This window comes from Phalacrocorax aristotelis, unplaced genomic scaffold (assembly GCF_949628215.1).
Source record: "Phalacrocorax aristotelis unplaced genomic scaffold, bGulAri2.1 scaffold_85, whole genome shotgun sequence".
Classification (NCBI taxonomy): Eukaryota; Metazoa; Chordata; class Aves; order Suliformes; family Phalacrocoracidae; genus Phalacrocorax; species Phalacrocorax aristotelis.
The window spans coordinates 220,488-355,934 of record NW_027441196.1 but is presented as its reverse complement, the minus strand read 5'-3'; the positions used below and the strand labels follow the sequence as shown (position 1 = coordinate 355,934).

The following is a 135,447-nucleotide window of genomic DNA, read 5'->3' as shown; positions in this document are numbered from 1 at the left end:
GGGCCAAGGGGGCCAGCGGTGTCCTGGGCTGCATTCAAAGGCGTGTGGCCAGCAGGGCGAGGGAGGTTCTCCTGCCCCTCTGCTCTGCCCCAGTGAGGCCACACCTGCAGGGCTGCGGCCAGGTCTGGGCCCCCCAGTCCAAGAAGGACGGGGAACTGCTGGAGCAAGGCCAGCGCAGAGCTGCCAAGGGGATCAGGGGCTGGAGCATCGCCCTCGTGAGGAAAGGCTGAGAGACCTGGGCTTGTTCAGCCTGGAGAAGAGAAGGCTGAGGGGGGATCTCATCAATGCCTATAAATATCTGAAGGGCGGTGTCAGGAGGATGGGCCGGGCTCTTTTCAGCGGTGCCCAACGCCAGGCCAAAGGGCCACGGGCACAAGCTGGAACACGGGAAGTTCCCCCTGAACATGAGGACAAACCCCTTCCCTGTGCGGGTGCCAGAGCAGGGGCACAGGCTGCCCAGAGAGGCTGTGGGGTCCCTTCCCTGGAGACATTCACCCCCCGCCTGGACGCGGCCCTGTGCCCCTGCTCTGGGTGTGCCTGCTCAAGCAGGGGGTGGGACGGGATGAGCTCCAGAGGGCCCTTCCAGCCCCCACCAGTCTGGGATTCTGTGGGTTTTTAAGTCATTTACAGTAACCTCTACACCCCAGTGTGTTGCTTTATGTTTATCTTCAGCATCTGCCTCATCTCTGCTTCAGGCGCTGTAACTTGCCTGTCCACAGTTACCCACCACCCTGTGGGAGTAGGTGAGCCTGTAGTAATTCAACCAGTTGGTTACCCTGACCTCGATACTTCGGAGTCGTAGTTGGAAGATTTATATGCTCTGATGGTGCCACTATTAGGACGCTTTCCTCTGCTACCTCCTTCGTGTTCTGTCGGCTAATTGATTTCCTACATTAATTGGTGTTTGTTGAAATCGATGAGCTTCGCAACTCATTGTAGCCACCTCTACTGGTAGCTGAAACTTTCTGATAGTTGTTTGATGACATTCCCACACTTAATAGGAGATCCTTGTGCAGACAATAGTCCTCTTGCTTTGCATGTGGCTCCGTGAGCATGCACTACCCCTAGCGCATATTTGAATCCCAGAATCCCAGGTTGGAAGGGACCTCAGGGATCATCTAGTCCAACCTTTCTAGGAAGAGCACAGCCTAGACAAGATGGCCCAGCACCCTGTCCAGATGACTCCTGAAGGTGCCTAGTGTGGCCGAGTCAACCACCTCCCTGGGGAGATTATTCCAACGGTGACTGTCCTCAGTGCAAAAAATTTTCCCCGGTGTCCAATTGGAATCTCTCCAAGAGCAACTTGTGTCCATCCCCCCTTGTCCTCTCCATGGGACTCCGTGTAAAAAGGGAGTCTCCATCTTCTTTGTAGCCGCCCCTGAAGTCCTGGTACACGGGGATGAGATCCCCTCTGAGCCTCCTTTTCTCAAGGCTGAACAAACCCAGCTCTCCCAGCCCATCCTCGTATGGCAGCTTCCCAGTCCTCTGATCATCCTGGTGGCCCCTCTCTGGACCCCTTCCAGCCTGGCCACATCCTCTTTGTACAGCGGGGACCAGAACTATACACAGAGCTCCAGGTGTGGCCTGACAAGCGCTGAGTAGAGCGGGATGATGACTTCTTTCTGTCTGTTGCCAATGCCCTTTTTGATGCAACCCAGCACCCTGTTGGCCTTCTTGGCCGCAGCAGCCACTGTTCGCTCATGTTGAGCTTTCTGGCCACCAGGGACCCCCGGGTCCCTTTCCACAGAGATGCTCCCCAGCCAGGCGGATCCCAGGCTGTGCTGCACTCCTGGATTATGTTTTCCCAGGTGCATGATCTTACACTTGTCCTTGTTGCACTCCATAAGGTTCTTGCTGGCCCACTCCTCCAGCCTGTCCAGATCTCCCTGCAGAGCAGCTCTCCCTTCTGGAGGGTTCCTCCCCGCTCTGTTTGGTGTCATCTGCAAATGACAGCAATGCAGGTGGCAGAGACAGAAAGTCCTCTCCCTGTGATAAAAGACTTTGACAAATGGGATGAAGCTTACAACAGGTCACCGAAGGATCATCACTGCGAAAGCGGACGGCCTCACACGGCCTCTCTAGAGAGGAAGAGGTACATCCCTTCAGCGGCCACAGAGCAAACCTTCATCCCTGTCCCGTGCCTCCGCAGCAGTCTGAAGAATAATCTCGGGAAAGGCACACACTTCCACCTGTGTCAGCTCATTCCCCTTCTGAGGGCTCTTCCCAGGAAAATGGAAGACTAGGAAATGGCAAGAGAAAATAAACCCATACAGAAGGAAGCAAAAGTGAAATAGAGCGGAAATGGTGAAGGAGAGGTGAGCCGAGAACGAAAAAATACAAGAAGGTCCGGAAGAAAAAGAAGTCCAAAGATAAATATCGAGAGGAGGATAACATCCAAGCAAGGCTTCCAGCAGAAACAGCCATTTTTTCCCGAATTCTTTTCTGGGTGTTTCTCATGTCTGCCTGGTTTTCATTGTTTCTAAGTTTATATAGCTAAGTTTTTATAGCATAATCTGGCCGGCGATCATGTCGTTCGGTTGGTCAAGTGAAGATAGGAGAGATATTGCTGAATCGTGTTAGAACACTAGGTCTGGACCACGTCGCTAGAATCACATCTGCCCACCGTTCTTGATTAGTTACGACAGGTTTTTTAATTCCACATATTCCACACCTAGCCACTGTTAATGGTCTGTGTACAAACAGGCCCTGTTGTCCTTCAATCTGCAGGCTTGAGTTTGCTGCTCCTAAAGCGAGGTAGAGGTGCAGAAATTACCAGAAAATAGCTGACACGCTGCGAGTCATCCCCTGCGGGGAAACGAATAACTTGTCATACACGCATCAAGCGCCACAGTTGTTTTGCTGGTTTTTAACCGGCAGTTTCCTTCGGACTTTATGCTTTGGATGTCTCTGCTCCACTTTGACAGTGACAATTGGAAGCTCAAGAAAAAGAAGAAAAAGAAGAAAAAGAAGAAAAAGAAGCAGCACATCAGGAAATGCAAAGGCTTCTTGGGATATTTAGATCCTCGTTTCCAGAAGAAAACAAAGGAGAAGGAAGAACCCTGTCCCCCAGGCAGCTATTTCTGTGAGCAATACACATAAAACCCACTCAAAACCTCACCCAGAACGAGGGGAGCGATGTGCTTCCCACCCCTGCCCCCACGTTACAGCCTCTGCGGAGGCCACGTCCCCTTTCACCCCCCATCACTCACATCCTCCTCCTCTGCACCCTTTATTTGCGGGGGGACACACAGGCACGATGTGAGGGGAGGGTCCAGAGGGGGGGTCTCAGGGAGAGGAAAATCGCCGAGATGGGAAGTTGCCCCTGTACCCATCAGACAGGGGTAATTATGGTCATCAGTGGAAAGGTTCAAGGCCAGACTCTCATCAGAAGGGGATTTCCCAGAGGCTCCCACCCTGGCGGCACAGGCTGGGGAGGGCCTTTCAGGAGGATCGTTGGGTTTTGTTGGTTTGTTTCATTGTGTTTTGTCACACTGGGCACTCCCGTTTCCAAGGGCCTTGTTGTCCACGCTAACTACAACAGTTTGCAACACTCTCCTGTTCTTTGAGATCCACTGCTGCGCAGATTTTCTCCTCTGCCCCTACCTTGGGCGTCCTCAGCCCCTTAAGCTAGGATTATTCTTCAACACCACTACCAATAGACTCGCTTGCTGTTCCTGGCTTTTTCCGTTTGTTCTTTTTTTTTCCTTGGGCTTTCATCTTTTCCATTAAACACGAATGTAGCAACTTCATCCAACCCTCTGCCCTGCCATCCCGGAATATGTTTAGAAAAGTTTGGAGGACTGACCTGGGTCATCGGCTGGCCACGGGGTGCTTCCCTGGCTGATCTGTGATTTGTTTCCTAGATCTTAATCTTTTCTTTAAAGCCAGCCTCAAGCACTTGCTGCATGCCAGCCCGCGTAGGTTTAGAAACATGGAAGATGCCTCATATAGTTTGCATCACCTTCTGCGGATCATCCCACAGCCTGGGCCGGCCGGAGCAGGGATGGAGCCAGGCTGGAAGCGCGGCACCTGCCCTCCTCCATGCTGCCTTCCCTCTGCCCAGGAGATCTGCTGCTTCACGAGGAAGAAGCTGCGGTACTTTGCGCAGGACCAGCCCTGGCTCGGGCACACCGGCACGAACTGGGGGCAGCTGGGGCCGATGGCAGCCCTGAATCCCCCACACCACCAGCAACGGCCACCACAAGGCTCCCCAAGCCCCTCCAGACCCTGGGGGCTGCCTCTCCCCGCACAGCCCTGTGGGGACCCGTGTGTTCTCTCCTTGCAGAAGGCTGGTGGAGGAGATTTGGGCTCCTCATTGACCCCCTGATGTTTTCTCCTCCCTCTGAAACTCTGCAGGGTAGGACAAGACCTGTCCCTTCCACATCTCCTGTGTCACAGCCCTCCAGCTCCAGGCCGAGGGTCTGCAGATGCTGCACCACAACCTGTGCCCCAGAAGCTCCTGTCAAGCTCATTCCTCAGCCTTGCAGGGCGCCAGGTCCCTCCAGCATCTCTTCCTCAGCCTCCTTTGGGGTCTGAGCATCCACTGGGGACGCTCGCAGAGCCCGGCTGAGCTGGGGCGCAGAGGAGGGCTCCCTGCAGCTCTCGCTGACCTCCAGCACACCCCTTGCACTGGCAGAGCCCCCAGGGAAGGACGCCTGCCTGCTGCCCCACGATGCTTCCCTGCACCCAGGATGGACCCCTGGCACGGCCCCACCGGGGCTCCCCAGGAAGGGGCACACGAACGTCACAGAGCTTCGATCCCCACAGCAAGACCAAGCCTGACCTCTGGCCCAGACCAGAGAGAAGGGAGGACAAAAACAACCCAAAAGTCCTTTAAACCCCGTCTTCCATTGCCACCATCATGGAAGATGGGGCAGCACACATGCGTCAGCATCGCAGGGCCAGCAGTGCTGGCCCCATCCTTTCCCCTTGGACACAGAAATCACTTCCCAGCAAAACCATGGTTGAGATGGGAAACCATGGTGGGGATGAGAAATCAACACTGAGGACAGGAAATCATTGAGACGGGCCGTCGTGCTATGACAAATGCAGCCCTGGCAAGGCTGGCTGAGGCAGGTGCTGGCGCAATGATCGCCATGGGGACGGAACCCCAGAACACTGTTTGCCCCAAACAAGCCCCACACTGACCCACTGCCATGGCAGGTACAGCAGCAGGCTCCCGCTCCTCGTGGTGCTCCTGCCCTCCTGGTAACCCCCCAGCCATCTCTGCCCTCCAGTACCTCACCCCACCACCCCTCTTTGCTTCCCCTACAGAGAGGCTTTTCCTCCGGCTGACGATGGCATCGAAGGTGCGCGGCATGAGCAGGGGGTGCCAGGGCCCATCGGGCCAGGCGCAGCTGGTGCAGCTCCACAGTGGGGTGCTGCTTCCCCCTGTGGTGCAGCTCCCTCACGGGGTGCAGCTCCCCACCATGGCTGCTCCCTGTCCCCCTGCCTATGGATGCGGACAGCAGGCGCTGACAGGGACGCTGGTGCCCCACCACCTGATGGGGCTGCGATGAGGGCATAGTCCAGCAGGAGTGCCCATATCCCACGGGCTCCTATGTGCTGCACATCCCTGCTCCACCCGGCCCCCCGCCACACGGGCAGCAGGCAGGCAGCAGCAGGCAACAAGTGGGCAGCAGCAAGCGCAGGGCATCTGAGGACACCAATGTGCCCACCTTGGTGCTTGAGTGACGCAGCAGCTCTGGGGATGCTGGGGGACAAAGTGCCCTGCACCCGCTGCCCTCCTGCCCACTCCGACTGCTGCTGATCAAGAAGGCACAGAGCATGGATCCCCGTGACATGCTACCCCACGACAGGCTGATGCACCCTCCCGTCGATTCCCTGCTATCCCTCGGGCCCTTGGGGGGCTCATGGCTGCACCCACCCTGCTGGAGGAGCAGGAGCAGCCGGTGCCCATCACACCCGAGCAGCGGCCCCAGCGGGAGCGCGTGAAGACGCCGGCCCAGGAGCAGCAGGAGTGGGCGGCCCTGCAGGTGTCACTGGGCCACCTGCAGGTTTTTGTGCCGAGGGAGATCGACATGCAGATGGCCGACGAGCACAGCTACCCATAACCCACCGGCCCAGCACCGGCCCCCATAGCACCCATGCGCAGAGGAGATCCGGAGGCAGAAACCTGCACCCACCTGCTCCAGCCCCAGCCTTCCCCCAGATCCCCATATCTTGCTGAATTCATTAAAAGAGTTGGGTGTTGCCTTTGCAGCACCTCTCTCTGCCTGCCATCATTTGCTCAGCAGGAGGGAGGGCAGGGCGGTTAATGCAGCCCCTGCCCACCCCACGGGTGCCTGAGCTGGGATCGGGATGGCTTACATACATATTTTGTTCTATAAGATAATATTATTTTATCTTGGTAAATACTAGGTTGATTAATTTGGAAATAAATGTTTTGATATTTAGAAATAGGAAAATATTTTTATATAATTTGTATTACATATATGTCTATGTACAATATAACAGACATACCTATAAATACATACATCCCTATAGGTGCCTATGTATCCCCCCACAGAATACACAGAGGGAAAGGGGAGGGGGTGTCAGGGAGGGACTGGGATGCGGGGGAGGGGTGACATGACCCCAGGGGCCCAGGACTCACCGCAGTTCCTGCTCTCTGCACTGCCAGGCACATGGCACAGCTCAGGCACTTCTGTCTCTCTCTGTCAGTCTGTCCCTCCCTCCCTCCCTCCCTTGAATTCCTTTCACAAGTTGGCTCGTTGAGTTGTTTGTATTTCTCAGGATGCAGGTTTAGATTAATAATGGCCCAAGCTGCAAGTTTAACCCTCTAGTTATTTACAACAGAAGCACTGACCTTCAGGCACCTGCAGCTCTGCAGAGACCTCAACCGCTCATGCAGAGGCGCTGCCGTCTCGGGGCGGCCTTGGCGGCGCCGCTCATGGACAGCAGCCTCAACACTGGCCCACGCTGGCGCTCCCTGAGCTACAGGGCACAGAGGCTCAGAGCAGCTCCTGGCCTAAGGCTTTTTATGCCCCGTGACTTCACATAGCATAACCACAGCTACACGTCGCAAGGATATGGCTGCTGGGACAAGTCCTGTGGAAAATGTAAGCAGCAGCATTTTTGAGCTTAGAGCTTAGTCGGGTAGGCAGTGCCTTCCGTACGGCCTCACCCTACAGCCCTTCCCCTGCCAAATCCACCCAGTGCGATCTGCAGCTTCGTGGGAACTTGCAGTTCTCAGCGTGGCACGGTGCGTTTCAGCAGCGGCAAGTGCGGCTGTGGCTGCAGAACTCTTCACACCATCGGCGGCGTGAGCACAGGATTATTTTTACGGTTCTCTGTGGCCCAAAACTGATAAGATAACTAATGCCCACCCAGGCTTTGCAGCGAGCACAGCGTCTGTGACCAGAGCAGGGCACAGGCTGTAGCCAAAGCTTTGCTACTCGGGCATGGCGGTGGCTCTGCTCAGCACCTGCAGTGGGAGGGGGAAGGATACAGCAGTCCTCACGGGCTGCAGATGCGCTTCTTTGCTGGGCTTTAGGCTCTGCCTCTCTTTCCCACCTGGACTTTTTCCTGAGCAATGCCCACTGCTGGGAGCAGCCACACACAGAGAGGGCCCAGGGCTCAGCTCAGCCTACACAGGTAGCTTCCAAATCAGGCTGGGGTCTCCCGGGCCTGACTGCAAACGTGTGGATCTGGGTGCTCAGGGGAAAGAGTAGCTGCCGCTTCCCACTGAGTTTGGCTGGATTTGTGGTTAGTCAGCGGCGTGGTTCAGCCCCAGCCAGCAACTAAACACCACGCAGCCGCTCGCTCACTCCCCCAACCCCTGTGGGATGGGGAGAGAATTGGAAGACCAAAAGCAAAAGGAGAAAAAAATCTTGTGGGTTGAGATAAGAACAGTTCAATAATTTAAATAAAATAATAATGATCATCATAACGATGCTATCAACAGTGCTTTCGTACAAAGTCCAAAACACAGCACGATGCCAGCTACAGTGAAGAAAATTAACTCTATCCCAGCTAAAACCATGACAAGCTGGAAATCATGTCCTTTGATTTGTGCCCCTTTCCCCTGGTCCTCACAGCGCACGCTCTTGAGAAGAGCCTGGCTCCCTCGTCTGCCTTCCTTCTCAGCAGGTTTACATACACAACGGTAAGAAACGTCCCTGCCCCCCTCCCAGTCTTCTCTTCCCCCACCTGAAGAAGGCCAGCTCTCTCAGCCTCTCCTCGCATGGCAACAAGAAGGACAATTTCCACTGGTCCTCTTTTGGACGCTTTTGGGAAGCCATACGAACACAGAAAGAGCAAAATTGCTGCCCCTGCCGCCACCAACTTGAAATAGGAGGGCAGCAGCATTTACAAATCCTTTACATTCCTGCAGAATTTAAAAACCCTTTAACTGCAAGCCTTTGGGAAGACCCACAAGTCCCTGGTGCTCTGCTGCTGTACATTTGAACTCCCATCGCTCCCAGGGACTGCCCCTTGGAAAATCTGCAGAGCGAAGAGCCGGCGAGGACTGATGGGAACAGCCCCATGGGATGTCCTCTAGGAGATCACAGCTGCTGCAAGGCTGAACTATTGAAATGAAGGGTTGAAATCTTCCCCTTTGGAGGGGAACAGAATGTGCCATCGCTCAAAGGGCTCAATTCTTCTCACGCTGCTGCCTTCTCCAGCTCGCTGAACTGCTGCAGCCCTCAGGGGGAACTGGGAAGAACCAATACCTGCCGTTTTTCCCCACCAACTCCCCTGACCCTCTTACAGATTCCAGGCCCTGCTCTGTTCCCAGATTAGGATTGGATGCTTACAATAGTGGAGCTCCCAGGTACTCTGTGGCAACCCGAACTAACCTTGAAAGAGACAAGAGCGTAACACCAGGGCCGGCAGACTACTGCGCAGGAAGGGCAAGGCAGCCTGCCATCTGCTCCTTCGCTGCTTCTCCAGGGCCAGGGCCACCCTGAAAAAGTGCCGGGGTTCAACACTCCCAGTGAAAGGGCACTTGGAGCCTTGGAACCGGCCAGCCATGACCACGGGGCTACGGCTCATCATTTCTGTGCCAGAGCCACAGGGCAGATGAACCCGTCCTCCCTGCGAGGCCCCTTGGGGCAGCCGTACCGAGCACGGGTGGCTGGGTACGGCCTTTGCTCTATGGGGAGGTGCTTCCTGGGAGCAGGATCTCTCACAGGCACACTGGGAAAACCTCTTCAGGCCTGGATGCCGGAGAAACATCTCTGTGCTCCTCCAGATCTCACCAAAACCAGGGCTGGAGGAAGGCTGCTTTGGTGGGCCCAGGAAGAGCAGGTCACCAGGCGCCTTTGCCGTCAGGTGGGTCTCAGCGCTGCTCTGCAATCGGCTGTCACGTCCCTGAAGGACGCTGTCCTGTGCACGGTAGGTCTCCACTGGGTGTCCCTGGGGACAAAGATTGAAAGGAGCAATTTGGTTTGTTTTGTCCCCAATCCCGGGGTGCCACGAGAGAGACCCGCCACCCCCAAGTCAGCTGTGTGACATGGACCCCATGTACAAGCTGCAGACATGGGTCAGGACGGCTGTGGGAAGCAGGCAAGGCATTCTGTGGTCAGAAAGCAGAGCTGGAGACAATGGGGAGGGAAGCCCAGGGCAGCCCGCAGCTGGCAGTGGGGCCCAGCAGAGTGCAGCGCCCCCAGAAATGCCCGGCTCCCTGAGCCTCGGCCCTGCGACTGCAGCACGGGGCCGGCACCAGCTGGGGCTTTGCTGGGAAAATCCAGGCAGGGTGACCCTGACACCCTGCACTTGTTCCTCACCCCGGGATCTGACAACCTCTCTCCCTGCCCATCGCTGCCATGGGATGCAGAGAGCAGCGCTGCTGGCCCCTGGTGTGGTCCTGAGCCACCTCTCGATGGAGGAGTCTTTAACCAGCAGGCCTAAAAAGAGGGGAAACTCTCCAGAATTAAGCTGTGCTTAACATTTTGCAGGCAGTATGGCTGTAGAGCTGCACCATGGTGCTGCTCCTGGGGACTGTGCTAGAAACAGGGCGGCTGCCTGTATCTGCAGGCAGGCAGTGGAGTGTTGCAGCAGGAATGATTGATGGTTTGTGCGGCTGTTGAATGGGGTCAGCCTTTAAACGTGTCTGACCTGGTACGCCTGGTTCCTTTTTCCTTGCAGGTTCTATTTAGAGCTAAAATAGTACTTTTTTTAAAAAAAAATAAAAGCAAAACCAACAAGGAAACAAACAAAAAAACCAGTCCTGGCCACTCTGCAAGGCGATGCTGGTCACCAATATTAGGACGCAGGATTGGGCCCAGGGCAGGGCTTTTACAGGCAGCACATTTCTTGAAGGCTCCCGGTAATGCAGTTCCTGGCCAGTGATCGAGAAATGGGGCAGCTGCCCAGAGTTGCTATTTTTGCTCTCTCCCCATCGCTCTCTGTCTGGCTCCCTGACCCCATTTTTCAGTTCCTCCCTCTCTATCTTTAGCCCATCACTGGTTATTTCTTTCTTTTCCTTCCTCCCTTCCTTCTTTCTCTTTCTTTCTCTCTGACTCCCAGCCTGTATTGTCTAACTCCGCCCTGTCTGTCCTGTAGCCTGTTACTCTGTTTTCCTTTCCCTACACCTCTCTCCCGCTCCCTGGCCTTCTCCTTTCTCTGTTGCCGTGTCCTCCCTCCTGGCTGCTGTTTTCCCCTGTGTCCTGCAGCCTGTGCCCTCTCTCCCGCCTGTATTCCCCACTCAGCTGGCCCTGCTGCTCTCGGGGCCTCCGTCCTGCTCCTGTCTGCTTTTCTTCTTCCTGCGTCTCCACCCTGGAGGCCGCGGCTGCTGTGCCCTTCTGCGCCTCCTTGTCCTGACCCACAGCCCTCTCTGCCTCAGTCTCTCGGGGTCGTTTCCCGCCCTCCCCTCGCCCTGTGTCCCGCTCTGCGCCCCGGCCTCCCCCTTTCTCTCTCCCCGCTGCCTTTTCCCTCCGCCCCTCTCCCCTCTGTCCCCCTGCCCCGCTCCCTCTGCCACGTCTCTGTCCCTGCGCTCTCCTGGTGCCTTTACCGTCTCTCTGACCCCCTGTCCCGCTCCCTCGCCCGGAGCCCCGCTGCCCCCTTGCCCTCCATCTGTTTCTCGCTCCGTCCCTCTGTCCCTCTGCCGGCTCCTTACCAGGATTTTTCCTTCCTCCACTCCCTGCCCAGCTGCGCCCTGTTCTCCTGCTCCCTCTGTGTGTCTGCCTGCTGCTGTCTCCCCCCTGCCCCCTCCCCGCCCAGCGGGTGTCCCGGAGCAGGGCCTGGGCAGCCCCGGGGAGGCGGCCGTGGGGCCTGCGGGGGGGCGGCTGGCTCGGGCTGGGGGGGCGGTGCCCGCGCAGGGTCGGGCGGCGGGAAGGCGCGCCCCGGGGCATGCTGGGAGCTGGAGCCCTGGGGCAGGGGCTGCCGGGCGGCCATGTTGCCCCGGCCCCAGCCCGTGGCCCGAGGCCTGTCCCGCAGCCCCAGGCCGCCCCCGGGCCTGTCCTGGCAGCAGCCAGCTGGGCCTGTGCCCCGCTCCGGCCTCCCTGAGCTGTGCCTCGGGGCGGCCTCCTGGGGTGCGAGCTGTGAGGCACCCGTGGGTTCCCTGAGGTGGAAGGCAGTCGGGTGAGCGGGGCTGCAGCAGAGGGAGGGAGGGACAGACCGACAGACAGAGACAGAAGTGCCTGAGCTGTGCCATGTGCCTGGCAGTGCAGAGAGCAGGAACTGCGGTGAGTCCTGGGCCCCTGGGGTCATGTCACCCCTCCCCCGCATCCCAGTCCCTCCCTGACACCCCCTCCCCTTTCCCTCTGTGTATTCTGTGGGGGGATACATAGGCACCTATAGAGATGTATGTATTTATAGGTATGTCTGTTATATTGTACATAGACATATATGTAATACAAATTATATAAAAATATTTTCCTCTTTCTAAATATCAAAATATTTATTTCCAAATTAATCAACCTAGTATTTACCAAGATAAAATAATATTATCTTATAGAACAAAATATGTATGTAAGCCATCCCGATCCCAGCTCAGGCACCCGTGGGGTGGGCAGGGGCTGCATTAACCGCCCTGCCCTCCCTCCTGCTGAGCAAATGATGGCAGGCAGAGAGAGGTGCTGCAAAGGCAACACCCAACTCTTTTAATGAATTCAGCAAGATATGGGGATCTGGGGGAAGGCTGGGGCTGTAGCAGGTGGGTGCAGGTTTCTGCCTCCGGATCTCCTCTGCGCATGGGTGCTATGGGGGCCGGTGCTGGGCCGGTGGGTTATGGGTAGCTGTGCTCGTCGGCCATCTGCATGTCGATCTCCCTCTGCACAAAAACCTGCAGGTGGCCCAGTGACACCTGCAGGGCCGCCCACTCCTGCTGCTCCTGGGCCGGCGTCTTCACGCGCTCCTGCTGGGGCAGCTGCTCGGGTGTGATGGGCACCGGCTGCTCCTGCTCCTCCAGCAGGGTGGGTGCAGCCATGAGCCCCCCAAGGGCCCGAGGGATAGCAGGAAATCGACGGGAGGGTGCATCAGCCTGTCGTGGGGTAGCATGTCACGGGGATCCATGCTCTGTGCCTTCTTGATCAGCAGCAGTCGGAGTGGGCAGGAGGGCAGCGGGTGCAGGGCACTTTGTCCCCCAGCATCCCCAGAGCTGCTGCGTCACTCAAGCACCAAGGTGGGCACATTGGTGTCCTCAGATGCCCTGCGCTTGCTGCTGCCCACTTGTTGCCTGCTGCTGCCTGCCTGCTGCCCGTGTGGCGGGGGGCCGGGTGGAGCAGGGATGTGCAGCACATAGGAGCCGGTGGGATATGGGCACTCCTGCTGGACTATGCCCTCATCGCAGCCCCATCAGGTGGTGGGGCACCAGCGTCCCTGTCAGCGCCTGCTGTCCGCATCCATAGGCAGGGGGACAGGGAGCAGCCATGGTGGGGAGCTGCACCCCGTGAGGGAGCTGCAACACAGGGGGAAGCAGCACCCCACTGTGGAGCTGCACCAGCTGCGCCTGGCCCGATGGGCCCTGGCACCCCCTCCCAGACGGTGGGCTGTCCCAGCTGGTGGGTGATGGTGTGGAGCTGGGCAGGCTCACTGGACACTGCCAGCGCTGGGCAGCGTCAACCAGATGTACCTCTGTCTGCCTCAATTTCATGCCCTCCAGAGGAACTGGTGCAATAGTTAGGGCATGAGATTTTCCAAGCAGTCCATCCTTTTCAGTTGACTGTCAGGGTCACACAATGCTTTTCATTATTTAAGTCGTAAGTCGAGTTCGTAAGGTACTGCAACACTGTAAAAACACATCTGTCCTTAAAAAGCAACACAAGAGAGTGAATCCAACAGCCCAGATCCTTTTAGTTCACAGTCCTCTGCCTAAGCGTGGGAGCCAAGAGGTTAGCCACTCCGATTACATTGCCTTCTTCAATGTAATAAATTTTAAATGAGTCTTTATCTAGTTTCTAGCAGTTTAATTTCTTCTGCTCTTGATATACATAAAAACCCTATAAAACATAAAAATCCAGCAGCTGTTATTCAATAATGTACATACAGCGCACAGTATCCTGTGCTGCTAAAAGTTGGTCTAGGCGTGATTGATCCTGTATTACCACTTGTGATAATAATTTGAATTCCTCTGTAGGTCTGTGGCGTGTGGAGGTTCCCTGCGCTTCACGCTGAGGCCCCTCTCAGTTTGTGGCAGACTCCAGAATTGTGGGCACGGCTACAGGTGTGCTCACTGAGATGGGCCGGAGTTTGCTGGCGGATTGCAGCTCGCTTAGGGAACTGCAGAATGGCAGGGGCTTCAGTCACCTGCAGGAGCTCTGCATATGCAGCTTTGCCCTGGCACATCCTGAGCACAGAATTCCCGTGGCCACTGCAGGAACATCAGGCATGCTGAGCTCACAGCCGTGCCACGCCCTTTGGTCCAAAAGCTTCTGTTTCTTCGCACAGGCGTTAAGCAGGACTGGGGTCCCTCTGGTTGTACGTAATGGCCTCCCTGCTGGCAGCTGGGAGCGTCAGTATGTGTGGCATCTCCTTCAGCGGCCAGTCGTGCCTTCAGCTAGGAGGCTGTGGCTGTGCCACAAACAATTGCCTATGTTTATGTATATACACGCATGTAGCTTAGCTCGTGGCAGGAGCTAAGGAGGCAGGACACGCGGGTGGTGCCGAGTGTCCCAGGAGGCACAGCATCTCCTGCTGACTCGCTGTGAATGGCCCCTGCCCCCCTCCTCTGGCATCATCCGGGGAGAGTGGTGGCACCTGGGCACAGCGCCTCGGCACAGCCGAGAATGCGGTCGTGCAGCTGCGGGAGGCTTGCTTGCTGCTCCGCCACGGTCTCTCTGATGGCCTCCCCTCTGCCGTCTGGCAGCTGTGGGGCCGCCTGCGCGTATGCCCCGGCCTCCCTTTCCGCTGGGAAACCCTGGCTGCCGTCAGGGGTGAGGGGCCTGGCTTCACGTGCCGGAGCTCTCACCCAGCCCAGGGAACGTGGCAGCTCAGGAGCTGCTGACTCTGCCAGAGGCAGGCTGCTGTCCGTCGCAGGCGCTGTGCGGATGGAGGGAAGGGAGAGCTGGAGGGCTCCCGTGTCCGAGGTGGGACACCTTGGGGCTTGAGGAGGGAGTAAGGGAGCAAGAAAGGAGCCAGCCTACTGGGAAGATGGCGACAGGCTGCGTAGCTGCCGGGGAAAGGACCAGTGCTAGCAACGAGCTGTGCGTGCGGAGGCAGCTGGTCCTGGGGAAGGGGGGAAGCAGCTGCAAATTCAGCAACAGGTCGCTGAAGCGCCTCCCTTCGGCACTGTCCTCAGAGAAGTGGGGTGGCGCTGGCTGCCTGGGAGGCAGCGTGTGTCACTGTGGCTCAGCAGGCGATGACATAGGGAGGATGTCACTGTCAGGCGATTGTGACCACCGCTGTGGGTGCAGAGGGTCAGTCGTCCCGCGCAGAGGCTCCAGGCTCAGTGTGCAACTCGCACTGAGCGGCGAGGTCCTCATCCTCCTGAGGTACCCCGTGTGCCACAGGGTGCTGATGATGGCTTCTGCCTGGGAGAGGAAATACCACCACTCAGACCTGGAGAAAGCAGCAGCTTTCCTCCCCGGTCTCCTTGCTGAGGACTCCCTTCAGAGCAACTGTTACTCTCAGCCTATCGACGGAGTGCTGCTCTTTGCGGATATATCAGGTGGGGCGAGCAGGGAGGAGCAACCACGGCCGCGAGCCCTTTTGGGACACAGCAGGCCCTTTGGAGCCCTGCCCCTGCCCCTCATACAGAGGGGCCATCTTGTCACTGCTGCACTCTTCTGCTGAGATGCCCAAAGAGAGCGGGATGCCTTATCTTGGGTGGTCAACCACTGCTGCCAGCAGCACTGAGCTGGGGCATGGGAAGGTGTGACCTACAGGCTCTCAGGCCGGGCAGCGTGGAACTGGCTGGCAGGTCCTTTGGCCCACAAGGGCGTTTCCTGATTTCTGGGTGTTCCTGTTGCAGCTTTCACTACGTTGACAGAGAAATTCATACAGAGGAGCGGCACGGAGAGGGGCACTGATGAGCTGGTGCAAACCCTCAACTGCTACCTGTGTGACATTTTGGAGGGTAAGAGCCATGCTGCAGGACTGCCTGGCATCAGGTCATGAGGCCGCTGCCGGAGGGTGGAGGCAGGCAGGCTGGGCAGCCGGGTCCTGCCTCCTTGGAAGGCTCCGGGCTGTCTGTGGCCCAGAGGATCAGTGAGAGCAGCCAGGGTCTTGTGGAGGGTCAGGAGCAGCTCAGGTCCTCTGTGCTCCCCGCTGTGGCCGAGGAGGCACCTGCTTTCTCAGCAGCCCCCTCTGCGCCTGTGGCGTGAACGCCTGGCTCAGTGACGTGTTAGGGCCCAGAGCAGGCTGAGGGCATCCAGCAAGTGCCAGCGTGCGAGCGACTGGAGGATGCTGGCACTGGCGTCCGCGTTTGTGCGCGTGTCCGTGTGCGCGCACGAGCATGTGGGGGTGTGTGAGAGACCCTCACAAGCCCCTTTCCGCAGGGGACATCTTGACCCTTCTGAGCTGACTGTGAGCACATTGCGGCCACCCCTTTGGCAGCACTTGTAGAGTAAAAGCAAGAGTGTGGTCAAAGATGCTGAAGGCTCTGGAGCATCTCTCCTACAAGGAAGGGCTGAGAGAGCTGGGACTGTTTAGCCTAGAGAAGAGAAGGCTCGGGGGGGATCTTGGGAATGTGTCTAAAACCTGAGGGAGGGTGCAAAGAGGACAGAGCCAGGCTCTTTCCAGTGGTGCCCAGTGTCAGGACCAGAGGGCACGCCACGGGCACGCCCTGAAACACAGGAGGTTTCCCTCTGTACATCAGGAAACACTTTTTGACTGTGAGGATGAGTGGGCGCTGGCACAGGTTGCCCAGGGAGGCTGTGGAGTCTCCCTGCTCAGAGCTATTCAGAAGCGATCTAGCCGCTGTCCTGGGCAGCTGGCTCTGTGCAGCCCTGCTTGAGCAGCGGGGTTGGACCAGGTGGACCGCAGAGGCTCCTTCTGGCCTCCAGCCTTCCCAGCTTTGGAGGCGTCCCGAGGCCCTGCCTCCCTGCGTGCTGCGCGGGTACCAGGGCTGTGGCCACTGTGAGGCGGGGAGGCAGGCCGGAGTGGTGCTTTCCTGAGCTGTGCCCCACGGGGCGCCCGCGCCCAGGTGCTCCTGTCCCGGCAGAGGGGCTTGCTCTGTGCCTTCTGCAAGAAGGTGGCCACATGACTCCTCCTTTCCTTCCCTCTGTCCACAGAGGTGCTGACTTTTGGTGGAGACATCTTGAAGTTTGCCGGTATGTACTTTGGACAACGATGCCCACGTGTACGGGTCTGCAGCATTTAGCTGTTGTGGCGGCCGTTTGCCGTGCTCTCCTTCGCAAGAGGCTCTGTGCAGCACCTTGAGCCAGCTTTCTGGCCATGCACGCACGCCCCCCGCAGTGCCCTTTCTCCAGGCTCCTCTTTCTTTCCCCCCGGGGCTGCCTTGGCTTTGGCCAAGGGCTGTGGCTCCCCTCACTCGGTCCCCTCTTGCGGGGCCCTGTGCTGCGGGCGGGGGCAAGGAAGCACGCACATATAAAGCACATATATAAAGCTATAAAGCAGAGCCAAAGGTGTGTGTCGGGGTGCTGGTGAGGGGCAGGGAGGCCCTGGTGATGGCAGAGCTTGGGCTGCCGGGCTGCGAGGGGAGGAGGAGTCCCTGACGTGCTGCAGCTGCAGAGGAGCGCTCGGGGCAGGGGGTGCTGCTGCTGCCGTCTGGCTGCTGCTGTGGCTGGCCCGGGAGAGGAGAGGTGTCCCGGTGCCCAGGGTGTGGTCCTCCCGGGCAACGCCCTGCCACGAGCCCATCTTCCTCAGCACGTCGGCCCGCTTATGCCACCGAGTGGAGTGTGGGGAGAGGCAGGTCTCGGCAGAGCCTTCACTTTCCCTCGCTTTCCCCAGGGGATGCTGTGCTGGTGCTGTGGAGAACATCGCACCGGGAGCTGGCTAAGACCATCAGCCTGGTGCTGCAATGTAGCCGGCAGATCCAGAAGAAGTATGGGAGTCGTGACACGCCCGTGGGTCAGAAGGTCCGACTGAAGATAGGTACGGGCGCTGTGCCAGGCGCAGATGCGTGGCACTCTCACGCGCCACAGGGTGCTTCTCCCGGGCAGGGAATGCGGGGATCCCTGCTGGGGCCAGTGCCAAAGGAAAGCATCTCCTGTGAGCATTCAAGGGGCCAGCGGTAGTCGGAGCAGGGACGGGAGACCAGGACTGCTGGTCTTGCATGCATTTCCAGACGCAGAGGAAGCTTAAGCCTAAGGCAGAGCGGGTGTCAGATCAAGTATTAGGGTCTTTGCATGTCTGCTTTAGCGCGGGTGTCTGCGGGAGGTAGTTACCCTTTCCTTTTTTCAGGCGGGGGCAGCTTTGCATCCTTTCCCTGCTGGATTCTCCCCTGCCTTTCACAAAGAGCAAAAGGGAACTGCTTTGCTCACGGCTGGGAGAAGGGCTTTTGCAGGCTGTTAGGTTTTCTCCAGCAGACAGCTACAGCCTACCTGCGTGTAAACGCAGCAGGTGGTGATCAAGCCCGCTGGTTTGCTGGGCTTCTGGGGCAGGCAGGCAGCTGGGTAAGATGCCCGGCACTCTCAACGCCTTGCCAATGCCAAATTTGTTTGTCTATTTCTGGACACCTGTTTCATGGAGCCGTGTCAGTATCCCCCGAGGAGGACGGAGGATGTCCTCCCCCTCCATAATGGCCGCCTCCCCGCTGGGCTTCAGATTAGGTTCTGAACAGCTGAGATGCTGGGGAGCGCAGAGCTCAAAATGTTCTCCGTGTCAGTTTGCTTCTCCCGCTCTCTCTCCCCAGGGATCTCTGCAGCGCCCATGAGCCTTGTGGTTTTTGGAGACAGGGATTGGCGGTACTTCTGTATCTGTGGCCAGGCCCTGCATGAAGTTTGTGAGGCCCATGAGCTTGCAGACCCAGGTGATGTTGTCCTCTCGGCCACCTCCTGGGAGCTCTGTGAGCAGCACCGGCTCAGGACCAAGCATCTTGCATGCAAAAGAGCTGTGAAGGTAGGTGGATGGGACGGCGTCTCGAGCCATTGTGAGGACCTGGGGCCTGGACATGAAGGAGGGAGGTGTCAGAAGGCTGAGGCGCCGAGCGTGGGGAGAATTGTAGCAGTGAACATGGGCAGGCAGCTGAAGGTGTTGTCCCTCCATCTCAGGGGTAACTGTGTGCTGGGCTTGCTTGGTTTGAGGGGTCGGGAGGCACTGGCAGGCTTTTGGCCCCACCAGCAATGTCCTGTGTGGGTCACGGAGCTGTTGCTGACAGCTGGGGGATGCTTGGGTGATGCCTGCCCAGCTCCGGTGCTTCTGAGGAAGCACTGCTGTCCCATCCAGCCAGGTGGGCTTGTTCTCCCCTTTTCTGGGCAGTGACGGTGAGGGCAGGCTCTGTCCCCTGGAGTCCTGGGGCGGCCAGTGGCAGTTCTCTGATTCTGTGTGTCTTCAGGTTACGGGCATGGATCAGATGTCTCGGTCAGAACGCCAAGAAGCGTTGCGCAAGCTTGTACGACACCCATTGAGCCACCGCTTGGAAGGGGAAGGTGCGTGCCAACTTCACCTTGTTCTGTGATTGCCTGCAAAGGTGGGGCCTGGCTGCTTCAGGGGCCAGAGGGGAACCACCCCAGCCCTCTTCCCCCTTTCAGTTAGCGCCCCTGCTTTTGTCCCTCCTGTGCATCAGCTGGGGCAGTCGCTGCTGCCGCTGCCGCCTCCTCCTTCCAGGGGACAGCTCTGCCCTGAGTGTCAGCAGGTGGCAACATGAGCAAAGGCAGAAGACTCTTTCTCCCCCGTTTCCAGTGCCAGCCCCTGCTTTCCAACACCTCCTAGTGCCATCCTTCGAGCGACCACCTGCGTTTTCTCTCCTCAGGGGCCATGAGGCCTACTCGTGTCTTGTCCAACCGTCCTAAATTGGTGGAGATGTTTCGGAAGTACATACCAGAAGCTGCTCTCAGGAAGGTACGTCCAGGCCACCACTGCTGGGGCTGCATTTTTGGCGGGCAGAAAAGAGGTGCATTGCACAGATGGAGTTCTCAGGAGAAGAGAAAACCAAAGAAAATGCACCCTGAGACAAGAACATGGGCAAACTGAGCCAAGGGGCACCCGGGCTGCACCAGTGCGTGCCTTGTCCTCCTTTGTGTGCCTTGTCCTCCTTTGTCATTTGTGTTATGGTTCGGTACCTGCCTGCCGCAGGCTGGTGAAGCCTGCCCGCCATGTGCACGGAGAGGAGGATTTCCCCCCTTCCTCCAGTAGTACCGGCAGGCTATTGCCGGTACGCCTGCTCTCCCTCGGCATCTGGTGTGGGCAGTAAGCCCGTGGGAGAGCAGGCTGGTGAAGCCCGTGTGCTCTTGTCTTCCAGCTTGACGACAGACTGCCGCTGGACCTCTTCTCTGAGCTACGGCCAGTCACCAGCCTCTTTGTCCACCTGCAGTTGTCTGCAGATATCATCAGCACAGCAGAAGTCTTTGAGTTCCTCCACAGTGCCAGCAGGATGTTGCTAGAAATCCTCTCTCCTCACAAGGGCGAAGTCAACAAAGTCCTCCTGTGCGATAAAGTGAGTGTGTGCGTGAGCAATCGCCTCCCCGCAGCCCGAGAGGGTGGTCGGTGAGCAAGAGGGGGTGATTCCCTCTGAGGCATTGTAGCAAGATGTGCCGCTTCTGTCCTTGGCAGGGCTGCACGTTCCTCTGTGTGTTTGGACTCATTGGAGAAAAGCTGCCCTACAAGAGCCTGCACGCCTTGCAGAGCGCTGTTCAGATCTTCAACTCCTTCTCGACGATGTTTGGGGGAAAAAAGTGAGCATGTGGCAGGGGGCGTGGGTGTGCCGGGTGCCTAGGACAGTGCAAGGGGGCTTACCCGAAAGAGATGTGCCTTCTAGCTTGCCCTCCCTCGTCCCTGGCAGGAAGGAAGCAGTGCCCTGAGAGGTGGCAGGCGAGCCATGGCTGAGGCCCATGGCAGCCAGGCAGAGCCCCTCCAAGCACACCGTGCTAGCCCTCGCACCGGAACGAGCCCTCACGAGGGCGAGAGGCTCTTCAGTGCCAGAGACAGGCCCTTCCGAGCAACTGGCCCATGAACAGGGCTGGGGCCCAACCACCTGATCTCAAGTTTCTGTCACCGCAGGTGGTGACGCTGTGGGCGCCTTCTTCCCTCCCTCTTTGCTCACGAGAGGGCCGTGGCCTTCTGCCGGTCGCATCTCAGGGAAAGAGGCCTCAGGGGAAGTGTCCAAAACTCTGCCCATGTCCCTTGTCCCTTGCAACGCACGTATATTGCGTCCCTGAGCTCTCCAGGCCCCCAAGGCCCGCGCTGGCAGGGCAGGATGGCAGGTGGCCCAGGCTAGGGCCGAGGGGAGGTGCGGGAGGGGATGAAGCTGGGCGGGCAGGACTGTGCGTGGGGCGCTGCTGAAGCTGCGCTGTTTCCCTGTGTGCCAGGGCAGTGTCCGTTGCCGTTACCAGCGGGATGGTGTTCTGCGGCATCACCGGCCACCCTCTGAGGAATGAATACACAGGTAGGAGGCGTGTGCCTGAGGCGCGGAAGGTTGGCCTGGGCCTGCTTAAGCACAGCAGTCTGGAAGAGGAAGGCGGGCTGGGAGAGGGCTTGCCCAGCAGCCACTCAGGAACGGCCCAGGCGGTGCTGGTCCTGGCCCGGGGTGGGAGAACGGGCTCCATGGCCGATTGTTCCCCTGGGTTCTGCTGACCCCGCTGTGGCGTTGGCCTGTGCCAGAGGGGAGGCAGCCCTTGGCGTGGCAGGGCGCCGCGGGGCTGGTGGCACAGGTACATCAACGCGTGCTCTCTCTCTGTCTCTCTCCCTGGCAGTCCTTGGCCAGAAGGTGAATTTGGCAGCCCGGATGATGGTGCGCTACCCTGGGCTGGTGTCCTGTGATGCAGCGACTTATGCCGCCTCTCGGCTGCCCCCTTACTACTTCAAGGAGCTGCCAGAGAGAAAAATGAAAGGCATTATCCGTCCTGGCACTATCTATCAATATGTGGGAGTCACCAAGGCGAGGTGAGTGTCCTCTGAGAGGGCTGGATGAAGGGACGGTGGCACCAAGGGTGCAGCCTCGGCGAGAAAGAGGAGTTGTGCAGCGAGAGACCAAGCTGGTCTGCCTTCCCAGTTGCTGAGATGGTCAGAAGCCCTGGCGTGGGAGGCTTTTTGCCCCTCTCCCGTGCTGCCTCCTGCTGCTGAGAGAGCGGGAGTGAAGCCACAGGGATTGGGAAGATTCTTCTGTCTGGGTAGATGCAAGGTGGCCTTGCAGGCTCTGCCCAAATGGCTTTCGACTGTGCTTTCCGTGCTGTGCTTGCTCCACCATGTGCCCTGGTAATGCTGACCCAAGGAGTTTTTTGTCCCAGCTGCTTCCGAGCAGGAAGCTTTGGGCCAGTCTGGTTCCCATGGGGAAAGGTGGACCATTGGGACACTCTTCCTCATGTCTTCCTGCTGAAATCTCAGCTCTTCCTCTGGGCCAGGATTTGCCCTTCTCTTTGGGTGACGGTTTGAATGTTAACATTGCCATCTCTTTGAACTACAGGAAGACTTGAGGCAAAGGTGCCAGGTACTTGGCATCCCAACCCGTTCAGGGACACAAGTCCTCCTTTCCAAGACACTTGTTTTTCTTGGCCAACGTGGTAAAGCTGTCTGCTAGGCAACAGCACACCCTGGCTTCTTTCACGTGTCTCCGAGTTCTCTGGGTTTGGCCCATGGTGATGAACTCTCGATACGTTCTCCCACCCTGCTGCGGTCGTTGGGCTTCTTTATGCTTGAAGCTGTCCTAGCGTGCAGCTTGAACTTTGGCTGGGGGAGCGTGCAGGGGGTGACACGCTGCTCAAAAGAAAAGCCGGTACCCGAGGAACACGTCCTGCCCCTCCACGCCAGGCTGCTTCTCTATGTCCCCTGGCTTCTCCCCACCTCATTGACTTGTGTTTTCTTTTCCCCTGCTTCTAGCATACTTGACATGAGTCTCACCAAGGAGAGGTCAGAGTACGCTCCCTTGCTGGGTAGGTGGAGAACGCCGTGCTCTTCTGAACGCCACTTTCTTCCCCTTGGTAGCGCTTAGTGCCACGCTGGGTAGGGAGAAGCTTTTGCCAGGGATGGTGCTGCCTGCAGCGACCCTAAGGCAGTGCTGCCTGGTTCGTCCCTATTTGTTTGATATCTCTGGGGTGGAAAGCAGGGTGAGGTGCCTGGTGCTCCCCGCCGTGCTCCAGACCTGGTAGGAAGGTTCCTTTCTACTATGGAGCTGCTCAAGCCCGGGGGCTAAGCTGATCCTTGTCTTTGGGTTCAGGAGAGAGGTTTCCTTCTGCCAGACTGACGGAGAGTGTTTGTGGGTTCTCGCCCTTGTACTCCTCAGAGTTCCTTTCCTGGCAGCATCTGGGTGTAGATACGGAAACATCAGGACGCTCGGGATGCCTTTAATCGCTTGGTGCCTTGATGGAAGGAGGCCTGGGTGTAGGCAGGCTGTCATGTTATATGTGGTGGTGGGGAGGGAAACTGCGGTGGAGGGTGGCAGCAAAAGGGACGTCTCTTTGCTTTTCAGCACCCCCAGCAGCTCGTTTCCTTGTGTGTCTTCACAGGTCGGGAGAAGGAGATTGACCTTTTTGTCAGCTGCTTGAAAGCCTATAAGGATTTTGGGCAAAGCCACATCCTGGCATTTGAGGGCACGATGGGCTCCGGAAAGAGCCACTTACTTGCTGAACTGGCCTCTTTAGGCCAGGCTGCTGGCCACAGGTACAGGTTTTTGACCTGTAGCTTTGGGACACTGCCCCTGCCCATCCCCTGACAACCGTGGAACACTCCAGCCCCTCTGCCAGTGCGTTTGGCTCTTGGACTGCAGAGGCCTGAAAAAGCCTCCTGGAGACACTCCTTAGGAGCTCCTGCGTGCCCTGCTCCCACCTCTGCCTCTTTGGGGAGTTGGAGGCGGCTTCTTGAGCCACAGCCTTTCCTCCTTCACCTCTGGGCCAGGCACGGATAGTCGGGAAGAGCCCAGGCTCAGTGCTTTGCATCTGGCTCCAGACGCAACAGACAGCAGGGTGGCCAGCTCAGAAGCTCTGCTTGCCCTCTACCTGTTTCCCAGAAGGAGCACTGGGGCAGAAAAGCCTTCCTGTGCTCTGGGAGGCAGAGTACTAAGGTCTGGAGCCCAAAGGCAAACTCACCACTTGCTCCATCCTTGCCTCTGAGCCCTGTGAGTTCCTGTGCAGGGGGGAAGTAGCGAGACCTGGGCTGGCGCTGCCGAGACACAGGGTCCGGACCTGGCTCTGCCAGTGGCTTGGCACCAGCTGCCCCTGTGTGCCCTTTCTCGTACGAGGAGTGAAAAGCGCGGGCTTCTCTGGGAAGCACTTTGAGATGGGTGGCTGAAGAGCCCCCTGCAAGGGCATCTCCACCCCTTTGGTCTTAGAAGGCTCGGGCTGTTGGGGATCTCAGTCCCTTTTGCTTTTGCACGGCAGGGTAGTTGCGATGGAACTGCTAGAGGTCAACGTGAGGCAGTCCTTCTCTGCCCTCCGTAAGCTGATGGCCAAAGCCCTGGGCCTCCAGGACTGTGAACTGCGCAGTGACAAGGAGCGCGTGTTGCAGGCAAAGCTCGAAGGGATAATCGAAGAGAGCAGCTATTGCCTCCTCAACGGCATTTTCTTTGTCGAGGTGAGAGCGAGAGGCCTGCCAGAGACCCTGGGCAGAGGGCCTCTGCTTTAGGCTCCAGGTGAAGCCCCACTGTGGCTTCTTGGCCCTGTGCTGGGGAGAGGGAGGGTGCTGAGGCCAGCAGAGGTGGTTTGCTCTGCGGTCTTGCTTGGTGGGGAGGTGTGCCTAGCCCCGGAGTGACCTTTCTCCCTGACTCTGCTTTTCCTGGCCAGTTTCCCGTTTCGGACAAGGTTCGCAAGATGTGTGAACCTCAAAGGCTAATGGAATTGCACTCGACGTGGGCAAAAGTGCTAGAGAAGGTGAGCATTTCTCCTTCCGTCCTCCTGGTCAGAGAAGGAAAACAACCCCGCCCTCCCATAAAGCAATGTTCCCTGGAGGAAGAACGACGTCTTCCGCATTCCCTTGCCCAAGCTCCCTCCTTCTGCGGAGCAAGCAACATTAGGCGTGACCTTAAAGTCTCAACGGAATTACGAGCCAGTCAGCATCTGAGCAGGGAACGGGTTGGGGAGAGACTTCCGAGAATCCTCTCAAGAGACAGAGGGTAAATCTCCTCCCCTGGAAGGCACTTGAAAATGCACCGGATTCCCCTCAGAACAACCTGGCTTTTTTTCAGGTCATGGGAGGAGAATTTGGCATATTTGTCATCGACAATGCCCATTTCATCGACCCTGCCTCCTGGAGTATCGTGTCACCCGTGCTCCAAAACGTCTCCAGCTTCATGGTCATGAGCTTAGCCCCGGGCTATGTGAGAACAGAGGCCTTCTGCAAAGCCGCAGGAGACAGCGCAATGTCCCAGAACATCACCTATTGTCATCTGGACAAGCTGAAATCTTCAGCTGTGGTGCAGAAAGTCTGCCAGGACCTCGGAGTGGTCAGCATCTCCAGGGATCTAGCGAGGTAAGTGGGAGGCAGGGGAGCTCTTCCTGAGGGCTTGAACCGATGCAGAGCATGGGAGGGCATCAACGCCCCAGGAAAGGCAGCGCAGGGCGGCTAGAAGCATCACTGGCTCCCGTGAGTACTGGGCCCACGGGGGTTGCATGTTATGCCTCGCCCTGGCAGGTGTGAGCTGAGAGCGGGCAACTCCCCAGACACAGAGCGTGGGAGGTGTCATCCCTTCGCTGTTGCGCAGGGAGGAAGGGAGGAAGAGTGCCGAGGCCAAGCGTGTCTGGGGTGCGAAACGGCCTTGGTCTAGGTGGCCGGGCTGTGGGGGAGATTCCCTGGGGCAGAGGTCCGTCCTGCTGCCAGGGAGGATCTAGGCTCCCGAGGAGAGGAAAGGCAGGGCTCGCTGCTCCGTGCTTTGGGCATTGTCCGCCTCTCTTTTGGCGTGGACTTCAGCCAAGGCTGGAGGTTCAGGGGGGCCCAAAAGGCCAAGCCAGCGCCCCTTTCAAAAGTGAGGTGTGGCTGTGACGGAGATGCTGGCTACTCTGTTATGCCCGAGGGAGTCGCGGCCCCCCTGAACGGTGTTCCACCTTACTTTCCTTGTGCTGCTCATTGCTGGGTCTGCCCCTGTCCAGGTTCCTGATCCAAAGAAGCTTGGGGATCCCGTATTACTGCGAGGAGCTGCTGCGCTGCCTTCGTCGCAACGACATGCTCTTGTTCCACACCCGGAGGCGGGGTGAAAAAGCAGAGGGCAGCTGGGAGAGCCTGGTCGGTAAGCACCTTTGCTGCCGACTAGCGCGTTGCTGTGGCGCATTCTCTGCGGCACGGTCTTGCCCCGTCATTCCCCCGTGGATCTGGGCAGAGTCACATCTTGCAGCAGTGCAGAACTTGGCCTGGCAGAGGCGTGGGCTCCTGCGTGCCTTACCGTTGTGAGCCAAAGCAGGGGCTAGCGACTTCTGGTGGCTTGGAGGGGCCTAAATTCCTGGGGCAGGAGTTGGGTGCTAAAATGCGGGGGAAATTGTTCCGGAGCACATTTGATCCTGGTGTTTCTTAGGCATTCTAATGGGCCCGTCATTTACCTTGGCCATAGGGCAGCTCCCTTGAGAACAAATCCCAGCTTGAGGTGAGGGACAGGCCCAGGAATCTTGAATCCAAAACCATAAAATCCCCACAAGGGTGCCGGTCACAGAAGAAAAGGATGGTAATAGAAGTTTCCCAATTTCCCTGGCTGTGGAGACTGTTTGGGAAAGCTGGTGTGAAGGCAGAACATCTTTGGGAGGGCTCTACATTCACAGAATCATTATAGAATCAGTAAGGTTGAAAAACACCTCTAAGATCGTCAAGTCCAACTGTCAGCCCAACACCTCCTAAACCATGTCCCGAAAGACGCGCTTGCAGTGGAAACTGTCTTGCAGCAACGTCGAGCTCCAGCGCAGGGAGTGATGGCAGGGTCTGCACCATCAGACCGGACGTGAACCTGGAGAACACCGTGCTGCCCGTCACCTTGAAAGGTGAGGGTCCGAGCGCCGCTCTGGCGGCTCGCAGCTGTGCTGGGGCCCCTTCGCGGGGCATCAGCTAGAGGGAGGCTAGGCATCTGTGTGCTGCAGAGTCACCCTCTCAGCTTGGGAACTGTCGATGAGTGTCCCTCCTCTCTAGCCACCCCCATTTGTATGATCCTGGAAGAAATGTCACGCTAAAGCATTCCTGCTGTAAAGCGGTTTTGTCCAAAAAGAACAGGAAGAAATGGAAAAGAAAGGAGTAGTATCGTCTGGCCACGTTCAGACAATCGTTGTGTGGAGCTCCGAGTCCACCTCTGGGCTGGGGAAAGTTCTCTGTTCTCTGTGCGCACTGTAGGGCAAAAACCTACTCCAGACCTGGTAGGGCGCATCATGGGCTGCATGGACCTGCTGGGTCCTGCCCTCCTCACCCTTGGTGGGGGAGCGTGCGTTTGAGCGTCTCGCTTTTCCCCAGGCCTTGTGGCCGGTGGCTGCAGCAGGAGCGGAGCCATTTTGAAGACGCCTGCCCTGGGTTGCGATTGCCCAGCAGGTGCAGTCCCAAGGAGAGGAGGCCAACATCTACCCCGTTTCCTGTGTTGAAACTCTCCAGCCTGAGCATGGGGAAGAGGCGAGAGAGAGAGATGTGTTGCTTCTTTCTGGCAGAGATTGCGCTGTCTCAGCTGGACCAGCTAAAGCCGCTGAAGCAGACCGTTTTGAAGTATGCGGCTGTCATCGGGCCCGTGTTTACCACCCAGCTGCTCTTGCACGTCCTTCCGGCTGACATGAGGCACAAGGTGAATTGTGTGTTGACCATGCTGGTGAAGGACAACATCCTTAAGTGGCTGAAAAACACAGAGGTGCCAGAAGATGTCCAAGATCCTACCAAGAGGCCAGGCACCTCTGTGCAGGCGGAGAGCGGTAAGTGGTAGCAGTGAGGTGGACAAGGGAGCTCCCAGCTGTGTCCTGATGGGCTCCCCCGGGCATGGTGCGCTCCCCCCCTGCCCCCGCCCCCGGTGATGGCTGGGTGGAGCTCAGGCAGGCATGGCTGTTCAGGAGGGGTTGTGCAAAGATCTTACGAGCCGATCTCAAAGCACACGAGCTTTGTGGTGGAGGGGAGTTCCCACCAGCCGTCCCAAGTGCCTCTGCTCCGCGGCCTCCAGGCGCTGCTTATAGCGCAGGCATAGGAGGGCTTGTGGAACCCCTGACATCCTCTGCGGGCCGCCTGCAGCGTCCAGACCAAAGATGGCCTCCAGAGAGCCCCGGGCCCTTTGACAGGCTTTCACTCAGCTTTGATTCCCCTGTGGAGCAGGGCGGGAAGCTCAGGAGGCTGGGGACTGCCTTGCCAAGAGCAGGGAGAAAGCGCGGGCCAGGGCTCGCTTTGGCTGGCAGCAACATCCCCAGCTGCTGCCTGGAGCGCAGCTGAGCACTGTGTCCCCAGGGCCGTGCTAGCGTCAAGCAAGGCAAGGTGGGCCCTTCCACCCCGTGCTGCAAGGCTCGGTGTGCAGCAGTGCAGGTTTGCTGCCGAGGGTGCGCCCCAAGGCGTGACTTTGGTGTCCCGGCTGGGATGGCCCTGAGCCTTGGCCCCAGCTGGGGCTGATGCAAAGGCCCTTTGCCTTGCAGATGTGGAGACGCCCGCTCTGAGGATGACCGTGGTGCAGCAGTCTGGCGCTCTGGCCTTCCGTGTCGTGCTGCTGCAGGAGGCTGCCTACCAGCTGTGGCCCAAGAGACAGCGGGTCGCCTTGCACCGCACGTGTGCCGCCTTCCTGGAGCGGCACGCGCACAAATGCAAGAGCTGCGGCCAAGGAGAGTTTGTTGCCTTCCACCGCTTCGCCGTCACCAGCACCCAGGATGGAGGGAGGTGCCAGGGCTCTGCTGACCAGGGCGACTCACGCAGCTGGGAGACCTTGGTGCTTGCAGGAGAGCAGCTGAAGAGGGATAGGACCCACGCCACTGAGGGTATGCTGTGCGCCGTGCTCCACAGCCCGGGCCCTCCAGGAGCCCAGGGGTGTGTGCTGGGGATCGGGTGGGAGTAGATCTGCTAGGGACAAGCCCAGGAGGTGAGGATGACCACTGCAGGCTTTCCTCAGTGTGTTGGGACCCTTGCAAGGATCCTTGCAAGCCCCGCTGGGAGAGGGAGAGCAGCTCCTACCCCGGCGTACGCGAGGAGGTGTCTAACCCCCTGTGTTCTCGCCAGATGCTGAAGATGCACTGCGGCGGCAGCAGCAGGCTTTCATGGGGGAGGATTTTGGGTGAGCAGACCAGGTTTTGGTTATTTTTGAAGCCAGTGAGCACAGGGTCTCCACAGGAGGCAAAGGAAACTCGGGAATCTGGCTGCCGGTTGTGACTGTAGCTTAGGGAAGAGGCTGTCTGTGGGGTGGGAGCTGGGAGGAGATGGCCATGGAGATGAGAGAGTGCTTGAGGAAGCCCATGGGCTCAGGGCAATGGTCACACGTCACCGGAGCAGCCCTTGCTTTCCAGTTCCTACCGAGCAGCGCTGGCAAAATCTGCAGGGGAGGAGCACCTGCATGAGTCACGCCTGCCCGTGGCCTCACGCTCTGCTTTGAACAAAGGGCTTTTTCTGTCGTCTGTGTGGGGAGAAAGACCACTCTAAGTGATGCCTGTGTATTCTTTGCTCTCTTCTTCCCCTGGGAACCGTCCTCTGACTAGTGTGGCAGGGCGGCCTGTGGCAAAGAGCGAACAGACAACTGAGGTGCCCAGCAAGGCCGATGGGAAGGACAGCGGCGCATGCTCCTGTGAGTGCAAAGCCATCGTGGAATCGGTGCTGGTGCCTTTGGCTCGCCACTACATGGCAATGGGCGATGCTGCCAGAGCCTTCTACTACCTTCTGGAGTGTGCGGCTGCCTACCTGCATGTCTCCAACAGCGACATGGTGAGTTGCCCTGCTTGCCAGCACCCTCTGTGCACGGAGTCCTCTCAGTCGCCTGGCTCTGGGCAGGACAACTTCCCCGTTGCAACAGGGCATGCCTCTGTGGGGCCTCAGAAGGGAAACGCTGGGCTCAGACCCTGACTTCTTCCCCTGCTTTGCCTCTTCTGCGGCAAGAGGCACAGGGCACTGTGCCCTTAGGACAAGGGGCGTTAGCAGGGAGGCGGTCTGAAGGATCAGTGGTGCCTGCGCTCTGAGCCAGTGTGACTGTGTTTGAGCGGGCATCACCGAGGGGGAGGAACAGGCCCTCTTAAGACAGACGCCAGAGGCAAGGGGGAAGGGCAAGGCTGGCTGTGGGCTCTGCACCCACGCTCACCTGCTGCTCTCTGTGTGCTTGCACAAAGGCCCTCGTGAAGCTGAATGAAGCGGAGGTCCTGAGGAACTCCGTAGACAAGAAAGCGAATGTGATAGCCCGCTTTGAAGAGGCCACCTTCTTCAGCCTCAAAGGGGAGGTAAAGAGACGGAGAGGTCCGGCGGGATCTCCGGGGGGACAGAGCTGGACGCCTTCCCCAGTTGCAGGGGATGTCCCTGGGGCATCTGCAGCCACTGGCAGATTCCTGCAGTCTCTTGGGCCACTGGTCCCCATCGGGACGTTTCCCTTTTCCCTTGCAGGTCTGCTATCGTATGGGACGCATGGAGCTGGCAAAGAAAATGATCCTGGAGGCTTTGAGCCTGCTCAAAAGGAAGTTCCCCCGGACCACCGTTGGAGCCTTGGTCAAGTCTCAGGTGGAAAAGTTGCAGTGTGCCGCTTACGTTGCCAGAAGAGCAGCCTCCCTTCCGCAGGAGGCCCGGTAAGAAGCAGAAGTGAGAAGCCAGGGGAGGAAGAGCCATTTCCCACCTGGTCCCAAGCATCCAGGCCCAGAGCTGCTTGAGCCCAGTCTTGAGGCCACACCTAACCTGAGGCCGTAGTGCCAACACGCCCTCTCAAGCGGTCAGCTTCCCCCGGCGGCACATCTTTGTTTGCTGCCTTCTGCTCCAGCAGCCCTCCTTCCATCAGCCCCCTTTCCTCCGAGGAGGTGTAACCGGCTTGTCCACCGCCCTGCTCTCCCCCCGCCCTGGTCGCTTTAGCACTGTACAGCTAGAGCCTCTGGGCCCATCACTTTCTCTTGTGTGGCAGGAGGAAGAGGCTAGCCTGGCTGCTGCAGCAGAGCTGCTGCCTTTCCTTACTGGAGCAGCTCTTCAGCCTGGAGGGCACTTCCAGCAGGCAGACGTTCTCCCGCCTGGCAGCGCGCATGAAGGCCAACACGGACAGGGCAGCGGACTCCTGTCGGGCAGCAGATGCCCACCGCAGGGGTGGAGATGAACTAATCTAATTAAATACCTCTTTTATCATGACCTTTGCTGTCGGGCCTTTCTTTCCTAGGCACTGGGGAAAAATGTGGGGACATAGCACGCAGGTAGGTCATATGTCCCCTCCGCCGTCCCTTCCAGCTGGCAGCACTCCTTCTAGTGGCAGAATTCCTTTGGCTTGTCCCCTCCGGCTGCCTGCCAATGGCTTTGGCGTGAGAAGGGTTTGCATCTGGAGGTTCCCTGCGCTTCACGCTGAGGCCCCTCTCGGTTTGTGGCAGACTTCAGAATTGTGGGCACGGCTACAGGTGTGCTCACTGAGATGGGCCGGAGTTTGCTGGCGGATTGCAGCTCGCTTAGGGAACTGCAGAATGGCAGGGGCTTCAGTCACCTGCAGGAGCTCTGCATATGCAGCTTTGCCCCTGGCACATCCTGAGCACAGAATTCCCGTGGCCACCACAGGAACGAGGACTCTTCATAACCTTTACCACACAACAACCAAATTTCCCCACCAAAGGTTCTTCATGTTCTTCACGTTCAAAAGTGAACCACTTCTTTGTGGTGTAGAAAAACTCCCTGAGGCAACGGAGAGTTACAACTACATTCGATTGCAAATCACTTTGGTAGACACAGATTCAAGGTGTGACATGATCCTTCTGAACCTTTACTTTCCCTGTTCCCAGCTTACTTAGATTTAAGAAATAAGACTTACAAAACGATGTCATTTTTTCACAAACATAAGTAACTCACAGGCTATACGCTTACGTCAGCACACAGCTTGCCTTTCCACCTCAAACTCTGAGATTTATCAGGTTGATCGGCAAACTAACACAGTGGAGCACCAACCCAACTCGTCTCTTTAGGCATCACCACCACACAAACGCTCGCTGCCAGTAATCCCACTGCAGCACTACAGACAAGCAAATCCCCACCTGGATTCTAGCAAGTCAAACCAAATCACGTTCTGGAAAGCTGAGTAATAAGGAAGTATTTATTTGTTGCATATTCTAAGGTGATAAAAATAGAGTGAATCTTGACGTTCCATTAAGTTAAGGTGACTCTTGTCTACGCTCAGATAAGGAGCCGAGGGGACAGGACTTCGTTTGAGTTTTGGGTTAGAGACGACAGGAAAAATTAGTGACATTGCACAGTGTATCCCATCTGCACAGGCACCATATTCAATTAGCAGAGATTGAAGGACTTCAGGCTGAAAGTCAATCTGTTAACCACCTCCCAGACCACTCAGTGAAGGCTGTTTTTTCCTACCCAAAGTCCAGAGAAAAGTGTGTTCTGCTCTAAAGTCACCGGCTTGCTAGTCCGAGACCGACGCCAGACTCTGCCTCCTCCCAGCGCTGCTCCACGCCAGCACAGCTCCGTCCTGCCGGCACTGGTGGCGGTTGGCTCCAACGGTCCGACCCCAACGGAAACTGGGCGGGGAGTCTCTCCAGTATGGCTCTGTGAGTCTTGCACTGGGGAGCCCAGAGCTGGACACAGCACAGGGGAAGGGTCACCTCCCTCCATCTCCTGCTGATGCCTTGCCTACTGCAGCCCAGGACTCAGTTAGCCGCCTGTGCCCCAGGAGCACTTTGCCGGCTCCAAACTGGTCAGCTGGGGGTCCACCATGTCCCCAGGAGTCTGCACAGCTGCTTTCCAGCTGGGTGTCCCCCAGCGTGTACTGGTGCAAGGGCTTGTTCCTTCCCAGGTGCGGGACTTTGCCCTTCCCCGGGGTGAGCTGCATGAGGGTCCTGTCAGCCCCTTTCTCCAGCCTCTCAGGGCCCCTCTGGTCGGCAGCACGACCCGCCGGCGCATGGGCCTCTCCTCCCACTTCTGTGCCACCTGCAAGCTGTCCGAGGGTACACTCTGCCCCATCAGCCAGATCACTGCATGTGAGCAGGGCTCACATAGTGCAGCGCAGGGCTTGCAGACGTGCACTTCGATATGGCATAACTTCTCACAGCAGGTTCAGAAATTTATTCAGTCTATTTTTTTGTTCTATATACAGCGCTTCCCCTTTTGCTTCCTGCAGGCTACTAAAAGCTGTTCAAACTGTCCCATTTTTCATTTGAACGTCACATCTCTTCACAGCGCTGGTGTTATGTGTCACACCGGGTCAGGTTGTACTCTCACATAGACGGTTAGACAGGGGGTAGCCTAGATTTAAAACCACCCTCCTGGGCACTGTCTCGCACACACTGGGGACCCCGGCAGGCTCTCTGGGGTGCCGCCTTTCCCGCAGTGCCGACTCTTGTGGCCGCTGCCTGTCCTTCCCTGCAGTGCTGCCTGCACCCACCTGCTGCGGCTGTCCTTGGGAAGGGCACTGGAGCTGAGAGAGGCCTTGGGAGAGGCAGAGGGGGAAGCTCTTCTCCAGAGACTTGCCAGCAACTCTGCAGAGCATCCCTTTTCCAGCCCATGAGACGCTCTGTGTGACAATGGAAGGTGCCCGTTGGTCCAAGGGATGAGGCTCTGCAGGGCTCCCATCAGGGTCCTTTGACGTGCCCATCCTCCAGCCCCCCCTCCAGGGGCTGGGGGCTCTCATCTACGTCCGCAGGCAATGTCTCAGCTGCCCAGGGATGTTGAAAACAGGGAAAGACATCGGCTGTTTATGTGAATAGCATGTCCCTTCTCCCCAGGGAAGGCGGTCTGCACCTGGAGATTGTGTGTAAATATTCACGATGCTGTTAATGCTCTTTTAAATATACTCTTTTAATGCTCTTTTGAAACAGCAGTGTTGTGTTGCGCACCAGGTTTTCGAAAGCATGCCAGATTTCCCTATTTACAGTCGATGGGCATTCTCCTCAAGAGCACCAGCTCGGCTTTTGGCAGCCTGACCTCACGGTGCTCTTCAGTTTGCCAGCCAGGAACAAGTCAACCCGCTACTGAACGAGCAACGTTTTCAAGGAGTGCCATATTTCAAAGTCCTACATTCTACCTAGAAAGGCCCAAGGTTTGCACCCATGACTGGGTGAGGAGCTTGACAGCCAGCCACGGATATTGCAGGGACTTGATTTCCACGCTGTTATTGGAGGAATCTATGAACACGCTGCGCTTATGAATCTAGGGAGTGAAGGTGTGTTTATGTTTCACCAGTAAACATCCAGCCCTGCTCATCTGGAAAGGCAGAAAAGGACCGGGCTGTGTTCGTGTTTATCTAAGCAGTGGTTGCGTATACATGGGTGCTGGCAAAGGCATTGCTCCGACTGTGCCCATCTCTTTTGCCGGTCACATTAATTGTGTAAGTCTGCGCGTGTGTTGGTGTGTCTGGCTCTTTGGAAAGCAGCGCAAGTCTCTCGGACACACACACGGCAACAGCAGCGGCCACATCCATCAGGCTGGGATAGGACGAGCCTCCTGGGTGCGATAGTCCACCTGATTGGGCTCTAGCAGACCTGGAAGGAGAAATCCCTTGTGTTCACAAGTCTGCTGCATCTGGCTGCTCCATCACAGAGTGGGGAAGGAAACGCAAAGAAACTCTGCAGCAGAGATCACAGGGGTGGACAGAGGGGCAGCGCTGGCCAGGCTGTGAAAGTCCCCCTCCCGAGGTGACAAGTGGGGTGGGGTGTTCCAGGGGAGCAGTGCTTAGGGGCGGGGTGGCACCCCATGGGCGTGGCTGGGTGGGTGGGGAGGGCGCACTGTGAGGTCACAGACCCCGCTGTGCCGTGCCATGATATATTGTGCTGTGCCGCGGGTACAGCTTGGCCAGTGCCGGCAGCAGCAGCGGTAGCAGCAGCAGCAGCGGTAGCAGCAGCAGCCGCAGCAGCAGCAGCACGGTGCAGGCACGGGGGACCATGGCCCCCACGTGCCTCCTTATTATTCTCCTATTGGTGGCCCTGCAAGCCGGGGACACCCAGGCTGCTCCATGGCAAGCATGGGGATTAGGTAGGTGGGCAGGCGAGGGCTGGCATGCAGCCCTGGGCAGCGTGGAGCAGCGCCCAGCGCACATTGGGGTGGTAGCGGGGCCGGGACCATGGTGGGGCAAGGCTGGGAGAGCAGCAGGGCTGGGCTGAGCCAGGGGAGCCATGGCCGGCTCCAGGGGCAAGTGGGAGGCAGTTGTGCTGCGGGGAGGCGCAGGGGGCCGCGGCCACTGCAGGGGGATTTTCCAGGTGAATGGTGGGGCCGGGAGCAGTGCCGTGGGGTGAGAAAGCATCCCTAGAGCTGGCCCTGTGCCACCCAGTCCCGCTGCAGCCTTCCCGCAGCCTGCACGTCGGCACCAGCGCTGCACAGCAGAGCAAGGCAGTAGCCTTCGGGAGCGCTTCTATGCCGGGCTGGTGACAGCTGTGCCCGGGGCCGTGGCTCTGCCGCTCCCCAGCTGGGTCCAGCTTTCAGCCTCGGGGATGTCTGTCCTGGGGAGACGTCCGCTCAGGAAGACGGGAGCATTCCTGCTCTAGCCCTGCAGTGCTCTCCTTGGCAAACCCAGGTCCCCGACACACAGCCCCAGCCCTCAGCCCGGGGGAACAGATGGGGCAGTGGTGGGGCACTCCCACTGCCCAGCAGGCCCTTCTCCACGAGATGTGCAAATGACCATTTTTTCCCTCCAGTGCTTCCACGTGGGCCTTTTTTGTGCACAGTAGAGATCTCCCAGTAAGAAATCCCCAAGGGGCCGTATGTCCATCCGGTGCTTGAGGCGTGTGGCACGCGGCCTGGAAACAGTATTTTGAGAGCTTCCAGGTGCCAGCCAACAGGCCACTCAGGCCCCTCTGCGGCTTTGGAAATCTCCACCCGTGTCATTACCTGACCCCCCTCCAGTCACTGCAGGTCACTGGGAAAGAAGTCGATCACAACAGCTAATGGAAATGTGCTTGATTACAGCCGTGCCTCCAGGCCATGGTCTCCAGGCGCCTCAGGCAGATGTTCTCTGGGAGCCTCAGGATGATCCCACAGGTATGTCACTTCAAGGAATGTGCATTTAGGGTTGAAGATGCTGTTCATGTGAAATTTTACTCAACAATTTCTTGGCCAATGCTCAGACACGCAGAAGAGCAGAGAGGGCACGGCTCGGGCTCGGTGATGTGCCCTGGGATACTCTGCCCTGCGAAGGTGTCTTTGACAGCCCCTCCGAGCCTCTGCTGCTCCCAGTGGCTGCTGCAAAGCCCGCGGGCTCTCTGGGCTTGAGTTCAGAGCTGGTGTGAGCTCCAAGGAATCCTTTCTCCCGAAAGCTCCATGCATGGTGTGCATGAGGATGCGCAGGCACTTTGGGGTCGCTGAGACCGGCAGACCCTGCCGGGGCTGCAGGAATGCCTGGCAAGGATGGGAGCCTGCTCCAGCCGGCTCCGTTGTCCTCCTTGATGTCTGAGGTCTCTCAGTGACACCTCACGGTCAGGGGCAGGTGAGAGCTGCACACCCAGCTTGAGGCCGGACAGCTAACTTGAAGGCAGCTAAAATGAGGGGCTGTGACTTCAGCCTTGGGTGGTTTAGCTGTCTGTTTCCAGCTGTGTTTTAGAAAACTTGGCTCTGGTTTTCCTCTTGTTTTGGGGGACCGTGGGCTCTTTGCTGCCACTTGTGAAAGTGCCCAGAACATGGTTGCAAGAGCTTGGGGTTCAGCCCGCCGTCTGTGTCTGTTGCCCTTACCGTGTGATGGAGTTGGCATGATGGGACGTGCTTCTCCAAAGGGCTCTTTCCCCAGCGGAACTGGGTGCAGCATCTTCCTGTCCTCTCTGAACAAAGTCATTTACCATCATCTTGAAGTCTGCCGAAAACGAACTAAGTGCAAACAAGAAGATGCCATGCAATCTCCTAGGCTCTCAGTAGGTCAGCTTTTGCTGTCTACTGGTAAACTGGAAAGTGCCTAGTGCTTAAATTTTTCTCTGCGAATGACACATAGTTCGGACTAGAGACGAGGTGCACCCCCAAATGCCCAGGCTTTGTTTCTAAGTGTTATTAATGTATTTTGCCTCCTGAAAACACCACGCTCCTGATGAGGAACGGTTGCTTCTCATTAAAGTGACCCTCTTTCTAAAGAGATGGACCGTGAGACTGTGGGGAAGGAGGCGCTTCAGGAAGGAGGCGGTCACGCGGTGCCAGTCTCTGATGAAAAAACAGCAGCAATTCAATCAACAGGCATGCCAAGTACTTGCTGCCCCCCAGTCATCCAGGGTCACATATCAAAAGCGCTGGGCGTCTGCAGGCTCCTCCCCTGGTGCCGCTACTGCACATTGGGTCGGCAGCCAAACCCTTAGTACAGAGCTAGTGTTCTCAAAGAAGCCAGGAGCGGCTCTCTGAGGATGACGGTCGTCTCGGGGCTGCGGTGGTTATTGCCATCAGCGGGCCAGAGAGATGCTGGTAACCCTCTGCGGATGTGGTGGAATGCTCACCTCCCACCGCAGCCCATTCACAGGATTTTCAGACCTCTGCCATTTTGGGAGCAGGGCCACCTGAGCCACGTTCAGTAGATGATGGGAAAGACGACTCTTAATCAAATGTCCCTCCCTGAGTACCCCGAGCTTGCTGTGAGTCCCCAGAGGCCCTGGGCACAACAGAGGGGGATCCCTCCTGTGAACTGGGGTCCAAAGGGATTCGCTGCTGGGGCAGAGGGATCCTGCACCATCCTTCTGCATCCTGTGGGCCTGAGCCATGCTGAGGCTTTTCCTTTCTCTCCTTCTTGGCAGTGCTGTCCAACCCCGGGGAAGCCCACCGCACCAGGACGTATGAATTTTTTCAGAAGAGTGCAGGTACTGAGCAGTCTTGCAGGGGCCATAGGTGGGAGACAACTCCTGAGAACTGGAGGCGTGCAAGCGTGCCCACGCTGGAGAAAAGGCAAAGGGGGAGAACAAGGGTCAGGTGTCTCCTGAGAGGGCCTGACTCCATGCCCTCGGGGTGTGGGCACTGGGCTGGGGAGGGAGAGCTGGGGGTGGCGCTCCCCGATGCAGGGATGGGTTTTGTCCGTGCTGCTCAAAGGGGCGGTTGGTCAAAGAGCTGCGCTCCCCCATGTGCTCTCCATCTGGCCTCATGAGTTCTGTTCCGTGGGACAGCTTGTCCCAACGGGTCAGAGAGAGTCTCCGTGCAGCGGCACCAGCAAGCCTCGGAGAGCGAGGGTGGGCGAGCGCCAAAGAAATTGTGTGCAAATGGGAAGGGTAGCCAAGAAGGGGGAGCAAACCCATGGCACGGGGAAAACTGGGTTATGGCCATCCCGGAGTGTAGGCAGAGGTGAGAGGAGAAAGAGATGCTCCAGAGTGCATTGATTTGCAAGGGCTTTGGGACTTTCCTTGGTTTCTACTGAAACCAAGGAAACGTTGCAGCCCCAGGATGTTCACTGGTTCAGAGAAGCTAACAAAGTGAGGACAAACATCTCCTGGCAACGTCAGGCCTCCTGTGAGATTACCAGTAGCACGCAGGACACAGTAACGTGCAGAACTGTTCCTCCAGGTGTGGATGGCAAGAGAAGCTCAAGCGACACGGATCCTAAGGATTTCCAGAAGTTCTGCATAGAAGGTGCCGTGGCGGTCTTGGGGTCCATACTGCTTGGGATGTTTTTTTGTTGTCTGATCCACCTGTGGAGGAAGAGAAGACGGTGAGTCGTTGGGAGGTCTTTTGCCAAACTTCTGCATGAGATGGCTGCTATTTGCTGAGACTCATTTAGAGGCAGGGTATTCTGGAGAGCTGAGTTTTAACTGGCCTCTCAATTCGTGGGCATTCTTTTCTGTAACCCCTTCTTACTGAGACAAATGTGGGTTAAAAGGGACCCTGCTTGGACAAGAGCAGAGCCAGTGACCGACATAGGCAGAGGAAGGTCAGGAAGTAACAACAAGGCATGACGTTGCCGTAGAAAGAGAGAATTGCAATAGTGACATCTCCCCGCCAGTGAGCCTAGCGGCAGAAATCACCCTGCTAGGTGATGCTGTAAATCCCAGAGCTTGCCCTTGGCCAAGGTGTCCCAGCAGCTCAGGCTGTGGTGACAAACCTTCCCAGCTCTCAGCTTCTGGGAGCAGAGCCCCACCCGAGGGGTGCGGGGCGCCCCATTTTCTGCACAGAGCTCTCCGTGCCCACAGCTCCCACATGCAGCCGGGTTCCCAGACCCCGTGGGGCGTGCAGCTCTGCCCCACACCCTCCGGGCACCGCAGGCGTGGCAGGGCCTCAGCAGCCTCCTCTCTCCGCAGGCGCCTCGCCGCAGCTTCGAGAGCCCGGTCCGACACCAGCAGCTGCCCCTCACGCCCGGACAGCTGGACTGACCCCCCCAGCCCCTCCGAGAGCTGGACCCGATACCAGCAGCCATCACGTGTGCCTGGGAAAGCGGCCCGCCAGCCATGGGGCACCAGGGGGGAACCAGCCCCCACTGGCCCGGACAGCCGCCCGGCCTGCCTGCCTCCGCCCCCGCCGCCTCCGCCCCTGCCCGCGTGGCTGTCCAACTCGGCCAGCAAGGTGTTGCAGGAACGGCCCAGCACCCTCCAGGCCTCGCAGAAACGGAAACCACCCCGTCGCCCCCCAAGGCCATTGCTCCAGCCCTCCTGCCAGGGCCTGAGGCAGGCCCGCCAGGGTATGGATTTGGGGGGAGAGGATGAATTGGAGCGACAAATGGGCAACGACGACAAATCTGAGTTCCTTCGATGATGAGGTCACGCACCTAGCTGAACAAGGGAAGTCGGCCAATGTGATCTTTTTGGATTTCAGTAAAGCTTTTGCTACTGTCTCTCACAGTCTTCTCCTGGACAAACTGTCCAGCACAGAGCTGGATAAACACGTCATGCAGTGGGTGAGCAATGGGCTGATGGGTCGGGCTCAAAGGGTCATAGTCAATGGCTTACATCGGGCTGGCGGCCAGTCACTAGTGGGGTTGCACAGGGCTCCATCTTGGCTCTGGTACTCTTTAATCTCTTGGTAAATGCCTTGGGTGCAGGGCTTGAAGGAATACTAACTAAACTTGCTGACGACACAAAACTGGGAGGGGCTGTTGGCACTCGAGGGCAGAGAGGCCCTGTAGAGAGACCATAGAATCACAGAATCATTAGGGTTGGAAAAGACCTCTAAGATCACCAAGTCCAACCGTCAACCCGAGACTACCATATCTCCTAACACTACCATGTCTCCTGGACAGGGGCTGGAGAGCTGGGCAATCACCGACTGTATAAAGTTTAATGAGGGCAAGTGCCTGATTTTGCCCCTGGGGCATGGCAACCTGGGATATACAGACAGCCTGGGGAACGAGGGGCTGGGGAGCAGCTCTGCAGAGGGACCTGGGGGTTCTGGTCGACGGCAAGTTGAACACGAGCCAGCAGCGTGCCCTGGCAGCCCAGAGGCCCAGCCGTGCCCTGGGGGGCATCGAGCCCTGCATGGCAGCCAGTCGAGGGAGGGGATTGTCCCGCTCTGCTCCACGCTGGGGCGGCCTCACCTTAAGTGCTGTGGGCAGTTTTGGGTGCCACAGTACATTACAGATACAAAGCTACTAGAGAATGCCCAGAGGAGGGCCACAAGTTGGTGAAGGGTTTAGAGGAGAAACCACACAAGGAGCAGCTAAAGTCACTTGGTTTCTTCAGCCTGGAGAAAAGGAGACGGTCACAATCCACTGTTGGGTTGAATAATTTGGCAGAGGTTAAACCCCCTTGCTTTCCAAGCGACCTCAGCTAATTCTGGGTGGCTGGGGGCGGCTGGGCTTAACTTCTGGTTAACTCAAACGGGTCCATACAGCTCCCAGCATGGCCTGGGGCCCCACACACACCCACAGCCACTAGAAGTGGTGCCCTGGCCTGCTGTGGGGCATGGCACTACAGCTCCCAGCATGGCCTGGGGCCCCACACACACCCACAGCCACTAGAAGTGGTGCCCTGGCCTGCTGTGGGGCATGGCACTACAGCTCCCAGCATGGCCTGGGGCCCCACACACACCCACAGCCACTAGAAGTGGTGCCCTGGCCTGCTGTGGGGCATGGCACTACAGCTCCCAGCATGGCCTGGGGCCCCACACACACCCACAGCCGCTGGGGTGGTGCCCTGGCCTGCTGTGGGGCATGGCACTACAGCTCCCAGCATGGCCTGGGGCCCCACACACACCCACAGCCGCTGGGGTGGTGCCCTGGCCTGCTGTGGGGCATGGCACTACAGCTCCCAGCATGGCCTGGGGCCCCACACACACCCACAGCCGCTGGGGTGGTGCCCTGGCCTGCTGTGGGGCATGGCACTACAGCTCCCAGCATGGCCTGGGGCCCCACACACACCCACAGCCACTAGAAGTGGTGCCCTGGCCTGCTGTGGGGCATGGCACTACAGCTCCCAGCATGGCCTGGGGCCCCACACACACCCACAGCTGCTGGGGTGGTGCCCTGGCCTGCTGTGGGGCATGGCACTACAGCTCCCAGCATGCCGTGTGGTGCCGCACAAGCGCGCTGCCTTCGTCCGCCGCCATTTTCTCCCTTGTCGGAGCAGACCCCCAGAGGGGTGGTAGTGGCCTCCCCAGAGAACATTGTTAGTGCTTATGTTGTCCCTACATCAGGGTTCTTCCCTGGTGTGCAAAATCCAATCAACACACTGAGTCGAGAGATATTTGTCTCTCTCCCCAGTCTGCAGAGTGGGGTGCCGAGCATTTACCATCAGCCAGCAGACCGTTTAGAAACACGGGGGGGGTCTTTTATACAAAACAATAACAAGAGATGTTCCATTAAAATATCTGCTTGGTTACTTGTACAATAGTTCATCCGCACACATCTTCCTTTTAGCTGGGCTCATTATGTTAAGGTGGGCTCACATTTCCATCTCAGGTCTCCTCCTAGGGGTGTGCTTTTTAGCAGCATAATTGCCTAAGGTAACCGGAGGTCATCCCTTCATCCTGCCAGTTATCACTGAGTTAGGGTGTTACTTCACCTCCTGCCATGGCTTCTGCCTGAGCAATGGTGAGCCCCAGGGCAGCTATTCCCATCTCTCTGCTTTAGGGGCTTTCTGTTCTCTCTAGGCAAGGTTTCAAGGCTGACCATCCTGGTTCTTTCAACCCTTCGATCTCACTTATGATTTTTCGGTGTCTTATTTCCTGAGGTTTGGGGTCTTTGTCTCTCTCTAGACCTCGGAGTGTCGTAGGGTGCAGCCGGGTGTCCGTCACGTCCCTGGCTTCCCTAGGAGAGACGCTTGCAAGTGAGGGTATGGGCAGAGTGATGAGCTGCTACTGCTTCATTAACAGTAAGGCGATGAAAAGGGAAACCGCGGGCCTGCTGCCGAATCGAGCAGATGAAATAGGAAGAGGAGGTGCAGGTAGGTCAGAGCTGCATCCTCAGAAATCTTCCTTTCCTCAGTCTCCACGAGAAGGGTCTCCCAGGCCTGTGTGCATCAAGGCAGGGTGTGAGGAGAAGAAGCAGAAGCAGCAGTGGGCAAGGAGCAATTCAGGGGTGGTTTATTTAACGGAAGCTCTTAGAGTCTGGGGGACTAGAGGGGCTGCAGCCAAAGGGGCTAAGAGAGCAGGCCAAAGTCATAGTGGGGCTGCTCGGTATCATCTCTGAAAGGTCATGGAGAGGAAGTGAAAAGGCATCTTTGACTTTGACTTCAGCAAGCCTTTCAATAGCATCCCCAACAATAGCCGTGCATCCAGGTGAGCAAGTTCTGGTCACCATGCCTGGGTAACCAGTTGGGTCAAATGCCGGAGGGGCGGTTGGGCTCAGAGGCTTGTGACTAAGTGGTTCATACTCTAACTAGAAAGCAGTACCGACAGGAGCATTTCATGCGTCCATCTGGAGACCTGTCCTGTATAACTTCTTTATCAGTGACCTTGAAGAGGTGATGGAAGGCACGCTCGTCAGGTTTGCAGATGATGGCCTTCTGGGGGAAAGCGGCCAGCCCCGGGGAGCTCAACCGGCGAGAGGCACGGGCTGGCATGAACCTTAGGAATTTCAGCAGGGAGAAAAGCAAAGCCCTGCCCCTGCAGCAGCCTAACAAATCACAGCCACAGAGGCTGGGCACTGCCTGGCTCTGGAGCTGCTCTGTGGAAGCAGCCCTGGGGACCTGGTGGACGGTGAATGGCACATGGGCCACCAGCACGCCCTGGAGTCAAAGGTGGCCAAGGCCATCCTGGGCTGTGTGAACGGAAGCAGAGCCAGGAGACCGAGGGAAAGGCTTAGCCCCTTTGAGGCAATCCTTGCTAGTGCAGTTCTAGAAGACTGCCTCCAGGCTGGGTTTGTAAAGCGTGGGTATTGCACCGCCTAGAGGGACCCCACGGCAGCCTACCCGTTCCTATGGGGGGTTCTTTAGACGATGGTCCCAGGCTCTTTGCTGTTGTGCGTCACACGAGGATGGGAGACAAGAAGGAGAATTTGATACAAAAGAGGCTCAGGTGGGAGATCCAAAGAAACTTTGCCCCTAATTTTGGTGTAGGTAAATGACTCGCTCCCTCTGTATGCAGAACTGTTTGTATTTGATTCGAACAGTGTAAAACCTTTTCTTCTAAAGAGGCAATTACTTTGCCAGAACAAGTCGTTCACGGCCAGGGCTTCCCCAGCTCTGTTACGCCTGGCTGTTGTGGTGGCTGCTCCTTCGGCTCCTATGTGACTGACCAAAACAAACCCCACACTGGAGAAGCTAGGCAAGGATGATGGGCTCACGCAGCTCAGAAAATAATGTTAGGAGGTGACTATGGCTGTTGTAAAGCAAGCAGAACTTGCCTCAACACCAAGGGGACTGGATGGCGCCTTTTGTTGTCGATTCATGGACGTATCAATTGAGTGGGTAAAGTAGTTACGTAATGGTCTTGCCTAAAATAATCATTAGAAAGTATTATTGCCCTGAGCCAGCTAGACCAGCATGGGAGAAGCGTATATGTGGTGGTAGGTGGCCCAAGCCAGCATAGAGTGTAAAAGTCAAAAAGCCGGCAAAATATACTTGGAAGAGAGAAATGGGCTTCAGCTGCCTTAAACCCATGTACTCCTTCCTGGCGACTGGGGACACCCAGCATCCTGACAGTGAGCATATGGAGATAGGTAATGGGAATCCTATTTGCCATCTGATTCCGCTGTAGAGTGCAATTGCTCTCTTCTGCTTCTGTTGGGATTTCACTATCATGTGATTTCGGTATATTCAGTAGAGAGCGCTTCTCTTAGTAAAAATCCCCTACAACATCAAATATCCTCAAATAAGTAAACTTGATATTAAAACCTTAAACCCTCCTCATGTGGAGTCTCCCAACGACCCTAGTCGGGGGTTTAGCACTGTGGCACCCTGTCACCTGCCAACTAGCTGAGAGCGTGCTCTGCCACGGTGTCTTCATCACTTGTGAGGAGTGGACGTTGCATCAGCACCGCTGCCCAAACTTGGCACACCGCTAGTGAGCGATCCTCTCACGGGGTTTTGTGCCACAAATTGCAGCCCTCTGGGCATCCACGGGAACGTTTTCAGTCTCCCTCCACAGCCTCTTATCGGACTCGACCTTTGCCACCTCCTCAGTGAGGGTGTTATGGGAGATGGTGTCACAACACTACCTAAACCCAAAGTGAACAAACCCCTGTGGTCCCCCATGTCCCAAAGGACTGAAGTGAGGCCAACCAGCTTGTGCCACCCTGGATCTTCTTTCTGGCCCTTCCTGAAGACAGGAGCCACATTTGCTTTCTCCCAGTCCTCAGGAACCTTCCCCCGTTGCTGCAACATTTCAAGGGTCACTGAGAGCAGCCTTGTGGTCACATCAGCCAGCTCCCTCAGCACCTGTGGGTGCATCCCCTCAGGCCTTGGCACAGCCCTGGCACGGCCCCCCTGCCTCTAGGAAAGAAAGATCACTCTCCATCGGCGTGGCGGTCAAAGGAGGTTTATTGCCATAAGTACCCCCGGCTCGCAGTGGTCACTGTCACAGTCGCAGAAGATCTTGTCTGCCTCTGGCCGCGGGCAATAGGAAGCTGCAGTGACACGGGAGGGGCGATGAGGAGCTGCCCTTGCTGGGTGCTCCTCTCCTGCTCCGAGCCAGGCCTTTTGCTGCCAGGCCTCCAAGCTCCTCCCTGACCAGCAGAGCCAGAGCTCGGCTCTGCTCAAACCTACCTGAGAATAGGAGCCTCACTCCTGCTGCTGGCAAGAGCCGCTAAGGCCTCTTGCTTTTTCCAGGATGTCTCCTAAGGCATGGGACAAAGAGGTGAGTGTCAAGGCACTGCCCCACAGCCCTGGCTTGTGGCCCTCCCCTACACCTGGGACGTGCTTGGGGAGCTGGAGGGGAAGGCTAGAAAGATCAGAACTTTACAGTCGCGACATAGCAGCCGCCAGAGCTGAGCGTCGCCTCGTGCGGGGTCCAGCCTCCCCACCGGCACCCGCTCTGCAGCCCTTCTCCTACGCTCGCACTGAGCCCTCGGCAAACCCCTCTGTGGCAGCCCTCCTAAGGCCGGCCCCAGCCCTGGCCTCCCTGGGCAGATGGGGAAAGCGCAGGCCACCGTGGCCATCTTGGCAGGGAGGAGCACAGCATCGGGCCCCAGCCCTGACTCTCACCTAGGACTGCAATGGTGGCAGAGTGCAGCGCCTGCCCGTTCTCGAGGTGGCGGCTCCTGGCGATGCTGCGGAGCCTCTCCAGCACAGCAGGGGCATCTCTGACCTAGGGGCAAGCAGAGAGGCACAATTTCTTCTCTGGCCAAAAAGACCCCTCTGCTGACCCACGGCCGGTTGGCTGGGTGGGCCACAAGGGGAAAGGGAGAGAAAAGAGGGAGCGAGAGAGAGAGCGCAGGTGTCCAGAAGGGGTGGCCGTGCCTCTGCACCAGCTACCCGGCTCGCACCCTGCCCACCCGTGGCATGTCACCTCATGCTCCCCTCTCGGTTCTGGGGAAGGGCCCTGCGGCCGCAACCTCTCCCCAGGGCACAGCTCACTCACCAGGCAATGGCAAACCTCGTACTGCAGCTCGGCTGCGCTCAGACCGATGGAGGTGATGATGGTCTCCTGCACCCGCTCTGGCCCCAAAAACGGAGCGCAGAGATAGAGAGCGGTCCTGCACACCTGAAAAAGAGAGTCGAGCCACGTCGTTCCTCCCCTGTGGGAGCGGGTGGGGTCCTTGCCAGGAAGCTCGTCCAGCTGAGCTCTGCTCAGCTCACCCCCCCAGCAGAGGGGGCTGCCCCAGACGCAGTCTCCGGGCAGGGAGGGCACTGGCTGCAGCAGTTCGCCAGGCAGCTTTCTATGCCTTTCTAAGGCTTGCTACGGCTTTGCAAATGAGATGTGGGGGCTCTTACATTGGAGACTTCAGGGTCAGGATCCCGGAGGTGCAAGAGAAGGCTGACCCAGGTTTCCGCCACTTCCCTGGCGAAGAATGATCTCTTCCCTGAGGCGGAGGAGGCCAGGGCGGCGTAGAGGCTGAAGGCCGAGGAGCGAAGGACCTCTGGCTCCTGCAACTCACAGACCCCATCTGTCAGCTGGGTAATGAGGGCACCTCCTACCAACGCCACTTCAACAATCGCGCGCTGCCCGTGGAGAAGAGCAGCCCAAGAAACAGCTCTCGTCCACTCATTTCCACCCTCAAGAAACCAGTACGTAAACAACCAGAACAAGAATCAGGGATCGGTAAATCAGTGTGCTTGAATACAGTGCTTTGGAAAACAATGGTTTGGAAGGAAGGTCACCTCATCCAGATTCCTTCCCTGCCACCTAGGTCGTGAGTCCCGGAGTGACTCCCAATACACAGGGAGCCTCCGGGCACCTAAGCAGCCTTTCTGGCAGGTGAAAGAACTAAACCCCTGACAGTCCTTGACTTAGTCCTTATTGTAAGCATCCTTGTTCTCTTGTGGTTTCCTCCCTTGCAAAGATAGTTTCAGGGTTTTGAAGAATGCAACTTGGTGCCAGACAGGATTAAAAAGATAGTGAATAAGCTCGTAAATTCATTGATAACAGAGACTCAGGACACCAGTGCCGAGATAAGCACTCGAGGAACTAGTTTAAATCAACCCCTTGTGACAGTCCAAGGCTAAAGGACCGAAGAGCTCATTCAATGACTATATATGGGCAAAGGAAACCCAAAGTTCAGCCAGCGGACAGGTGAGGAAGACCATCAGAGACCACTGGAGGACTCCCAAAGACCACTAAAAGGACAACTATGCATGCAGCTTGAGCTTTTACATATGTTAATGAATCCTCCTGAATCTCATTAATATGTATGACTTTATAGTATATAATCTTTAGAAGTTTACTGAATCACTGGAGCACTCATGGTGGATCAATCCCCAGTGCTGCCCAGCGCTGTAATAAAGGATGCCTGCTTAATAGTGACTTTGTTGCTATCGAGTTTTATTTCGGGAACTTTCTGGATACTCCGCTTCCTCTTACGGGGAGGTTCGGACTTTGAAAGATAGTATCCGCGAATTTTTGTATCAGTTTGGCGACCCAGATGGGACCATCTCTGTCCGGCTGCAGGACCCCCTGAGTCGGAGACTCCCTTGGCCGGCCCCGGAGAATTCTCTGGAGGGACTCCCCGATTCGGCGGATCCGTGCGGGGGCAGACAAGGACCTCTGGTAAGAATAAGGCATTCTTTTTGGTTTTGGGGACCGGTCATTTGAAGCTACCCGTCAGTCGCAGTTCGTGAGAACCCCGCAGGGTAGCATACAATTGCATGTACGATTTGTATTAATCACTTGGTTACTACGTTGCATGGTTGTATTGATCAACTGATTGGTATGGTCGTTTGTTTGTGCATTTGTATTTGATTTTGGTTTACATATGCGTATGTGATATACGCTATATGTTTGGTATACGCGTATTTGCAAGTTTCTGACCAGCTTATGCTGGCATTTGTTATCAGTGGGAGGTAGTAGTGGTTATTGTGTCTGTGCTGTAATTGTTAATTGTGTGTGGTGTTTATACCCTAGACTTTGTCTTTGTCTTTGGGTAGTATAAGTTTAAGAATGGGGAACCAACAGGGTGGAGTTCTGAAAAAGAGCCCTTTGGGCTGCATTTTGGCCCACTGGAAAGATATCGGGGAACACCTGGAGGTAGTGTGGATCGTAAAACCTTGATAAAATATTGTAATCAGTGGTGGCCTTTATATAAGCTAGATGAAGGAGAAAAATGGCCTTTTAATGGAACTTTAAAGTATAATACTTTGTTACAACTCATTTTATTTCTACGCCGTGAAGGAAAATGGGATGAAGTGGGTTATGCCGATATGTTTTTCACCCTGCGAAATCACCCTGAATGGCAGAAAGAATGTGGAATCAATCTAACACCCCAGGACCCTATGGTTCTGGCGATAGAAAAAGAGAAAAATAAGCAAAAGACAAAATTAAAGAGGTGTTGTTCGGCGTGTAGCATTGGACAGAGATGTTTAAAAGTTGGCTCACAGAATGAAAGGCTGGAGGATTATTTGCCTCCGCCAGAGAAAGAAGGTGATAGGGAAGGAGATGCTGGTGCAGTCGGGGTTAAAGAATCGGAGGCAGGAGTCAGGGAAGAAACTGATATCGGATTCTCTCCCATCACTGCCAGAACTCGGAGTAAAATGGGACCTATTATATAGGCCCCTCTAAGGCAGGCGGTGGGAGTGGGAGGACCTGTTAGAATCAAAGTGCCTTTTACTTTAGCAGACTTGGACGGCTGGCGAATTACTGCAGGGAATTATCGGGACGATCCTGAAAAGGTTGCTAAAGGATTTGAATTGATTGTGAAAACTCAGGACCCTGATTGGGAGGATGTGGATGCAATGTTGGATGTGGTGTTTAGTGAGTCGGAGAAGCAGATGGTTGTGAGAGCAGCCAGAGCCCAGGTACAGGCTCTGGTTTTGGCTGGAACCCTGCCAGGAACGGTGGATAATCATGTTCCAGTTACCAATCCTGGCTGGGACCCCAACCAAACAGGAGCCAGGGAATTATTAGTGAGGTACAGGGAATGGATTGCTTATGGAATAAGAGATGCTGTCCCAAAACCAGTAAATTGGTCTAAATTGTACGAAATAAAACAAGATAAAAAGGAATCTCCTACTGATTTTTTGAATCGGTTAAAAGAAGGAATGCAGAAATATACTCCTTTAGACCCTACCTCCCAGGAGGGAAAGGGTCAGTTGATATTCCTGTTTTTGGGACAGTCGGCGGATGATATCAGGAGAAAGTTACAGAAAGTGCAAGGAACAGATGCAAGAGATTTAGAAAAATTGCTGGAGACTGCTTGGCAAGTGTATCGGAACAGAGACAGTCAGAAGGAGAGAATGATGGGCAGAACAATTGCTAATGCTACAGTGGCTGCCTTGCGCACCACAGGGGGTCAGATAAACAACACTAATGAGGGGAGAGGAGTTGTAAGAAGTGGTGTAAGTGCCCCACCCAGAAGAAATCAACCCCTCTTGAGAGATCAATGCTCTTATTGTAAGCAAATGGGGCATTGGAAGAAGGATTGCCCAAGATTGAGCAAACCGGTGACAGTTGCCAGCACGGAAGAAAGTTGATGGAGACCAGGGGAATCTTCCCTAGCAGAACCCTTGGTAAAAATACAGCTAGGGAAAGAAGAAAAACCTGTAGAATTTCTAGTAGATACAGGTGCCACATTTTCAGTATTAAATCAGGAGTTACTGCCCATAAGTAAACAAAATGTTAATATTGTGGGAGCAACCGGACAGGTCGAGAAAGCTTTCTTTTTGAAACCCTTGAAATTCAAAATTGGGAAAAGTGTAGGGATTCACAAATTTCTCTACCTGCCTGAAGCTCCTAGACCACTTTTGGGAAGAGACTTATTAGAACAATTGAATGCTGAAATAAAATTTAATGAAGGGGAAATGGAATTTAAATTACCAGAAGAAAACCTCATTGAAATTTTAAGTTTGACCCTCACTGAACCACAGGTTAGGGGACAGGAAATTATACAGGAAATAAAAGACCAGGTATATCCAGGAGTATGGGCATCAGGAATCCCTGGAAAGGCCAAAAATGCAGAATTGGTTGTTGTTAAACTCAAAGTGGGGGCACAGCCTGCCAAAGTAAGGCAATATCCCCTGAAATTAGAGGACAGGCGAGGAGTGAAAAGTATTACAGAGGAATTCATAAGATTTGGATTATTGATTGAATGCTCTTCAGAGTATAACACTCCTATTTTGCCTATCAAAAAGCCTGATGGCAAAACATATCGATTGGTACAAGACCTGCGGGCAATAAATAAGATAGTTGAAGATCTATATCTGGTAGTGGCAAACCCATACACCTTACTAACTAATTTAAAAGAAACTTATGAATGGTTCACAGTATTAGATCTGAAAGATGCATTCTTTTGCCTCACCTTGGCCCCTGAAAGCCGCAATTTATTTGCCTTTGAATGGGAAAACCCTGACTCGGGACGAAAAACCCAACTAACCTGGACAGTGTTACCTCAAGGATTTAAAAACAGCCCCACGATCTTTGGAAATCAATTAGCTAAAGAATTAGAGGCCTGGGAAAGTCCTCCAGGAAATGGTACTCTTTTACAGTATGTAGATGATATTTTGATAGCCACAGAAAAGGATGAAGAATGTAAAGAATGGACTGTGAGTTTGCTAAACTTTCTTGGACTAAGTGGTTACCGAGTCTCATTACAGAAAGCCCAGATCTTGAAGAAAGAAGTAATATACTTGGGATTCGTGATTTCTAAGAGACAGAGACAGCTCGGGAATGACCGGAAAGAAGCCATTTGCAGGACTCCAGAACCAACCACGGTAAAAGAACTTCGAACCTTTCTGGGAATGACAGGTTGGTGCCGATTATGGATCTATAATTATGGACTTCTGGTTAAACCTTTGTATGAACTGTTGAAAAATAGCTTGACACAATTAATATGGACAGGTGAAGCCAGGCGGGCATTCAAAGAACTGAAATTGGAACTAATGAGGGCTCCAGCTTTGGGCCTGCCCGATGTAACTAAGCCCTTTTGGCTGTTCTCGTATGAAAGACAAGGAGTAGCTTTGGGAATTTTGGCCCAGAAATTGGGTCCTTATAAACGAGCTGTTGCATACTTCTCCAAACAATTGGATGAAGTAAGCAAAGGATGGCCAGGATGCCTTCGGGCAGTAGCTGCCGTGGTCTTGATTATCCAAGAAGCCCGAAAATTCACATTGGGACGGAAGATGATTGTGCACACTTCCCACACTGTAACCTCCGTTTTAGAACAAAAAGGGGGACACTGGCTCTCGCCATCAAGATTCTTGAAATATCAATCAGTTTTGATGGAACAGGATGATATAGAAATTGTCACATCCACTATTATCAATCCTGCTTCCTTTTTAACTGATAAACAGGAAATGGAGACTGTCGTGCATGACTGCATAGAAACCATTGAGACTGTGTATGCGAGTAGGCCCGACTTGAAGGAGGAGCCGCTGGAGGAGGCTGACCACACTTGGTATATTGATGGGAGCAGTTTTGTAAGGAATGGAGTTCGAATGGCAGGATATGCGGTGACCACCACAGACCAAGTAGTGGAAGCAAAGTCACTCCCTAAGGGCACATCTGCACAACGGGCCGAAATAATCGCTTTAGTAAGAGCATTAGAGCTTGCTGAAGGTTTGCGAGTAAATATCTGGACAGACTCAAAATATGCCTTTGGTGTAGTTCATGCCCATGGGGCAATTTGGAAAGAGCGAGGACTTTTAACCGCTCAAGGGAAAGACATAAAACATGCCGATATAATTTTGCGACTTCTAGATGCTGTACAACTTCCGTCGGCAGTAGCAATTATGCACTGCAAAGGACATCAGAAAGGTAACACTGACAGGGAAGTGGGAAATAAATTAGCTGATCATGAGGCAAGGCAAGCTGCGGAACAAGGTGAGGTATTAGGCATAATTCCTGAAAAATCTTTGCCACTACCTGAGATAGTTGAATATGATAAAAAGGATCAGAAGTTAATTACTGATTTAAAGGCTGAAATTGGCCCGACAGGATGGGCAATGTTAAAAGATAACAAAATAGTAGTTCCCTTCAGAATATTATGGAAATTAATAAAAACAGAACATGATAAAACTCATTGGGGAACTGAAGCTTTGTACAATTCCCTCACCAAGCAGATGATAGCTAGAAATTTGTTTCAAACTATAAAAACTATAGTTGATAGATGCGAAATATGCTTAAAGAATAACCCGAAGGTAGAGAATCGGGTGAAATTTGGAAGTATTGGTAAAGGGAATGTTCCAGGCCAGAACTGGCAGATAGACTTCACGGAACTCCCTAGAAAAGGGGGGTACAGATATCTATTAGTATTAACTGATACCTTTTCCGGATGGCCTGAAGCTTTCCCCTGCAGAACAAATAAAGCCCGAGAAGTAACAAAAGTCTTATTGAGAGAAATTATTCCCAGATTTGGCGTGCCAGAAGTGATCTCCTCTGATAGGGGACCACACTTTGTGGCACAAGTAGTTCAACAAGTTAGTAAATTTTTAGAAATTAATTGGAAATTACACACAACTTATCGCCCGCAAGCAAGTGGGCAAGTAGAAAAGATGAATCATTTAATAAAGACACAATTGAGCAAAATCTGCCAGGAGACGAATTTAAGGTGGGATCAAGCCCTCCCTATTGCGTTACTAAGGCTCCGAGTCAAGCCAAGAACTAAGGAAAAACTGAGTCCTTTTAAAATTCTATATGGGAGACCCTTTCAGACTAGATATCAAGGACAAGATCCCACCCAGGTAGGAGAGATTAATCTACAACAATATCTGATTGCATTGGGAAAACAATTACAAGAAGTAAATGGATTAGTGATGTCTACTAGAGCATGGGGGTTAGATTCCCCAGTGCATTTGTTCAAACCTGGAGATTGGGTTTATGTTAAAAATATTTCAGGTGATCCTCTCAAAGAGAAGTGGAGCGGCCCTTTTCAAGTTCTGCTTACGACTTACACTGCGGTCAAGCTTGAGAAGCACGCTGCTTGGATCCACTATTCCAGGATTAAAAGGCACCTGAAGGACCATGGAAGTCCCAACCCGTAGGACCCACGTCTATAAGGCTGACCCAAAACTAGCATTAATATTGCTATGTTGTTGTCTTGAATTAATAAGTACATTTACTCCCAGTTGGCCCCTGAAGAAAAGAAGCGAATCTGTTGATAGTCTCTGGTGGATTTAGGGAAATAACACCAATACGTTAGTTCAGTTTGCTGAAAACTGCTCTTTGTGGGAACCCTATACTAGGAGTGATAAATTGACGGGATGGCATGGAATGACCTTTGTATTATGTTCAAATTTGACAAATGTCACTGTGATAACGAATGTTGCCTTAAAATGTTGTGCAATCAAAGGGATAGGGCCTCCACTGCAGATGAAGAAGTGCTTTCTTCAAAATAACACCCCCATAAAGGAGACACATACTTGGAAAACTGGTAACTGGGATACACTAATGTGTGCAAATGGAAGCATTAATAGAACTGCTGGGGTGGCAGTCTCCTTAACATTGTTGAATCCACGACCTGCAGTGAATCAGGACCAATTAATTAGATTACCATCCACTTGTAAGAATGAGGCAAAGATAAGGCAAAAACATATGTTGTTCTTTAACATATCTTTTCCAGCCACCCCTCCCTGCAAAGTAAAACGAGCTTGGTATGATACTTTACTCGGAGGTGCAGGAACTGGGTTAGGACTACTAAATTCAGTAGATTTGGAAACTTTAAGGAGTAAAGTTGGAACCGCAGGATTCGATGTAGCTCAAGCAATCAAGATTTAGGCTGAATGGATGCCAACCACCTTTAATCCTCAGATACAGAATTTAGAATATGATAAAGAGTCCTTATATCTCTTTAATAAGAGTATAATTACCCAGATACAATCACTTAAAAATTTGACAAAATTTGTGGACTGGACTGTCTGTACTCTACAAGTCATGTGGCAATTAGAACAAAAGAATAAGGTGCAGTCCTACTTGATGAGTAATAATGAGTTTATGTGGAGAAAATTATTTGGACAATGGGTTTTACCTAGACACTGGATAAAAGCCTATTCACAATTTGTGCAGTGTTATGATAGATGGTGTGCAGGAAATTAGTATACTATAATATAACTGACCCCGAAGTAATGTGTAAATATTTAATTCTGCCAACCCTCTTTTTGAGTCAAGGGAACCCAGAATATTGGTTACCAGAATTCCAAGGGAAGTATATTGGGAACAATAACAAAACATACGATTTAGATCTTTGTGAAACCACCTCTGATGGAATCTTGTGTGGACAACAATCTCGCGTATATGAACCCTGCTTATTAGAACACTCTGTTAACAATTGTAAATGGACGATCTTGTCTCCTAATGTGTTCGAAATGTTTGTAGAAGTTAATGCCAGATATGTGTGTTTAGTAACTAACAATCGATCAGTAGTTGAACAATACAATGTAACTACCCCATTCATAGGATGTCTCAAGAACATAACCCATTTAACTTGGCATGGACAAACCTATTCATTTTTTTGCATATACAGAAGAACAAGTAGCAATGTTTTGGCATTATGAGAGCTTAAATTTAAGTCATGCAAGTTTATCTCTGAAGAAATTAAATGAAATCTTGAATCAATCACAGAAACTTCAAGAACATTTAGGAAAACGAAACAAAACATTAGCTGAATCTATTATTAAAACAATAATAACTGGAGACAAGCTTGTCGGACTGTCGAGTCAAATTGAATCTGATACTGCCCATCATTGGTGGGATATCTTTTCAGGGTACTCACCCTCTGCAGAGAAAACTTTGAATATTTTAGTTCACCCGCTTTTGATATTGTTAGCATTTGTTATTATACTAAGTGTCGTCAATTACCGTTTCTGGTATAAGCTAAAGAAATTGGCAATAAGAGTTTGGGCTTTACCTAAGATAATGAAATATGAAAATTTAGAACCTTTGTAAAGGAATTTACAAAGCTTAAAGAAAAGGGGGGAATGAAAGAACTAAACCCCTGACAGTCCTTGACTTAGTCCTTATTGTAAGCATCCTTGTTCTCTTGTGGTTTCCTCCCTTGCAAAGATAGTTTCAGGGTTTTGATGAATGCAACTTGGTGCCAGACAGGATTAAAAAGATAGTGAATAAGCTCGTAAATTCATTGATAACAGAGACTCAGGACACCAGTGCCGAGATAAGCACTCGAGGAACTAGTTTAAATCAACCCCTTGTGACAGTCCAAGGCTAAAGGACCGAAGAGCTCATTCAATGACTATATATGGGCAAAGGAAACCCAAAGTTCAGCCAGCGGACAGGTGAGGAAGACCATCAGAGACCACTGGAGGACTCCCAAAGACCACTAAAAGGACAACTATGCATGCAGCTTGAGCTTTTACATATGTTAATGAATCCTCCTGAATCTCATTAATATGTATGACTTTATAGTATATAATCTTTAGAAGTTTACTGAATCACTGGAGCGCTCATGGTGGATCAATCCCCAGTGCTGCCCAGCGCTGTAATAAAGGATGCCTGCTTAATAGTGACTTTGTTGCTATTGAGTTTTATTTCGGGAACTTTCTGGATACTCCGCTTCCTCTTACGGGGAGGTTCGGACTTTGAAAGATAGTATCCGCGAATTTTTGTATCACAGGGGAGCCATGTAATGCCTGGGAAACCACAGGAGCGCACGAGAAACCCTGCCGTCCTGGGGCAGACACAGGCACTTGACAGCACAGCCCACCCTACCCGCAGAAGAGTGGGGGGAAAGGGTCCAAGCAGATGTTCAGCCAGCAGAGAGCCTCCACGCAGCACGGGGAGGCCCTGGGCACACACCGTCCCGCCTCCCTCCCCGCCCCCACCTCTCAGACAAGCAGAAGAAAGAGTTGGTTCACTCACAGCCTCAAAGAACATCTTGGTGGACCTGGCGACGTCTTTGAAGGCAGACCCCAAGCCCTCTGCCTTCAGCTTCCTCACCACCTCAGCCAGCACCAGCATGCTCTCAGCAGCCACCTCGGGACAGGTGGTGTCCCTCAGGCCCCTCTGCAGCGCCTCCAGAATGGCCTCCTTGTGCCTTCGCACCTGCAAAGCCAAAGACCCCACAAGCTTCTCACGAGTCCTGGCCCAAACAGCGCCTCTTTACCATTGCTTATGTTTTGCACCAGGAGGCGCTGGCCTGTTCTGATCCCCTCAGGAAAGGGGCTCGAGACTCTCTAAGATCTCTTCTGACATGCTCTTTGTCAGAGCCAGCACTTCAGAGAAAGAGAGGCTAATAAAGGCAGTCCCTTCAGGTGCTGGGAGCCCTGACTCGTGCAGCCCTGCCTGCGCCTCTGATCCCCACGCAGGGTGCTGTGCAGACCCCACCCGTGGGAAGGGTTAGGCCGGTTTGGCCATTTGAGCTCTTACGGGATTGTCCTACAAGGCCTCAAGTCCTGGTACATGGGGGAGCTACCTGCAGGCTCCTTGGTCGCAGTGAGCCGGCCAAGCTCCTCCTGAGGCCAAGGGAGATGCACAGGGCAGCACAGGCTTGGGCCCCCTCGGGGGAACTGTTAGGGGGCTCTAACTCCTTGACGGGCAAGAGTGTTTGGTCAGGAACCCTTCATCTGCCAGGGGCTGAAGTTGCTAGAAACCGGCTCAGAGGGGATCTCAGCCCAGGAAGCCTTGTTTGGCGCCAGGTCCCCCTTTGCCACCCTGCTGACATCAGAGAAAGGAGCGTGGCCTTAGGAAAGAGCCCCGTTTGCCTTTGCTAGCCTGGCCAAGCTCTCAAAGCCCCGTGCAGCTCTCCACCAGGTTCCTGCCAGTGAGTGGCTGCAGTCAGAGAAGGGAAAAGCTGGTCTCACCTCCTCGGGTGCTCTCCTGACTGCATTGCCCAGGCCTCTCGCTGCCATCTGCCGCACAGCGCTGATTCCGTGCTGTGATCTCTCCACCAAGACGCCTAGGACACTCTCCAGGAACTTCTTCTCCATCATCGGGGGGTCCTTCATCAGCTACAATAAAGCAACATGCCCGTGAGTGCCAGGGTGCCAGCCAAGCCCAGGCACAGCACGCGAATGGGCTTCAAAGAAATGAGGATCCATTGGATCCACTGGACGGTGACTCTCTCCTGGCACCTTCTTCCCTCAGAAAGAGACATCCCAAGCAGCACTTTCCTAAGAGAAGCCCTCTGAAGCCTTCCTCCCTGCCCTGTTGCCTCACCTCAGCAAAGAAAGCCGTTGCCGTGAGCTGCAGGTTTCCCGAGCGGGAGTTCAGCCACTGGGAAAGGGCCCATATCACTCCCCTTGAGACGAGCTGGTTGCGAAGCAGGACGCTGCACATAGAGCACAAGAAGGCGACACACAGTCATGCGGCAAGGGCACAGGCCACGACTCAAAACTTCCCCTGCTCCGACGCGGGCGCTGTTCAGCCCTGCAAGGCAGCTCCCTGGGCACACGGGAATGGTCCTGGCAGCCATTTCCCTGGGCACAGCCACCCACAGGACGGTGAGGCGCAGCCCCGGGGTCTCACCTCGTCAGGAGGCACACACCATCGGCATGAGCCCGCGGGTTTTCGAGAAATGCCCACGCTCCCTGCCTCCGTAGCAGCAGCAGCCACCTCTTCTCCATGCATCTGCTCAGCACCAGCTCTAGAGCCTCACGGTAAGGGCTGGCAAAAAGAAAGCCCAAAGACATCGCAAATCACAGCACTTCTGGGGAAGATTTGCTGTGGTGGAGCTAAAAAGCTCTGCCGCTGTGGGAGGTGTTGCTCCGGAGGCTCATCCCACACGGCCCCGTGCTGGAGGCCAGGTACCCCTGAAATGACGCTTGGTAGCATTCAAGTCCATAAAGCTCTCAGAAAATGGACATTTTCATCCTTTGCCATGCCTCAAGCCACTGGCAGCGCAGGGTCCCTGGGCTCACTCGATGCCAGATGCCCAAGGTGCTCCCTGAGGGCTCGTCTCGCCAGCATTTTATGCAGCAGGACTTGCAGGTCACAGATAGCTCCAATTTCCCCCAGCTCTTGAGGACCAGGAGCGGGGGCAGAGTCCAGTGCTGTGAGGAGGTGACCCAATGGGTCCGCCCACCGACAGATTTTACAGGCAGGATCTCTGCTGCTGCAGCCAAGCCCGCTGGTCATGCCCTGCCAGGCCGCAGATTAGACGAGCTGAGTCTCTAGGACACCAGACCACAGATGGCCATGGCCGGAGCTGGGCCACCGCCCCCGGGCCAGGAGGGGTCTCCCCGTCTGTGGGCTGGGCCAACCCCACGCAGGGTCTCTGCCCGGTCAGCGGAGGGAGAAGAAGGACACGCTGCCGTCAAGGCTGCACAGGAGGCAGGATGAGAGCAGTTGGTGGTGCCAACCCCACGACCCCTTCCTCTCTGGGAACAGATGGTTCTCCAGGAAAGAAGAGAAGCCAAGACAGCCCTGAACCGGCCGCCACGCCAAGGAAACAGGGCAGGCCAAAGTGCTCCCTCAGCACCACAGACGAACACGCCTGGGTGGGGAAGTAAAGCTCCCCAACTTCCCTGCCCCTCCTGCTCCTTACCTGCACGGCTTGTCCTCACTTCTCGGTACGTTGAGGAAGAGTCCCCTCCGGCATCTCAAAGGGGGGAGCAGCATCTCCTCCCCCAGCACCTTGGTGACCTCACCCAGGAGGCCTGGAAGGAGGCGGGGAAGCAGGCGCCGGACCCTTTCCTCGGTTGGCAGCACGAACACCACCTCGGAGATGGCACGGGGGAGCTACAGGGAAATCCAGCCAAGAACCACCTGTTAAACAAGGGCTTTGCCCACCAGCGCAGTCCCTCTGCCTCCCCTGGGGGCTCTTGCTGCCTGCAGGTCTCATGCCAGGGACAGCAGCGAAGCACCCCGGCCCCTCTACAGCGGCAACGCTGAGACGCCCTGGCACGTCGCCCCTGTGCAGTCCCCCCAGGCACTTGCTAGTTAGACAGCGGATGCAAAGCTGCGGGGATGCCTCTGCCTTCGAACATACCGTGAGGGACTCCAGAGCAGCCTGGCTGTGGTCCGGTTGGTGAGCGGAGGAGTGGGGCCCAGGGTTGTTCTCTCCCGCTGCCTCTAACTTCTGTGTTAAGTACTTCAGGACCTGAACCCCCAGGACGCTTCTCCCCAAAGTCCTCCACAGCTCCATCGCGTCCCTGCAGGGGAAGAGACGTTCACCCCTGAGCTCACATCCCTGGTACCTGCGGTGCCCTCACTAGAGGCCAAACGCTCTCCTCATCAGCAGTGGGGCTTATGATGCCTGGTTCCTTCCCGAGACGGGAGCACACGGCCTTGCAGTGCTCAGACCTTTTGGGAGGCAAGCGACCTTCTTCTCCACTGGATTCCCCCTCACCCAGGCAAGCCACAGGGTCTGTCTTTAACCACAGTGGGGCGAGGTGGGAGTGCACAGACCTGTCCACGGGCAGCCGCTTCTGGAGGAGGCTGTCCACCACGGGCTCATGGTGAAAGCGGGCCAGGAGACGCACCGCCTGGAGCAGGAGGGGCCTGTGGGTGCTCTGTCGCATGGTCTGCATGCAGCTGTGGAGGATGTGCAGGACTTCTGGCACCTGAAAGGAAGAAGGTGGGAAAGAACGCCGCAATGCCCCTGCCGCCACCAACTTGAAATAGGAGGGCAGCAGCATTTACAAAATCTTTACATTCCTGCAGAATTTAAAAACCCTTTAACTGCAAGCCTTTGGGAAGACCCACAAGTCCCTGGTGCTCTGCTGCTGTACATTTGAACTCCCATCGCTCCCAGGGACTGCCCCTTGCAAAATCTGCAGAGCGAAGAGCCGGCAAGGACTGATGGGAACAGCCCCATGGGATGTCCTCTAGGAGATCACAGCTGCTGCAAGGCTGAACTATTGAAATGAAGGGTTGAAATCTTCCCCTTTGGAGGGGAACAGAATGTGCCATTGCTCAAAGGGCTCAATTCTTCTCAGGCTGCTGCCTTCTCCAGCTCGCTGAACTGCTGCAGCCCTCAGGGGGAACTGGGAAGAACCAATACCTGCTGTTTTTCCCCACCAACTCCCCTGACCCTCTTACAGATTCCAGGCCCTGCTCTGTTCCCAGATTAGGATTGGATGCTTACAATAGTGGAGCTCCCAGGTACTCTGTGGCAACCCGAACTAACCTTGAAGGAGACAAGGGCGTAACACCAGGGCCGGCAGACTACTGCGCAGGAAGGGCAAGGCAGCCTGCCATCTGCTCCTTCGCTGCTTCTCCAGGGCCAGGGCCACCCTGAAAAAGTGCCGGGGTTCAACACTCCCGGTGAAAGGGCACTTGGAGCCTTGGAACCGGCCAGCCATGACCACGGGGCTACGGCTCATCATTTCTGTGCCAGAGCCACAGGGCAGATGAATCCGTCCTCCCTGCGAGGCCCCTTGGGGCAGCCGTACCGAGCACGGGTGGCTGGGTACGGCCTTTGCTCTATGGGGAGGTGCTTCCTGGGAGCAGGATCTCTCACAGACACACTGGGAAAACCTCTTCAGGCCTGGATGCCGGAGAAACATCTCTGTGCTCCTCCAGATCTCACCAAAACCAGGGCTGGAGGAAGGCTGCTTTGGTGGGCCCAGGAAGAGCAGGTCACCAGGCGCCTTTGCCGTCAGGTGGGTCTCAGCGCTGCTCTGCAATCGGCTGTCACGTCCCTGAAGGACGCTGTCCTGTGCACGGTAGGTCTCCACTGGGTGTCCCTGGGGACAAAGATTGAAAGGAGCAATTTGGTTTGTTTTGTCCCCAATCCTGGAATGCCACGAGAGAGACCCACCACCCCCAAGTCAGCTGTGTGACATGGACCCCATGTACAAGCTGCAGACATGGGTCAGGACAGCTGTGGGAAGCAGGCAAGGCATTCTGTGGTCAGAAAGCAGAGCTGGAGACAATGGGGAGGGAAGCCCAGGGCAGCCGGCAGCTGGCAGTGGGGCCCAGCAGAGTGCAGCGCCCCCAGAAATGCCCGGCTCCCTGAGCCTCGGCCCTGGGACTGCAGCACGGGGCCGGCACCAGCTGGGGCTTTGCTGGGAAAATCCAGGCAGGGTGACCCTGACACCCTGCACTTGTTCCTCACCCCGGGATCTGACAACCTCTCTCCCTGCCCATCGCTGCCATGGGATGCAGAGAGCAGCGCTGCTGGCCCCTGGTGTGGTCCTGAGCCACCTCTCGATGGAGGAGTCTTTAACCAGCAGGCCTAAAAAGAGGGGAAACTCTCCAGAATTAAGCTGTGCTTAACATTTTGCAGGCAGTATGGCTGTAGAGCTGCACCATGGTGCTGCTCCTAGGGACTGTGCTAGAAACAGGGCGGCTGCCTGTATCTGCAGGCAGGCAGTGGAGTGTTGCAGCAGGAATGATTGATGGTTTGTGCGGCTGTTGAATGGGGTCAGCCTTTAAACGTGTCTGACCTGGTACGCCTGGTTCCTTTTTCCTTGCAGGTTCTATTTAGAGCTAAAATAGTACTTTTAAAAAAAAATAAAAGCAAAACCAACAAGGAAACAAACAAAAAAACCAGTCCTGGCCACTCTGCAAGGCGATGCTGGTCACCAATATTAGGACGCAGGATTGGGCCCAGGGCAGGGCTTTTACAGGCAGCACATTTCTTGAAGGCTCCCGGTAATGCAGTTCCTGGCCAGTGATCGAGAAATGGGGCAGCTGCCCAGAGTTGCTATTTTTGCTCTCTCCCCATCGCTCTCTGTCTGGCTCCCTGACCCCATTTTTCAGTTCCTCCCTCTCTATCTTTAGCCCATCACTGGTTATTTCTGTCTTTTCCTTCCTTCCTTCCTTCTTTCTCTTTCTCTTTCTCTTTCTTTCTCTCTGACTCCCAGCCTGTATTGTCTAACTCCGCCCTGTCTGTCCTGTAGCCTGTTACTCTGTTTTCCTTTCCCTACACCTCTCTCCCGCTCCCTGGCCTTCTCCTTTCTCTGTTGCCGTGTCCTCCCTCCTGGCTGCTGTTTTCCCCTGTGTCCTGCAGCCTGTGCCCTCTCTCCCGCCTGTATTCCCCACTCAGCTGGCCCTGCTGCTCTCGGGGCCTCCGTCCTGCTCCTGTCTGCTTTTCTTCTTCCTGCGTCTCCACCCTGGAGGCCGCGGCTGCTGTGCCCTTCTGCGCCTCCTTGTCCTGACCCACAGCCCTCTCTGCCTCAGTCTCTCGGGGTCGTTTCCCGCCCTCCCCTCGCCCTGTGTCCCGCTCTGCGCCCCGGCCTCCCCCTTTCTCTCTCCCCGCTGCCTTTTCCCTCCGCCCCTCTCCCCTCTGTCCCCCTGCCCCGCTCCCTCTGCCACGTCTCTGTCCCTGCGCTCTCCTGGTGCCTTTACCGTCTCTCTGACGCCCTGTCCCGCTCCCTCGCCCGGAGCCCCGCTGCCCCCTTGCCCTCCATCTGTTTCTCGCTCCGTCCCTCTGTCCCTCTGCCGGCTCCTTACCAGGATTTTTCCTTCCTCCACTCCCTGCCCAGCTGCGCCCTGTTCTCCTGCTCCCTCTGTGTGTCTGCCTGCTGCTGTCTCCCCCCTGCCCCCTCCCCGCCCAGCGGGTGTCCCGGAGCAGGGCCTGGGCAGCCCCGGGGAGGCGGCCGTGGGGCCTGCGGGGGGGCGGCGGGCTCGGGCTGGGGGGGCGGTGCCCGCGCAGGGTCGGGCGGCGGGAAGGCGCGCCCCGGGGCATGCTGGGAGCTGGAGCCCTGGGGCAGGGGCTGCCGGGCGGCCATGTTGCCCCGGCCCCAGCCCGTGGCCCGAGGCCTGTCCCGCAGCCCCAGGCCGCCCCCGGGCCTGTCCTGGCAGCAGCCAGCTGGGCCTGGGCCCCGCTCCGGCCTCCCTGAGCTGTGCCTCGGGGCGGCCTCCTGGGGTGCGAGCTGTGAGGCACCCGTGGGTTCCCTGAGGTGGAAGGCAGTCGGGTGAGTGGGGCTGCAGCAGAGGGAGGGAGGGACAGACCGACAGACAGAGACAGAAGTGCCTGAGCTGTGCCATGTGCCTGGCAGTGCAGAGAGCAGGAACTGCGGTGAGTCCTGGGCCCCTGGGGTCATGTCACCCCTCCCCCGCATCCCAGTCCCTCCCTGACACCCCGTCCCCTTTCCCTCTGTGTATTCTGTGGGGGGATACATAGGCACCTATAGAGATGTATGTATTTATAGGTATGTCTGTTATATTGTACATAGACATGTATGTAATACAAATTATATAAAAATATTTTCCTCTTTCTAAATATCAAAATATTTATTTCCAAATTAATCAACCTAGTATTTACCAAGATAAAATAATATTATCTTATAGAACAAAATATGTATGTAAGCCATCCCGATCCCAGCTCAGGCACCCGTGGGGTGGGCAGGGGCTGCATTAACCGCCCTGCCCTCCCTCCTGCTGAGCAAATGATGGCAGGCAGAGAGAGGTGCTGCAAAGGCAACACCCAACTCTTTTAATGAATTCAGCAAGATACGGGGATCTGGGGGAAGGCTGGGGCTGGAGCAGGTGGGTGCAGGTTTCTGGCTCCGGATCTCCTCTGCGCATGGGTGCTATGGGGGCCGGTGCTGGGCCGGTGGGTTATGGGTAGCTGTGCTCGTCGGCCATCTGCATGTCGATCTCCCTCTGCACAAAAACCTGCAGGTGGCCCAGTGACACCTGCAGGGCCGCCCACTCCTGCTGCTCCTGGTCCAGCATCTTCACGCGCTCCCGCTGGGGCCGCTGCTCGGGTGTGATGGGCACCGGCTGCTCCTGCTCCTCCAGCGGGGTGGGTGCAGCCATGAGCCCCCCAAGGGCCCGAGGGATAGCAGGGAATCGACGGGAGGGTGCATCAGCCTGTCGTGGGGTAGCATGTCACGGGGATCCATGCTCTGTGCCTTCTTGATCAGCAGCAGTCGGAGTGGGCAGGAGGGCAGCGGGTGCAGGGCACTTTGTCCCCCAGCATCCCCAGAGCTGCTGCGTCACTCAAGCACCAAGGTGGGCACATTGGTGTCCTCAGATGCCCTGCGCTTGCTGCTGCCCACTTGTTGCCTGCTGCTGCCTGCCTGCTGCCCGTGTGGCGGGGGGCCGGGTGGAGCAGGGATGTGCAGCACATAGGAGCCCGTGGGATATGGGCACTCCTGCTGGACTATGCCCTCATCGCAGCCCCATCAGGTGGTGGGGCACCAGCGTCCCTGTCAGCGCCTGCTGTCCGCATCCATAGGCGGGGGGACAGGGAGCAGCCATGGTGGGGAGCTGCACCCCGTGAGGGAGCTGCAACACAGGGGGAAGCAGCACCCCACTGTGGAGCTGCACCAGCTGCGCCTGGCCCGATGGGCCCTGGCACCCCCTCCCAGACGGTGGGCTGTCCCAGCTGGTGGGTGATGGTGTGGAGCTGGGCAGGCTCACTGGACACTGCCAGCGCTGGGCAGCGTCAACCAGATGTACCTCTGTCTGCCTCAATTTCATGCCCTCCAGAGGAACTGGTGCAATAGTTAGGGCATGAGATTTTCCAAGCAGTCCATCCTTTTCAGTTGACTGTCAGGGTCACACAATGCTTTTCATTATTTAAGTCGTAAGTCGAGTTCATAAGGTACTGCAACACTGTAAAAACACATCTGTCCTTAAAAAGCAACACACGAGAGTGAATCCAACAGCCCAGATCCTTTTAGTTCACAGTCCTCTGCCTAAGCGTGGGAGCCAAGAGGTTAGCCACTCCGATTACATTGCCTTCTTCAATGTAATAAATTTTAAATGAGTCTTTATCTAGTTTCTAGCAGTTTAATTTCTTCTGCTCTTGATATACATAAAAACCCTATAAAACATAAAAATCCAGCAGCTGTTATTCAATAATGTACATACAGTGCACAGTATCCTGTGCTGCTAAAAGTTGGTCTAGGCGTGATTGATCCTGTATTACCACTTGTGATAATAATTTGAATTCCTCTGTAGGTCTGTGGCTTGTGGAGGTTCCCTGCGCTTCACGCTGAGGCCCCTCTCAGTTTGTGGCAGACTCCAGAATTGTGGGCACGGCTACAGGTGTGCTCACTGAGATGGGCCGGAGTTTGCTGGCGATTGCAGCTCGCTTAGGGAACTGCAGAATGGCAGGGGCTTCAGTCACCTGCAGGAGCTCTGCATATGCAGCTTTGCCCTGGCACATCCTGAGCACAGAATTCCCGTGGCCACCGCAGGAACATCAGGCATGCTGAGCTCACAGCCGTGCCACGCCCTTTGGTCCAAAAGCTTCTGTTTCTTCGCACAGGCGTTAAGCAGGACTGGGGTCCCTCTGGTTGTACGTAATGGCCTCCCTGCTGGCAGCTGGGAGCGTCAGTATGTGTGGCATCTCCTTCAGCGGCCAGTCGTGCCTTCAGCTAGGAGGCTGTGGCTGTGCCACAAACAATTGGCTATGTATATGTATATACACGCATGTAGCTTAGCTCGTGGCAGGAGCTAAGGAGGCAGGACACGCGGGTGGTGCCGAGTGTCCCAGGAGGCACAGCATCTCCTCCTGACTCGCTGTGAATGGCCCCTGCCCCCCTCCTCTGGCATCATCCGGGGAGAGTGGTGGCACCTGGGCACAGCGCCTCGGCACAGCCGAGAATGCGGTCGTGCAGCTGCGGGAGGCTTGCTTGCTGCTCCGCCACGGTCTCTCTGATGGCCTCCCCTCTGCCGTCTGGCAGCTGTGGGGCCGCCTGCGCGTATGCCCCGGCCTCCCTTTCCGCTGGGAAACCCTGGCTGCCGTCAGGGGTGAGGGGCCTGGCTTCACGTGCCGGAGCTCTCACCCAGCCCAGGGAACGTGGCAGCTCAGGAGCTGCTGGCTCTGCCAGAGGCAGGCCGCTGTCCGTCGCAGGCGCTGTGCGGATGGAGGGAAGGGAGAGCTGGCGGGCTCCCGTGTCCGAGGTGGGACACCTCGGGGCTTGAGGAGGGAGTAAGGGAGCAAGAAAGGAGCCAGCCTACTGGGAAGATGGCGACAGGCTGCGTAGCTGCAGGGGAAAGGACCAGTGCTAGCAACGAGCTGTGCGTGCGGAGGCAGCTGGTCCTGGGGAAGGGGGGAAGCAGCTGCAAATTCAGCAACAGGTCGCTGAAGCGCCTCCCTTCGGCACTGTCCTCAGAGAAGTGGGGTGGCGCTGGCTGCCTGGGAGGCAGCGTGTGTCACTGTGGCTCAGCAGGCGATGACATAGGGAGGATGTCACTGTCAGGCGATTGTGACCACCGCTGTGGGTGCAGAGGGTCAGTCGTCCCGCGCAGAGGCTCCAGGCTCAGTGTGCAACTCGCACTGAGCGGCGAGGTCCTCATCCTCCTGAGGTACCCCGTGTGCCACAGGGTGCTGATGATGGCTTCTGCCTGGGAGAGGAAATACCACCACTCAGACCTGGAGAAAGCAGCAGCTTTCCTCCCCGGTCTCCTTGCTGAGGACTCCCTTCAGAGCAACTGTTACTCTCAGCCTATCGACGGAGTGCTGCTCTTTGCGGATATATCAGGTGGGGCGAGCAGGGAGGAGCAACCACGGCCGCGAGCCCTTTTGGGACACAGCAGGCCCTTTGGAGCCCTGCCCCTGCCCCTCATACAGAGGGGCCATCTTGTCACTGCTGCACTCTTCTGCTGAGATGCCCAAAGAGAGCGGGATGCCTTATCTTGGGTGGTCAACCACTGCTGCCAGCAGCACTGAGCTGGGGCATGGGAAGGTGTGACCTACAGGCTCTCAGGCCGGGCAGCGTGGAACTGGCTGGCAGGTCCTTTGGCCCACAAGGGTGTTTCCTGATTTCTGGGTGTTCCTGTTGCAGCTTTCACTACGTTGACAGAGAAATTCATACAGAGGAGCAGCACGGAGAGGGGCACTGATGAGCTGGTGCAAACCCTCAACTGCTACCTGTGTGACATTTTGGAGGGTAAGAGCCATGCTGCAGGACTGCCTGGCATCAGGTCATGAGGCCGCTGCCGGAGGGTGGAGGCAGGCAGGCTGGGCAGCCGGGTCCTGCCTCCTTGGAAGGCTCCGGGCTGTCTGTGGCCCAGAGGATCAGTGAGAGCAGCCAGGGTCTTGTGGAGGGTCAGGACCAGCTCAGGTCCTCTGTGCTCCCCGCTGTGGCCGAGGAGGCACCTGCTTTCTCAGCAGCCCCCTCTGCGCCTGTGGCGTGAACGCCTGGCTCAGTGACGTGTTAGGGCCCAGAGCAGGCTGAGGGCATCCAGCAAGTGCCAGCGTGCGAGCGACTGGAGGATGCTGGCACTGGCGTCCGCGTTTGTGCGCGTGTCCGTGTGCGCGCACGAGCGTGTGGGGGTGTGTGAGAGACCCTCACAAGCCCCTTTCCGCAGGGGACATCTTGACCCTTCTGAGCTGACTGTGAGCACATTGCGGCCACCCCTTTGGCAGCACTTGTAGAGTAAAAGCAAGAGTGTGGTCAAAGATGCTGAAGGCTCTGGAGCATCTCTCCTACAAGGAAGGGCTGAGAGAGCTGGGACAGTTTAGCCTAGAGAAGAGAAGGCTCGGGGGGGATCTTGGGAATGTGTCTAAAACCTGAGGGAGGGTGCAAAGAGGACAGAGCCAGGCTCTTTCCAGTGGTGCCCAGTGTCAGGACCAGAGGGCACGCCACGGGCACGCCCTGAAACACAGGAGGTTTCCCTCTGTACATCAGGAAACACTTTTTGACTGTGAGGGTGAGTGGGCGCTGGCACAGGTTGCCCAGGGAGGCTGTGGAGTCTCCCTGCTCAGAGCTATTCAGAAGCGATCTAGCCGCTGTCCTGGGCAGCTGGCTCTGTGCAGCCCTGCTTGAGCAGCGGGGTTGGACCAGGTGGACCGCAGAGGCTCCTTCTGGCCTCCAGCCTTCCCAGCTTTGGAGGCGTCCCGAGGCCCTGCCTCCCTGCGTGCTGCGCGGGTACCAGGGCTGTGGCCACTGTGAGGCGGGGAGGCAGGCCGGAGTGGTGCTTTCCTGAGCTGTGCCCCACGGGGCGCCCGCGCCCAGGTGCTCCTGTCCCGGCAGAGGGGCTTGCTCTGTGCCTTCTGCAAGAAGGTGGCCACATGACTCCTCCTTTCCTTCCCTCTGTCCACAGAGGTGCTGACTTTTGGCGGAGACATCTTGAAGTTTGCCGGTATGTACTTTGGACAACGATGCCCACGTGTACGGGTCTGCAGCATTTAGCTGTTGTGGCGGCCGTTTGCCGTGCTCTCCTTCGCAAGAGGCTCTGTGCAGCACCTTGAGCCAGCTTTCTGGCCATGCACGCACGCCCCCCGCAGTGCCCTTTCTCCAGGCTCCTCTTTCTTTCCCCCCGGGGCTGCCTGCGGTTTGGCTTTGGCCAAGGGCTGTGGCTCCCCTCACTCGGTCCCCTCTTGCGGGGCCCTGTGCTGCGGGCGGGGGCAAGGAAGCACGCACATATAAAGCACATATATAAAGCTATAAAGCAGAGCCAAAGGTGTGTGTCGGGGTGCTGGTGAGGGGCAGGGAGGCCCTGGTGATGGCAGAGCTTGGGCTGCCGGGCTGCGAGGGGAGGAGGAGTCCCTGACGTGCTGCAGCTGCAGAGGAGCGCTCGGGGCAGGGGGTGCTGCTGCTGCCGTCTGGCTGCTGCTGTGGCTGGCCCGGGAGAGGAGAGGTGTCCCGGTGCCCAGGGTGTGGTCCTCCCGGGCAACGCCCTGCCACGAGCCCATCTTCCTCAGCACGTCGGCCCGTTTATGCCACCGAGTGGAGTGTGGGGAGAGGCAGGTCTCGGCAGAGCCTTCACTTTCCCTCGCTTTCCCCAGGGGATGCTGTGCTGGTGCTGTGGAGAACATCGCACCGGGAGCTGGCTAAGACCATCAGCCTGGTGCTGCAATGTAGCCGGCAGATCCAGAAGAAGTATGGGAGTCGTGACACGCCCGTGGGTCAGAAGGTCCGACTGAAGATAGGTACGGGCGCTGTGCCAGGCGCAGATGCGTGGCACTCTCACGCGCCACAGGGTGCTTCTCCCGGGCAGGGAATGCGGGGATCCCTGCTGGGGCCAGTGCCAAAGGAAAGCATCTCCTGTGAGCATTCAAGGGGCCAGCGGTAGTCGGAGCAGGGACGGGAGACCAGGACTGCTGGTCTTGCATGCGTTTCCAGACGCAGAGGAAGCTTAAGCCTAAGGCAGAGCGGGTGTCAGATCAAGTATTAGGGTCTTTGCATGTCTGCTTTAGCGCGGGTGTCTGCGGGAGGTAGTTACCCTTTCCTTTTTTCAGGCGGGGGCAGCTTTGCATCCTTTCCCCTGCTGGATTCTTCCCTGCCTTTCACAAAGAGCAAAAGGGAACTGCTTTGCTCACGGCTGGGAGAAGGGCTTTTGCAGGCTGTTAGGTTTTCTCCAGCAGACAGCTACAACCTACCTGCGTGTAAACGCAGCAGGTGGTGATCAAGCCCGCTGGTTTGCTGGGCTTCTGGGGCAGGCAGGCAGCTGGGTAAGATGCCCGGCACTCTCAACGCCTTGCCAATGCCAAATTTGTTTGTCTATTTCTGGACACCTGTTTCATGGAGCCGTGTCAGTATCCCCCGAGGAGGACGGAGGATGTCCTCCCCCTCCATAATGGCCGCCTCCCTGCTGGGCTTCAGATTAGGTTCTGAACAGCTGAGATGCTGGGGAGCGCAGAGCTCAAAATGTTCTCCGTGTCAGTTTGCTTCTCCCGCTCTCTCTCCCCAGGGATCTCTGCAGCGCCCATGAGCCTTGTGGTTTTTGGAGACAGGGATTGGCGGTACTTCTGTATCTGTGGCCAGGCCCTGCATGAAGTTTGTGAGGCCCATGAGCTTGCAGACCCAGGTGATGTTGTCCTCTCGGCCACCTCCTGGGAGCTCTGTGAGCAGCACCGGCTCAGGACCAAGCATCTTGCAGGCAAAAGAGCTGTGAAGGTAGGTGGATGGGACGGCGTCTCGAGCCATTGTGAGGACCTGGGCCTGGACATGAAGGAGGGAGGTGTCAGAAGGCTGAGGCGCCGAGCGTGGGGAGAATTGTAGCAGTGAACATGGGCAGGCAGCTGAAGGTGTTGTCCCTCCATCTCAGGGGTAACTGTGTGCTGGGCTTGCTTGGTTTGAGGGGTCGGGAGGCACTGGCAGGCTTTTGGCCCCACCAGCAATGTCCTGTGTGGGTCACGGAGCTGTTGCTGACAGCTGGGGGATGCTTGGGTGATGCCTGCCCGGCTCCGGTGCTTCTGAGGAAGCACTGCTGTCCCATCCAGCCAGGTGGGCTTGTTCTCCCCTTTTCTGGGCAGTGACGGTGAGGGCAGGCTCTGTCCCCTGGAGTCCTGGGGCGGCCAGTGGCAGTTCTCTGATTCTGTGTGTCTTCAGGTTACGGGCATGGATCAGATGTCTCGGTCAGAACGCCAAGAAGCGTTGCGCAAGCTTGTACGACACCCATTGAGCCACCGCTTGGAAGGGGAAGGTGCGTGCCAACTTCACCTTGTTCTGTGATTGCCTGCAAAGGTGGGGCCTGGCTGCTTCAGGGGCCAGAGGGGAACCACCCCAGCCCTCTTCCCCCTTTCAGTTAGCGCCCCTGCTTTTGTCCCTCCTGTGCATCAGCTGGGGCAGTCACTGCTGCCGCTGCCGCCTCCTCCTTCCAGGGGACAGCTCTGCCCTGAGTGTCAGCAGGTGGCAACATGAGCAAAGGCAGAAGACTCTTTCTCCCCCGTTTCCAGTGCCAGCCCCTGCTTTCCAACACCTCCTAGTGCCATCCTTCGAGCGACCACCTGCGTTTTCTCTCCTCAGGTGCCATGAGGCCTACTCATGTCTTGTCCAACCGTCCTAAATTGGTGGAGATGTTTCGGAAGTACATACCAGAAGCTGCTCTCAGGAAGGTACGTCCAGGCCACCACTGCTGGGGCTGCATTTTTGGCGGGCAGAAAAGAGGTGCATTGCACAGATGGAGTTCTCAGGAGAAGAGAAAACCAAAGAAAATGCACCCTGAGACAAGAACATGGGCAAACTGAGCCAAGGGGCACCCGGGCTGCACCAGTGCGTGCCTTGTCCTCCTTTGTGTGCCTTGTCCTCCTTTGTCATTTGTGTTATGGTTCGGTACCTGCCTGCCGCAGGCTGGTGAAGCCTGCCCGCCATGTGCACGGAGAGGAGGATTTCCCCCCTTCCTCCAGTAGTACCGGCAGGCTATTGCCGGTACGCCTGCTCTCCCTCGGCATCTGGTGTGGGCAGTAAGCCCGTGGGAGAGCAGGCTGGTGAAGCCCGTGTGCTCTTGTCTTCCAGCTTGACGACAGACTGCCGCTGGACCTCTTCTCTGAGCTACGGCCAGTCACCAGCCTCTTTGTCCACCTGCAGTTGTCTGCAGATATCATCAGCACAGCAGAAGTCTTTGAGTTCCTCCACAGTGCCAGCAGGATGTTGCTAGAAATCCTCTCTCCTCACAAGGGCGAAGTCAACAAAGTCCTCCTGTGCGATAAAGTGAGTGTGTGCGTGAGCAATCGCCTCCCCGCAGCCCGAGAGGGTGGTCGGTGAGCAAGAGGGGGTGATTCCCTCTGAGGCATTGTAGCAAGATGTGCCGCTTCTGTCCTTGGCAGGGCTGCACGTTCCTCTGTGTGTTTGGACTCATTGGAGAAAAGCTGCCCTACAAGAGCCTGCACGCCTTGCAGAGCGCTGTTCAGATCTTCAACTCCTTCTCGACGATGTTTGGGGGAAAAAAGTGAGCATGTGGCAGGGGGCGTGGGTGTGCCGGGTGCCTAGGACAGTGCAAGGGGGCTTACCCGAAAGAGATGTGCCTTCTAGCTTGCCCTCCCTCGTCCCTGGCAGGAAGGAAGCAGTGCCCTGAGAGGTGGCAGGCGAGCCATGGCTGAGGCCCATGGCAGCCAGGCAGAGCCCCTCCAAGCACACCGTGCTAGCCCTCGCACCGGAACGAGCCCTCACGAGGGCGAGAGGCTCTTCAGTGCCAGAGACAGGCCCTTCCGAGCAACTGGCCCATGAACAGGGCTGGGGCCCAACCACCTGATCTCAAGTTTCTGTCACCGCAGGTGGTGACGCTGTGGGCGCCTTCTTCCCTCCCTCTTTGCTCACGAGAGGGCCGTGGCCTTCTGCCGGTCGCATCTCAGGGAAAGAGGCCTCAGGGGAAGTGTCCAAAACTCTGCCCATGTCCCTTGTCCCTTGCAACGCACGTATATTGCGTCCCTGAGCTCTCCAGGCCCCCAAGGCCCGCGCTGGCAGGGCAGGATGGCAGGTGGCCCAGGCTAGGGCCGAGGGGAGGTGCGGGAGGGGATGAAGCTGGGCGGGCAGGACTGTGCGTGGGGCGCTGCTGAAGCTGCGCTGTTTCCCTGTGTGCCAGGGCAGTGTCCGTTGCCGTTACCAGCGGGATGGTGTTCTGCGGCATCACCGGCCACCCTCTGAGGAATGAATACACAGGTAGGAGGCGTGTGCCTGAGGCGCGGAAGGTTGGCCTGGGCCTGCTTAAGCACAGCAGTCTGGAAGAGGAAGGCGGGCTGGGAGAGGGCTTGCCCAGCAGCCACTCAGGAACGGCCCAGGCGGTGCTGGTCCTGGCCCGGGGTGGGAGAACGGGCTCCATGGCCGATTGTTCCCCTGGGTTCTGCTGACCCCGCTGTGGCGTTGGCCTGTGCCAGAGGGGAGGCAGCCCTTGGCGTGGCAGGGCGCCGCGGGGCTGGTGGCACAGGTACATCAATGCGTGCTCTCTCTCTGTCTCTCTCCCTGGCAGTCCTTGGCCAGAAGGTGAATTTGGCAGCCCGGATGATGGTGCGCTACCCTGGGCTGGTGTCCTGTGATGCAGCGACTTATGCCGCCTCTCGGCTGCCCCCTTACTACTTCAAGGAGCTGCCAGAGAGAAAAATGAAAGGCATTATCCGTCCTGGCACTATCTATCAATATGTGGGAGTCACCAAGGCGAGGTGAGTGTCCTCTGAGAGGGCTGGATGAAGGGACGGTGGCACCAAGGGTGCAGCCTCGGCGAGAAAGAGGAGTTGTGCAGCGAGAGACCAAGCTGGTCTGCCTTCCCAGTTGCTGAGATGGTCAGAAGCCCTGGCGTGGGAGGCTTTTTGCCCCTCTCCCGTGCTGCCTCCTGCTGCTGAGAGAGCGGGAGTGAAGCCACAGGGATTGGGAAGATTCTGCTGTCTGGGTAGATGCAAGGTGGCCTTGCAGGCTCTGCCCAAATGGCTTTCGACTGTGCTTTCCGTGCTGTGCTTGCTCCACCATGTGCCCTGGTAATGCTGACCCAAGGAGTTTTTTGTCCCAGCTGCTTCCGAGCAGGAAGCTTTGGGCCAGTCTGGTTCCCATGGGGAAAGGTGGACCATTGGGACACTCTTCCTCATGTCTTCCTGCTGAAATCTCAGCTCTTCCTCTGGGCCAGGATTTGCCCTTCTCTTTGGGTGACGGTTTGAATGTTAACATTGCCATCTCTTTGAACTACAGGAAGACTTGAGGCAAAGGTGCCAGGTACTTGGCATCCCAACCCGTTCAGGGACACAAGTCCTCCTTTCCAAGACACTTGTTTTTCTTGGCCAACGTGGTAAAGCTGTCTGCTAGGCAACAGCACACCCTGGCTTCTTTCACGTGTCTCCGAGTTCTCTGGGTTTGGCCCATGGTGATGAACTCTCGATACGTTCTCCCACCCTGCTGCGGTCGTTGGGCTTCTTTATGCTTGAAGCTGTCCTAGCGTGCAGCTTGAACTTTGGCTGGGGGAGCGTGCAGGGGGTGACACGCTGCTCAAAAGAAAAGCCGGTACCCGAGGAACACGTCCTGCCCCTCCACGCCAGGCTGCTTCTCTATGTCCCCTGGCTTCTCCCCACCTCATTGACTTGTGTTTTCTTTTCCCCTGCTTCTAGCATACTTGACATGAGTCTCACCAAGGAGAGGTCAGAGTACGCTCCCTTGCTGGGTAGGTGGAGAACGCCGTGCTCTTCTGAACGCCACTTTCTTCCCCTTGGTAGCGCTTAGTCCCATGCTGGGTAGGGAGAAGCTTTTGCCAGGGATGGTGCTGCCTGCAGCGACCCTAAGGCAGTGCTGCCTGGTTCGTCCCTATTTGTTTGATATCTCTGGGGTGGAAAGCAGGGTGAGGTGCCTGGTGCTCCCCGCCGTGCTCCAGACCTGGTAGGAAGGTTCCTTTCTACTATGGAGCTGCTCAAGCCCGGGGGCTAAGCTGATCCTTGTCTTTGGGTTCAGGAGAGAGGTTTCCTTCTGCCAGACTGACGGAGAGTGTTTGTGGGTTCTCGCCCTTGTACTCCTCAGAGTTCCTTTCCTGGCAGCATCTGGGTGTAGATACGGAAACATCAGGACGCTCGGGATGCCTTTAATCGCTTGGTGCCTTGATGGAAGGAGGCCTGGGTGTAGGCAGGCTGTCATGTTATATGTGGTGGTGGGGAGGGAAACTGCGGTGGAGGGTGGCAGCAAAAGGGACGTCTCTTTGCTTTTCAGCACCCCCAGCAGCTCGTTTCCTTGTGTGTCTTCACAGGTCGGGAGAAGGAGATTGACCTTTTTGTCAGCTGCTTGAAAGCCTATAAGGATTTTGGGCAAAGCCACATCCTGGCATTTGAGGGCACGATGGGCTCCGGAAAGAGCCACTTACTTGCTGAACTGGCCTCTTTAGGCCAGGCTGCTGGCCACAGGTACAGGTTTTTGACCTGTAGCTTTGGGACACTGCCCCTGCCCATCCCCTGACAACCGTGGAACACTCCAGCCCCTCTGCCAGTGCGTTTGGCTCTTGGACTGCAGAGGCCTGAAAAAGCCTCCTGGAGACACTCCCTAGGAGCTCCTGCGTGCCCTGCTCCCACCTCTGCCTCTTTGGGGAGTTGGAGGCGGCTTCTTGAGCCACAGCCTTTCCTCCTTCACCTCTGGGCCAGGCACGGATAGTCGGGAAGAGCCCAGGCTCAGTGCTTTGCATCTGGCTCCAGACGCAACAGACAGCAGGGTGGCCAGCTCAGAAGCTCTGCTTGCCCTCTACCTGTTTCCCAGAAGGAGCACTGGGGCAGAAAAGCCTTCCTGTGCTCTGGGAGGCAGAGTACTAAGGTCTGGAGCCCAAAGGCAAACTCACCACTTGCTCCATCCTTGCCTCTGAGCCCTGTGAGTTCCTGTGCAGGGGGGAAGTAGCGAGACCTGGGCTGGCGCTGCCGAGACACAGGGTCCGGACCTGGCTCTGCCAGTGGCTTGGCACCAGCTGCCCCTGTGTGCCCTTTCTCGTACGAGGAGTGAAAAGCGCGGGCTTCTCTGGGAAGCACTTTGAGATGGGTGGCTGAAGAGCCCCCTGCAAGGGCATCTCCACCCCTTTGGTCTTAGAAGGCTCGGGCTGTTGGGGATCTCAGTCCCTTTTGCTTTTGCACGGCAGGGTAGTTGCGATGGAACTGCTAGAGGTCAACGTGAGGCAGTCCTTCTCTGCCCTCCGTAAGCTGATGGCCAAAGCCCTGGGCCTCCAGGACTGTGAACTGCGCAGTGACAAGGAGCGCGTGTTGCAGGCAAAGCTCGAAGGGATAATCGAAGAGAGCAGCTATTGCCTCCTCAACGGCATTTTCTTTGTCGAGGTGAGAGCGAGAGGCCTGCCAGAGACCCTGGGCAGAGGGCCTCTGCTTTAGGCTCCAGGTGAAGCCCCACTGTGGCTTCTTGGCCCTGTGCTGGGGAGAGGGAGGGTGCTGAGGCCAGCAGAGGTGGTTTGCTCTGCGGTCTTGCTTGGTGGGGAGGTGTGCCTAGCCCCGGAGTGACCTTTCTCCCTGACTCTGCTTTTCCTGGCCAGTTTCCCGTTTCGGACAAGGTTCGCAAGATGTGTGAACCTCAAAGGCTAATGGAATTGCACTCGACGTGGGCAAAAGTGCTAGAGAAGGTGAGCATTTCTCCTTCCGTCCTCCTGGTCAGAGAAGGAAAACAACCCCGCCCTCCCATAAAGCAATGTTCCCTGGAGGAAGAACGACGTCTTCCGCATTCCCTTGCCCAAGCTCCCTCCTTCTGCGGAGCAAGCGACATTAGGCGTGACCTTAAAGTCTCAACGGAATTACGAGCCAGTCAGCATCTGAGCAGGGAACGGGTTGGGGAGAGACTTCCGAGAATCCTCTCAAGAGACAGAGGGTAAATCTCCTCCCCTGGAAGGCACTTGAAAATGCACCGGATTCCCCTCAGAACAACCTGGCTTTTTTTCAGGTCATGGGAGGAGAATTTGGCATATTTGTCATCGACAATGCCCATTTCATCGACCCTGCCTCCTGGAGTATCGTGTCACCCGTGCTCCAAAACGTCTCCAGCTTCATGGTCATGAGCTTAGCCCCGGGCTATGTGAGAACAGAGGCCTTCTGCAAAGCCGCAGGAGACAGCGCAATGTCCCAGAACATCACCTATTGTCATCTGGACAAGCTGAAATCTTCAGCTGTGGTGCAGAAAGTCTGCCAGGACCTCGGAGTGGTCAGCATCTCCAGGGATCTAGCGAGGTAAGTGGGAGGCAGGGGAGCTCTTCCTGAGGGCTTGAACCGATGCAGAGCATGGGAGGGCATCAACGCCCCAGGAAAGGCAGCGCAGGGCGGCTAGAAGCATCACTGGCTCCCGTGAGTACTGGGCCCACGGGGGTTGCATGTTATGCCTCGCCCTGGCAGGTGTGAGCTGAGAGCGGGCAACTCCCCAGACACAGAGCGTGGGAGGTGTCATCCCTTCGCTGTTGCGCAGGGAGGAAGGGAGGAAGAGTGCCGAGGCCAAGCGTGTCTGGGGTGCGAAACGGCCTTGGTCTAGGTGGCCGGGCTGTGGGGGAGATTCCCTGGGGCAGAGGTCCGTCCTGCTGCCAGGGAGGATCTAGGCTCCCGAGGAGAGGAAAGGCAGGGCTCGCTGCTCCGTGCTTTGGGCATTGTCCGCCTCTCTTTTGGCGTGGACTTCAGCCAAGGCTGGAGGTTCAGGGGGGCCCAAAAGGCCAAGCCAGCGCCCCTTTCAAAAGTGAGGTGTGGCTGTGACGGAGATGCTGGCTACTCTGTTATGCCCGAGGGAGTCGCGGCCCCCCTGAACGGTGTTCCACCTTACTTTCCTTGTGCTGCTCATTGCTGGGTCTGCCCCTGTCCAGGTTCCTGATCCAAAGAAGCTTGGGGATCCCGTATTACTGCGAGGAGCTGCTGCGCTGCCTTCGTCGCAACGACATGCTCTTGTTCCACACCCGGAGGCGGGGTGAAAAAGCAGAGGGCAGCTGGGAGAGCCTGGTCGGTAAGCACCTTTGCTGCCGACTAGCGCGTTGCTGTGGCGCATTCTCTGCGGCACGGTCTTGCCCCGTCATTCCCCCGTGGATCTGGGCAGAGTCACATCTTGCAGCAGTGCAGAACTTGGCCTGGCAGAGGCGTGGGCTCCTGCGTGCCTTACCGTTGTGAGCCAAAGCAGGGGCTAGCGACTTCTGGTGGCTTGGAGGGGCCTAAATTCCTGGGGCAGGAGTTGGGTGCTAAAACGCGGGGGAAATTGTTCCGGAGCACATTTGATCCTGGTGTTTCTTAGGCATTCTAATGGGCCTGTAATTTACCTTGGCCATAGGGCAGCTCCCTTGAGAACAAATCCCAGCTTGAGGTGAGGGACAGGCCCAGGAATCTTGAATCCAAAACCATAAAATCCCCACAAGGGTGCCGGTCACAGAAGAAAAGGATGGTAATAGAAGTTTCCCAATTTCCCTGGCTGTGGAGACTGTTTGGGAAAGCTGGTGTGAAGGCAGAACATCTTTGGGAGGGCTCTACATTCACAGAATCATTATAGAATCAGTAAGGTTGAAAAACACCTCTAAGATCGTCAAGTCCAACTGTCAGCCCAACACCTCCTAAACCATGTCCCGAAAGACGCGCTTGCAGCGGAAACTGTCTTGCAGCAACGTCGAGCTCCAGCGCAGGGAGTGATGGCAGGGTCTGCACCATCAGACCGGACGTGAACCTGGAGAACACCGTGCTGCCCGTCACCTTGAAAGGTGAGGGTCCGAGCGCCGCTCTGGCGGCTCGCAGCTGTGCTGGGGCCCCTTCGCGGGGCATCAGCTAGAGGGAGGCTAGGCATCTGTGTGCTGCAGAGTCACCCTCTCAGCTTGGGAACTGTCGATGAGTGTCCCTCCTCTCTAGCCACCCCCATTTGTATGATCCTGGAAGAAATGTCACGCTAAAGCATTCCTGCTGTAAAGCGGTTTTGTCCAAAAAGAACAGGAAGAAATGGAAAAGAAAGGAGTAGTATCGTCTGGCCACGTTCAGACAATCGTTGTGTGGAGCTCCGAGTCCACCTCTGGGCTGGGGAAAGTTCTCTGTTCTCTGTGCGCACTGTAGGGCAAAAACCTACTCCAGACCTGGTAGGGCGCATCATGGGCTGCATGGACCTGCTGGGTCCTGCCCTCCTCACCCTTGGTGGGGGAGCGTGCGTTTGAGCGTCTCGCTTTTCCCCAGGCCTTGTGGCCGGTGGCTGCAGCAGGAGCGGAGCCATTTTGAAGACGCCTGCCCTGGGTTGCGATTGCCCAGCAGGTGCAGTCCCGAGGAGAGGAGGCCAACATCTACCCCGTTTCCTGTGTTGAAACTCTCCAGCCTGAGCATGGGGAAGAGGCGAGAGAGAGATGTGTTGCTTCTTTCTGGCAGAGATTGCGCTGTCTCAGCTGGACCAGCTAAAGCCGCTGAAGCAGACCGTTTTGAAGTATGCGGCTGTCATCGGGCCCGTGTTTACCACCCAGCTGCTCTTGCACGTCCTTCCGGCTGACATGAGGCACAAGGTGAATTGTGTGTTGACCATGCTGGTGAAGGACAACATCCTTAAGTGGCTGAAAAACACAGAGGTGCCAGAAGATGTCCAAGATCCTACCAAGAGGCCAGGCACCTCTGTGCAGGCGGAGAGCGGTAAGTGGTAGCAGTGAGGTGGACAAGGGAGCTCCCAGCTGTGTCCTGATGGGCTCCCCCGGGCATGGTGCGCTCCCCCCCTGCCCCCGCCCCCGGTGATGGCTGGGTGGAGCTCAGGCAGGCATGGCTGTTCAGGAGGGGTTGTGCAAAGATCTTACGAGCCGATCTCAAAGCACACGAGCTTTGTGGTGGAGGGGAGTTCCCACCAGCCGTCCCAAGTGCCTCTGCTCCGCGGCCTCCAGGCGCTGCTTATAGCGCAGGCATAGGAGGGCTTGTGGAACCCCTGACATCCTCTGCGGGCCGCCTGCAGCGTCCAGACCAAAGATGGCCTCCAGAGAGCCCCGGGCCCTTTGACAGGCTTTCACTCAGCTTTGATTCCCCTGTGGAGCAGGGCGGGAAGCTCAGGAGGCTGGGGACTGCCTTGCCAAGAGCAGGGAGAAAGCGCGGGCCAGGGCTCGCTTTGGCTGGCAGCAACATCCCCAGCTGCTGCCTGGAGCGCAGCTGAGCACTGTGTCCCCAGGGCCGTGCTAGCGTCAAGCAAGGCAAGGTGGGCCCTTCCACCCCGTGCTGCAAGGCTCGGTGTGCAGCAGTGCAGGTTTGCTGCCGAGGGTGCGCCCCAAGGCGTGACTTTGGTGTCCCGGCTGGGATGGCCCTGAGCCTTGGCCCCAGCTGGGGCTGATGCAAAGGCCCTTTGCCTTGCAGATGTGGAGACGCCCGCTCTGAGGATGACCGTGGTGCAGCAGTCTGGCGCTCTGGCCTTCCGTGTCGTGCTGCTGCAGGAGGCTGCCTACCAGCTGTGGCCCAAGAGACAGCGGGTCGCCTTGCACCGCACGTGTGCCGCCTTCCTGGAGCGGCACGCGCACAAATGCAAGAGCTGCGGCCAAGGAGAGTTTGTTGCCTTCCACCGCTTCGCCGTCACCAGCACCCAGGATGGAGGGAGGTGCCAGGGCTCTGCTGACCAGGGCGACTCACGCAGCTGGGAGACCTTGGTGCTTGCAGGAGAGCAGCTGAAGAGGGATAGGACCCACGCCACTGAGGGTATGCTGTGCGCCGTGCTCCACAGCCCGGGCCCTCCAGGAGCCCAGGGGTGTGTGCTGGGGATCGGGTGGGAGTAGATCTGCTAGGGACAAGCCCAGGAGGTGAGGATGACCACTGCAGGCTTTCCTCAGTGTGTTGGGACCCTTGCAAGGATCCTTGCAAGCCCCGCTGGGAGAGGGAGAGCAGCTCTTACCCCGGCGTACGCGAGGAGGTGTCTAACCCCCTGTGTTCTCGCCAGATGCTGAAGATGCACTGCGGCGGCAGCAGCAGGCTTTCATGGGGGAGGATTTTGGGTGAGCAGACCAGGTTTTGGTTATTTTTGAAGCCAGTGAGCACAGGGTCTCCACAGGAGGCAAAGGAAACTCGGGAATCTGGCTGCCGGTTGTGACTGTAGCTTAGGGAAGAGGCTGTCTGTGGGGTGGGAGCTGGGAGGAGATGGCCATGGAGATGAGAGAGTGCTTGAGGAAGCCCATGGGCTCAGGGCAATGGTCACACGTCACCGGAGCAGCCCTTGCTTTCCAGTTCCTACCGAGCAGCGCTGGCAAAATCTGCAGGGGAGGAGCACCTGCATGAGTCACGCCTGCCCGTGGCCTCACGCTCTGCTTTGAACAAAGGGCTTTTTCTGTCGTCTGTGTGGGGAGAAAGACCACTCTAAGTGATGCCTGTGTATTCTTTGCTCTCTTCTTCCCCTGGGAACCGTCCTCTGACTAGTGTGGCAGGGCGGCCTGTGGCAAAGAGCGAACAGACAACTGAGGTGCCCAGCAAGGCCGATGGGAAGGACAGCGGCGCATGCTCCTGTGAGTGCAAAGCCATCGTGGAATCGGTGCTGGTGCCTTTGGCTCGCCACTACATGGCAATGGGCGATGCTGCCAGAGCCTTCTACTACCTTCTGGAGTGTGCGGCTGCCTACCTGCATGTCTCCAACAGCGACATGGTGAGTTGCCCTGCTTGCCAGCACCCTCTGTGCACGGAGTCCTCTCAGTCGCCTGGCTCTGGGCAGGACAACTTCCCCGTTGCAACAGGGCATGCCTCTGTGGGGCCTCAGAAGGGAAACGCTGGGCTCAGACCCTGACTTCTTCCCCTGCTTTGCCTCTTCTGCGGCAAGAGGCACAGGGCACTGTGCCCTTAGGACGAGGGGCGTTAGCAGGGAGGCGGTCTGAAGGATCAGTGGTGCCTGTGCTCTGAGCCAGTGTGACTGTGTTTGAGCGGGCATCACCGAGGGGGAGGAACAGGCCCTCTTAAGACAGACGCCAGAGGCAAGGGAGAAGGGCAAGGCTGGCTGTGGGCTCTGCACCCACGCTCACCTGCTGCTCTCTGTGTGCTTGCACAAAGGCCCTCGTGAAGCTGAATGAAGCGGAGGTCCTGAGGAACTCCGTAGACAAGAAAGCGAATGTGATAGCCCGCTTTGAAGAGGCCACCTTCTTCAGCCTCAAAGGGGAGGTAAAGAGACGGAGAGGTCTGGCGGGATCTCCGGGGGACAGAGCTGGACGCCTTCCCCAGTTGCAGGGGATGTCCCTGGGGCATCTGCAGCCACTGGCAGATTCCTGCAGTCTCTTGGGCCACTGGTCCCCATCGGGACGTTTCCCTTTTCCCTTGCAGGTCTGCTATCGTATGGGACGCATGGAGCTGGCAAAGAAAATGATCCTGGAGGCTTTGAGCCTGCTCAAAAGGAAGTTCCCCCGGACCACCGTTGGAGCCTTGGTCAAGTCTCAGGTGGAAAAGTTGCAGTGTGCCGCTTACGTTGCCAGAAGAGCAGCCTCCCTTCCGCAGGAGGCCCGGTAAGAAGCAGAAGTGAGAAGCCAGGGGAGGAAGAGCCATTTCCCACCTGGTCCCAAGCATCCAGGCCCAGAGCTGCTTGAGCCCAGTCTTGAGGCCACACCTAACCTGAGGCCGTAGTGCCAACACGCCCTCTCAAGCGGTCAGCTTCCCCCGGCGGCACATCTTTGTTTGCTGCCTTCTGCTCCAGCAGCCCTCCTTCCATCAGCCCCCTTTCCTCCGAGGAGGTGTAACCGGCTTGTCCACCGCCCTGCTCTCCCCCCGCCCTGGTCGCTTTAGCACTGTACAGCTAGAGCCTCTGGGCCCATCACTTTCTCTTGTGTGGCAGGAGGAAGAGGCTAGCCTGGCTGCTGCAGCAGAGCTGCTGCCTTTCCTTACTGGAGCAGCTCTTCAGCCTGGAGGGCACTTCCAGCAGGCAGACGTTCTCCCGCCTGGCAGCGCGCATGAAGGCCAACACGGACAGGGCAGCGGACTCCTGTCGGGCAGCAGATGCCCACTGCAGGGGTGGAGATGAACTAATCTAATTAAATACCTCTTTTATCATGACCTTTGCTGTCGGGCCTTTCTTTCCTAGGCACTGGGGAAAAATGTGGGGACATAGCACGCAGGTAGGTCATATGTCCCCTCCGCCGTCCCTTCCAGCTGGCAGCACTCCTTCTAGTGGCAGAATTCCTTTGGCTTGTCCCCTCCGGCTGCCTGCCAATGGCTTTGGCGTGAGAAGGGTTTGCATCTGGAGGTTCCCTGCGCTTCACGCTGAGGCCCCTCTCAGTTTGTGGCAGACTTCAGAATTGTGGGCACGGCTACAGGTGTGCTCACTGAGATGGGCCGGAGTTTGCTGGCGGATTGCAGCTCGCTTAGGGAACTGCAGAATGGCAGGGGCTTCAGTCACCTGCAGGAGCTCTGCATATGCAGCTTTGCCCTGGCACATCCTGAGCACAGAATTCCCGTGGCCACCACAGGAACGAGGACTCTTCATAACCTTTACCACACAACAACCAAATTTCCCCACCAAAGGTTCTTCATGTTCTTCACGTTCAAAAGTGAACCACTTCTTTGTGGTGTAGAAAAACTCCCTGAGGCAACGGAGAGTTACAACTACATTCGATTGCAAATCACTTTGGTAGACACAGATTCAAGGTGTGACGTGATCCTTCTGAACCTTTACTTTCCCTGTTCCCAGCTTACTTAGATTTAAGAAATAAGACTTACAAAACGATGTCATTTTTTCACAAACATAAGTAACTCACAGGCTATACGCTTACGTCAGCACACAGCTTGCCTTTCCACCTCAAACTCTGAGATTTATCAGGTTGATCGGCAAACTAACACAGTGGAGCACCAACCCAACTCGTCTCTTTAGGCATCACCACCACACAAACGCTCGCTGCCAGTAATCCCACTGCAGCACTACAGACAAGCAAATCCCCACCTGGATTCTAGCAAGTCAAACCAAATCACGTTCTGGAAAGCTGAGTAATAAGGAAGTATTTATTTGTTGCATATTCTAAGGTGATAAAAATAGAGTGAATCTTGACGTTCCATTAAGTTAAGGTGACTCTTGTCTACGCTCAGATAAGGAGCCGAGGGGACAGGACTTTGTTTGAGTTTTGGGTTAGAGACGACAGGAAAAATTAGTGACATTGCACAGTGTATCCCATCTGCACAGGCACCATATTCAATTAGCAGAGATTGAAGGACTTCAGGCTGAAAGTCAATCTGTTAACCACCTCCCAGACCACTCAGTGAAGGCTGTTTTTTCCTACCCAAAGTCCAGAGAAAAGTGTGTTCTGCTCTAAAGTCACCGGCTTGCTAGTCCGAGACCGACGCCAGACTCTGCCTCCTCCCAGCGCTGCTCCACGCCAGCACAGCTCCGTCCTGCCGGCACTGGTGGCGGTTGGCTCCAACGGTCCGACCCCAACGGAAACTGGGCGGGGAGTCTCTCCAGTATGGCTCTGTGAGTCTTGCACTGGGGAGCCCAGAGCTGGACACAGCACAGGGGAAGGGTCACCTCCCTCCATCTCCTGCTGATGCCTTGCCTACTGCAGCCCAGGACTCAGTTAGCCGCCTGTGCCCCAGGAGCACTTTGCCGGCTCCAAACTGGTCAGCTGGGGGTCCACCATGTCCCCAGGAGTCTGCACAGCTGCTTTCCAGCTGGGTGTCCCCCAGCGTGTACTGGTGCAAGGGCTTGTTCCTTCCCAGGTGCGGGACTTTGCCCTTCCCCGGGGTGAGCTGCATGAGGGTCCTGTCAGCCCCTTTCTCCAGCCTCTCAGGGCCCCTCTGGTCGGCAGCACGACCCGCCGGCGCATGGGCCTCTCCTCCCACTTCTGTGCCACCTGCAAGCTGTCCGAGGGTACACTCTGCCCCATCAGCCAGATCACTGCATGTGAGCAGGGCTCACATAGTGCAGCGCAGGGCTTGCAGACGTGCACTTCGATATGGCATAACTTCTCACAGCAGGTTCAGAAATTTATTCAGTCTGTTTTTTTGTTCTATATACAGCGCTTCCCCTTTTGCTTCCTGCAGGCTACTAAAAGCTGTTCAAACTGTCCCATTTTTCATTTGAACGTCACATCTCTTCACAGCGCTGGTGTTATGTGTCACACCGGGTCAGGTTGTACTCTCACATAGATGGTTAGACAGGGGGTAGCCTAGATTTAAAACCACCCTCCTGGGCACTGTCTCGCACACACTGGGGACCCCGGCAGGCTCTCCGGGGTGCCGCCTTTCCCGCAGTGCCGACTCTTGTGGCCGCTGCCTGTCCTTCCCTGCAGTGCTGCCTGCACCCACCTGCTGCGGCTGTCCTTGGGAAGGGCGCTGGAGCTGAGAGAGGCCTTGGGAGAGGCGGAGGGGGAAGCTCTTCTCCAGAGACTTGCCAGCAACTCTGCAGAGCATCCCTTTTCCAGCCCATGAGACGCTCTGTGTGACAAGGGAAGGTGCCCGTTGGTCCAAGGGATGAGGCCCTGCAGGGCTCCCATCAGGCCCCTTTGACGTGCCCATCCTCCAGCCCCCCCTCCAGGGGCTGGGGGCTCTCATCTACGTCCGCAGGCAATGTCTCAGCTGCCCAGGGATATTGAAAACAGGGAAAGACATCGGCTGTTTATGTGAATAGCATGTCCCTTCTCCCCAGGGAAGGCGGTCTGCACCTGGAGATTGTGTGTAAATATTCACGATGCTGTTAATGCTCTTTTAAATATACTCTTTTAATGCTCTTTTGAAACAGCAGTGTTGTGTTGCGCACCAGGTTTTCGAAAGCATGCCAGATTTCCCTATTTACAGTCGATGGGCATTCTCCTCAAGAGCACCAGCTCGGCTTTTGGCAGCCTGACCTCACGGTGCTCTTCAGTTTGCCAGCCAGGAACAAGTCAACCCACTACTGAACGAGCAACGTTTTCAAGGAGTGCCATATTTCAAAGTCCTACATTCTACCTAGAAAGGCCCAAGGTTTGCACCCATGACTGGGTGAGGAGCTTGACAGCCAGCCACGGATATTGCAGGGACTTGATTTCCACGCTGTTATTGGAGGAATCTATGAACACACTGCGCTTATGAATCTAGGGAGTGAAGGTGTGTTTATGTTTCACCAGTAAACATCCAGCCCTGCTCATCTGGAAAGGCAGAAAAGGACCGGGCTGTGTTCGTGTTTATCTAAGCAGTGGTTGCGTATACATGGGTGCTGGCAAAGGCATTGCTCCGACTGTGCCCATCTCTTTTGCCGGTCACATTAATTGTGTAAGTCTGCGCGTGTGTTGGTGTGTCTGGCCCTTTGGAAAGCAGCGCAAGTCTCTCGGACACACACACGGCAACAGCAGCAGCCACATCCATCAGGCTGGGATAGGACGAGCCTCCTGGGTGCGAGAGTCCACCTGATTGGGCTCTAGCGGACCTGGAAGGAGAAATCCCTTGTGTTCACAAGTCTGCTGCATCTGGCTGCTCCATCACAGAGTGGGGAAGGAAACGCAAAGAAACTCTGCAGCAGAGATCACAGGGGTGGACAGAGGGGCAGCGCTGGCCAGGCTGTGAAAGTCCCCCTCCCGAGGTGACAAGTGGGGTGGGGTGCTCCAGGGGAGCAGTGCTTAGGGGCGGGGTGGCACCCCATGGGCGTGGCTGGGTGGGTGGGGAGGGCGCACTGTGAGGTCACAGACCCCGCTGTGCCGTGCCATGATATATTGTGCTGTGCCGCGGGTACAGCTTGGCCAGTGCCGGCAGCAGCAGCAGCAGCAGCAGCAGCAGCGGTAGCAGCAGCAGCTGCAGCAGCAGCAGCACGGTGCAGGCACGGGGGACCATGGCCCCCACGTGCCTCCTTATTATTCTCCTATTGGTGGCCCTGCAAGCCCGGGACAGCCAGGCTGCTCCATGGCAAGCATGGGGATTAGGTAGGTGGGCAGGCGAGGGCTGGCATGCAGCCCTGGGCAGCGTGGAGCAGCGCCCAGCGCACATTGGGGTGGTAGCGGGGCCGGGACCATGGTGGGGCAAGGCTGGGAGAGCAGCAGGGCTGGGCTGAGCCAGGGGAGCCATGGCCGGCTCCAGGGGCAAGTGGGAGGCAGTTGTGCTGCGGGGAGGCGCAGGGGGCCGCGGCCACTGCAGGGGGATTTTCCAGGTGAATGGTGGGGCCGGGAGCAGTGCCGTGGGGTGAGAAAGCATCCCTAGAGCTGGCCCTGTGCCACCCAGTCCCGCTGCAGCCTTCCCGCAGCCTGCACGTCGGCGCCAGCGCTGCACAGCAGAGCAAGGCAGTAGCCTTCGGGAGCGCTTCTATGCCGGGCTGGTGACAGCTGTGCCGGGGCCGTGGCTCTGCCGCTCCCCAGCTGGGTCCAGCTTTCAGCCTCGGGGATGTCTGTCCTGGGGAGACATCCGCTCAGGAAGACGGGAGCATTCCTGCTCTAGCCCTGCAGTGCTCTCCTTGGCAAACCCAGGTCCCCGACACACAGCCCCAGCCCTCAGCCCAGGGGAACAGATGGGGCAGCGGTGGGGCACTCCCACTGCCCAGCAGGCCCTTCTCCACGAGATGTGCAAATGACCATTTTTTCCCTCCAGTGCTTCCATGTGGGCCTTTTTTGTGCACAGTAGAGATCTCCCAGTACGAAATCCCCAAGGGGCCGTATGTCCATCCGGTGCTTGAGGCGTGTGGCACACGGCCTGGAAACAGTATTTTGAGAGCTTCCAGGTGCCAGCCAACAGGCCACTCAGGCCCCTCTGCGGCTTTGGAAATCTCCACCCGTGTCATTACCTGACCCCCCTCCAGTCACTGCAGGTCACTGGGAAAGAAGTCGATCACAACAGCTAATGGAAATGTGCTTGATTACAGCCGTGCCTCCAGGCCATGGTCTCCAGGCGCCTCAGGCAGATGTTCTCTGGGAGCCTCAGGATGATCCCACAGGTATGTCACTTCAAGGAATGTGCATTTAGGGTTGAAGATGCTGTTCATGTGAAATTTTACTCAACAATTTCTTGGCCAATGCTCAGACACGCAGAAGAGCAGAGAGGGCACGGCTCAGGCTCGGTGATGTGCCCTGGGATACTCTGCCTTGCGAAGGTGTCTTTGACAGCCCCTCCGAGCCTCTGCTGCTCCCAGTGGCTGCTGCAAAGCCCGCGGGCTCTCTGGGCTTGAGTTCAGAGCTGGTGTGAGCTCCAAGGAATCCTTTCTCCCGAAAGCTCCATGCATGGTGTGCATGAGGATGCGCAGGCACTTTGGGGTCGCTGAGACCGGCAGACCCTGCCGGGGCTGCAGGAATGCCTGGCAAGGATGGGAGCCTGCTCCAGCCGGCTCCGTTGTCCTCCTTGATGTCTGAGGTCTCTCGGTGACACCTCACGGTCAGGGGCAGCTGAGAGCTGCACACCCAGCTTGAGGCCGGACAGCTAACTTGAAGGCAGCTAAAATGAGGGGCTGTGACTTCAGCCTTGGGTGGTTTAGCTGTCTGTTTCCAGCTGTGTTTTAGAAAACTTGGCTCTGGTTTTCCTCTTGTTTTGGGGGACCGTGGGCTCTTTGCTGCCACTTGTGAAAGTGCCCAGAACATGGTTGCAAGAGCTTGGGGTTCAGCCCGCCGTCTGTGTCTGTTGCCCTTACCGTGTGATGGAGTTGGCATGATGGGACGTGCTTCTCCAAAGGGCTCTTTCCCCAGCGGAACTGGGTGCAGCATCTTCCTGTCCTCTCTGAACAAAGTCATTTACCATCATCTTGAAGTCTGCCAAAAATGAACTAAGTGCAAACAAGAAGATGCCATGCAATCTCCTAGGCTCTCAGTAGGTCAGCTTTTGCTGTCTACTGGTAAACTGGAAAGTGCCTAGTGCTTAAATTTTTCTCTGCGAATGACACATAGTTCGGACTAGAGACGAGGTGCACCCCCAAATGCCCAGGCTTTGTTTCTAAGTGTTATTAACGTATTTTGCCTCCTGAAAACACCACGCTCCTGATGAGGAACGGTTGCTTCTCATTAAAGTGACCCTCTTTCTAAAGAGATGGACCGTGAGACTGTGGGGAAGGAGGCGCTTCAGGAAGGAGGCGGTCACGCGGTGCCAGTCTCTGATGAAAAAACAGCAGCAATTCAATCAACAGGCATGCCAAGTACTTGCTGCCCCCCAGTCATCCAGGGTCACATATCAAAAGCGCTGGGCGTCTGCAGGCTCCTCCCCTGGTGCCGCTACTGCACATTGGGTCGGCAGCCAAACCCTTAGTACAGAGCTAGTGTTCTCAAAGAAGCCAGGAGCGGCTCTCTGAGGATGACGGTCGTCTCGGGGCTGCGGTGGTTATTGCCATCAGCGGGCCAGAGAGATGCTGGTAACCCTCTGCGGATGTGGTGGAATGCTCACCTCCCACCGCAGCCCATTCACAGGATTTTCAGACCTCTGCAATTTTGGGAGCAAGGCCACCTGAGCCACGTTCAGTAGATGATGGGAAAGACGACTCTTAATCAAATGTCCCTCCCTGAGTACCCCGAGCTTGCTGTGAGTCCCCAGAGGCCCTGGGCACAACAGAGGGGGATCCCTCCTGTGAACTGGGGTCCAAAGGGATTCGCTGCTGGGGCAGAGGGATCCTGCACCATCCTTCTGCATCCTGTGGGCCTGAGCCATGCTGAGGCTTTACCTTTCTCTCCTTCTTGGCAGTGCTGTCCAACCCCGGGGAAGCCCACCGCGCCAGGACGTATGAATTTTTTCAGAAGAGTGCAGGTACTGAGCAGTCTTGCAGGGGCCATAGGTGGGAGACAACTCCTGAGAACTGGAGGCGTGCAAGCGTGCCCACGCTGGAGAAAAGGCAAAGGGGGAGAACAAGGGTCAGGTGTCTCCTGAGAGGGCCTGACTCCATGCCCTCGGGGTGTGGGCACTGGGCTGGGGAGGGAGAGCTGGGGGTGGCGCTCCCCGATGCAGGGATGGGTTTTGTCCGTGCTGCTCAAAGGGGCGGTTGGTCAAAGAGCTGCGCTCCCCCATGTGCTCTCCATCTGGCCTCATGAGTTCTGTTCCGTGGGACAGCTTGTCCCAACGGGTCAGAGAGAGTCTCCGTGCAGCGGCACCAGCAAGCCTCGGAGAGCGAGGGTGGGCGAGCACCAAAGAAATTGTGTGCAAATGGGAAGGGTAGCCAAGAAGGGGGAGCAAACCCATGGCACGGGGAAAACTGGGTTATGGCCATCCCGGAGTGTAGGCAGAGGTGAGAGGAGAAAGAGATGCTCCAGAGTGCATTGATTTGCAAGGGCTTTGGGACTTTCCTTGGTTTCTACTGAAACCAAGGAAACATTGCAGCCCCAGGATGTTCACTGGTTCAGAGAAGCTAACAAAGTGAGGACAAACATCTCCTGGCAACGTCAGGCCTCCTGTGAGATTACCAGTAGCACGCAGGACACAGTAACGTGCAGAACTGTTCCTCCAGGTGTGGATGGCAAGAGAAGCTCAAGCGACACGGATCCTAAGGATTTCCAGAAGTTCTGCATAGAAGGTGCCGTGGCGGTCTTGGGGTCCATACTGCTTGGGATGTTTTTTTGTTGTCTGATCCACCTGTGGAGGAAGAGAAGACGGTGAGTCGTTGGGAGGTCTTTTGCCAAACTTCTGCATGAGATGGCTGCTATTTGCTGAGACTCATTTAGAGGCAGGGTATTCTGGAGAGCTGAGTTTTAACTGGCCTCTCAATTCGTGGGCATTCTTTTCTGTAACCCCTTCTTACTGAGACAAATGTGGGTTAAAAGGGACCCTGCTTGGACAAGAGCAGAGCCAGTGACCGACATAGGCAGAGGAAGGTCAGGAAGTAACAACAAGGCATGACGTTGCCGTAGAAAGAGAGAATTGCAATAGTGACATCTCCCCGCCAGTGAGCCTAGCGGCAGAAATCACCCTGCTAGGTGATGCTGTAAATCCCAGAGCTTGCCCTTGGCCAAGGTGTCCCAGCAGCTCAGGCTGTGGTGACAAACCTTCCCAGCTCTCAGCTTCTGGGAGCAGAGCCCCACCCGAGGGGTGCGGGGCGCCCCATTTTCTGCACAGAGCTCTCCGTGCCCACAGCTCCCACATGCAGCCGGGTTCCCAGACCCCGTGGGGCGCGCAGCTCTGCCCCACACCCTCCGGGCACCGCAGGCGTGGCAGGGCCTCAGCAGCCTCCTCTCTCCGCAGGCGCCTCGCCGCAGCTTCGAGAGCCCGGTCCGACACCAGCAGCTGCCCCTCACGCCCGGACAGCTGGACTGACCCCCCCAGCCCCTCCGAGAGCTGGACCCGATACCAGCAGCCATCACGTGTGCCTGGGAAAGCGGCCCGCCAGCCATGGGGCACCAGGGGGGAACCAGCCCCCACTGGCCCGGACAGCCGCCCGGCCTGCCTGCCTCCGCCCCCGCCGCCTCCGCCCCTGCCCGCGTGGCTGTCCAACTCGGCCAGCAAGGTGTTGCAGGAACGGCCCAGCACCCTCCAGGCCTCGCAGAAACGGAAACCACCCCGTCGCCCCCCAAGGCCATTGCTCCAGCCCTCCTGCCAGGGCCTGAGGCAGGCCCGCCAGGGTATGGATTTGGGGGGAGAGGATGAATTGGAGCGACAAATGGGCAACGACGACAAATCTGAGTTCCTTCGATGACGAGGTCACGCACCTAGCTGAACAAGGGAAGTCGGCCAATGTGATCTTTTTGGATTTCAGTAAAGCTTTCGCTACTGTCTCTCACAGTCTTCTCCTGGACAAACTGTCCAGCACAGAGCTGGATAAACACGTCATGCAGTGGGTGAGCAATGGGCTGATGGGTCGGGCTCAAAGGGTCATAGTCAATGGCTTACATCGGGCTGGCGGCCAGTCACTAGTGGGGTTGCACAGGGCTCCATCTTGGCTCTGGTACTCTTTAATCTCTTGGTAAATGCCTTGGGTGCAGGGCTTGAAGGAATACTAACTAAACTTGCTGACGACACAAAACTGGGAGGAGCTGTTGGCACTCAAGGGCAGAGAGGCCCTGTAGAGAGACCATAGAATCACAGAATCATTAGGGTTGGAAAAGACCTCTAAGATCACCAAGACTACCATATCTCCTAACACTACCATGTCTCCTGGACAGGCTGGAGAGCTGGGCAATCACCAACTGCATAAAGTTTAATGAGGGCAAGTGCCTGATTTTGCCCCTGGGGCATGGCAACCTGGGATATACAGACAGCCTGGGGAACGAGGGGCTGGGGAGCAGCTCTGCAGAGGGACCTGGGGGTTCTGGTCGACGGCAAGTTGAACACGAGCCAGCAGCGTGCCCTGGCAGCCCAGAGGCCCAGCCGTGCCCTGGGGGGCATCGAGCCCTGCATGGCAGCCAGTCGAGGGAGGGGATTGTCCCGCTCTGCTCCACGCTGGGGCGGCCTCACCTTAAGTGCTGTGGGCAATTTTGGGTGCCACAGTACATTACAGATACAAAGCTACTAGAGAATGCCCAGAGGAGGGCCACAAGTTGGTGAAGGGTTTAGAGGAGAAACCACACAAGGAGCAGCTAAAGTCACTTGGTTTCTTCAGCCTGGAGAAAAGGAGACGGTCACAATCCACTGTTGGGTTGAATAATTTGGCAGAGGTTAAACCCCCTTGCTTTCCAAGCGACCTCAGCTAATTCTGGGTGGCTGGGGGCGGCTGGGCTTAACTTCTGGTTAACTCAAACGGGTCCATACAGCTCCCAGCATGGCCTGGGGCCCCACACACACCCACAGCCACTAGAAGTGGTGCCCTGGCCTGCTGTGGGGCATGGCACTACAGCTCCCAGCATGGCCTGGGGCCCCACACACACCCACAGCCGCTGGGGTGGTGCCCTGGCCTGCTGTGGGGCATGGCACTACAGCTCCCAGCATGGCCTGGGGCCCCACACACACCCACAGCCACTAGAAGTGGTGCCCTGGCCTGCTGTGGGGCATGGCACTACAGCTCCCAGCATGGCCTGGGGCCCCACACACACCCACAGCCACTAGAAGTGGTGCCCTGGCCTGCTGTGGGGCATGGCACTACAGCTCCCAGCATGGCCTGGGGCCCCACACACACCCACAGCTGCTGGGGTGGTGCCCTGGCCTGCTGTGGGGCATGGCACTACAGCTCCCAGCATGGCCTGGGGCCCCACACACACCCACAGCTGCTGGGGTGGTGCCCTGGCCTGCTGTGGGGCATGGCACTACAGCTCCCAGCATGGCCTGGGGCCCCACACACACCCACAGCCACTAGAAGTGGTGCCCTGGCCTGCTGTGGGGCATGGCACTACAGCTCCCAGCATGGCCTGGGGCCCCACACACACCCACAGCTGCTGGGGTGGTGCCCTGGCCTGCTGTGGGGCATGGCACTACAGCTCCCAGCATGGCCTGGGGCCCCACACACACCCACAGCCGCTGGGGTGGTGCCCTGGCCTGCTGTGGGGCATGGCACTACAGCTCCCAGCATGCCGTGTGGTGCCGCACAAGCGCGCTGCCTTCGTCCGCCGCCATTTTCTCCCTTGTCGGAGCAGACCCCCAGAGGGGTGGTAGTGGCCTCCCCAGAGAACATTGTTAGTGCTTATGTTGTCCCTACATCAGGGTTCTTCCCTGGTGTGCAAAATCCAATCAACACACTGAGTCGAGAGATATTTGTCTCTCTCCCCAGTCTGCAGAGTGGGGTGCCGAGCATTTACCATCAGCCAGCAGACCGTTTAGAAACACGGGGGGGGTCTTTTATACAAAACAATAACAAGAGATGTTCCATTAAAATATCTGCTTGGTTACTTGTACAATAGTTCATCCGCACACATCTTCCTTTTAGCTGGGCTCATTATGTTAAGGTGGGCTCACATTTCCATCTCAGGTCTCCTCCTAGGGGTGTGCTTTTTAGCAGCATAATTGCCTAAGGTAACCGGAGGTCATCCCTTCATCCTGCCAGTTATCACTGAGTTAGGGTGTTACTTCACCTCCTGCCATGGCTTCTGCCTGAGCAATGGTGAGCCCCAGGACAGCTATTCCCATCTCTCTGCTTTAGGGGCTTTCTGTTCTCTCTAGGCAAGGTTTCAAGGCTGACCATCCTGGTTCTTTCAACCCTTCGATCTCACTTATGATTTTTCGGTGTCTTATTTCCTGAGGTTTGGGGTCTTTGTCTCTCTCTAGACCTCGGAGTGTCGTAGGGTGCAGCCGGGTGTCCGTCACGTCCCTGGCTTCCCTAGGAGAGACGCTTGCAAGTGAGGGTATGGGCAGAGTGATGAGCTGCTACTGCTTCATTAACAGTAAGGCGATGAAAAGGGAAACCGCGGGCCTGCTGCCGAATCGAGCAGATGAAATAGGAAGAGGAGGTGCAGGTAGGTCAGAGCTGCATCCTCAGAAATCTTCCTTTCCTCAGTCTCCACGAGAAGGGTCTCCCAGGCCTGTGTGCATCAAGGCAGGGTGTGAGGAGAAGAAGCAGAAGCAGCAGTGGGCAAGGAGCAATTCAGGGGTGGTTTATTTAACGGAAGCTCTTAGAGTCTGGGGGACTAGAGGGGCTGCAGCCAAAGGGGCTAAGAGAGCAGGCCAAAGTCATAGTGGGGCTGCTCCGTATCATCTCTGAAAGGTCATGGAGAGGAAGTGAAAAGGCATCTTTGACTTTGACTTCAGCAAGCCTTTCAATAGCATCCCCAACAATAGCTGTGCATCCAGGTGAGCAAGTTCTGGTCACCATGCCTGGGTAACCAGTCGGGTCAAATGCCGGAGGGGCGGTTGGGCTCAGAGGCTTGTGACTAAGTGGTTCATACTCTAACTAGAAAGCAGTACCGACAGGAGCATTTCATGCGTCCATCTGGAGACCTGTCCTGTATAACTTCTTTATCAGTGACCTTGAAGAGGTGATGGAAGGCACGCTCGTCAAGTTTGCAGATGATGGCCTTCTGGGGGAAAGCGGCCAGCCCCGGGGAGCTCAGCCGGCGAGAGGCATGGGCTGGCATGAACCTTAGGAATTTCAGCAGGGAGAAAAGCAAAGCCCTGCCCCTGCAGCAGCCTAACAAATCACAGCCACAGAGGCTGGGCACTGCCTGGCTCTGGAGCTGCTCTGTGGAAGCAGCCCTGGGGACCTGGTGGACGGTGAATGGCACATGGGCCACCAGCACGCCCTGGAGTCAAAGGTGGCCAAGGCCATCCTGGGCTGTGTGAACGGAAGCAGAGCCAGGAGACCGAGGGAAAGGCTTAGCCCCTTTGAGGCAATCCTTGCTAGTGCAGTTCTAGAAGACTGCCTCCAGGCTGGGTTTGTAAAGCGTGGGTATTGCACCGCCTAGAGGGACCCCACGGCAGCCTACCCGTTCCTATGGGGGGTTCTTTAGACGATGGTCCCAGGCTCTTTGCTGTTGTGCGTCACACGAGGATGGGAGACAAGAAGGAGAATTTGATACAAAAGAGGCTCAGGTGGGAGATCCAAAGAAACTTTGCCCCTAATTTTGGTGTAGGTAAATGACTCGCTCCCTCTGTATGCAGAACTGTTTGTATTTGATTCGAACAGTGTAAAACCTTTTCTTCTAAAGAGGCAATTACTTTGCCAGAACAAGTCGTTCACGGCCAGGGCTTCCCCAGCTCTGTTACGCCTGGCTGTTGTGGTGGCTGCTCCTTCGGCTCCTATGTGACTGACCAAAACAAACCCCACACTGGAGAAGCTAGGCAAGGATGATGGGCTCACGGAGCTCAGAAAATAATGTTAGGAGGTGACTATGGCTGTTGTAAAGCAAGCAGAACTTGCCTCAACACCAAGGGGACTGGATGGCGCCTTTTGTTGTCGATTCATGGACGTATCAATTGAGTGGGTAAAGTAGTTACGTAATGGTCTTGCCTAAAATAATCATTAGAAAGTATTATTGCCCTGAGCCAGCTAGACCAGCATGGGAGAAGTGTATATGTGGTGGTAGGTGGCCCAAGCCAGCATAGAGTGTAAAAGTCAAAAAGCCGGCAAAATATACTTGGAAGAGAGAAATGGGCTTCAGCTGCCTTAAACCCATGTACTCCTTCCTGGTGACTGGTGACACCCAGCATCCTGACAGTGAGCATATGGAGATAGGTAATGGGAATCCTATTTGCCATCTGATTCCGCTGTAGAGTGCAATTGCTCTCTTCTGCTTCTGTTGGGATTTCACTATCATGTGATTTCGGTATATTCAGTAGAGAGCGCTTCTCTTAGTAAAAATCCCCTACAACACCAAATATCCTCAAATAAGTAAACTTGATATTAAAACCTTAAACCCTCCTCATGTGGAGTCTCCCAACGACCCTAGTCGGGGGTTTAGCACTGTGGCACCCTGTCACCTGCCAACTAGCTGAGAGCGTGCTCTGCCACGGTGTCTTCATCACTTGTGAGGAGTGGACGTTGCATCAGCACCGCTGCCCAAACTTGGCACACCGCTAGTGAGCGATCCTCTCACGGGGTTTTGTGCCACAAATTGCAGCCCTCTGGGCATCCACGGGAACGTTTTCAGTCTCCCTCCACAGCCTCTTATCGGACTCGACCTTTGTCACCTCCTCAGTGAGGGTGTTATGGGAGATGGTGTCACAACACTACCTAAACCCAAAGTGAACAAACCCCTGTGGTCCCCCATGTCCCAAAGGACTGAAGTGAGGCCAACCAGCTTGTGCCACCCTGGATCTTCTTTCTGGCCCTTCCTGAAGACAGGAGCCACATTTGCTTTCTCCCAGTCCTCAGGAACCTTCCCCAGTTGCTGCAACATTTCAAGGGTCACTGAGAGCAGCCTTGTGGTCACATCAGCCAGCTCCCTCAGCACCTGTGGGTGCATCCCCTCAGGCCTTGGCACGGCCCTGGCACGGCCCCCCGCCTCTAGGAAAGAAAGATCACTCTCCATCGACGTGGCGGTCAAAGGAGGTTTATTGCCATAAGTACCCCCGGCTCGCAGTGGTCACTGTCACAGTCGCAGAAGATCTTGTCTGCCTCTGGCCGCGGGCAATAGGAAGCTGCAGTGACACGGGAGGGGCGATGAGGAGCTGCCCTTGCTGGGTGCTCCTCTCCTGCTCCGAGCCAGGCCTTTTGCTGCCAGGCCTCCAAGCTCCTCCCTGACCAGCAGAGCCAGAGCTCGGCTCTGCTCAAACCTACCTGAGAATAGGAGCCTCACTCCTGCTGCCGGCAAGAGCCGCTAAGGCCTCTTGCTTTTTCCAGGATGTCTCCTAAGGCATGGGACAAAGAGGTGAGTGTCAAGGCACTGCCCCACAGCCCTGGCTTGTGGCCCTCCCCTACACCTGGGACGTGCTTGGGGAGCTGGAGGGGAAGGCTAGAAAGATCAGAACTTTACAGTCGCGACATAGCAGCCGCCAGAGCTGAGCGTCGCCTCGTGCGGGGTCCAGCCTCCCCACCGGCACCCGCTCTGCAGCCCTTCTCCTACGCTCGCACTGAGCCCTCGGCAAACCCCTCTGTGGCAGCCCTCCTAAGGCCGGCCCCAGCCCTGGCCTCCCTGGGCAGATGGGGAAAGCGCAGGCCACCGTGGCCATCTTGGCAGGGAGGAGCACAGCATCGGGCCCCAGCCCTGACTCTCACCTAGGACTGCAATGGTGGCAGAGTGCAGCGCCTGCCCGTTCTCGAGGTGGCGGCTCCTGGCGATGCTGCGGAGCCTCTCCAGCACAGCAGGGGCATCTCTGACCTAGGGGCAAGCAGAGAGGCACAATTTCTTCTCTGGCCAAAAAGACCCCTCTGCTGACCCACGGCCGGTTGGCTGGGTGGGCCACAAGGGGAAAGGGAGAGAAAAGAGGGAGCGAGAGAGAGAGCGCAGGTGTCCAGAAGGGGTGGCCGTGCCTCTGCACCAGCTACCCGGCTCGCACCCTGCCCACCCGTGGCATGTCACCTCATGCTCCCCTCTCGGTTCTGGGGAAGGGCCCTGCGGCCGCAACCTCTCCCCAGGGCACAGCTCACTCACCAGGCAATGGCAAACCTCGTACTGCAGCTCGGCTGCGCTCAGACCGATGGAGGTGATGATGGTCTCCTGCACCCGCTCTGGCCCCAAAAATGGAGCGCAGAGATAGAGAGCGGTCCTGCACACCTGAAAAAGAGAGTCGAGCCACGTCGTTCCTCCCCTGTGGGAGCGGGTGGGGTCCTTGCCAGGAAGCTCGTCCAGCTGAGCTCTGCTCAGCTCACCCCCCCAGCAGAGGGGGCTGCCCCAGACGCAGTCTCCGGGCAGGGAGGGCACTGGCTGCAGCAGTTCGCCAGGCAGCTTTCTATGCCTTTCTACGGCTTGCTACGGCTTTGCAAATGAGATGTGGGGGCTCTTACATTGGAGACTTCAGGGTCAGGATCCCGGAGGTGCAAGAGAAGGCTGACCCAGGTTTCCGCCACTTCCCTGGCGAAGAATGATCTCTTCCCTGAGGCGGAGGAGGCCAGGGCGGCGTAGAGGCTGAAGGCCGAGGAGCGAAGGACCTCTGGCTCCTGCAACTCACAGACCCCATCTGTCAGCTGGGTAATGAGGGCACCTCCTACCAACGCCACTTCAACAATCGCGCGCTGCCCGTGGAGAAGAGCAGCCCAAGAAACAGCTCTCGTCCACTCATTTCCACCCTCAAGAAACCAGTACGTAAACAACCAGAACAAGAATCAGGGATCGGTAAATCAGTGTGCTTGAATACAGTGCTTTGGAAAACAATGGTTTGGAAAGAAGGTCACCTCATCCAGATTCCTTCCCTGCCACCTAGGTCGTGAGTCCCGGAGTGACTCCCAATACACAGGGAGCCTCCGGGCACCTAAGCAGCCTTTCTGGCAGGGGAGCCATGTAATGCCTGGGAAACCACAGGAGCGCACGAGAAACCCTGCCGTCCTGGGGCAGACACAGGCACTTGACAGCACAGCCCACCCTACCCGCAGAAGAGTGGGGGGAAAGGGTCCAAGCAGATGTTCAGCCAGCAGAGAGCCTCCACGCAGCACGGGGAGGCCCTGGGCACACACCGTCCCGCCTCCCTCCCCGCCCCCACCTCTCAGACAAGCAGAAGAAAGAGTTGGTTCACTCACAGCCTCAAAGAACATCTTGGTGGACCTGGCGACGTCTTTGAAGGCAGACCCCAAGCCCTCTGCCTTCAGCTTCCTCACCACCTCAGCCAGCGCCAGCATGCTCTCAGCAGCCACCTCGGGACAGGTGGTGTCCCTCAGGCCCCTCTGCAGCGCCTCCAGAATGGCCTCCTTGTGCCTTCGCACCTGCAAAGCCAAAGACCCCACAAGCTTCTCACGAGTCCTGGCCCAAACAGCGCCTCTTTACCATTGCTTATGTTTTGCACCAGGAGGCGCTGGCCTGTTCTGATCCCCTCAGGAAAGGGGCTCGAGACTCTCTAAGATCTCTTCTGACATGCTCTTTGTCAGAGCCAGCACTTCAGAGAAAGAGAGGCTAATAAAGGCAGTCCCTTCAGGTGCTGGGAGCCCTGACTCGTGCAGCCCTGCCTGCGCCTCTGATCCCCACGCAGGGTGCTGTGCAGACCCCACCCGTGGGAAGGGTTAGGCCGGTTTGGCCATTTGAGCTCTTACGGGATTGTCCTACAAGGCCTCAAGCCCTGGTACATGGGGGAGCTGCCTGCAGGCTCCTTGGTCGCAGTGAGCCGGCCAAGCTCCTCCTGAGGCCAAGGGAGATGCACAGGGCAGCACAGGCTTGGGCCCCCTCGGGGGAACTGTTAGGGGGCTCTAACTCCTTGACGGGCAAGAGTGTTTGGTCAGGAACCCTTCATCTGCCAGGGGCTGAAGTTGCTAGAAACCGGCTCAGAGGGGATCTCAGCCCAGGAAGCCTTGTTTGGCGCCAGGTCCCCCTTTGCCACCCTGCGGACATCAGAGAAAGGAGCGTGGCCTTAGGAAAGAGCCCCGTTTGCCTTTGCTAGCCTGGCCAAGCTCTCAAAGCCCCGTGCAGCTCTCCACCAGGTTCCTGCCAGTGAGTGGCTGCAGTCAGAGAAGGGAAAAGCTGGTCTCACCTCCTCGGGTGCTCTCCTGACTGCATTGCCCAGGCCTCTCGCTGCCATCTGCCGCACAGCGCTGATTCCGTGCTGTGATCTCTCCACCAAGACGCCTAGGACACTCTCCAGGAACTTCTTCTCCATCATCGGGGGGTCCTTCATCAGCTACAATAAAGCAACATGCCCGTGAGTGCCAGGGTGCCAGCCAAGCCCAGGCACAGCACGCGAATGGGCTTCAAAGAAATGAGGATCCATTGGATCCACTGGACGGTGACTCTCTCCTGGCACCTTCTTCCCTCAGAAGAGACATCCCAAGCAGCACTTTCCTAAGAGAAGCCCTCTGAAGCCTTCCTCCCCGCCCTGTTGCCTCACCTCAGCAAAGAAAGCCGTTGCCGTGAGCTGCAGGTTATCCGAGCGGGAGTTCAGCCACTGGGAAAGGGCCCATATCACTCCCCTTGAGACGAGCTGGTTGCGAAGCAGGACGCTGCACATAGAGCACAAGAAGGCGACACACAGTCATGCGGCAAGAGCACAGGCCACGACCCAAAACTTCCCCTGCTCCAACACGGGCGCTGTTCAGCCCTGCAAGGCAGCTCCCTGGGCACACGGGAATGGTCCTGGCAGCCATTTCCCTGGGCACAGCCGCCCACAGGACGGTGAGGCGCAGCCCCGGGGTCTCACCTCGTCAGGAGGCACACACCATCAGCATGAGCCCGCGGGTTTTCGAGAAATGCCCACGCTCCCTGCCTCCGTAGCAGCAGCAGCCACCTCTTCTCCATGCATCTGCTCAGCACCAGCTCTAGAGCCTCACGGTAAGGGCTGGCAAAAAGAAAGCCCAAAGACATCGCAAATCGCAGCACTTCTGGGGAAGATTTGCTGTGGTGGAGCTAAAAAGCTCTGCCGCCGTGGGAGGTGTTGCTCCGCTCATCCCACACGGCCCCGTGCTGGAGGCCAGGTACCCCTGAAATGACGCTTGGTAGCATTCAAGTCCATAAAGCTCTCAGAAAATGGACATTTTCATCCTTTGCCATGCCTCAAGCCACTGGCAGCGCAGGGTCCCTGGGCTCACTCGATGCCAGATGCCCAAGGTGCTCCCTGAGGGCTCGTCTCGCCAGCATTTTATGCAGCAGGACTTGCAGGTCACAGATAGCTCCAATTTCCCCCAGCTCTTGAGGACCAGGAGCGGGGGCAGAGTCCAGTGCTGTGAGGAGGTGACCCAATGGGTCCGCCCACCGACAGATTTTACAGGCAGGATCTCTGCTGCTGCAGCCAAGCCCGCTGGTCATGCCCTGCCAGGCCGCAGATTAGACGAGCTGAGTCTCTAGGACACCAGACCACAGATGGCCATGGCCGGAGCTGGGCCACCGCCCCCGGGCCAGGAGGGGTCTCCCCGTCTGTGGGCTGGGCCAACCCCACGCAGGGTCTCTGCCCGGTCAGCGGAGGGAGAAGAAGGACACGCTGCCGTCAAGGCTGCACAGGAGGCAGGATGAGAGCAGTTGGTGGTGCCAACCCCACAACCCCTTCCTCTCTGGGAACAGATGGTTCTCCAGGAAAGAAGAGAAGCCAAGACAGCCCTGAACCGGCCGCCACGCCAAGGAAACAGGGCAGGCCAAAGTGCTCCCTCAGCACCACAGACGAACACGCCTGGGTGGGGAAGTAAAGCTCCCCAACTTCCCTGCCCCTCCTGCTCCTTACCTGCACGGCTTGTCCTCACTTCTCGGTACATTGAGGAAGAGTCCCCTCCGGCATCTCAAAGGGGGGAGCAGCATCTCCTCCCCCAGCACCTTGGTGACCTCACCCAGGAGGCCTGGAAGGAGGCGGGGAAGCAGGCGCCGGACCCTTTCCTCGGTTGGCAGCACGAACACCACCTCGGAGATGGCACGGAGGAGCTACAGGGAAATCCAGCCAAGAACCACCTGTTAAACAAGGGCTTTGCCCACCAGCGCAGTCTCTCTGCCTCCCCTGGGGGCTCTTGCTGCCTGCAGGTCTCATGCCAGGGACAGCAGCGAAGCACCCCGGCCCCTCTACAGCGGCACCGCTGAGACGCCCTGGCACGTCGCCCCTGTGCAGTCCCCCCGGGCATTTGATAGTTAGACAGCGGATGCAAAGCTGCGGGGATGCCTCTGCCTTCGAACATACCGTGAGGGACTCCAGAGCAGCCTGGCTGTGGTCCGGTTGGTGAGCGGAGGAGTGGGGCCCAGGGTTGTTCTCTCCCGCTGCCTCTAATTTCTGTGTTAAGTACTTCAGGACCTGAACCCCCAGGACGCTTCTCCCCAAGGTCCTCCACAGCTCCATCGCGTCCCTGCAGGGGAAGAGACGTTCACCCCTGAGCTCACATCCCTGGTACCTGCGGTGCCCTCACTAGAGGCCAAACGCTCTCCTCATCAGCAGTGGGGCTTATGATGCCTGGTTCCTTCCCGAGACGGGAGCACACGGCCTTGCAGTGCTCAGACCTTTTGGGAGGCAAGCGACCTTCTTCTCCACTGGATTCCCCCTCACCCAGGACCCAGGCAAGCCACGGGGTCTGTCTTTAACCACAGTGGGGCGAGGTGGGAGTGCACAGACCTGTCCACGGGCAGCCGCTTCTGGAGGAGGCTGTCCACCACGGGCTCATGGTGAAAGCGGGCCAGGAGACGCACCGCCTGGAGCAGGAGGGGCCTGTGGGTGCTCTGTCGCATGGTCTGCATGCAGCTGTGGAGGATGTGCAGGACTTCTGGCACCTGAAAGGAAGAAGGTGGGAAAGAACGCCGCAATGCCCCTGCCGCCACCAACTTGAAATAGGAGGGCAGCAGCATTTACAAATCCTTTACATTCCTGCAGAATTTAAAAACCCTTTAACTGCAAGCCTTTGGGAAGACCCACAAGTCCCTGGTGCTCTGCTGCTGTACATTTGAACTCCCATCGCTCCCAGGGACTGCCCCTTGGAAAATCTGCAAAGCGAAGAGCCGGCGAGGACTGATGGGAACAGCCCCATGGGATGTCCTCTAGGAGATCACAGCTGCTGCAAGGCTGAACTATTGAAATGAAGGGTTGAAATCTTCCCCTTTGGAGGGGAACAGAATGTGCCATTGCTCAAAGGGCTCAATTCTTCTCAGGCTGCTGCCTTCTCCAGCTCGCTGAACTGCTGCAGCCCTCAGGGGGAACTGGGAAGAACCAATACCTGCTGTTTTTCCCCACCAACTCCCCTGACCCTCTTACAGATTCCAGGCCCTGCTCTGTTCCCAGATTAGGATTGGATGCTTACAATAGTGGAGCTCCCAGGTACTCTGTGGCAACCCGAACTAACCTTGAAAGAGACAAGAGCGTAACACCAGGGCCGGCAGACTACTGCGCAGGAAGGGCAAGGCAGCCTGCCATCTGCTCCTTCGCTGCTTCTCCAGGGCCAGGGCCACCCTGAAAAAGTGCCGGGGTTCAACACTCCCGGTGAAAGGGCACTTGGAGCCTTGGAACCGGCCAGCCATGACCACGGGGCTACGGCTCATCATTTCTGTGCCAGAGCCACAGGGCAGATGAACCCGTCCTCCCTGCGAGGCCCCTTGGGGCAGCCGTACCGAGCACGGGTGGCTGGGTACGGCCTTTGCTCTATGGGGAGGTGCTTCCTGGGAGCAGGATCTCTCACAGACACGCTGGGAAAACCTCTTCAGGCCTGGATGCTGGAGAAACATCTCTGTGCTCCTCCAGATCTCACCAAAACCAGGGCTGGAGGAAGGCTGCTTTGGTGGGCCCAGGAAGAGAAGGTCACCAGGCGCCTTTGCCGTCAGGTGGGTCTCAGCGCTGCTCTGCAATCGGCTGTCACGTCCCTGAAGGACGCTGTCCTGTGCACGGTAGGTCTCCACTGGGTGTCCCTGGGGACAAAGATTGAAAGGAGCAATTTGGTTTGTTTTGTCCCCAATCCCGGGGTGCCACGAGAGAGACCCGCCACCCCCAAGTCAGCTGTGTGACATGGACCCCATGTACAAGCTGCAGACATGGGTCAGGACAGCTGTGGGAAGCAGGCAAGGCATTCTGTGGTCAGAAAGCAGAGCTGGAGACAATGGGGAGGGAAGCCCAGGGCAGCCGGCAGCTGGCAGTGGGGCCCAGCAGAGTGCAGCGCCCCCAGAAATGCCCGGCTCCCTGAGCCTCGGCCCTGGGACTGCAGCACGGGGCCGGCACCAGCTGGGGCTTTGCTGGGAAAATCCAGGCAGGGTGACCCTGACACCCTGCACGTGTTCCTCACCCCGGGATCTGACAACCTCTCTCCCTGCCCATTGCTGCCATGGGATGCAGAGAGCAGCGCTGCTGGCCCCTGGTGTGGTCCTGAGCCACCTCTCGATGGAGGAGTCTTTAACCAGCAGGCCTAAAAAGAGGGGAAACTCTCCAGAATTAAGCTGTGCTTAACATTTTGCAGGCAGTATGGCTGTAGAGCTGCACCATGGTGCTGCTCCTAGGGACTGTGCTAGAAACAGGGCGGCTGCCTGTATCTGCAGGCAGGCAGTGGAGTGTTGCAGCAGGAATGATTGATGGTTTGTGCGGCTGTTGAATGGGGTCAGCCTTTAAACGTGTCTGACCTGGTACGCCTGGTTCCTTTTTCCTTGCAGGTTCTATTTAGAGCTAAAATAGTACTTTTAAAAAAAAATAAAAGCAAAACCAACAAGGAAACAAACAAAAAAACCAGTCCTGGCCACTCTGCAAGGCGATGCTGGTCACCAATATTAGGCGCAGGATTGGGCCCAGGGCAGGGCTTTTACAGGCAGCACATTTCTTGAAGGCTCCCGGTAATGCAGTTCCTGGCCAGTGATCGAGAAATGGGGCAGCTGCCCAGAGTTGCTATTTTTGCTCTCTCCCCATCGCTCTCTGTCTGGCTCCCTGACCCCATTTTTCAGTTCCTCCCTCTCTATCTTTAGCCCATCACTGGTTATTTCTGTCTTTTCCTTCCTTCCTTCCTTCTTTCTCTTTCTCTTTCTCTTTCTTTCTCTCTGACTCCCAGCCTGTATTGTCTAACTCCGCCCTGTCTGTCCTGTAGCCTGTTACTCTGTTTTCCTTTCCCTACACCTCTCTCCCGCTCCCTGGCCTTCTCCTTTCTCTGTTGCCGTGTCCTCCCTCCTGGCTGCTGTTTTCCCCTGTGTCCTGCAGCCTGTGCCCTCTCTCCCGCCTGTATTCCCCACTCAGCTGGCCCTGCTGCTCTCGGGGCCTCCGTCCTGCTCCTGTCTGCTTTTCTTCTTCCTGCGTCTCCACCCTGGAGGCCGCGGCTGCTGTGCCCTTCTGCGCCTCCTTGTCCTGACCCACAGCCCTCTCTGCCTCAGTCTCTCGGGGTCGTTTCCCGCCCTCCCCTCGCCCTGTGTCCCGCTCTGCGCCCCGGCCTCCCCCTTTCTCTCTCCCCGCTGCCTTTTCCCTCCGCCCCTCTCCCCTCTGTCCCCCTGCCCCGCTCCCTCTGCCACGTCTCTGTCCCTGCGCTCTCCTGGTGCCTTTACCGTCTCTCTGACGCCCTGTCCCGCTCCCTCGCCCGGAGCCCCGCTGCCCCCTTGCCCTCCATCTGTTTCTCGCTCCGTCCCTCTGTCCCTCTGCCGGCTCCTTACCAGGATTTTTCCTTCCTCCACTCCCTGCCCAGCTGCGCCCTGTTCTCCTGCTCCCTCTGTGTGTCTGCCTGCTGCTGTCTCCCCCCTGCCCCCTCCCCGCCCAGCGGGTGTCCCGGAGCAGGGCCTGGGCAGCCCCGGGGAGGCGGCCGTGGGGCCTGCGGGGGGGCGGCTGGCTCGGGCTGGGGGGGCGGTGCCCGCGCAGGGTCGGGCGGCGGGAAGGCGCGCCCCGGGGCATGCTGGGAGCTGGAGCCCTGGGGCAGGGGCTGCCGGGCGGCCATGTTGCCCCGGCCCCAGCCCGTGGCCCGAGGCCTGTCCCGCAGCCCCAGGCCGCCCCCGGGCCTGTCCTGGCAGCAGCCAGCTGGGCCTGGGCCCCGCTCCGGCCTCCCTGAGCTGTGCCTCGGGGCGGCCTCCTGGGGTGCGAGCTGTGAGGCACCAATGGGCTCTCGGAGTTATACCTAAGCACGAAGGAAAGTGTGTATCTAATATAACATGCATGTTGTACTGTATCTCTCCCAGGCACTTAATCTGATGCCAAAGAGAAACTACATCTGGCAGGCAAGACAACTATCAAGCCATAACGGGGAAGTTTGGCTGTCAAAGCTTTGCACGTTTTCAAAATTGAGCTCATCTACATTTTAAAGGCAACAGCTTTGGGGACACTTCTAAAAATTTACATATACTCTTTTGAACCAATCATACCACACTTTACTGTATTTACGTATTTTGCTGGCTTCAGGAGTAGATTTCGTGGGTAATGCAGCCAAAAAGTAGAAAGAGTTCTCTTTCTAGCTACTACGTTACAGGATCAACACTGAAGAGACCCTGTAGGTACACTTCATTCGAAGTCCTGCTGACAGAGCTCAAAAGAAAAACAAGAATATAAACCTGAAGATCAGAACAGAGTCAAGCTCTGTGACCGCCTTTTAAGAAAGGGAGGCAGACAGAAGCTTATGCAAGTGTGCAGTTTGGTTAAATAGAGCTATTCAAAGCCCCGTCTTCTCTCCCCACGTGCCATTGAGTTGGTGTTTAAATGAAGAACATGCTATTTGTAAAAGCTGCTTCCTCTTCAGGAAATGAATTTATACAGGCTTTTTGCAGACGAGTCTAGCTGGAACACACGACGCTGCGGTATGAAATTGTATGACTTGTTTTCAAAAAGAATGGACAAAGGCCGTGCCCAAGAAGACCCAGCAAAAGAGTCTTTTTGTTTGTTTAAGTCACCTCTGAATTTTCATGGTAAATATCACCCCTGCCAACTTCACCGATACTCGTTCAGAGAAAACGACTGTTTCCATCCTTTCACGTACGTGCACGTCTTACCTCATACATGACTTGTCCTGATGCCAAGTGTCTTCTCTCAGCGAATGCTCACTGCAACAGATGTAAACTCACAGCATCGCCTTCACTGGAAAAGGTATAAATTATGAGATTTGGTTACAAAGCTGCTTGATAGTCCTCGTTATCCCTTCCTTAGATCTAGGCTGAAGTTGCCTTAAGAGCATTGTCTCACTGAAGGGAAGAACATAAAAGGACAAGCTGAATAGAAATCACTCAAAGGTGGAGCCAGAATTAGCCCATCAGAAACAAGAAAGTAAATACAGGATTGTAAGTCTTAAACACCCAGCATTGTTTCCAATTAGATCAAGAAAAAAGAAAACAAGGAATAAAAAAAGCCCTGTACAAAAATGCGTTACTGCCTTGCGTTTACTACATTTTCTACAGTTTTTTAACTGAGTTCACTTCATCTGCAATGGTGCATTCTGTTATTACAGCTTAGCAATTGCCATTCCCTACTCTGAGAACATTAGCTCTAACAAACATAGCAAATCAGTTATGTACAAGAAACTTTATCCTATTTAAGGGCCTTAAGTAAGAGAGACAAATCTCAGCCTCGCCCTCCCACTGCTCACAGCCCGTCAGCACTGGGATACAGCCCGCGCCTTCTTTGCCAAACGGGTATTAGGGCAAATCATGGCTCTACCTCAGACGAGGCAGCGGCCGAGTTGCAGGGGAGACACACACCATTGCCACGGGAAAGGAGTATTTCTAGAAAGCGTGGAAGGGAGATAATAGCTTAGTACAGTTTGCACCAGCCCTCATTTAGAATCAAAATAGCAAGCAGGGAAAGCAAAAAAGTTTTGAATGCACACCAGCGCCTTCATGAATGAGAACACAAATTGACAAAGGCAGCCGGAAACAACAGCAAAAAGCACAGCAGCTTGTTCGGCAAAAAGCTGACTCCTGCCGAGGAGAAGCGCACGCTGCTCTGTAACACGCAAAGCCGCCTGCCAGCAGCTTTGTTACAAGGCCTTGATGAAGACAGACCTTTCAGCACCTGCAGCCCCTCCCAGCACAGCGCTGACTGCCAGAGCAGAGACACGAGCACGCCAAGACTCCTGCACTAAGCTCTGCAAGAACAGGACACAGGCTGGCCTTTAGCCTCCTTGCAAAATGCAACACGATGACAACAGGGAGCTTTACATCAACAGCAAAGTGTTACACGACAACAAAACAGAGACGTGACCATCACAACGTATCCTTTCCTTTATACGTTGTTTTTTCTTCTCCCAGAGGTGCGGGAAAATAAAAAAAACCCTAAGCCCCAAGGCTTCCTCCTCTCCCAGATCGAGGGCTTGCTGTGACTGCGCTGCCTGGCAAGCTGCTGCAGAATTTACCTTTCCTCTTGGCTACAAGAATTCTAATCTTAGCAGCGCCCACAGTAATCTAGACAACTGTATTTTCTTTCACGTTTCCTGGAAACCAAATTACATTTCCAACCTTCTCTGCTACTCAAAGCACTACCAAAAGCCTTTTGATTATGCGAATTCTTGCTGCTCCAAGTCTCGATGACTCTTAGGAGGAAGGTGATGAGGACCTCCCTCCTTAGGTTACGAGGACTCTTCATAACCTTTACCACACAACAACCAAATTTCCCCACCAAAGGTTCTTCATGTTCTTCACGTTCAAAAGTGAACCACTTCTTTGTGGTGTAGAAAAACTCCCTGAGGCAACGGAGAGTTACAACTACATTCGATTGCAAATCACTTTGGTAGACACAGATTCAAGGTGTGACGTGATCCTTCTGAACCTTTACTTTCCCTGTTCCCAGCTTACTTAGATTTAAGAAATAAGACTTACAAAACGATGTCATTTTTTCACAAACATAAGTAACTCACAGGCTATACGCTTACGTCAGCACACAGCTTGCCTTTCCACCTCAAACTCTGAGATTTATCAGGTTGATCGGCAAACTAACACAGTGGAGCACCAACCCAACTCGTCTCTTTAGGCATCACCACCACACAAACGCTCGCTGCCAGTAATCCCACTGCAGCACTACAGACAAGCAAATCCCCACCTGGATTCTAGCAAGTCAAACCAAATCACGTTCTGGAAAGCTGAGTAATAAGGAAGTATTTATTTGTTGCATATTCTAAGGTGATAAAAATAGAGTGAATCTTGACGTTCCATTAAGTTAAGGTGACTCTTGTCTACGCTCAGATAAGGAGCCGAGGGGACAGGACTTTGTTTGAGTTTTGGGTTAGAGACGACAGGAAAAATTAGTGACATTGCACAGTGTATCCCATCTGCACAGGCACCATATTCAATTAGCAGAGATTGAAGGACTTCAGGCTGAAAGTCAATCTGTTAACCACCTCCCAGACCACTCAGTGAAGGCTGTTTTTTCCTACCCAAAGTCCAGAGAAAAGTGTGTTCTGCTCTAAAGTCACCGGCTTGCTAGTCCGAGACCGACGCCAGACTCTGCCTCCTCCCAGCGCTGCTCCACGCCAGCACAGCTCCGTCCTGCCGGCACTGGTGGCGGTTGGCTCCAACGGTCCGACCCCAACGGAAACTGGGCGGGGAGTCTCTCCAGTATGGCTCTGTGAGTCTTGCACTGGGGAGCCCAGAGCTGGACACAGCACAGGGGAAGGGTCACCTCCCTCCATCTCCTGCTGATGCCTTGCCTACTGCAGCCCAGGACTCAGTTAGCCGCCTGTGCCCCAGGAGCACTTTGCCGGCTCCAAACTGGTCAGCTGGGGGTCCACCATGTCCCCAGGAGTCTGCACAGCTGCTTTCCAGCTGGGTGTCCCCCAGCGTGTACTGGTGCAAGGGCTTGTTCCTTCCCAGGTGCGGGACTTTGCCCTTCCCCGGGGTGAGCTGCATGAGGGTCCTGTCAGCCCCTTTCTCCAGCCTCTCAGGGCCCCTCTGGTCGGCAGCACGACCCGCCGGCGCATGAGCCTCTCCTCCCACTTCTGTGCCACCTGCAAGCTGTCCGAGGGTACACTCTGCCCCATCAGCCAGATCACTGCATGTGAGCAGGGCTCACATAGTGCAGCGCAGGGCTTGCAGACGTGCACTTCGATATGGCATAACTTCTCACAGCAGGTTCAGAAATTTATTCAGTCTATTTTTTTGTTCTATATACAGCGCTTCCCCTTTTGCTTCCTGCAGGCTACTAAAAGCTGTTCAAACTGTCCCATTTTTCATTTGAACGTCACATCTCTTCACAGCGCTGGTGTTATGTGTCACACCGGGTCAGGTTGTACTCTCACATAGATGGTTAGACAGGGGGTAGCCTAGATTTAAAACCACCCTCCTGGGCACTGTCTCGCACACACTGGGGACCCCGGCAGGCTCTCTGGGGTGCCGCCTTTCCCGCAGTGCCGACTCTTGTGGCCGCTGCCTGTCCTTCCCTGCAGTGCTGCCTGCACCCACCTGCTGCGGCTGTCCTTGGGAAGGGCGCTGGAGCTGAGAGAGGCCTTGGGAGAGGCAGAGGGGGAAGCTCTTCTCCAGAGACTTGCCAGCAACTCTGCAGAGCATCCCTTTTCCAGCCCATGAGATGCTCTGTGTGACAAGGGAAGGTGCCCGTTGGTCCAAGGGATGAGGCCCTGCAGGGCTCCCATCAGGGTCCTTTGACGTGCCCATCCTCCAGCCCCCCCTCCAGGGGCTGGGGGCTCTCATCTACGTCCGCAGGCAATGTCTCAGCTGCCCAGGGATATTGAAAACAGGGAAAGACATCGGCTGTTTATGTGAATAGCATGTCCCTTCTCCCCAGGGAAGGCGGTCTGCACCTGGAGATTGTGTGTAAATATTCACGATGCTGTTAATGCTCTTTTAAATATACTCTTTTAATGCTCTTTTGAAACAGCAGTGTTGTGTTGCGCACCAGGTTTTCGAAAGCATGCCAGATTTCCCTATTTACAGTCGATGGGCATTCTCCTCAAGAGCACCAGCTCGGCTTTTGGCAGCCTGACCTCACGGTGCTCTTCAGTTTGCCAGCCAGGAACAAGTCAACCCACTACTGAACGAGCAACGTTTTCAAGGAGTGCCATATTTCAAAGTCCTACATTCTACCTAGAAAGGCCCAAGGTTTGCACCCATGACTGGGTGAGGAGCTTGACAGCCAGCCACGGATATTGCAGGGACTTGATTTCCACGCTGTTATTGGAGGAATCTATGAACACACTGCGCTTATGAATCTAGGGAGTGAAGGTGTGTTTATGTTTCACCAGTAAACATCCAGCCCTGCTCATCTGGAAAGGCAGAAAAGGACCGGGCTGTGTTCGTGTTTATCTAAGCAGTGGTTGCGTATACATGGGTGCTGGCAAAGGCATTGCTCCGACTGTGCCCATCTCTTTTGCCGGTCACATTAATTGTGTAAGTCTGCGCGTGTGTTGGTGTGTCTGGCTCTTTGGAAAGCAGCGCAAGTCTCTCGGACACACACACGGCAACAGCAGCGGCCACATCCATCAGGCTGGGATAGGACGAGCCTCCTGGGTGCGATAGTCCACCTGATTGGGCTCTAGCGGACCTGGAAGGAGAAATCCCTTGTGTTCACAAGTCTGCTGCATCTGGCTGCTCCATCACAGAGTGGGGAAGGAAACGCAAAGAAACTCTGCAGCAGAGATCACAGGGGTGGACAGAGGGGCAGCGCTGGCCAGGCTGTGAAAGTCCCCCTCCCGAGGTGACAAGTGGGGTGGGGTGTTCCAGGGGAGCAGTGCTTAGGGGCGGGGTGGCACCCCATGGGCGTGGCTGGGTGGGTGGGGAGGGCGCACTGTGAGGTCACAGACCCCGCTGTGCCGTGCCATGATATATTGTGCTGTGCCGCGGGTACAGCTTGGCCAGTGCCGGCAGCAGCAGCGGTAGCAGCAGCAGCAGCGGTAGCAGCAGCAGCCGCAGCAGCAGCAGCACGGTGCAGGCACGGGGGACCATGGCCCCCACGTGCCTCCTTATTATTCTCCTATTGGTGGCCCTGCAAGCCCGGGACGCCCAGGCTGCTCCATGGCAAGCATGGGGATTAGGTAGGTGGGCAGGCGAGGGCTGGCATGCAGCCCTGGGCAGCGTGGAGCAGCGCCCAGCGCACATTGGGGTGGTAGCGGGGCCGGGACCATGGTGGGGCAAGGCTGGGAGAGCAGCAGGGCTGGGCTGAGCCAGGGGAGCCATGGCCGGCTCCAGGGGCAAGTGGGAGGCAGTTGTGCTGCGGGGAGGCGCAGGGGGCCGCGGCCACTGCAGGGGGATTTTCCAGGTGAATGGTGGGGCCGGGAGCAGTGCCGTGGGGTGAGAAAGCATCCCTAGAGCTGGCCCTGTGCCACCCAGTCCCGCTGCAGCCTTCCCGCAGCCTGCACGTCGGCGCCAGCGCTGCACAGCAGAGCAAGGCAGTAGCCTTCGGGAGCGCTTCTATGCCGGGCTGGTGACAGCTGTGCCCGGGGCCGTGGCTCTGCCGCTCCCCAGCTGGGTCCAGCTTTCAGCCTCGGGGATGTCTCTCCTGGGGAGACATCCGCTCAGGAAGACGGGAGCATTCCTGCTCTAGCCCTGCAGTGCTCTCCTTGGCAAACCCAGGTCCCCGACACACAGCCCCAGCCCTCAGCCCGGGGGAACAGATGGGGCAGCGGTGGGGCACTCCCACTGCCCAGCAGGCCCTTCTCCACGAGATGTGCAAATGACCATTTTTTCCCTCCAGTGCTTCCACGTTGGCCTCTTTTGTGCACAGTAGAGATCTCCCAGTAAGAAATCCCCAAGGGGCCGTATGTCCATCCGGTGCTTGAGGCGTGTGGCACACGGCCTGGAAACAGTATTTTGAGAGCTTCCAGGTGCCAGCCAACAGGCCACTCAGGCCCCTCTGCGGCTTTGGAAATCTCCACCCGTGTCATTACCTGACCCCCCTCCAGTCACTGCAGGTCACTGGGAAAGAAGTCGATCACAACAGCTAATGGAAATGTGCTTGATTACAGCCGTGCCTCCAGGCCATGGTCTCCAGGCGCCTCAGGCAGATGTTCTCTGGGAGCCTCAGGATGATCCCACAGGTATGTCACTTCAAGGAATGTGCATTTAGGGTTGAAGATGCTGTTCATGTGAAATTTTACTCAACAATTTCTTGGCCAATGCTCAGACACGCAGAAGAGCAGAGAGGGCACGGCTCGGGCTCGGTGATGTGCCCTGGGATACTCTGCCCTGCGAAGGTGTCTTTGACAGCCCCTCCGAGCCTCTGCTGCTCCCAGTGGCTGCTGCAAAGCCCGCGGGCTCTCTGGGCTTGAGTTCAGAGCTGGTGTGAGCTCCAAGGAATCCTTTCTCCCGAAAGCTCCATGCATGGTGTGCATGAGGATGCGCAGGCACTTTGGGGTCGCTGAGACCGGCAGACCCTGCCGGGGCTGCAGGAATGCCTGGCAAGGATGGGAGCCTGCTCCAGCCGGCTCCGTTGTCCTCCTTGATGTCTGAGGTCTCTCGGTGACACCTCACGGTCAGGGGCAGGTGAGAGCTGCACACCCAGCTTGAGGCCCGACAGCTAACTTGAAGGCAGCTAAAATGAGGGGCTGTGACTTCAGCCTTGGGTGGTTTAGCTGTCTGTTTCCAGCTGTGTTTTAGAAAACTTGGCTCTGGTTTTCCTCTTGTTTTGGGGGACTGTGGGCTCTTTGCTGCCACTTGTGAAAGTGCCCAGAACATGGTTGCAAGAGCTTGGGGTTCAGCCTGCCGTCTGTGTCTGTTGCCCTTACCGTGTGATGGAGTTGGCATGATGGGACGTGCTTCTCCAAAGGGCTCTTTCCCCAGCGGAACTGGGTGCAGCATCTTCCTGTCCTCTCTGAACAAAGTCATTTACCATCATCTTGAAGTCTGCCGAAAATGAACTAAGTGCAAACAAGAAGATGCCATGCAATCTCCTAGGCTCTCAGTAGGTCAGCTTTTGCTGTCTACTGGTAAACTGGAAAGTGCCTAGTGCTTAAATTTTTCTCTGCGAATGACACATAGTTCGGACTAGAGACGAGGTGCACCCCCAAATGCCCAGGCTTTGTTTCTAAGTGTTATTAACGTATTTTGCCTCCTGAAAACACCACGCTCCTGATGAGGAACGGTTGCTTCTCATTAAAGTGACCCTCTTTCTAAAGAGATGGACCGTGAGACTGTGGGGAAGGAGGCGCTTCAGGAAGGAGGCGGTCACGCGGTGCCAGTCTCTGATGAAAAAACAGCAGCAATTCAATCAACAGGCATGCCAAGTACTTGCTGCCCCCCAGTCATCCAGGGTCACATATCAAAAGCGCTGGGCGTCTGCAGGCTCCTCCCCTGGTGCCGCTACTGCACATTGGGTCGGCAGCCAAACCCTTAGTACAGAGCTAGTGTTCTCAAAGAAGCCAGGAGCGGCTCTCTGAGGATGACGGTCGTCTCGGGGCTGCGGTGGTTATTGCCATCAGCGGGCCAGAGAGATGCTGGTAACCCTCTGCGGATGTGGTGGAATGCTCACCTCCCACCGCAGCCCATTCACAGGATTTTCAGACCTCTGCAATTTTGGGAGCAAGGCCACCTGAGCCACGTTCAGTAGATGATGGGAAAGACGACTCTTAATCAAATGTCCCTCCCTGAGTACCCCGAGCTTGCTGTGAGTCCCCAGAGGCCCTGGGCACAACAGAGGGGGATCCCTCCTGTGAACTGGGGTCCAAAGGGATTCGCTGCTGGGGCAGAGGGATCCTGCACCATCCTTCTGCATCCTGTGGGCCTGAGCCATGCTGAGGCTTTTCCTTTCTCTCCTTCTTGGCAGTGCTGTCCAACCCCGGGGAAGCCCACCGCGCCAGGACGTATGAATTTTTTCAGAAGAGTGCAGGTACTGAGCAGTCTTGCAGGGGCCATAGGTGGGAGACAACTCCTGAGAAGTGGAGGCGTGCAAGCGTGCCCACGCTGGAGAAAAGGCAAAGGGGGAGAACAAGGGTCAGGTGTCTCCTGAGAGGGCCTGACTCCATGCCCTCGGGGTGTGGGCACTGGGCTGGGGAGGGAGAGCTGGGGGTGGCGCTCCCCGATGCAGGGATGGGTTTTGTCCGTGCTGCTCAAAGGGGCGGTTGGTCAAAGAGCTGCGCTCCCCCATGTGCTCTCCATCTGGCCTCATGAGTTCTGTTCCGTGGGACAGCTTGTCCCAACGGGTCAGAGAGAGTCTCCGTGCAGCGGCACCAGCAAGCCTCGGAGAGCGAGGGTGGGCGAGCGCCAAAGAAATTGTGTGCAAATGGGAAGGGTAGCCAAGAAGGGGGAGCAAACCCATGGCACGGGGAAAACTGGGTTATGGCCATCCCGGAGTGTAGGCAGAGGTGAGAGGAGAAAGAGATGCTCCAGAGTGCATTGATTTGCAAGGGCTTTGGGACTTTCCTTGGTTTCTACTGAAACCAAGGAAACGTTGCAGCCCCAGGATGTTCACTGGTTCAGAGAAGCTAACAAAGTGAGGACAAACATCTCCTGGCAACGTCAGGCCTCCTGTGAGATTACCAGTAGCACGCAGGACACAGTAACGTGCAGAACTGTTCCTCCAGGTGTGGATGGCAAGAGAAGCTCAAGCGACACGGATCCTAAGGATTTCCAGAAGTTCTGCATAGAAGGTGCCGTGGCGGTCTTGGGGTCCATACTGCTTGGGATGTTTTTTTGTTGTCTGATCCACCTGTGGAGGAAGAGAAGACGGTGAGTCGTTGGGAGGTCTTTTGCCAAACTTCTGCATGAGATGGCTGCTATTTGCTGAGACTCATTTAGAGGCAGGGTATTCTGGAGAGCTGAGTTTTAACTGGCCTCTCAATTCGTGGGCATTCTTTTCTGTAACCCCTTCTTACTGAGACAAATGTGGGTTAAAAGGGACCCTGCTTGGACAAGAGCAGAGCCAGTGACCGACATAGGCAGAGGAAGGTCAGGAAGTAACAACAAGGCATGACGTTGCCGTAGAAAGAGAGAACTGCAATAGTGACATCTCCCCGCCAGTGAGCCTAGCGGCAGAAATCACCCTGCTAGGTGATGCTGTAAATCCCAGAGCTTGCCCTTGGCCAAGGTGTCCCAGCAGCTCAGGCTGTGGTGACAAACCTTCCCAGCTCTCAGCTTCTGGGAGCAGAGCCCCACCCGAGGGGTGCGGGGCGCCCCATTTTCTGCACAGAGCTCTCCGTGCCCACAGCTCCCACATGCAGCCGGGTTCCCAGACCCCGTGGGGCGCGCAGCTCTGCCCCACACCCTCCGGGCACCGCAGGCGTGGCAGGGCCTCAGCAGCCTCCTCTCTCTGCAGGCGCCTCGCCGCAGCTTCGAGAGCCCGGTCCGACACCAGCAGCTGCCCCTCACGCCCGGACAGCTGGACTGACCCCCCCAGCCCCTCCGAGAGCTGGACCCGATACCAGCAGCCATCACGTGTGCCTGGGAAAGCGGCCCGCCAGCCATGGGGCACCAGGGGGGAACCAGCCCCCACTGGCCCGGACAGCCGCCCGGCCTGCCTGCCTCCGCCCCCGCCGCCTCCGCCCCTGCCCGCGTGGCTGTCCAACTCGGCCAGCAAGGTGTTGCAGGAACGGCCCAGCACCCTCCAGGCCTCGCAGAAACGGAAACCACCCCGTCGCCCCCCAAGGCCATTGCTCCAGCCCTCCTGCCAGGGCCTGAGGCAGGCCCGCCAGGGTATGGATTTGGGGGGAGAGGATGAATTGGAGCGACAAATGGGCAACGACGACAAATCTGAGTTCCTTCGATGATGAGGTCACGCACCTAGCTGAACAAGGGAAGTCGGCCAATGTGATCTTTTTGGATTTCAGTAAAGCTTTTGCTACTGTCTCTCACAGTCTTCTCCTGGACAAACTGTCCAGCACAGAGCTGGATAAACACGTCATGCAGTGGGTGAGCAATGGGCTGATGGGTCGGGCTCAAAGGGTCATAGTCAATGGCTTACATCGGGCTGGCGGCCAGTCACTAGTGGGGTTGCACAGGGCTCCATCTTGGCTCTGGTACTCTTTAATCTCTTGGTAAATGCCTTGGGTGCAGGGCTTGAAGGAATACTAACTAAACTTGCTGACGACACAAAACTGGGAGGAGCTGTTGGCACTCGAGGGCAGAGAGGCCCTGTAGAGAGACCATAGAATCACAGAATCATTAGGGTTGGAAAAGACCTCTAAGATCACCAAGTCCAACCGTCAACCCGAGACTACCATATCTCCTAACACTACCATGTCTCCTGGACAGGCTGGAGAGCTGGGCAATCACCGACTGTATAAAGTTTAATGAGGGCAAGTGCCTGATTTTGCCCCTGGGGCATGGCAACCTGGGATATACAGACAGCCTGGGGAACGAGGGGCTGGGGAGCAGCTCTGCAGAGCTTCTGCCTGAGCAATGGTGAGCCCCAGGGCAGCTATTCCCATCTTTCTGCTTTAGGGGCTTTCTGTTCTCTCTAGGCAAGGTTTCAAGGCTGACCGTCCTGGTTCTTTCAACCCTTCGATCTCACTTATGATTTTTCGGTGTCTTATTTCCTGAGGTTTGGGGTCTTTGTCTCTCTCTAGACCTCGGAGTGTCGTAGGGTGCAGCCGGGTGTCCGTCACGTCCCTGGCTTCCCTAGGAGAGACGCTTGCAAGTGAGGGTATGGGCAGAGTGATGAGCTGCTACTGCTTCATTAACAGTAAGGCGATGAAAAGGGAAACCGCGGGCCTGCTGCCGAATCGAGCAGATGAAATAGGAAGAGGAGGTGCAGGTAGGTCAGAGCTGCATCCTCAGAAATCTTCCTTTCCTCAGTCTCCACGAGAAGGGTCTCCCAGGCCTGTGTGCATCAAGGCAGGGTGTGAGGAGAAGAAGCAGAAGCAGCAGTGGGCAAGGAGCAATTCAGGGGTGGTTTATTTAACGGAAGCTCTTAGAGTCTGGGGGGCTAGAGGGGCTGCAGCCAAAGGGGCTAAGAGAGCAGGCCAAAGTCATAGTGGGGCTGCTCCGTATCATCTCTGAAAGGTCATGGAGAGGAAGTGAAAAGGCATCTTTGACTTTGACTTCAGCAAGCCTTTCAATAGCATCCCCAACAATAGCCGTGCATCCAGGTGAGCAAGTTCTGGTCACCATGCCTGGGTAACCAGTTGGGTCAAATGCCGGAGGGGCGGTTGGGCTCAGAGGCTTGTGACTAAGTGGTTCATACTCTAACTAGAAAGCAGTACCGACAGGAGCATTTCATGCGTCCATCTGGAGACCTGTCCTGTATAACTTCTTTATCAGTGACCTTGAAGAGGTGATGGAAGGCACGCTCGTCAAGTTTGCAGATGATGGCCTTCTGGGGGAAAGCGGCCAGCCCCGGGGAGCTCAACCGGCGAGAGGCATGGGCTGGCATGAACCTTAGGAATTTCAGCAGGGAGAAAAGCAAAGCCCTGCCCCTGCAGCAGCCTAACAAATCACAGCCACAGAGGCTGGGCACTGCCTGGCTCTGGAGCTGCTCTGTGGAAGCAGCCCTGGGGACCTGGTGGACGGTGAATGGCACATGGGCCACCAGCACGCCCTGGAGTCAAAGGTGGCCAAGGCCATCCTGGGCTGTGTGAACGGAAGCAGAGCCAGGAGACCGAGGGAAAGGCTTAGCCCCTTTGAGGCAATCCTTGCTAGTGCAGTTCTAGAAGACTGCCTCCAGGCTGGGTTTGTAAAGCGTGGGTATTGCACCGCCTAGAGGGACCCCACGGCAGCCTACCCGTTCCTATGGGGGGTTCTTTAGACGATGGTCCCAGGCTCTTTGCTGTTGTGCGTCACACGAGGATGGGAGACAAGAAGGAGAATTTGATACAAAAGAGGCTCAGGTGGGAGATCCAAAGAAACTTTGCCCCTAATTTTGGTGTAGGTAAATGACTCGCTCCCTCTCTATGCAGAACTGTTTGTATTTGATTCGAACAGTGTAAAACCTTTTCTTCTAAAGAGGCAATTACTTTGCCAGAACAAGTCGTTCACGGCCAGGGCTTCCCCAGCTCTGTTACGCCTGGCTGTTGTGGTGGCTGCTCCTTCGGCTCCTATGTGACTGACCAAAACAAACCCCACACTGGAGAAGCTAGGCAAGGATGATGGGCTCACGGAGCTCAGAAAATAATGTTAGGAGGTGACTATGGCTGTTGTAAAGCAAGCAGAACTTGCCTCAACACCAAGGGGACTGGATGGCGCCTTTTGTTGTCGATTCATGGACGTATCAATTGAGTGGGTAAAGTAGTTACGTAATGGTCTTGCCTAAAATAATCATTAGAAAGTATTATTGCCCTGAGCCAGCTAGACCAGCATGGGAGAAGTGTATATGTGGTGGTAGGTGGCCCAAGCCAGCATAGAGTGTAAAAGTCAAAAAGCCGGCAAAATATACTTGGAAGAGAGAAATGGGCTTCAGCTGCCTTAAACCCATGTACTCCTTCCTGGCGACTGGGGACACCCAGCATCCTGACAGTGAGCATATGGAGATAGGTAATGGGAATCCTATTTGCCATCTGATTCCGCTGTAGAGTGCAATTGCTCTCTTCTGCTTCTGTTGGGATTTCACTATCATGTGATTTCGGTATATTCAGTAGAGAGCGCTTCTCTTAGTAAAAATCCCCTACAACATCAAATATCCTCAAATAAGTAAACTTGATATTAAAACCTTAAACCCTCCTCATGTGGAGTCTCCCAACGACCCTAGTCAGGGGGTTTAGCACTGTGGCACCCTGTCACCTGCCAACTAGCTGAGAGCGTGCTCTGCCACGGTGTCTTCATCACTTGTGAGGAGTGGACGTTGCATCAGCACCGCTGCCCAAACTTGGCACACCGCTAGTGAGCGATCCTCTCACGGGGTTTTGTGCCACAAATTGCAGCCCTCTGGGCATCCACGGGAACGTTTTCAGTCTCCCTCCACAGCCTCTTATCGGACTCGACCTTTGTCACCTCCTCAGTGAGGGTGTTATGGGAGATGGTGTCACAACACTACCTAAACCCAAAGTGAACAAACCCCTGTGGTCCCCCATGTCCCAAAGGACTGAAGTGAGGCCAACCAGCTTGTGCCACCCTGGATCTTCTTTCTGGCCCTTCCTGAAGACAGGAGCCACATTTGCTTTCTCCCAGTCCTCAGGAACCTTCCCCAGTTGCTGCAACATTTCAAGGGTCACTGAGAGCAGCCTTGTGGTCACATCAGCCAGCTCCCTCAGCACCTGTGGGTGCATCCCCTCAGGCCTTGGCACGGCCCTGGCACGGCCCCCCGCCTCTAGGAAAGAAAGATCACTCTCCATCGGCGTGGCGGTCAAAGGAGGTTTATTGCCATAAGTACCCCCGGCTCGCAGTGGTCACTGTCACAGTCGCAGAAGATCTTGTCTGCCTCTGGCCGCGGGCAATAGGAAGCTGCAGTGACACGGGAGGGGCGATGAGGAGCTGCCCTTGCTGGGTGCTCCTCTCCTGCTCCGAGCCAGGCCTTTTGCTGCCAGGCCTCCAAGCTCCTCCCTGACCAGCAGAGCCAGAGCTCGGCTCTGCTCAAACCTACCTGAGAATAGGAGCCTCACTCCTGCTGCCGGCAAGAGCCGCTAAGGCCTCTTGCTTTTTCCAGGATGTCTCCTAAGGCATGGGACAAAGAGGTGAGTGTCAAGGCACTGCCCCACAGCCCTGGCTTGTGGCCCTCCCCTACACCTGGGACGTGCTTGGGGAGCTGGAGGGGAAGGCTAGAAAGATCAGAACTTTACAGTCGCGACATAGCAGCCGCCAGAGCTGAGCGTCGCCTCGTGCGGGGTCCAGCCTCCCCACCGGCACCCGCTCTGCAGCCCTTCTCCTACGCTCGCACTGAGCCCTCGGCAAACCCCTCTGTGGCAGCCCTCCTAAGGCCGGCCCCAGCCCTGGCCTCCCTGGGCAGATGGGGAAAGCGCAGGCCACCGTGGCCATCTTGGCAGGGAGGAGCACAGCATCGGGCCCCAGCCCTGACTCTCACCTAGGACTGCAATGGTGGCAGAGTGCAGCGCCTGCCCGTTCTCGAGGTGGCGGCTCCTGGCGATGCTGCGGAGCCTCTCCAGCACAGCAGGGGCATCTCTGACCTAGGGGCAAGCAGAGAGGCACAATTTCTTCTCTGGCCAAAAAGACCCCTCTGCTGACCCACGGCCGGTTGGCTGGGTGGGCCACAAGGGGAAAGGGAGAGAAAAGAGGGAGCGAGAGAGAGAGCGCAGGTGTCCAGAAGGGGTGGCCGTGCCTCTGCACCAGCTACCCGGCTCGCACCCTGCCCACCCGTGGCATGTCACCTCATGCTCCCCTCTCGGTTCTGGGGAAGGGCCCTGCGGCCGCAACCTCTCCCCAGGGCACAGCTCACTCACCAGGCAATGGCAAACCTCGTACTGCAGCTCGGCTGCGCTCAGACCGATGGAGGTGATGATGGTCTCCTGCACCCGCTCTGGCCCCAAAAACGGAGCGCAGAGATAGAGAGCGGTCCTGCACACCTGAAAAAGAGAGTCGAGCCACGTCGTTCCTCCCCTGTGGGAGCGGGTGGGGTCCTTGCCAGGAAGCTCGTCCAGCTGAGCTCTGCTCAGCTCACCCCCCCAGCAGAGGGGGCTGCCCCAGACGCAGTCTCCGGGCAGGGAGGGCACTGGCTGCAGCAGTTCGCCAGGCAGCTTTCTATGCCTTTCTACGGCTTGCTACGGCTTTGCAAATGAGATGTGGGGGCTCTTGCATTGGAGACTTCAGGGTCAGGATCCCGGAGGTGCAAGAGAAGGCTGACCCAGGTTTCCGCCACTTCCCTGGCGAAGAATGATCTCTTCCCTGAGGCGGAGGAGGCCAGGGCGGCGTAGAGGCTGAAGGCCGAGGAGCGAAGGACCTCTGGCTCCTGCAACTCACAGACCCCATCTGTCAGCTGGGTAATGAGGGCACCTCCTACCAACGCCACTTCAACAATCGCGCGCTGCCCGTGGAGAAGAGCAGCCCAAGAAACAGCTCTCGTCCACTCATTTCCACCCTCAAGAAACCAGTACGTAAACAACCAGAACAAGAATCAGGGATCGGTAAATCAGTGTGCTTGAATACAGTGCTTTGGAAAACAATGGTTTGGAAAGAAGGTCACCTCATCCAGATTCCTTCCCTGCCACCTAGGTCGTGAGTCCCGGAGTGACTCCCAATACACAGGGAGCCTCCGGGCACCTAAGCAGCCTTTCTGGCAGGGGAGCCATGTAATGCCTGGGAAACCACAGGAGCGCACGAGAAACCCTGCCGTCCTGGGGCAGACACAGGCACTTGACAGCACAGCCCACCCTACCCGCAGAAGAGTGGGGGGAAAGGGTCCAAGCAGATGTTCAGCCAGCAGAGAGCCTCCACGCAGCACGGGGAGGCCCTGGGCACACACCGTCCCGCCTCCCTCCCCGCCCCCACCTCTCAGACAAGCAGAAGAAAGAGTTGGTTCACTCACAGCCTCAAAGAACATCTTGGTGGACCTGGCGACGTCTTTGAAGGCAGACCCCAAGCCCTCTGCCTTCAGCTTCCTCACCACCTCAGCCAGCACCAGCATGCTCTCAGCAGCCACCTCGGGACAGGTGGTGTCCCTCAGGCCCCTCTGCAGCGCCTCCAGAATGGCCTCCTTGTGCCTTCGCACCTGCAAAGCCAAAGACCCCACAAGCTTCTCACGAGTCCTGGCCCAAACAGCGCCTCTTTACCATTGCTTATGTTTTGCACCAGGAGGCGCTGGCCTGTTCTGATCCCCTCAGGAAAGGGGCTCGAGACTCTCTAAGATCTCTTCTGACATGCTCTTTGTCAGAGCCAGCACTTCAGAGAAAGAGAGGCTAATAAAGGCAGTCCCTTCAGGTGCTGGGAGCCCTGACTCGTGCAGCCCTGCCTGCGCCTCTGATCCCCACGCAGGGTGCTGTGCAGACCCCACCCGTGGGAAGGGTTAGGCCGGTTTGGCCATTTGAGCTCTTACGGGATTGTCCTACAAGGCCTCAAGCCCTGGTACATGGGGGAGCTGCCTGCAGGCTCCTTGGTCGCAGTGAGCCGGCCAAGCTCCTCCTGAGGCCAAGGGAGATGCACAGGGCAGCACAGGCTTGGGCCCCCTCGGGGGAACTGTTAGGGGGCTCTAACTCCTTGACGGGCAAGAGTGTTTGGTCAGGAACCCTTCATCTGCCAGGGGCTGAAGTTGCTAGAAACCGGCTCAGAGGGGATCTCAGCCCAGGAAGCCTTGTTTGGCGCCAGGTCCCCCTTTGCCACCCTGCGGACATCAGAGAAAGGAGCGTGGCCTTAGGAAAGAGCCCCGTTTGCCTTTGCTAGCCTGGCCAAGCTCTCAAAGCCCCGTGCAGCTCTCCACCAGGTTCCTGCCAGTGAGTGGCTGCAGTCAGAGAAGGGAAAAGCTGGTCTCACCTCCTCGGGTGCTCTCCTGACTGCATTGCCCAGGCCTCTCGCTGCCATCTGCCGCACAGCGCTGATTCCGTGCTGTGATCTCTCCACCAAGACGCCTAGGACACTCTCCAGGAACTTCTTCTCCATCATCGGGGGGTCCTTCATCAGCTACAATAAAGCAACATGCCCGTGAGTGCCAGGGTGCCAGCCAAGCCCAGGCACAGCACGCGAATGGGCTTCAAAGAAATGAGGATCCATTGGATCCACTGGACGGTGACTCTCTCCTGGCACCTTCTTCCCTCAGAAGAGACATCCCAAGCAGCACTTTCCTAAGAGAAGCCCTCTGAAGCCTTCCTCCCCGCCCTGTTGCCTCACCTCAGCAAAGAAAGCCGTTGCCGTGAGCTGCAGGTTATCCGAGCGGGAGTTCAGCCACTGGGAAAGGGCCCATATCACTCCCCTTGAGACGAGCTGGTTGCGAAGCAGGACGCTGCACATAGAGCACAAGAAGGCGACACACAGTCATGCGGCAAGAGCACAGGCCACGACCCAAAACTTCCCCTGCTCCGACGCGGGCGCTGTTCAGCCCTGCAAGGCAGCTCCCTGGGCACACGGGAATGGTCCTGGCAGCCATTTCCCTGGGCACAGCCGCCCACAGGACGGTGAGGCGCAGCCCCGGGGTCTCACCTCGTCAGGAGGCACACACCATCGGCATGAGCCCGCGGGTTTTCGAGAAATGCCCACGCTCCCTGCCTCCGTAGCAGCAGCAGCCACCTCTTCTCCATGCATCTGCTCAGCACCAGCTCTAGAGCCTCACGGTAAGGGCTGGCAAAAAGAAAGCCCAAAGACATCGCAAATCGCAGCACTTCTGGGGAAGATTTGCTGTGGTGGAGCTAAAAAGCTCTGCCGCCGTGGGAGGTGTTGCTCCGCTCATCCCACACGGCCCCGTGCTGGAGGCCAGGTACCCCTGAAATGACGCTTGGTAGCATTCAAGTCCATAAAGCTCTCAGAAAATGGACATTTTCATCCTTTGCCATGCCTCAAGCCACTGGCAGCGCAGGGTCCCTGGGCTCACTCGATGCCAGATGCCCAAGGCGCTCCCTGAGGGCTCGTCTCGCCAGCATTTTATGCAGCAGGACTTGCAGGTCACAGATAGCTCCAATTTCCCCCAGCTCTTGAGGACCAGGAGCGGGGGCAGAGTCCAGTGCTGTCAGGAGGTGACCCAATGGGTCCGCCCACCGACAGATTTTACAGGCAGGATCTCTGCTGCTACAGCCAAGCCCTCTGGTCATGCCCTGCCAGGCCGCAGATTAGACGAGCTGAGTCTCTAGGACACCAGACCACAGATGGCCATGGCCGGAGCTGGGCCACCGCCCCCGGGCCAGGAGGGGTCTCCCCGTCTGTGGGCTGGGCCAACCCCACGCAGGGTCTCTGCCCGGTCAGCGGAGGGAGAAGAAGGACACGCTGCCGTCAAGGCTGCACAGGAGGCAGGATGAGAGCAGTTGGTGGTGCCAACCCCACAACCCCTTCCTCTCTGGGAACAGGTGGTTCTCCAGGAAAGAAGAGAAGCCAAGACAGCCCTGAACCGGCCGCCACGCCAAGGAAACAGGGCAGGCCAAAGTGCTCCCTCAGCACCACAGACGAACACGCCTGGGTGGGGAAGTAAAGCTCCCCAACTTCCCTGCCCCTCCTGCTCCTTACCTGCACGGCTTGTCCTCACTTCTCGGTACATTGAGGAAGAGTCCCCTCCGGCATCTCAAAGGGGGGAGCAGCATCTCCTCCCCCAGCACCTTGCTGACCTCACCCAGGAGGCCTGGAAGGAGGCGGGGAAGCAGGCGCCGGACCCTTTCCTCGGTTGGCAGCACGAACACCACCTCGGAGATGGCACGGGGGAGCTACAGGGAAATCCAGCCAAGAACCACCTGTTAAACAAGGGCTTTGCCCACCAGCGCAGTCCCTCTGCCTCCCCTGGGGGCTCTTGCTGCCTGCAGGTCTCATGCCAGGGACAGCAGCGAAGCACCCCGGCCCCTCTACAGCGGCACCGCTGAGACGCCCTGGCACGTCGCCCCTGTGCAGTCCCCCCAGGCATTTGATAGTTAGACAGCGGATGCAAAGCTGCGGGGATGCCTCTGCCTTCGAACATACCGTGAGGGACTCCAGAGCAGCCTGGCTGTGGTCCGGTTGGTGAGCGGAGGAGTGGGGCCCAGGGTTGTTCTCTCCCGCTGCCTCTAATTTCTGTGTTAAGTACTTCAGGACCTGAACCCCCAGGACGCTTCTCCCCAAGGTCCTCCACAGCTCCATCGCGTCCCTGCAGGGGAAGAGACGTTCACCCCTGAGCTCACATCCCTGGTACCTGCGGTGCCCTCACTAGAGGCCAAACGCTCTCCTCATCAGCAGTGGGGCTTATGATGCCTGGTTCCTTCCCGAGACGGGAGCACACAGCCTTGCAGTGCTCAGACCTTTTGGGAGGCAAGCGACCTTCTTCTCCACTGGATTCCCCCTCACCCAGGACCCAGGCAAGCCACAGGGTCTGTCTTTAACCACAGTGGGGCGAGGTGGGAGTGCACAGACCTGTCCACGGGCAGCCGCTTCTGGAGGAGGCTGTCCACCACGGGCTCATGGTGAAAGCGGGCCAGGAGACGCACCGCCTGGAGCAGGAGGGGCCTGTGGGTGCTCTGTCGCATGGTCTGCATGCAGCTGTGGAGGATGTGCAGGACTTCTGGCACCTGAAAGGAAGAAGGTGGGAAAGAACGCCGCAATGCCCCTGCCGCCACCAACTTGAAATAGGAGGGCAGCAGCATTTACAAATCCTTTACATTCCTGCAGAATTTAAAAACCCTTTAACTGCAAGCCTTTGGGAAGACCCACAAGTCCCTGGTGCTCTGCTGCTGTACATTTGAACTCCCATCGCTCCCAGGGACTGCCCCTTGGAAAATCTGCAGAGCGAAGAGCGGCGAGGACTGATGGGAACAGCCCCATGGGATGTCCTCTAGGAGATCACAGCTGCTGCAAGGCTGAACTATTGAAATGAAGGGTTGAAATCTTCCCCTTTGGAGGGGAACAGAATGTGCCATTGCTCAAAGGGCTCAATTCTTCTCAGGCTGCTGCCTTCTCCAGCTCGCTGAACTGCTGCAGCCCTCAGGGGGAACTGGGAAGAACCAATACCTGCCGTTTTTCCCCACCAACTCCCCTGACCCTCTTACAGATTCCAGGCCCTGCTCTGTTCCCAGATTAGGATTGGATGCTTACAATAGTGGAGCTCCCAGGTACTCTGTGGCAACCCGAACTAACCTTGAAAGAGACAAGAGCGTAACACCAGGGCCGGCAGACTACTGCGCAGGAAGGGCAAGGCAGCCTGCCATCTGCTCCTTCGCTGCTTCTCCAGGGCCAGGGCCACCCTGAAAAAGTGCCGGGGTTCAACACTCCCGGTGAAAGGGCACTTGGAGCCTTGGAACCGGCCAGCCATGACCACGGGGCTACGGCTCATCATTTCTGTGCCAGAGCCACAGGGCAGATGAACCCGTCCTCCCTGCGAGGCCCCTTGGGGCAGCCGTACCGAGCACGGGTGGCTGGGTATGGCCTTTGCTCTATGGGGAGGTGCTTCCTGGGAGCAGGATCTCTCACAGACACACTGGGAAAACCTCTTCAGGCCTGGATGCCGGAGAAACATCTCTGTGCTCCTCCAGATCTCACCAAAACCAGGGCTGGAGGAAGGCTGCTTTGGTGGGCCCAGGAAGAGCAGGTCACCAGGCGCCTTTGCCGTCAGGTGGGTCTCAGCGCTGCTCTGCAATCGGCTGTCACATCCCTGAAGGACGCTGTCCTGCGCACGGTAGGTCTCCACTGGGTGTCCCTGGGGACAAAGATTGAAAGGAGCAATTTGGTTTGTTTTGTCCCCAATCCTGGAATGCCACGAGAGAGACCCACCACCCCCAAGTCAGCTGTGTGACATGGACCCCATGTACAAGCTGCAGACATGGGTCAGGACGGCTGTGGGAAGCAGGCAAGGCATTCTGTGGTCAGAAAGCAGAGCTGGAGACAATGGGGAGGGAAGCCCAGGGCAGCCGGCAGCTGGCAGTGGGGCCCAGCAGAGTGCAGCGCCCCCAGAAATGCCCGGCTCCCTGAGCCTCGGCCCTGGGACTGCAGCACGGGGCCGGCACCAGCTGGGGCTTTGCTGGGAAAATCCAGGCAGGGTGACCCTGACACCCTGCACTTGTTCCTCACCCCGGGATCTGACAACCTCTCTCCCTGCCCATCGCTGCCATGGGATGCAGAGAGCAGCGCTGCTGGCCCCTGGTGTGGTCCTGAGCCACCTCTCGATGGAGGAGTCTTTAACCAGCAGGCCTAAAAAGAGGGGAGACTCTCCAGAATTAAGCTGTGCTTAACATTTTGCAGGCAGTATGGCTGTAGAGCTGCACCATGGTGCTGCTCCTAGGGACTGTGCTAGAAACAGGGCGGCTGCCTGTATCTGCAGGCAGGCAGTGGAGTGTTGCAGCAGGAATGATTGATGGTTTGTGCGGCTGTTGAATGGGGTCAGCCTTTAAACGTGTCTGACCTGGTACGCCTGGTTCCTTTTTCCTTGCAGGTTCTATTTAGAGCTAAAATAGTACTTTTTTAAAAAAAAATAAAAGCAAAACCAACAAGGAAACAAACAAAAAAACCAGTCCTGGCCACTCTGCAAGGCGATGCTGGTCACCAATATTAGGACGCAGGATTGGGCCCAGGGCAGGGCTTTTACAGGCAGCACATTTCTTGAAGGCTCCCGGTAATGCAGTTCCTGGCCAGTGATCGAGAAATGGGGCAGCTGCCCAGAGTTGCTATTTTTGCTCTCTCCCCATCGCTCTCTGTCTGGCTCCCTGACCCCATTTTTCAGTTCCTCCCTCTCTATCTTTAGCCCATCACTGGTTATTTCTGTCTTTTCCTTCCTTCCTTCCTTCTTTCTTTCTCTTTCTCTTTCTTTCTCTCTGACTCCCAGCCTGTATTGTCTAACTCCGCCCTGTCTGTCCTGTAGCCTGTTACTCTGTTTTCCTTTCCCTACACCTCTCTCCCGCTCCCTGGCCTTCTCCTTTCTCTGTTGCCGTGTCCTCCCTCCTGGCTGCTGTTTTCCCCTGTGTCCTGCAGCCTGTGCCCTCTCTCCCGCCTGTATTCCCCACTCAGCTGGCCCTGCTGCTCTCGGGGCCTCCGTCCTGCTCCTGTCTGCTTTTCTTCTTCCTGCGTCTCCACCCTGGAGGCCGCGGCTGCTGTGCCCTTCTGCGCCTCCTTGTCCTGACCCACAGCCCTCTCTGCCTCAGTCTCTCGGGGTCGTTTCCCGCCCTCCCCTCGCCCTGTGTCCCGCTCTGCGCCCCGGCCTCCCCCTTTCTCTCTCCCCGCTGCCTTTTCCCTCCGCCCCTCTCCCCTCTGTCCCCCTGCCCCGCTCCCTCTGCCACGTCTCTGTCCCTGCGCTCTCCTGGTGCCTTTACCGTCTCTCTGACCCCCTGTCCCGCTCCCTCGCCCGGAGCCCCGCTGCCCCCTTGCCCTCCATCTGTTTCTCGCTCCGTCCCTCTGTCCCTCTGCCGGCTCCTTACCAGGATTTTTCCTTCCTCCACTCCCTGCCCAGCTGCGCCCTGTTCTCCTGCTCCCTCTGTGTGTCTGCCTGCTGCTGTCTCCCCCCTGCCCCCTCCCCGCCCAGCGGGTGTCCCGGAGCAGGGCCTGGGCAGCCCCGGGGAGGCGGCCGTGGGGCCTGCGGGGGGGCGGCGGGCTCGGGCTGGGGGGGCGGTGCCCGCGCAGGGTCGGGCGGCGGGAAGGCGCGCCCCGGGGCATGCTGGGAGCTGGAGCCCTGGGGCAGGGGCTGCCGGGCGGCCATGTTGCCCCGGCCCCAGCCCGTGGCCCGAGGCCTGTCCCGCAGCCCCAGGCCGCCCCCGGGCCTGTCCTGGCAGCAGCCAGCTGGGCCTGGGCCCCGCTCCGGCCTCCCTGAGCTGTGCCTCGGGGCGGCCTCCTGGGGTGCGAGCTGTGAGGCACCCGTGGGTTCCCTGAGGTGGAAGGCAGTCGGGTGAGTGGGGCTGCAGCAGAGGGAGGGAGGGACAGACCGACAGACAGAGACAGAAGTGCCTGAGCTGTGCCATGTGCCTGGCAGTGCAGAGAGCAGGAACTGCGGTGAGTCCTGGGCCCCTGGGGTCATGTCACCCCTCCCCCGCATCCCAGTCCCTCCCTGACACCCCCTCCCCTTTCCCTCTGTGTATTCTGTGGGGGGATACATAGGCACCTATAGAGATGTATGTATTTATAGGTATGTCTGTTATATTGTACATAGACATATATGTAATACAAATTATATAAAAATATTTTCCTCTTTCTAAATATCAAAATATTTATTTCCAAATTAATCAACCTAGTATTTACCAAGATAAAATAATATTATCTTATAGAACAAAATATGTATGTAAGCCATCCCGATCCCAGCTCAGGCACCCGTGGGGTGGGCAGGGGCTGCATTAACCGCCCTGCCCTCCCTCCTGCTGAGCAAATGATGGCAGGCAGAGAGAGGTGCTGCAAAGGCAACACCCAACTCTTTTAATGAATTCAGCAAGATATGGGGATCTGGGGGAAGGCTGGGGCTGTAGCAGGTGGGTGCAGGTTTCTGCCTCCGGATCTCCTCTGCGCATGGGTGCTATGGGGGCCGGTGCTGGGCCGGTGGGTTATGGGTAGCTGTGCTCGTCGGCCATCTGCATGTCGATCTCCCTCTGCACAAAAACCTGCAGGTGGCCCAGTGACACCTGCAGGGCCGCCCACTCCTGCTGCTCCTGGGCCGGCGTCTTCACGCGCTCCCGCTGGGGCCGCTGCTCGGGTGTGATGGGCACCGGCTGCTCCTGCTCCTCCAGCAGGGTGGGTGCAGCCATGAGCCCCCCAAGGGCCCGAGGGATAGCAGGGAATCGACGGGAGGGTGCATCAGCCTGTCGTGGGGTAGCATGTCACGGGGATCCATGCTCTGTGCCTTCTTGATCAGCAGCAGTCGGAGTGGGCAGGAGGGCAGCGGGTGCAGGGCACTTTGTCCCCCAGCATCCCCAGAGCTGCTGCGTCACTCAAGCACCAAGGTGGGCACATTGGTGTCCTCAGATGCCCTGCGCTTGCTGCTGCCCACTTGTTGCCTGCTGCTGCCTGCCTGCTGCCCGTGTGGCGGGGGGCCGGGTGGAGTAGGGATGTGCAGCACATAGGAGCCCGTGGGATATGGGCACTCCTGCTGGACTATGCCCTCATCGCAGCCCCATCAGGTGGTGGGGCACCAGCGTCCCTGTCAGCGCCTGCTGTCCGCATCCATAGGCAGGGGGACAGGGAGCAGCCATGGTGGGGAGCTGCACCCCGTGAGGGAGCTGCAACACAGGGGGAAGCAGCACCCCACTGTGGAGCTGCACCAGCTGCGCCTGGCCCGATGGGCCCTGGCACCACCTCCCAGACTGGTGGGCTGTCCCAGCTGGTGGGTGATGGTGTGGAGCTGGGCAGGCTCACTGGACACTGCCAGCGCTGGGCAGCGTCAACCAGATGTACCTCTGTCTGCCTCAATTTCATGCCCTCCAGAGGAACTGGTGCAATAGTTAGGGCATGAGATTTTCCAAGCAGTCCATCCTTTTCAGTTGACTGTCAGGGTCACACAATGCTTTTCATTATTTAAGTCATAAGTCGAGTTCGTAAGGTACTGCAACACTGTAAAAACACATCTGTCCTTAAAAAGCAACACAAGAGAGTGAATCCAACAGCCCAGATCCTTTTAGTTCACAGTCCTCTGCCTAAGCGTGGGAGCCAAGAGGTTAGCCACTCCGATTACATTGCCTTCTTCAATGTAATAAATTTTAAATGAGTCTTTATCTAGTTTCTAGCAGTTTAATTTCTTCTGCTCTTGATATACATAAAAACCCTATAAAACATAAAAATCCAGCAGCTGTTATTCAATAATGTACATACAGCGCACAGTATCCTGTGCTGCTAAAAGTTGGTCTAGGCGTGATTGATCCTGTATTACCACTTGTGATAATAATTTGAATTCCTCTGTAGGTCTGTGGCGTGTGGAGGTTCCCTGCGCTTCACGCTGAGGCCCCTCTCAGTTTGTGGCAGACTCCAGAATTGTGGGCACGGCTACAGGTGTGCTCACTGAGATGGGCCGGAGTTTGCTGGCGGATTGCAGCTCGCTTAGGGAACTGCAGAATGGCAGGGGCTTCAGTCACCTGCAGGAGCTCTGCATATGCAGCTTTGCCCTGGCACATCCTGAGCACAGAATTCCCGTGGCCACCGCAGGAACATCAGGCATGCTGAGCTCACAGCCGTGCCACGCCCTTTGGTCCAAAAGCTTCTGTTTCTTCGCACAGACGTTAAGCAGGACTGGGGTCCCTCTGGTTGTACGTAATGGCCTCCCTGCTGGCAGCTGGGAGCGTCAGTATGTGTGGCATCTCCTTCAGCGGCCAGTCGTGCCTTCAGCTAGGAGGCTGTGGCTGTGCCACAAACAATTGCCTATGTATATGTATATACACGCATGTAGCTTAGCTCGTGGCAGGAGCTAAGGAGGCAGGACACGCGGGTGGTGCCGAGTGTCCCAGGAGGCACAGCATCTCCTGCTGACTCGCTGTGAATGGCCCTTGCCCCCCTCCTCTGGCATCATCCGGGGAGAGTGGTGGCACCTGGGCACAGCGCCTCGGCACAGCCGAGAATGCGGTCGTGCAGCTGCGGGAGGCTTGCTTGCTGCTCCGCCACGGTCTCTCTGATGGCCTCCCCTCTGCCGTCTGGCAGCTGTGGGGCCGCCTGCGCGTATGCCCCGGCCTCCCTTTCCGCTGGGAAACCCTGGCTGCCGTCAGGGGTGAGGGGCCTGGCTTCACGTGCTGGAGCTCTCACCCAGCCCAGGGAACGTGGCAGCTCAGGAGCTGCTGGCTCTGCCAGAGGCAGGCTGCTGTCCGTCGCAGGCGCTGTGCGGATGGAGGGAAGGGAGAGCTGGAGGGCTCCCGTGTCCGAGGTGGGACACCTCGGGGCTTGAGGAGGGAGTAAGGGAGCAAGAAAGGAGCCAGCCTACTGGGAAGATGGCGACAGGCTGCGTAGCTGCAGGGGAAAGGACCAGTGCTAGCAACGAGCTGTGCGTGCGGAGGCAGCTGGTCCTGGGGAAGGGGGGAAGCAGCTGCAAATTCAGCAACAGGTCGCTGAAGCGCCTCCCTTCGGCACTGTCCTCAGAGAAGTGGGGTGGCGCTGGCTGCCTGGGAGGCAGCGTGTGTCACTGTGGCTCAGCAGGCGATGACATAGGGAGGATGTCACTGTCAGGCGATTGTGACCACCGCTGTGGGTGCAGAGGGTCAGTCGTCCCGCGCAGAGGCTCCAGGCTCAGTGTGCAACTCGCACTGAGCGGCGAGGTCCTCATCCTCCTGAGGTACCCCGTGTGCCACAGGGTGCTGATGATGGCTTCTGCCTGGGAGAGGAAATACCACCACTCAGACCTGGAGAAAGCAGCAGCTTTCCTCCCCGGTCTCCTTGCTGAGGACTCCCTTCAGAGCAACTGTTACTCTCAGCCTATCGACGGAGTGCTGCTCTTTGCGGATATATCAGGTGGGGCGAGCAGGGAGGAGCAACCACGGCCGCGAGCCCTTTTGGGACACAGCAGGCCCTTTGGAGCCCTGCCCCTGCCCCTCATACAGAGGGGCCATCTTGTCACTGCTGCACTCTTCTGCTGAGATGCCCAAAGAGAGCGGGATGCCTTATCTTGGGTGGTCAACCACTGCTGCCAGCAGCACTGAGCTGGGGCATGGGAAGGTGTGACCTACAGGCTCTCAGGCCGGGCAGCGTGGAACTGGCTGGCAGGTCCTTTGGCCCACAAGGGCGTTTCCTGATTTCTGGGTGTTCCTGTTGCAGCTTTCACTACGTTGACAGAGAAATTCATACAGAGGAGCGGCACAGAGAGGGGCACTGATGAGCTGGTGCAAACCCTCAACTGCTACCTGTGTGACATTTTGGAGGGTAAGAGCCATGCTGCAGGACTGCCTGGCATCAGGTCATGAGGCCGCTGCCGGAGGGTGGAGGCAGGCAGGCTGGGCAGCCGGGTCCTGCCTCCTTGGAAGGCTCCGGGCTGTCTGTGGCCCAGAGGATCAGTGAGAGCAGCCAGGGTCTTGTGGAGGGTCAGGACCAGCTCAGGTCCTCTGTGCTCCCCGCTGTGGCCGAGGAGGCACCTGCTTTCTCAGCAGCCCCCTCTGCGCCTGTGGCGTGAACGCCTGGCTCAGTGACGTGTTAGGGCCCAGAGCAGGCTGAGGGCATCCAGCAAGTGCCAGCGTGCGAGCGACTGGAGGATGCTGGCACTGGCGTCCGCGTTTGTGCGCGTGTCCGTGTGCGCGCACGAGCGTGTGGGGGTGTGTGAGAGACCCTCACAAGCCCCTTTCCGCAGGGGACATCTTGACCCTTCTGAGCTGACTGTGAGCACATTGCGGCCACCCCTTTGGCAGCACTTGTAGAGTAAAAGCAAGAGTGTGGTCAAAGATGCTGAAGGCTCTGGAGCATCTCTCCTACAAGGAAGGGCTGAGAGAGCTGGGACAGTTTAGCCTAGAGAAGAGAAGGCTCGGGGGGGATCTTGGGAATGTGTCTAAAACCTGAGGGAGGGTGCAAAGAGGACAGAGCCAGGCTCTTTCCAGTGGTGCCCAGTGTCAGGACCAGAGGGCACGCCACGGGCACGCCCTGAAACACAGGAGGTTTCCCTCTGTACATCAGGAAACACTTTTTGACTGTGAGGATGAGTGGGCGCTGGCACAGGTTGCCCAGGGAGGCTGTGGAGTCTCCCTGCTCAGAGCTATTCAGAAGCGATCTAGCCGCTGTCCTGGGCAGCTGGCTCTGTGCAGCCCTGCTTGAGCAGCGGGGTTGGACCAGGTGGACCGCAGAGGCTCCTTCTGGCCTCCAGCCTTCCCAGCTTTGGAGGCGTCCCGAGGCCCTGCCTCCCTGCGTGCTGCGCGGGTACCAGGGCTGTGGCCACTGTGAGGCGGGGAGGCAGGCCGGAGTGGTGCTTTCCTGAGCTGTGCCCCACGGGGCGCCCGCGCCCAGGTGCTCCTGTCCCGGCAGAGGGGCTTGCTCTGTGCCTTCTGCAAGAAGGTGGCCACATGACTCCTCCTTTCCTTCCCTCTGTCCACAGAGGTGCTGACTTTTGGTGGAGACATCTTGAAGTTTGCCGGTATGTACTTTGGACAACGATGCCCACGTGTACGGGTCTGCAGCATTTAGCTGTTGTGGCGGCCGTTTGCCATGCTCTCCTTCGCAAGAGGCTCTGTGCAGCACCTTGAGCCAGCTTTCTGGCCATGCACGCACGCCCCCCGCAGTGCCCTTTCTCCAGGCTCCTCTTTCTTTCCCCCCGGGGCTGCCTGCGGTTTGGCTTTGGCCAAGGGCTGTGGCTCCCCTCACTCGGTCCCCTCTTGCGGGGCCCTGTGCTGTGGGCGGGGGCAAGGAAGCACGCACATATAAAGCACATATATAAAGCTATAAAGCAGAGCCAAAGGTGTGTGTCGGGGTGCTGGTGAGGGGCAGGGAGGCCCTGGTGATGGCAGAGCTTGGGCTGCCGGGCTGCGAGGGGAGGAGGAGTCCCTGACGTGCTGCAGCTGCAGAGGAGCGCTCGGGGCAGGGGGTGCTGCTGCTGCCGTCTGGCTGCTGCTGTGGCTGGCCCGGGAGAGGAGAGGTGTCCCGGTGCCCAGGGTGTGGTCCTCCCGGGCAACGCCCTGCCACGAGCCCATCTTCCTCAGCACGTCGGCCCGCTTATGCCACCGAGTGGAGTGTGGGGAGAGGCAGGTCTCGGCAGAGCCTTCACTTTCCCTCGCTTTCCCCAGGGGATGCTGTGCTGGTGCTGTGGAGAACATCGCACCGGGAGCTGGCTAAGACCATCAGCCTGGTGCTGCAATGTAGCCGGCAGATCCAGAAGAAGTATGGGAGTCGTGACACGCCCGTGGGTCAGAAGGTCCGACTGAAGATAGGTACGGGCGCTGTGCCAGGCGCAGATGCGTGGCACTCTCACGCGCCACAGGGTGCTTCTCCCGGGCAGGGAATGCGGGGATCCCTGCTGGGGCCAGTGCCAAAGGAAAGCATCTCCTGTGAGCATTCAAGGGGCCAGCGGTAGTCGGAGCAGGGACGGGAGACCAGGACTGCTGGTCTTGCATGCGTTTCCAGACGCAGAGGAAGCTTAAGCCTAAGGCAGAGCGGGTGTCAGATCAAGTATTAGGGTCTTTGCATGTCTGCTTTAGCGCGGGTGTCTGCGGGAGGTAGTTACCCTTTCCTTTTTTCAGGCGGGGGCAGCTTTGCATCCTTTCCCCTGCTGGATTCTCCCCTGCCTTTCACAAAGAGCAAAAGGGAACTGCTTTGCTCACGGCTGGGAGAAGGGCTTTTGCAGGCTGTTAGGTTTTCTCCAGCAGACAGCTACAGCCTACCTGCGTGTAAACGCAGCAGGTGGTGATCAAGCCCGCTGGTTTGCTGGGCTTCTGGGGCAGGCAGGCAGCTGGGTAAGATGCCCGGCACTCTCAACGCCTTGCCAATGCCAAATTTGTTTGTCTATTTCTGGACACCTGTTTCATGGAGCCGTGTCAGTATCCCCCGAGGAGGACGGAGGATGTCCTCCCCCTCCATAATGGCCGCCTCCCCGCTGGGCTTCAGATTAGGTTCTGAACAGCTGAGATGCTGGGGAGCGCAGAGCTCAAAATGTTCTCCGTGTCAGTTTGCTTCTCCCGCTCTCTCTCCCCAGGGATCTCTGCAGCGCCCATGAGCCTTGTGGTTTTTGGAGACAGGGATTGGCGGTACTTCTGTATCTGTGGCCAGGCCCTGCATGAAGTTTGTGAGGCCCATGAGCTTGCAGACCCAGGTGATGTTGTCCTCTCGGCCACCTCCTGGGAGCTCTGTGAGCAGCACCGGCTCAGGACCAAGCATCTTGCAGGCAAAAGAGCTGTGAAGGTAGGTGGATGGGACGGCGTCTCGAGCCATTGTGAGGACCTGGGCCTGGACATGAAGGAGGGAGGTGTCAGAAGGCTGAGGCGCCGAGCGTGGGGAGAATTGTAGCAGTGAACATGGGCAGGCAGCTGAAGGTGTTGTCCCTCCATCTCAGGGGTAACTGTGTGCTGGGCTTGCTTGGTTTGAGGGGTCGGGAGGCACTGGCAGGCTTTTGGCCCCACCAGCAATGTCCTGTGTGGGTCACGGAGCTGTTGCTGACAGCTGGGGGATGCTTGGGTGATGCCTGCCCAGCTCCGGTGCTTCTGAGGAAGCACTGCTGTCCCATCCAGCCAGGTGGGCTTGTTCTCCCCTTTTCTGGGCAGTGACGGTGAGGGCAGGCTCTGTCCCCTGGAGTCCTGGGGCGGCCAGTGGCAGTTCTCTGATTCTGTGTGTCTTCAGGTTACGGGCATGGATCAGATGTCTCGGTCAGAACGCCAAGAAGCGTTGCGCAAGCTTGTACGACACCCATTGAGCCACCGCTTGGAAGGGGAAGGTGCGTGCCAACTTCACCTTGTTCTGTGATTGCCTGCAAAGGTGGGGCCTGGCTGCTTCAGGGGCCAGAGGGGAACCACCCCAGCCCTCTTCCCCCTTTCAGTTAGCGCCCCTGCTTTTGTCCCTCCTGTGCATCAGCTGGGGCAGTCGCTGCTACCGCTGCCGCCTCCTCCTTCCAGGGGACAGCTCTGCCCTGAGTGTCAGCAGGTGGCAACATGAGCAAAGGCAGAAGACTCTTTCTCCCCCGTTTCCAGTGCCAGCCCCTGCTTTCCAACACCTCCTAGTGCCATCCTTCGAGCGACCACCTGCGTTTTCTCTCCTCAGGGGCCATGAGGCCTACTCGTGTCTTGTCCAACCGTCCTAAATTGGTGGAGATGTTTCGGAAGTACATACCAGAAGCTGCTCTCAGGAAGGTACGTCCAGGCCACCACTGCTGGGGCTGCATTTTTGGCGGGCAGAAAAGAGGTGCATTGCACAGATGGAGTTCTCAGGAGAAGAGAAAACCAAAGAAAATGCACCCTGAGACAAGAACATGGGCAAACTGAGCCAAGGGGCACCCAGGCTGCACCAGTGCGTGCCTTGTCCTCCTTTGTGTGCCTTGTCCTCCTTTGTCATTTGTGTTATGGTTCGGTACCTGCCTGCCGCAGGCTGGTGAAGCCTGCCCGCCATGTGCACGGAGAGGAGGATTTCCCCCCTTCCTCCAGTAGTACCTGCAGGCTATTGCCGGTACGCCTGCTCTCCCTCGGCATCTGGTGTGGGCAGTAAGCCCGTGGGAGAGCAGGCTGGTGAAGCCCGTGTGCTCTTGTCTTCCAGCTTGACGACAGACTGCCGCTGGACCTCTTC

The 135,447-nt window shown here is 56.9% G+C and overlaps 6 protein-coding genes and 2 long non-coding RNA genes across 8 annotated transcripts in view; 3 read left to right on the top strand and 5 right to left on the bottom strand.

Annotated features, from left to right (window-relative positions):
* Positions 1 to 14,556: 14,556 nt before the first annotated feature.
* Positions 14,557 to 30,659, top strand: LOC142051041 (adenylate cyclase type 10-like). Its single transcript, XM_075080254.1, has 25 exons — positions 14,557 to 14,708; positions 14,916 to 15,073; positions 15,377 to 15,481; positions 16,638 to 16,676; positions 17,317 to 17,460; positions 18,221 to 18,426; positions 18,863 to 18,956; positions 19,280 to 19,368; positions 19,769 to 19,963; positions 20,080 to 20,201; positions 20,835 to 20,911; positions 21,219 to 21,408; positions 22,342 to 22,394; positions 22,968 to 23,121; positions 23,838 to 24,030; positions 24,240 to 24,326; positions 24,641 to 24,924; positions 25,542 to 25,835; positions 26,242 to 26,417; positions 27,066 to 27,320; positions 28,023 to 28,358; positions 29,078 to 29,292; positions 29,691 to 29,798; positions 29,959 to 30,137; positions 30,464 to 30,659. Exons 1-25 carry the CDS (start codon positions 14,557 to 14,559, stop codon positions 30,657 to 30,659), a joined length of 4,101 nt encoding a protein of 1,366 aa, XP_074936355.1.
* Positions 30,660 to 44,575: 13,916 nt separating this feature from the next.
* Positions 44,576 to 46,021, bottom strand: LOC142051045 (uncharacterized). The gene is made up of 4 exons (XR_012658265.1): positions 45,726 to 46,021; positions 45,373 to 45,495; positions 44,997 to 45,099; positions 44,576 to 44,629 (listed from the first exon to the last, which is right to left on the bottom strand). It is a non-coding gene; the product is annotated as an uncharacterized LOC142051045 (long non-coding RNA).
* A 6,250-nt stretch (positions 46,022 to 52,271) lies between these two features.
* LOC142051040 (maestro heat-like repeat-containing protein family member 2B) lies at positions 52,272 to 57,020 on the bottom strand. The gene is made up of 5 exons (XM_075080253.1): positions 56,857 to 57,020; positions 56,548 to 56,659; positions 56,193 to 56,339; positions 55,252 to 55,434; positions 52,272 to 52,391 (listed from the first exon to the last, which is right to left on the bottom strand). The coding sequence occupies exons 1-5, from the start codon at positions 57,018 to 57,020 to the stop codon at positions 52,272 to 52,274; spliced, it is 726 nt and encodes a 241-aa protein (XP_074936354.1).
* Positions 57,021 to 65,200: 8,180 nt separating this feature from the next.
* LOC142051039 (adenylate cyclase type 10-like) lies at positions 65,201 to 81,306 on the top strand. Its single transcript, XM_075080252.1, has 25 exons — positions 65,201 to 65,352; positions 65,560 to 65,717; positions 66,021 to 66,125; positions 67,282 to 67,320; positions 67,967 to 68,110; positions 68,872 to 69,077; positions 69,513 to 69,606; positions 69,930 to 70,018; positions 70,419 to 70,613; positions 70,730 to 70,851; positions 71,485 to 71,561; positions 71,869 to 72,058; positions 72,992 to 73,044; positions 73,618 to 73,771; positions 74,488 to 74,680; positions 74,890 to 74,976; positions 75,291 to 75,574; positions 76,192 to 76,485; positions 76,880 to 77,067; positions 77,714 to 77,968; positions 78,671 to 79,006; positions 79,726 to 79,940; positions 80,339 to 80,446; positions 80,606 to 80,784; positions 81,111 to 81,306. The coding sequence occupies exons 1-25, from the start codon at positions 65,201 to 65,203 to the stop codon at positions 81,304 to 81,306; spliced, it is 4,113 nt and encodes a 1,370-aa protein (XP_074936353.1).
* Positions 81,307 to 95,031: 13,725 nt separating this feature from the next.
* On the bottom strand, positions 95,032 to 98,244 carry LOC142051043 (protein maestro-like). The gene is made up of 7 exons (XM_075080256.1): positions 98,102 to 98,244; positions 97,161 to 97,343; positions 96,432 to 96,584; positions 96,079 to 96,201; positions 95,703 to 95,805; positions 95,265 to 95,335; positions 95,032 to 95,125 (listed from the first exon to the last, which is right to left on the bottom strand). The coding sequence occupies exons 1-6, from the start codon at positions 98,228 to 98,230 to the stop codon at positions 95,280 to 95,282; spliced, it is 747 nt and encodes a 248-aa protein (XP_074936357.1). The 5' UTR covers positions 98,231 to 98,244; the 3' UTR covers positions 95,032 to 95,125; positions 95,265 to 95,279.
* A 19,874-nt stretch (positions 98,245 to 118,118) lies between these two features.
* Positions 118,119 to 119,305, bottom strand: LOC142051046 (uncharacterized). Its single transcript, XR_012658266.1, has 4 exons — positions 119,166 to 119,305; positions 118,790 to 118,892; positions 118,352 to 118,422; positions 118,119 to 118,212 (listed from the first exon to the last, which is right to left on the bottom strand). It is a non-coding gene; the product is annotated as an uncharacterized LOC142051046 (long non-coding RNA).
* Positions 119,306 to 119,473: 168 nt separating this feature from the next.
* Positions 119,474 to 124,020, bottom strand: LOC142051037 (maestro heat-like repeat-containing protein family member 2B). The gene is made up of 8 exons (XM_075080251.1): positions 123,736 to 124,020; positions 123,310 to 123,472; positions 122,866 to 123,059; positions 121,852 to 121,989; positions 121,543 to 121,654; positions 121,189 to 121,335; positions 120,248 to 120,430; positions 119,474 to 119,671 (listed from the first exon to the last, which is right to left on the bottom strand). The coding sequence occupies exons 1-8, from the start codon at positions 123,963 to 123,965 to the stop codon at positions 119,474 to 119,476; spliced, it is 1,365 nt and encodes a 454-aa protein (XP_074936352.1). The 5' UTR covers positions 123,966 to 124,020.
* An 8,255-nt stretch (positions 124,021 to 132,275) lies between these two features.
* Positions 132,276 to 135,447, top strand: part of LOC142051036 (adenylate cyclase type 10-like) — a 14,029-nt gene continuing 10,857 nt past the window's right edge. Inside the window, exons 1-6 of the mRNA XM_075080250.1 lie at positions 132,276 to 132,319; positions 132,966 to 133,109; positions 133,871 to 134,076; positions 134,512 to 134,605; positions 134,929 to 135,017; positions 135,418 to 135,447. The exon at positions 135,418 to 135,447 is cut by the window's right edge and continues 165 nt beyond it. Of these exons, the coding sequence (XP_074936351.1) occupies positions 133,888 to 134,076; positions 134,512 to 134,605; positions 134,929 to 135,017; positions 135,418 to 135,447 (402 nt within the window). The 5' untranslated portion in view covers positions 132,276 to 132,319; positions 132,966 to 133,109; positions 133,871 to 133,887. The remainder of the gene's footprint in view (positions 132,320 to 132,965; positions 133,110 to 133,870; positions 134,077 to 134,511; positions 134,606 to 134,928; positions 135,018 to 135,417) is intronic.

Excerpts from the sequence above, each read along its gene's own strand:
- LOC142051041 (XM_075080254.1), top strand. The coding sequence starts at position 14,557 with ATGGCGACAGGCTGCGTAGCTGCCGGGGAAAGGACCAGTGCTAGCAAC. Across the intron at positions 18,427-18,862 it reads CATGCAAAAGAGCTGTGAAG|GTTACGGGCATGGATCAGAT; the intron begins GTAGGTGGATGG and ends GTGTGTCTTCAG. Across the intron at positions 23,122-23,837 it reads GGCCAGGCTGCTGGCCACAG|GGTAGTTGCGATGGAACTGC; the intron begins GTACAGGTTTTT and ends TTTGCACGGCAG.
- LOC142051040 (XM_075080253.1), bottom strand. The coding sequence starts at position 57,020 with ATGTCTTTGGGCTTTCTTTTTGCCAGCCCTTACCGTGAGGCTCTAGAG. Across the intron at positions 56,660-56,856 it reads GGTGTGTGCCTCCTGACGAG|CGTCCTGCTTCGCAACCAGC; the intron begins GTGAGACCCCGG and ends CTCTATGTGCAG. Across the intron at positions 55,435-56,192 it reads TCAGGAGAGCACCCGAGGAG|GTGCGAAGGCACAAGGAGGC; the intron begins GTGAGACCAGCT and ends TTGGCTTTGCAG.
- LOC142051039 (XM_075080252.1), top strand. The coding sequence starts at position 65,201 with ATGGCGACAGGCTGCGTAGCTGCAGGGGAAAGGACCAGTGCTAGCAAC. Across the intron at positions 70,852-71,484 it reads ACGATGTTTGGGGGAAAAAA|GGCAGTGTCCGTTGCCGTTA; the intron begins GTGAGCATGTGG and ends CCTGTGTGCCAG. Across the intron at positions 76,486-76,879 it reads CTCCTGCGTGCCTTACCGTT|AACACCTCTAAGATCGTCAA; the intron begins GTGAGCCAAAGC and ends GTAAGGTTGAAA.
- LOC142051043 (XM_075080256.1), bottom strand. The coding sequence starts at position 98,230 with ATGATGGAGAAGAAGTTCCTGGAGAGTGTCCTAGGCGTCTTGGTGGAG. Across the intron at positions 96,202-96,431 it reads CTGACCCTGAAGTCTCCAAT|GTGTGCAGGACCGCTCTCTA; the intron begins GTAAGAGCCCCC and ends TCTCTTTTTCAG. Across the intron at positions 95,336-95,702 it reads TGCCACCATTGCAGTCCTAG|GAGACATCCTGGAAAAAGCA; the intron begins GTGAGAGTCAGG and ends CCCATGCCTTAG.
- LOC142051037 (XM_075080251.1), bottom strand. The coding sequence starts at position 123,965 with ATGCTGCTGCCCTCCTATTTCAAGTTGGTGGCGGCAGGGGCATTGCGG. Across the intron at positions 121,655-121,851 it reads GGTGTGTGCCTCCTGACGAG|CGTCCTGCTTCGCAACCAGC; the intron begins GTGAGACCCCGG and ends CTCTATGTGCAG. Across the intron at positions 119,672-120,247 it reads CCAAGATGTTCTTTGAGGCT|GAGCCAGAGGTCCTTCGCTC; the intron begins GTGAGTGAACCA and ends TGTGAGTTGCAG.